Source organism: Podarcis melisellensis, assembly GCF_964234715.1.
Source record: "Podarcis melisellensis genome assembly, chromosome: 9".
In the NCBI taxonomy this organism is placed as follows: Eukaryota; Metazoa; Chordata; class Lepidosauria; order Squamata; family Lacertidae; genus Podarcis; species Podarcis melisellensis.
In genome coordinates this window covers 21,607,864-21,750,903 of record NC_138541.1, presented here as the reverse complement: position 1 = coordinate 21,750,903, position 143,040 = coordinate 21,607,864, and the positions used below count along the sequence as shown (strand labels likewise).

Here is a 143,040-nt window from a genome sequence, read left to right as displayed (position 1 = left end):
TAAATTTTATTCTGGGCTTTTTGCCCTGCCAGACAAATTTAGATATGTCTTTCTGCCACTTCTTGAAACAGTCCATCTTGTCCAAAATCTGTAACGTCTGAAATAAAAATAACATTCTAGGCAATACATTCATCTTAATAACAGCAATTCGGCCTAACAAGGAAAGTCTCAACCTAGACCATATTTCTAGATCTTTCTTTACTTCTGTCCAACACTTTTCATAATTGTCCTTAAATAAGTTCACATTCTTAGATGTTACGTTCACCCCCAGGTATTTCACTTTTTTCGTTATTTCCAAACCTGTTTCACTCTGAAATCTCTCTCTTTCTTCCATTGTTAAATTTTTTTCCAGCACTTTCGTTTTCTGTTTGTTCAATTTAAATCCTGCTACTTGACCAAATATCTCAATTAGTTCTAATACTCTTTTAGTGCTAGTGTCTGGCTGTTGCAAAGTTAATACTAGGTCATCTGCAAATGCCCTTAGCTTGTAATGTCTGACTCCGACCTGAATTCCTTTAACCAACTGGTCCCTTCTAATCATATTTAACAAAACCTCCAGGACTGATATAAAAAGCAAAGGGGATATTGGGCATTCCTGTCGTGTACCTTTTTCTATAGGTATTTCTTCCGTTACCACATTGTTTACAATTAACTTTGCTTTTTGTTTAGAATATATTGCACCTATACCGTTTTCAAAACCTTGGCCTACCCCCATCCCTTGGAGATTCTTCTTCAAAAAGCTCCAGCAAATATTATCAAAGGCTTTCTCCGCATCCACAAAAATTAAAACAGCCTTCCTATTAATGTCCACTTCTAACAACTCCAAAATGTCTATAATGTTCCTCACATTGTCTGACATATGTCTCCCTGGGAGAAAGCCAGTTTGGTCCTTATGAATCTCCCCTAACAACACTCTCTTCAGTCTTTTTGCCAAAATGTCTGCAAAAATTTTATAATCCACATTAAGTAGAGATATAGGGCGGTAGTTTCTGACCTGGTTCTTTTCAGTCTCTGTTTTCAGTATAAGTGAGATAAAAGCCTCTTTCCACGATTCAGGTGCCTTTTTCCCCTCCAAAATTTCATTACAGACTTCCTTCAGTGGTTGTATTAGCCATTCCTTCAGCGCTTTGTAATATCTAGCAGTCAACCCATCTGGTCCTGGTGATTTTCCCAGTTGCATGTTCTGAATGGCACCCTCTATTTCTTGTTCTGTTATTTTCTCATTCAGGATCATTTTACTTTGTTCTGAGATTTTTGGCAGTCCATATTTTTTAATAAATTCTTCTATTTCTTGTTCGTTAACTGGCCCTTGTGCATACAATTTCTTAAAGAAACTTTGGAAACAATTACTTATCTCGTTAGGTTTGTGGATAATCTTTCCATCCATTTCTAGACTTGTCACTGTGTTCAATTTCTGCCTCTTTTTCAATTGCCATGACAGAAGTTTCCCACATTTATCTGCTGATTCAAATGTCTTTTGTCTCATTTGCTTTATTTTCCATTCTATTTCTTGATTCACCAGTTCCATATATTGCATCTGATAATACTTTATTTCTCTCAGAATCTCATGAGACTTTGGTTTAGACCTCAATTTCTTTTCTCCTTCTTTCATTTTTTCTAAAATTTTCTCTTTCCTCTCATTTTGTTTTTTCCTCTTTATAGAGTTCTGTTGAATTAGGAAACCTCGCATCACGGCCTTGCTAGCGTCCCAGATTGTTCTTTTCTCCACTTCTGTTCTCAAATTTATCTCAAAGTAATCTTTCAATGTTTTTTGGGCCTTCTTATAAATCTCTTCATCTCTGAATAGGGTGTCATTCATTCTCCATCTAAAGGATCCAGTTGTTGTTAATTTCATCTCCATCTTTACCGCGTTATGGTCGGAGCAAGTTTTTTGGCAGATTTCTACTTTTTTTATTCTTGGCGCCAGGCTACTAGTAACCCAAATTTGGTCAATTCTTGTCCATGTCATTTTTGCTTCAGAGAAAAAAGTTCCCTCTCTCTCAAGAGGGTTCCTTGTTCTCCAAATGTCAATCAAGTCCATAGTTTCAGTCATTTCAAAAAAAGTCTTTGGTAGTCTCCCTTCCTTAGAAATCACTTGTCTCTGTGCTTTGTCCATGTTTGTGGAGACAACTCCATTCAGATCTCCCATCATTACGATTTTATAGTCTAAAAAGTCCATTAGAGTCTCATGCAACTTCTTAAAAAAATTCGGCCTTCCCTAAATTTGGCGCATAAACTCCAACTATCAAAATTTTTTCTCCTTGAATTTGTATTTCAATTGCCAGGTATCTTCCTTGTTCATCTTTAAATATCATTTTTGGAACCAATTTTTCTTTTGCATAGATCACCACACCTCTTTTCTTAACTTTGTCTGATGAGATAAATTCCTGTCCAAGTCTCTTATTTATCAACAATTTCCTGTGTATCCTGGCAATATGAGTTTCTTGCAAACATATTAGGTCTAATTGTTCTCTCTTCAAAATATGAAAAACTTGACGTCTCTTTCGGGGAAGGTTCAAACCGTTACAATTCCAACTAAGAAGTTGCAGAGACATTTTGTTATTAGGTACCTGTTCCTCCGACTGCTCCAAGCTTTTGTTCTTCCTCCGATGGTGGTGGTAAGAGTCCAAATGATAGATTTGCAATGTCAGTTGGTTCTTTCTCCTCTACAGTTCCTCTCTGCAGGTCTTCTGAGTATCTCTCCAGAAACTGTTCTTTGTCTTGAATTGTTCTTATTTTAATCTTCCTTCCTTTGAAATTAAAAGATAATCCTTGTGGGAACTCCCACCTAAAAGGTATGGTATTTTTCTTCAGCAGGTCGACCAAATCTTTATAGAAGGTTCTCACCTCCAAGATATATTTAGGGATATCTTTAAAAATCTGTATTTGACAATTCTGAATCGCCAGTGCCTTTTGATAGTGCAGGTTCAATATCTTATCTCTTTCTTCCTTAGATCTCAATGTAATTAGACAATCCCTTGGTTTCTTACCCTGCCTCCTGCCCAGCCGAAAAGCTGTTGTTATTTCAAACTCATCTTCGTCCCCCCATTCCTCTTGCCAGAATTCCGCAAAGTTCTCTGTAAGGAATTCCACAAGGCTGTCCCCCTCACTTTCAGGAACCAGTCTTAATTTCAAGTTTTTCTCCTTCCTCTGTAGTTCCAGTAAGGACAAGGTTGCATCATGTTCATTCACTTTTTTTATAATCGGCACAAACTTTTCCCTTGTCTCCTCTGCAGTATTTTTTGCACTTTCAGCAATCTTTCGTGTTTCAGAACTTTCTTGAATTAATTTATTAATAGAGTCTGTATTAGATGTTACACTTGCAGTATTCAAGTCCAGTCTTGCTGTCAATTCTGTCAATTTTTTGGAGTTTTCTGTGGACAACTTTGTCAGTGCTTCCAAAGATTGGTTTATTTTAAGCAGTGCCTGTGTCATAGAATCCATAGATGCTGTTGTTGCCTTTTCCTGTGCAGCTGGTATTGTGCCTGATATTGAGCCCCTTTTCCTTTGTGCTTGCTTTACTTTAGATCTAGTTGCTATCTCTTCTGCTGGGCCACTCATGTCCTCAAGGTCGTTCTCACAGGAAAAACTTACAAGTGGAAAATCCCACTGTTTCTTTTTCAATGTAACAGTTTCTCTTTAAACCCTCTAGAACGAGCATTCAATTGTATCCAAATGGAAAAGAGAGACAAAGAAGCAAGGAAACATAGAGCAATGAACAAAAAGTTCAAGAGTCCAGACTGTAAATCCACACTTTTTTCAATGTAACCAAAAGTTCAGCAAAATAATTCCATTAAAGTCCAGTGACTTTGTTTCAGACAAAACCCCACTTTGTATCCAGTCTAAACTGACAGTTCACTTTCCCAGTGCCTTGCTCAGGCAGCCCGACCTAGGGGATTTGGCAGTGAAAGATCTTTTTTTCTCCGATTATTTTCACGCAGGTTAACAATGTCCAATTTTCTTCCCCCCTTCTCCTGCCTATTGGGGGGAGGTCTAAGTCCGATGTCAGGTTTGACAGCTTGAAAAAATATTTTTTCTTTCAAATGCAGCTTACTCTTTCGTTGCTTTGTTTATCATGCAGTTCGGGGAGGCAGACTTCCTTAGTTTATGCCTTTCCCGTTTTCAGCCAAATTTCAAAATTTAATGTCCCGTTCAATCCCTCAATCTTACTCACGGGTGTTGCAGTCAATTTTCTGTTTCAGGAAGGAATCGGCGCTCTCCGTTCATGGTGACGCGGCTTCACTCCACGGGCTGGGTAGTGACTCTCAGCACCGCGCTCACACCCGATGCCGCTCCGGAGCCTTTAAAAAGGCTCTTTCACAGTACCGGGGGGCGCAAAAGGTGCCCACCGAGTCTCCTTGTTCACAGGCTTCTGCGCCTGTGATTTTAGGGGTCCCCCGCTCGCCGTAGCGGGTCAGACCCGAACTCGCGGAGCAGTCCTGCTTCGGAGCTCGAAGCAAGGACCGCCATTAAACGCTGGCGCCGACCGGAAGTTGTTCAGGGTCTAGCCACATTCAAGTGGCCGCAGCAGCCCCCGCGCCTCCCCTGGTGACATCAGAGGAAGCTTCCAGTTGTATTTGCATCAACAAGCTCCTCCCGCTGGTTGTTAACCTTCAAATGCCGCCCCCGCTGTGCGGGGAGCGGTCATATATACCGTATTTTTCGCCCCATAGGGCGCACCACCCCATAGGACGCACCTAGGTTTTTGGGGGGGGGAATAAAGAAAAAAAATTATTTTCCCCCCAGGCGTGGGGCTGGCGCGGGGGAAGCCCCCAGCCCCCAGAACAGCCTGCTATCTGCAAGCCTAGGGAGCCCGGCGCGACTTCGCGCCAGGCTCCGGATGTCTGCGCAGAGCTGCGCGAAGCCCAGGGCTGCAGGCAGCGACTTTGCGCCGGGCTCCCGAGGGCTGCGCAGAGCTTCCTGAAGCCTGGAGAGCAAGAGGGGTCGGTGCGCACTGACCCCTCTTGCTCTCCAGGCTTCAGCAAAAGCCTGCATTCGCCCCATAGGACGCACACACATTTCCCCTTCATTTTTGGAGGGGAAAAGGTGCGTCCTATAGGGCGAAAAATACGGTAGGTTGTTTTGATCCAATGCCTAAGCCAATACCACTCACATGCTGTAACCAGTAACGTAACCAGTAACGTAAAATACATGTGTCCTTGTGTCTTATTTACCCCTACGCGGATTGCGGGTCCTCGACTCACAAGGGCTAGAGCTCAGTGGTAGAGTATTTGCCTTGCGTACAAAAGCTCCTGAGTTCAATCCCTGGTATCTTCAGGGAAGGCTAAAAGAGAAATCCTAGAGAGCTGTTGCCAGTCAGTACAGTGGTACCTCGGGTTACATACACTTCAGATTACATACGCTTCAGGTTACAGACTCAGGTTAAGAACTTTCCTTCAAGATAAGAACATAAATTGTGCTCCAGCAGTGTGGCAGCAGCGGGAGGCCCCATTAGCTAAAGTGGTGCTTCAGGTAAAGAACAGTTTCAGGTTAAGAATGGACATCCGAAACGAATTAAGTTCTTAACCCAAGGTACCACTGTATAGACAATATTAAGCTAGGTGGACTAGTGGTAGTTGTTGTTGTTGTTGTTGTTGTTGTTATAGTTTGGATTTGATATCCTGCTTTATCACTACCCTAAGGAGTCTCAAAACAGCTAACAATCTCCTTTCCTTTCCTACCCCACAACAAACACTCTGTGAGGTGAGTGAGGCTGAGAGACTTCAAAGAAGTGTGACTAGCCCAAGGTCACCCAGCAGCTGCATGTGGAGGAGCGGGGACACGAACCCAGTTCACCAGATAACAAGTGTACCACGCTTAACCACTACACCACACTGCCAATAATAATAATAATAACACCCTGCCTATCTGGCTGGGTTTCCCTAGCCACTCTGGGCAGCTTCCAACAGGATATTAAAAACACAATAAAACATAAAACATTAAAAACTTCCCTAAACAGGGCTGCCTTCAGATGTCTTCTAAAAGTCAGGTAGTTGTTTATCTCCTTGACATCAGATGGGGGCAGCATTTCACAGGGCGGGTGCCACTACCAAGAAGGCCCTCTGCCTGGTTCTCTGTAGCTTCACTTCTTGCAGTGAGGGAACCACCAGAAGGCCCTCAGAGCTGTGTCGCAGTCTTTTTAATGTGAGCTATATACAAGTATTTACAAAAGCAGTTCATACAGAGTACCTGCACCTTAAGGCAAACAAATACTCTCCACCACAGCACAACCACACCACAACCACCATTACTGTTGAACAGGCTTTCCTTTTAAAACAGGTGATAGCCAATCACATTCCTGCTGAGTCACTCTGACCCAGCACTTCACAGAGTATTGCATCAGCCTGTTGAAGCCTGCAGACTTACTCATCATCCTGCGAATCCCAACAAGCTGGACCTCAGTGTCTGGGCTGAACGATGGGGGCAGAGATGCTCCTTCAGGTATACTGGGCTGAGGCCATTTAGGGCTTTAAAGGTCAGCACCAACACTTTGAATTTTGCTCAGAAACGTACTGGGAGCCAATGTAGGTCTTTCAGGACCAGTGTTATGTGGTCTCTGCGGCCGCTCCCAGTCACCAGTCTAGCTGCTGCATTCTGGATTAGTTGTAGTTTCCGGGTCACCTTCAAAGGTGACTCAGGATAAGGCAGCTTCCTATGTTTTGCAGAGTTTTCAAATAGGAGTCTTTCCAGGATCTACCTGGAGGAACCTGGATGCAAAAGAGCTCCTCCCATAAAAAGACTGTCATCTTTGTAAACCAAAATCAAATGTCTAGAGGGATTTTTGCACAGCTGTTTTTCTAAGTTTATGATTGGGAAAATGCATCTTGCAATGCTTTCATTGGGGGTTAGCCTGGTATATTTTGAAATGTTACGTAAATAACAAGCAAATCAGCTCATGGGTGGCAGGTGGGCATACTCACACATACACAATGCTGTAAAAAGAACATATTTATCTATCTGGAGGGAAGCAGATAGAGCCAGTAACTGACTTCACATATGAATAAGTGGAACTGGGGGACAAGTAATAGAAAACTGTGAAAGTTGCTGTATACTGAATCATTTATTCCTCCAGAAAACACAATGGTTAATTAATGTTAAGCACAATGAGAAGTCCCATGCTATGGGCACTAAATCACAGCAGCCCAGTAAACAAGTTATAAAACTTAGGCTATCTCTTTTAAGAATGCCAGTATTTGCCATCTTTTCTGCAGATTAATTTTGCACATGAGTAATTTTGTGGCTGCCGTATCAAATCAAATACAGCACATGTTAAGCCGAAGATGGAGCTGTGCTATTATTCATCACTCACTAGATGCATGATTACTTTGGACCCAAGCATGTCATTTTATATAATGAGGCTCATCTTTATCACCCACAAAAAGCTTTTATTATAAGCAACAATACAACCTGAAAGGAAAAATAGTTTTTCTTTAAAAAAAAAAACTATTAAAATGTCAAGCTCTTCACTATACAAAATTACTATTGCGTGGTTCTATGGCCATGAACTTTATGGCACAGATCCATTAGAAGTTTTCAGTAAACAATGGTAGATCCCCTGGCTATTCAGACATGAAGCCAGACTCACAATTGCATGTCGAGGCCCCGTAACCACCCTGTTCCCTAAGATGCAAATAACAATAGCGGCCAAGTGCCGCTATTGGTTAGTTGGCCCTGTGCCCAGTGGAACGCCCTCAACTTCCTGCCGCTGTTGGTCAAATTGGTGGCAGGAGGACGATCTGGCCTGCAATAGGATGGTTCACAGAGGAGGCCCTGGGCCCACCTTCAAAGTTGCCCGCACAGCCTGAGGAGGGGTGAATGGACCTATTGATACACAGCAAAGGTTCCCAAAAGTGGCCTGCAAGCTTCCTTCAGGTAGCCCACAGAAAGGCATTGGGACAGTCAGGACTATTCTTATTTTGCCCTGCATTTGATCAACCTTTTTCTTACAATGACAATTTGTTTGTTTTGACCAGGGACAGATTATCAGATAAACTAACATTACAAGTTTCATAATACGAAGTTTGTTTGTTTGTTTTTAGTACATTCATATCCCACCATTTTCTCAATACAGTGGTAGCTCAGGTTACATTTGCTTCAGGTTACAGACGCTTCAGGTTACAGACTCCGCGAACCCAGAAATAGTACCTCGGGTTAAGAACTTTGCTTCAGGATGAGAACAGAAATTGCATGGCAGCGGCACAGCAGCAGTGGGAGGCCCCATTAGCTAAAGTGGTGCTTCAGGTTAAGAACAGTTTCAGATTAAGAACAGACCTCCAGAACGAATTAAGTGTGTAACCAGAGGTACCACTGTATGCCATACTGGCATATAGGCTTTCCCCTTTGCCAATTCATCCTTACTAAAACTCTGTGAGGTAGTTTAGGCAGGAAGTCAATGGCTGACCAAGGTCACCCTGTGAGCTCCATGGCTGTGTCTGCTATTCCCCCACTTCTAAAAAGGTTTCACCCAACTCCAAAGAGCCTTGGAGGCACATCAGTCACATTAAAAGGGAAGACGAGGGTGGTGTGGCTGTCTGGCAACCAAAATGGCTGCTCTTGCCTGGTCAGCTGTGATCCAAGGGACTTTTATAGCACCAGTGGCGTAGCGTGGGGGGTGCAGGGGGGCCGGCTGCACCGGGTGCAACATCTGGGGGTTAGGGAAATCCACGGGTTAGGGGGCACAAATCCATTGGTTAGGGGGCGCAAATTACTTGCCTTGCCCCGGGTGCTGATAACCCACGCTACGCCACTGTATAGCACTGCAGGGTTGCTACCTTCGTATAATTCTACATTAAAACAGTTCCCATCATGTGGGACATCTTTGCAGTGAGATCTGAAGCGCAAGTCATTTTCTTATCTGTATGAAAGCAATAATCTATCTGATAGCTCTGAATAAACTGACAAGGTCGTCATAATGTACTGTCTGCTAAAACTAAAGGGGAGAAATGGCAGGGATCAATTAGAAGCTTCTGGCACTGGTGATCTAGCTCAGCAACTGTGAAACCTCAGACAAGTTTGACTAACCAACAGGGCCAATGTTCCAAAGCCCCTTGACTTTACCTTAAGAAGCTGGCTACAAAATGGTAGGATGTAGCAGTAACTGCAAATGAGACTCTAGAGATAGGGTCAGCTTTCTCTTTCAAGGTTTAAGGACTGGGACTTGCTGTTAAATGAGCTCATGTGGCAGCGCTCCTTAAGAGATCCTCTCCCAATGTAGTTTTATTATAAAAAGTCACAGGCATCTAACAGATGCAAGTGGAAATGGATTGAATAATACATATGTGCCCCAGGCAATTCTAAATCACATGGAATCGCTGTCATCATCTCCAATACATGTCCCTTTCAAGTCTCTGATCCTAGAGGTCTCTATTTACTTGTTAAAGGTAATTTAGCTTCCCCCAAATATTCTATAAATAACTCCAAAAATAGACAGTGGCAGCCACCTTTGCCAGCCACCTATAGAATAGCTGGCATTTTGTAATACAGCTCCTCCTGGGAGGAAGATGGCACCAATTCCCTGCAGCTGTTGGCTTTGTGATGAATGGGGAATTGATCGAACCAGACCTTTTGAACTAGAATTATAATAACAGAATATCTGTCCTGTAATTAATCCTGTTCTTCCTCTCTGAGCTGCTATGATTGATCGTCATTGTGCAGTACCAAGGCCAGCTATGGTAATTGTGGTGCAGAGACACTGGGCCAAAATCTTGCAGCCAGATAAATGAGCCTGATTTACAGCTGCACGTAGGGAAACCTTTCATTTCCTAGCAAACTTTACAATGGGAAAGAAGAGTGTGGACATTTGTTCTTCAGCGGACAACCGCGGCTGAACAGAGTGGGCTAGGCTCCCTAACTGAGTCTATGGCACTGGAATGAAGCAGATGCACAACGCATCAGGCATTTAAAGACTTGATTCATCTGCTATCTTTTATTCAGGCTGGAACACTGTTAGGCTGATCGTTCTTGGCAGGAACAACTCCAGATGACATAGAGGGTAATCGTTTGCTAGGACCAAAGAACCACGCAGTAGTGCTGCTTATTCACTTCTTTGCATTTTTTAAAAAACCCCGATAAGGTCAATGTTGATTCAGTGGAATGCTTGGTTAGAGAATCCTAGTTTGAGCAGGCCAGGTGCAGATGCTGCTCATTTATCTTGCGGCCAGCAGAGCAGGAATGGGGAACCTTTTTTTCCACTCATGTAAAGTAGATGGGGCCAGAAACAAAAGTGGGCAAAGCAGTAAATGTGAAACTCACCTTTCAGGCATGCAGCGCGAAAGGTTCCTGTATATGCACACACATACAGTGGTACCTCAGGTTAAGAACTTAATTCGTTCTGGAGGTCCGTTCTTAACCTGAAACTGTTCTTAACCTGAGGTACCATTTTAGCTAAGGGGGCCTTCTGCTGCCACCGTGCCGCTGGCGCGCGATTTCTGTTCTCATCCTGAGGTAAAGTTCTTAACCTGAGGTACTATTTCTGGGTTAGCGGAGTCTGTAACCTGAAGCGTATGTAACCTGAAGCGTATGTAACCCGAGGTACCACTGTATATACACACACTTATACAGCTCTTCATCCAAGCAAGTAAGAGCCATTATCACAGTTCAAGAGCACATTTCAGCCAGGCAATAGCACTCAAGCATGCAGAGGCAAAGCTAGCTGCTCAGGCACCCGGGAGCGGGGCCATGGGGGCGGGGTGAACATCCCAGGGAGCAAGCCGTCCATGGTGGGCTGCTTCCTGGGCAGGCGGGGGGAGCTGCACCTCTTCCTTTTGACAGCTCAGGGGAGGCTCCCCCGCTCAGGAAGCAGCCTGGGAGCAGGGGGCGACAGCGCACCACGCACCCATGACTCCCAAGCCTCCCCCAAGCTGTCAAAACAAAGGGGGGGAAGTCCGCCGGCAAGGCGGCGCAGCTCCGCCCCTTCCCCTGATGGCTCAGGGTAGGCTTGGGAGTCGCGGGTGGGCGGCGCGCCAAATGTCACCCCCCTCAGTGACGGCACCCAGGGCGGACTGCCCCCATCGCCCCCCTTTGTCTGCCCCTGCAAGCATGGGGCAGTGCCAGTAAGGGGTGTGGTCTAGTGAGAGGGGGAGAGGCCTGATAAGAGTTCTGAGGGCCATATTTTGTTTTGCACCTGAGGTTCCTGTCAGCCTGTACAGCTGAGGGCAGAGACTTGTGGCGCTTCTAATGTGTGTATTGCACATAATAATTTCAGGCATTTTCATAATGGAAAAGCCAGTCTTCTATTCTGCCGGGCGGTTTTTCTGCAGCCAAACCCTGGAAACATCTCCAGCCCTTTGGGTGTCTGCCATGACTGTGTATTATTGCAATACTTTGGATAAAAGTTTTATTGCTTCAGCCTCAAACTAAAATAAAAGTCAGAATCAACCACATATTAGCATTCTATGACCTTTAAAATGTGTTTGTGGGTTAAAATGGTTTATTTCTTGGTTGTGTTTTATTATGTATTTTGTGTTCTCATTTTGTATTTTTATGTTGTGAACTGCCCTGTGACCTTTGGATGAAGGGCAGTATAGAAATTTTGAAAATAATAATAATAATAATAATAATGAAGAAATGTGATTCTGTCTGTGCGCGTCACAGACACAATCGCATGCTACATAAGAATTGCCAGCATTAACAGGCAAAACATCTAATTACTTCGGTTGCAGTATTCTAAATTATTGTCCGATATATATGTATGTCCATATTGCCTCTAATAGTCTAATTGTCATGCTTTGCTGATATACCTAATAAGATTTAGCAACAAACAAGAGATGTTTCAAATAAATTTCCTGCCCAGAGATTAATGTATATGGAAGTAAGGTTTAACAACAGTATGAAAATACATCCTGCTTGCAAATGAAAGCCAAGGGGTGGTTCTCTGTGACTGTGCCTATGTGGCAAATTAAATTGATGGGTATAGTTCACAGCAAGTAAGCTTGAAGTGGAGTGATGGGACGAGCTGGTGAATGACAGTGTTATTTATGGCATCCTTCAAGATTATTAGCACCCAGCAGAGCTGCCAGAATTAAAATTCACAGGGAAGGTAGAACACATAATTGTTTAGGAAGCTTAATGTCAATCGAGCTATTCTAGAGTAAGGCACTGGAACCACATATTGCTTCCTCCTTTCTGAGGAGGAGTTTGCTTTGCTTCGTGTTTTCACCCAAAACTCCCTAATTTGCACTTCCTGAAACAAACCATGAATGCATATATTCTTCCCCACATACTGTGATGCAGTTCTCCAACCGATGTGTACAAAGATGTGTATATTACGTGGAAGTGTTCGTAAAATTGTATACCTTCATAAGAATAATATGCAAGAATGCATTATATTAGGGGAAGCTGCATACATGTCTGTGTATTAGACATGATGAATTTTCATGAGCACTTTTTTCTTTTTAAAAAAAGAAATCACAAGCTGACAGAAAACCGAATTTAATATTGGAAAAATGAGAAACTTAGAGAGACCAGAGCGGACAGATTTGCCCATTCCTACTAGGGTTACTATGAAAATATTGCAGATATTTCACCCCTGATCTCTAATTCATGTTAGTGATAGATTGTGGGACTGAATGCTCCCTTCCTACAGCCCTTTTTTTCCCCAACAAGCAAGTTATCCCATCTTAATGGCCTTAACCATGGCTAAGAGTTACATCTGTGCTAACTCTAAACTGTTTGAAACCAACAACATTCCATCTTAGGCAGTTTCAAGCCTTGGTTTAGATGGAAACCCTGGTTAGCTTCAAGCAGCTTAAAAGGCAGTATACAATAGATCATGGGTTGGCAAACTAGGGCCCGGATCCGGCCCAATCGCCTTCTAAATCTGGCCCATGGACGATCTGGGAATCAGCGTGTTTTTACATGAGTAGAATGTGTCCTTTTATTTAAAATGCATCTCTGGGTTATTTGTGGGGCATAGGAATTTGTTCATTTTTTTTTCAAAATATAGTCCTGCCCTCCACAAGGTCTGAGGGACAGTGAACCAGCTCCCTGCTGAAAATGTTTGCTGACCCCTGCAATAAACTGTCTACACCTGCAAAAATTGTGCAGCTGTCATTGGTGTGGTTTTGTGTCTGGATTTTTAAATAAATTTTAAAAAATACTTATTTCCACTCTGCTTGACTCCTGCTTCGGCCCAACCTACTAAACTAGATATGGGAGGTGGCCTTAAAGCTAAAGTCAAATTTATTTTTCCTATTTCGGCTAGCCTTGATCTCTTGCTTAGTGGGATTTTAAAAAACAAACTTTGTTCCATCCACAAATACTGTGTTTTGAATGCAATTTGCAGCATAGCAAGCGAGTGGCAGGAAATTGTTTATGAATTTAGATGAATGCATGGTAGCGTATTTCATGCATGCCTCATTTCCATTATCTCGGCGATCAATGCAATAGTCCAGTAATCAAGTATGCTAGCCTTGCTACAGATTTGGAGTGGGAGGGGAAGCCATTCTGTCCCCAGAGGGAATAACCATATAATTTGAGATATGAAATCATGATGCACTATCATGCTCAGTCATATTCTCCTGGTGCTAAGTTTCGTACTGTGCAAGGGTCAATTTTTCATATTATACAAGGTCCAATATCTGCGTCACTTTTAATTAAAATAAATTCCCTGTCTCTTGGTGTGGAAATTGAGAATAACCACAGTAATGTGAGTAGCTCCTGTACTTGGGCATCTTGATCCACCGTGCTAATTTATCCTTAGAAAAGATATATATCTAACACTCCATCTAATCAGAAATGCAAGTAGTGAGTGTCAACAGAATTGTAGCCAAAATGAGCCCACTGAAAAAACAAGAAAGGGGTATCAGCTGGCTCAGAATAACCCCAACATTTGCAAAATATTACCTCAAAATGCAGTTAATTGAAGGCGATAGCCAGCTAACTCATTCCTTCAGCGCAAAGATTTACACTTGCACCATGGAACTTCTCCCCCCCATGTGAGCCTCATACCCTCCCCAAATCTGCTCTGGGAGTTGGGGGAACCTTCCATGAATCCCCTTTCCTTATCTTGCCTACACAAGTTTAGTTTTCTTTGGTGCTGTGCCAAAACATTCTCCTGCCCCCCCTCCCGCCAACCTTTCTCCATCAGTTTATGAGAAAAGAATTTGTATTCAAAAACTATGAGTAGACCTATCCCCCGTGACCACCCTGCAATGATAAGGTACCGTAAGCTCAACCCCACCTCCACCAATATTAGAAAGAAATTGTAACATGCCCTGAGAAAGGGACAGAAAGATGGAAGCTTCTTTTTGCAGAAGAAAACTTTCATTAAATTGGAGCACTCGTTTAGTTATCTGCAAATAAAAAATGGGGGGGGGTGGAGGGGACAACCTGACCTTCATATATTGCAATTTAATTAGATCATACTAAATATAGCACTCATGGGCTGAATTTCTTTGTTTCTCAAATCCAATTTCCAGAGCAAAGCATTCTCCAACAATGGATAAACTTGAACTGGATTAAGAGTACACCATGTTTTAGAAAACCATAATACCACTCCATGCTAGGAATATGCCTTTATTCAAAAAAAGAGCAGAAACCAAAGCCACTGAAAACAAAATATGTATGCTCTCCTTTTATTTTAGCCATGCACGCTTTTGAGACTGATGAATAGGGATACTGAATGTATACGTCAGACTCTGGGGATAGATAGGTAGATAGATATATAATGGAACAGGTAAATTGCTTTTAAAAAATAATGGTGTGTCCAGGCTCAGGTTTCTGTGAAAACTGCCTGCCCTTGAAATAAGCTCTGTAAGTTAATTTAGTATTAGTATTAGTTTCCCATCTTTTTCCCTAACAGGACTCAGATAAAAATGAGAATCACTAAAAACATGGGGGGGGACCATCTGTAAAAAACAATTAAACATTAAAATTATGTACATATAAAAATCTGTTTAAAACATACCCACAATTACGATTAAAAAAACATCAGAGCACCAGCCCTTTCATTAAAAGCAGCCAGTTCTTCCCAAAAGCCTGTTGGAACAAGAAGGTGTGAAGGCACAGAGTAATTATAATTTGAAGCAAGAGTTGGAATTTTGGGGAAACTATGGAGGGGTGAAGGGGAAGTCCTAGGCTGACGGACGGAATGTTAAAGGGAGCCAGCCTAGCTTCACAAAGCAGAAGGCCCATAGGCAACTGACCCATGTATACAAATGGCGCAGTGTTATATTCCTTTGCCATTTTTTTAAAAAATTATACTTTTCAGAAATATACAGTTCACTGATTTTACAATCATTTTGACATTTTAAAACTTGACTTCCTTCCCCCTCTTTCTGCGATTCCTTAAATTTATTTTTAATATCTTCTGCATGTCCAAATTAACGTAACTTACTCATTTATTCATCTTCTTTAAATATATACTCTTATGTAACTGCAGGTTATCGCAATAATCCATCCAGTGTTTTTATCTGTTTCCTATTTATCTGTAAATATTCAATAAACGATTTCCATTCTTTTCTTTTTTAAAAAAAGGTTGTTATCTTGAGTTCTTATTCTCCCAGTAAGTTTTGCCATTTCTGCATATTCCATAAGTTTTTGTACCCATTCTTCATTGCTGGGACTTCTTTCCATTTTGGGGCAAGTAGCATTCTTGCCGCTGTAGTCACTAAACATGAATAAGTTTCTATACAATTTAGGTAGTTCTATCCCTATACTGTAGTTCCCAAGAGAAAGGCTTCTGGTGTTGTTTTTTTAACAAATGTTGTTTTAAACATCCTTTTCATTTCATTGTATATCGTTTCCCAGGGAAATATATTCCTTTGCCATTGACCACTTTTCTATGTTGTTTTTGACCAAAAGAGCAAGCCATGGGGTGACACTTATATGTGATACTTATTTCCCATTAAACAGCATCATTGTAGCTGCTGCTTCCCACAGGGAAACCCCAGCAGCAAATACATATAAAGGGAACTATTCTGAAAATGCAGGTAGCATGGCAAGGCATACAAAACGGTACCATTTATTTCCAATTCAGCTCAAATGTAATTAAGCTGCCAGTGATTAGGGCCTTTGAAAATAAATAAATTAGAATGGAGCAAGCAGGAACTGATGTTCTGTTCATCAATATGTATATGTACGTTGTGGATTATACAGCAGTAAGTCTCTGAATTCGAGAACAGACCTTTAATTAACCTGCCAAAGGATGTTACAGTTTTTAAAAAAGAAAAAAAGAACAGAGCCCCATTAAAATTTGTAATTTTAGGGACTTTTAAAGAGCACTGCAATTCATAAAGAGACAGCTGTCTGAAGCCTTCAGGGAGATCAATTATTTCAGTGACAGCGTGACATTTGATATCATTAACACCGAAATCAGAACATTTTCTCTGCAAATATTCTGACGTGCAAAACCTCCCCACCATAAGAACATTACAATAGCCTGCTGGATTAGGCCAATGACCCATCTAGTCCAGCATCCTGCTGTCACAACCAGAACTCTGTGGGAAACTAGCAAGCTTAACATGAAGAAATAAATAAAGCTCCACTGTGTGATGCTCTGACTGCTGTATGGTCTCCAAAACTCAATGGAAGCTTCTAAAATGGAGGGAAAGCCTGTGAGTTGTATCCAGTTGTTGTGTTTGAAGTTCCATGGCACAATGGAACTTCTGTTTGGTCTCATCCCTCTATGCACCCCCCAAAATCTTCACAGGAGCATCCCCTAACCTTCTGGAGCTGATTTTGAGGGTATGCAGACGTCTGAAGGTACCCAGGGCGGGAAACGAAGCTCTGCTGTGTACACAGAAGTCTATTGTGCCAGCAGAGCTTCAGTGTTGATGTTTGGCTTGGTGTCTTATGGGAATCTTCAACCTATGCAAAGACTGTCTTGAATTCCCAAGTGCACCTTTGTTCTCTTGACAGTTTATCCATTTTTAGGAACTGGCAGGGCTAGCTGTGTTAGAGGTCTAAACATAACATTGGCTCCCTGTCTATCCTGATTTGAAAATCAGGAGTCAGCCTGAGGAATGCATGCGTGCTCCCTCTCCCTCCAACTGTGTGAATTTTCCTCTCTCCTCCCTCATCTTGAAATGAATGGACAAAGTCCATTCTTTACCAAAGGGTGAAGCATTCTCCACAGCACCATAACCAAGCTATCCTGTGACATTCAATTTTGATACACAGCAGCAATTCCAGAAGATGCATTTCAGAAGCTCTGTTTAGGGCAAAGGTGGGAAAACTCAGGCCCAGCAGCTGATGAGGGCATCCAGGTATCTATAAATGGTCCTTTGGATTCTTCCCAGGCCATACACTTCATTGGCCCTGCTGCACACCCAAAGTGTTTTTGCCTGACTGAAGTGTGGCATTGAACTCTGACAATGCTTGTCTGGATGGAGGATAGAAAGTGGGTTGTTAAACTGTGCAGAAACTAGCCTGCTGTACAAAGGTAAAGTTGACATTCATTGCTCCACCCACTTTTGCCTCTGGCCCCACCCACCTCTGGCATGTGACTACTGGAAGGCTACCCTGGTCCTGGCAACTCTTTCCCCAAGGGCAGGCATAGGCAAACTCGGCCCTCCAGATGTTTTGAGACTACAGTTCCCATCATCCCTGGCCACTGGTCCTGTTAGCTAGGGATGATGAGAGTTGTAGTCCCAAAACATCAGGAGGGCCGAGTTTGCCTATGCCTGCTCAATGGCCTCATCCATCTCTGAGCCCTCGGTCAGACAGTGCATGCTACTTAGCTTGAGGGTCATCGCACCAGGGCCAGCTCACCCATAAGGCAAGGGGAGGTGACTGCCTCAGGTGGCAGGATCCACAGGAACAGCAGGCCTCAATTCCAAGGAATGCCTCACCAACTGTTGCTGCTGCAGTGGTAGCAACAGCTGCAGTGCTCTCCTTGGAGCTGCATCTGTTTCCTCCTTGGCAGTCTTCCCCCCAATGTCACCTCTCAGCAAATAGGAGGCCTGCTTGCAGACCTTCCAAGTGTCCCTATTTTCCAGGGACATCCCTGATGTCCTGGTTTCTGATTTAATCCCAGAATGTCCCACTTTTCCTTGTTGTTGTTTGTTATTGTTTAGTCGTTTAGTCGTGTCCAACTCTTCGTGACCCCATGGACCAGAGCATGCCAGGCACTCCTGTCTTCCACTGCCTCCCGCAGTTTGGTCAAACTCATGTTGGTAGCTTCGAGAACACTGTCCAACCATCTTGTCCTCTGTTGCCCCCTTCTCCTTGTGCCCTCCATCTTTCCCAACACATCAGGGTCTTTTCCAGGATCACTACCCCTCCATGGATCACTGCCTTGCCATGGCGAAGGGGCTTGAATAACGCAGAGAAGCTATGAACTCCGCCATGCAGGGCTACCCAAGATGGACAGGTCATAGTGGAGAGTTTTGGCCAAACGTGATCCACCTGGAGTAGGAACCGGCAAGCCACTCCAGTATCCCTGCCAAGAAAACTCCATACAACAGGCACTTTTCCTTAGGATGTCCCTATTTCCATTGGAGAAATACTAGAGTAGTATCCGACCCCTGAGTCGTGTAAAGGCAATCTCATATAGGGAAGGGTTTTTTGTGTTTAATTATGTTTTTATGTATGTTGGAAGCTACCCAGAGCAGCTGGGGCAGCCCAGTAAGATATGTGGGGGTGTAAATAGTAAAATTAGCATTATGGAATGCTCTGATGGTGTTTCCTGCTTGGTAGGGGGTTGGACTCGATGGCACTTGTGGTCTCTTCCAACTCTATGATTCTATGATTCTATGAATGGGACGTCCCTATTTTCCTCAGAGAAATGTTGGAAAGTTTGTGCTTGTCTCCTCCCACCTTTAGAGAGAAAACAGTGGGGGCTGCCCTCTGGGGTCTCCTAGGCTTTGCACTCACCTGAAATGGATTCAGTGTGCACTTCTTTCCCGCCCTCCCCCCAACAACACCCACTTCAGCCATTGGGTAAGGTTGATTTGATTCTCCCCATCCCCTATGTAGATCTTTATTCCGCCCTTGTTCCTGATGTAGATATTCACTCACCCCTTGTTCCCAGAAGTGGTGGATGCCATTTTGTGGTTCCCTTCAGGTGCCAAAATGTCTTAGGCTGGCCCTGCTTACAAGAGGTCTTGCTCTCAAAAGCATTCTGGTGCCCTGATCTTCTTGCCACAGACTTTCTTCATTATTACACTTGTTGCAGTGAGTGCTTTAAAAAAGAACACCACTCTCCGTAGCTTATATTAAACTGTCTGTGATACTCCAGGCACTTTCAATTAAAATCTGCTTCTTGAAATACACATCTGCAGTTAAAGAGGTCAGTGAGATTGTTTGTCATAAACAAAATAGAAGCTTGTATTGAATTGTTCCTTCCAGTTGTCAAATTACTTTGCAAATCTGAAACTACAGAGCTTCGAGCTAAAAACTCCTTTTCACTGCACTTTGGTGGCTGTGCTTTTCAGGGGGAAGTGTTTTAATATTCTGCATCAATAAACCTCATTGTAACTAACTTCGTTAACATAGATGTTAGTAGGTTTGCTATATTATCTTGACAACATTCTCCATGCAACATAAGTTATTGTATCCCAAAGAGGATTATTGTATTATATTATATTATATTTTTTACTAACTATCTCCCCTGTTTTCCTTTAATTTGGTTTTTAAAAACATAAAGCTGTAAAAGCAAAGCCATCTGTGCTAAATATGAGTTATACTATATGCAGTTACCCTTTGGGATCATAGTGCTTACAGGTTGCCATTGATCATAATAATTAAGTTGCCACAGAGTAAATATGAAGAGAGAGCAGAAAAATGTGTGGTCCACCAAGACTCCTACGTTGGTCCATCAGGATGAATGGTCAGAATTGTTGGAATGCTGCCTGGGTCAGAGGAATGTGCCACAACGTAGGCACCGGCAGATATTCCTTGTCGACCTCCCCGCTGCTACTCCCGGCAGATAAGCAGGCAAGGTCTCGGCGACCCTTCCCAGATATGTGAGAAGAACACACCGCTTCTTCTCTCCCCCCTTTGGTATCCCCAGGGAGGGGAAAGAAGCAGACAGAAGTCTATTTACATCCTTTATTTCTGTCTCTTACATCGGTACTGTACAGAGAAACATGTCTGCACTCAACAGCAGTAAGAATAAACTCCTCCCATGTACTTCCAGTACGGATCATATGACACACACACTGAGCTAACATCCGGTGCTCAGTACAGAATGGACTGCCCCTTTGTTCCCATGGCAACAGTCACAAACATCCTGCTTGGCTTTCCAGCCACAAGCAGCTGACTGAGCTGCTAGAGCCTTTGCTTGCTGCTGCATTGGTGCTTTATGGTAACAAGAATGGCCTTGATCTGGTTCATGTCCCTGATTTGAGAAAACCCTTTTGCAAATAACATGGAAGTGAACACTAAACTCAGGCTACATTCCCAGAAGTGGCTTTTATGTTGTGCGAAAGCTCAAATACAATGCGGGAATCAACCACTAGGGAAATGTTCAAAAAATGGAATATGGTGTGTTACTTCAACTGTTGTGGCAACTTGGCTAATCTTTAGAATAGCCACCTTTGGCATGAAACCATGGGGAAATGATTCTGAAAGGGAGAATAAAGTATGGAGAATAAAGCTACTGGTGGCTTTGAGACATGATGGTCCTCTATACTACCCCCAGGACCAAAAGCAACATGCCTCTTAATACTTGTGAACAACAGCAAGGAAGGGCTATAGCACTCATACTCCATTTTCAGCATCTCAGTATCATTTCTCAGTATCATCTGCACAGCCACTGTGAAAAACAGGATGCTGGACTAACTAGATGTTTGGTTTGATCCAGCAGGGCTCTTCTTGTTCTTATGAAGCATATAGACACATGGAGCCCTTTCCAAAGGCTGCCATATTATCATGGGGTCTCATGAACGCATGCCTTCTAATCTGTGGGCAGCCGCCTGTTCCCCTTTCAGAACTTTGATGCGATTCAGAAGAATTGTGCAAAGAGTTTTTGGCCAATTTGTGAGCCAAACTCTAGGAAGCCAGGAGAAGCCAATTAGTTGAGTTCATGCTAATTGGGATTCCTTCTTAATTGCGATTCCTTCCATGCATGCCAGAGGTGCTCTGCATAATTCATAATTCATTATTCATAATTCATGCCTCCTGTCTGTACCTTCGGCAAAGCCACCCAGACAGCTTGCTGCATCGATGAACATCTTCAGAGCCGTATCACCTGTGATTTCATAAAAAGCCATTCAGCTCAAGAGAGGCAGTGGCTTTCAAGGAATGATGTCTGCGATTTGCTGGCTGGCTCCCCAGCTGAGATTAATAAATCTGCTTCCTAAATGTAAGCTTTTTACACAGCAAGAAAGCTTCCCGTGCCAAAGCCTGCTGGCTCCTTGTGCAGAGAGGAATAACTTTCCGTGAACTAAAACTAGTCCTGCAGTATTACACTTTTCTATGTATGCTTTTCTTTCTGCTTCAGATACGTCTGTTTCTGGGCTTTGCCTATGGAGCAATGAAGAGACCAAAATGAATGGAGAGAATTGGGATGAAGATACCTGGAGGGAAGCCAGGCTCCCATAGCAAAGCACTATGTTGCCTCACCTGATAAAGGGGACAGCTACCTGAAGATAATGATTCATTTAATTTTTCATGCAGACCCGCCCCCATTAAGTATATCTGCCCTCTCTATTCAGTTGTAAATGGGATCTCTGCACGCTGAATGAATCATATTTGAAATTTCAGGCAGCCATGGTTCTTGGATGGGCTTTTAAAATCGATAACTCAGATCTTCCTTGAGGAAACGTAGTGAATATTATCCTCTAAAATAGTCTGTGATGGGACGGAAGCTGGGAACTTGCTCTTGAGTAACAACTGCAGAAGCGTCCAATGGTCTTCGCCTGTTGTATGCATGTATAAATGGCCCCTGCAGTCTTGGCAGAGCATGGACGTCTGAACCAAACAATAACATAAAATGGTCAGGTTTGGAATGCTGCTTTAGCTGAAAAGAATTAGCCTGTCAACTTCGAAAAAGCACAAGGATGCACCCCAAGAGAGCATATAATAGACTAAAGTGTGCATAAAAATGCCTATGCATGCAAAAAAAAATTAAAAGTGCATTGCAGAAATGTGTGTTAGGAGAAATTCACACTAAGATCATGGTGAATTTGCATGCGGATCTATAAACAAAAAAATCATGCACTGATGTGAACATGCGCAGAATTGAACTTGAAGAGTTTGTTTAAACAAGAAGATGAGAGAATCAAATCCCTGCTGCCCTCAGCCACCAAAGGCATGCAGATTTGCCGAGGAGGTTATTTGGCTGAAAAAGGCTCCATGCCACTGATATGAACAAAAGTAACAACACCCATGCATAAATTTCATAGCAGAGCCATTAAAAAAAAAATCACAGTTAATGAGCAATATTATAGGAGTCCAGAATGTTCATGGGGCGACTGCTGAAGGAGGGAGGGAGGAAGATTTTCTTCCCTATACTCCAGAAAGTTAATTTATCTTGGCATCCAGGCCAAGGGCCTCTACATCTTTTCTCATCAGCAGCAGAAGAAAAAAGATGGCGGCCTGGATTTTTAAGTGGGGTAATCACCCAAGGGGAACATGGTTAAGAAGTATGTACCCCTGGTTTAGATTGTTGCCTGGGTCTTCTGCTCCAGATGGATTAGGATCCAAGGATTAGGATCCAAGCCCATATCATTTCCCCAGAAGGGTGAAAAATCTGCTGTGTTGAGGGAAGTATATTCGTTGACGGAGGAGGGTGAGAGAACACAGGACTGGAAATAGTTAAAAGAGCTTCTCTCCCTATTCACTACCACCTCCTCTGCACCAGTCTTTAACTTTAGATTGTAGCCTTAATCGCTTAGTTCTCTCTATATATAATCTTTTTTTTATTATATTTTAAAAGGCTGGGAACTAGTGACATGTGACTGAGCATCTCATGGAATATGGCTTTCAATGGGGTCAGAGCATGGCTGGCACTGAATGACGCAGCCAGAGCATTGTGCAAAATCCCATCTTCTCATATAGTTTGCCAAAAAAGCGTCCTTACATCTTCCGACATCCTCCGCTTTTGTGATACCCAAATTGTGATACTCAATTATGTTTTGTTAAAAACCAGGATTAAGGGATTAGACACAGTAGGTTTACAAGTCTGTGTTCATTCATTTCTATCACAATGACACTTATCTGGGGTGAAGCACTCTGGAGACGCATTTAATTTTCAATGCTCTTCAAGGGAATGATAAAATTTTAACAGATGCTGAGAGCTTGGAAGTTGCCCCTCATCAAAACAACAAAGGAAACGGCTGTCAGTTTCAAGATGAAGAAGAGATTAGCAGTCCTACCACCTCCAAGGAAAAGGGGGTGTGATGGGACAAGTGGAAGGAATCACACAAAAAGAAAACAAATTACTGAAGACTGGGGAATGTGGTAAAAAACCAACTGTCTTGTTTGTAATAAAAACAGATTAAACACTAATAGGTATTTGGTTGAATAGAGATTCGCATAAGCCTGGAAATTAGTAAGAGGATCAGCGATTATGTGGGATTTGAATGTTAAAACAGTTTGCTCTGCAATCAAGTTAGCTAATTGTTGGATTCAAACAGCCCTGATTACTGGAATCTTTTGAAAACGAAATGTGTCCCAGTATGATGTAGACAGACAGACTGACAGGTAATCAGAAAAAGCTAACATTGGGCTCTCCAGATGTGGCAGGACAGCAGTTCCCATAAGTTCCTGCCAGCAAATCCCACAGCTGGATCTATCTTGCGAATATGCTAGCAGGACCTCATGGAACTTGTAGCTCAGTCACATCTGGAAGGTCAAAGGTTAGCCATCCCTAATCTATATTGATCTATTAACTATCTAAGATGACTAACCTTTGGCCCATTAGATGTCGTTGTGTACAGTTTCCATTAGCTCCTGCCGACATAGTCAATGAGCAGGGATTGTGGATATTGTAGTCTGGCATCTGGAGGCTCACAGGCTAGCCACCCCTGAGATCTTTTAAGCCATACAGACATTAATCAGTGTGATACATATCTGCTTTATAAATTCACTGCTTACTTCTGGTGCCCTGAACAAACCAGAGAGAGAGAGAGATTAAGTGAACCCCTTCGTAATTTTCCAGCATATAATATGTTTAGTGGCCTTGAGAAGGACTGGCTCTACCATATGAGATTGCTGCTGTTTAATGGTACCTGATGTGAGCAAAGTTAATTGCTTAGTTTATTATTCCATTTTTACCACCATGGGCAGGGGGAAGCAATCTGGATTTTCCACCTCAGGAACCAAGCTGTCTTAGGCCATCTCTGGCCCTGAGAAATTCACTTGGCCCCAGAAGGACTCTGACTGTGACCTTACTTCCTGTCTCCACTCTAGCAGTAATGGAAAGGATCAGGGCCACCACAGACAACCACTGGATATAGCAGGTGTATGGTAGGTTTTCAACTCCTGAGAAAACTATGCTGAGGCAAACCAGTCACCTGAATAATTTGTCAGTAGTACAGACATTGGCATGGCACAACACTCTTAACTATCTTATAGTGGATGGAGAGTTAATGTCCCCAACAACTTATGCTAGTTGTGTGAATTTCCCCTGACTCACACTTGATACACTGATGGGCTCTCATTTGTGTAAAGCCACTTCCTTCTGCAAGAAAGGAACTACGATTTTTCAGTACAACTGAAATATTAATAATACAGCATTTACTCATTTATTCATTCATTCATATGCTGCCATTCTTTAACTGAAAGTGATTGTACATGCTGTTCCCTGTCAGGTTTCAACCCAGCCACAAACCAAACTCAGTGCTTTTCTGCTTCATTTCAGAAAAGTTCCTATCTCATGTGTCTCATGCCCTTGTGAGATGCATAAGCCTTTTAGTGTTAAATGGAAAAGCTGTGAAGCACATCTTTCTGGAGAAGGGTCTTGCCACTAGGAGATCCAAAGAGGGAAAAACATAATTTAGGAGAATTTGTTTCAAAATAATATCATGGGTGGCAATAGCCTATGGTATAACTTTATCCCTGATGCTTCAAAGGGGATTTGCCTGTTTTAAGGAAAAGGGCTGGTTATTGCTGGTCTCCCCACTCCACCCCTCGCAGGCTGTAATAGGGCATTTTCCCAGTCTGAGCAGAGAAGGAGTAAAAGATACATGAAAGCATCCCTTTAATGAAAGCCTTCCTGGATACACGCTGTCAGCATCAGCTAGCTGCTTCAAGGATTTATTGGCCGTGCTGTTATGATATGAGGAAACAAACAGAAATGAATCTGTGCTTCTAAGTAGCAGCGGATGAGTTGAAATAGCCAATTAGGCCCTGCCACTCAGGGTGAGATGGTGGGGAAGACACATTATCTGCCTTCAGAGGCCTCGGCAAACTAGCGCTGATGGTTTTGTTGGAACTGGCCGTGGAAAGGGACAATCTGTGGAACACAGAATCCTAAACTGGCGATGGGGAAAATAATCGAGAGAAAATTCTTGAAGAATTCCCAACTTACTTGCAGAGGCTCGGATGTGTGTGTGGACAGGAGAGTCTGCTGCCACAAAGACAGGGGCAACACAAAGGCGATAACACGTATCTAAGCTGGCCCAAGATGTTTTGGCACTTGAGGCAGAGCAGAAAATGGCACCCCATTGTTGTGCTCCCCGCTATTGGCTGAGGCAACGGGAGGCAGCCCAAGTGTTAAATGTTCAGAAAAAGTCAGAAGCCCAAGGCAGTCTAAGTTCCTCAGCTAAGTTTATTCAACATTTTTCAGTGACAACAGCTCACTCATAGGAACACAAGAACCAAACTGACTGGACAACACAATAATAATGCCGAGCATGAACTGACCGTTGACAGTTGAAAAGTGCATGCGCTTACTACCATTAGAACGTTTGTCTACCAACACTTATGCGATTGGTTAGAACGCACCTTGTAACATAAAATGTGTTAAACCCAATACATAACACCAAGGAAGCCCCAGCATACTGAATGCAGCAGGGGAGAAATATTCACTCTCAAATTTCTCAGTTGCTGCCTGGCTTTTTCTTCTGCCTTGCTCCTGACGTCAAGCTCCTTGGCTAGACAGTGCCCCTGCTGATTTAGTATACCTTGCATCTGTTCTGCCACTCTTGCCTTGCTGGACAGCTCCCCAGCATCAACAGTAATGACAAAGACTGTAGCCAAACTTCTCAGCTGAGCATAGAGAACCTGATGGAAGTCAAAATGTGTCTCCCAGTATCAAGTGCATCAACAGAACCTGGCACAAGTACATATACATATATGTCAATAGGTATCCTATATGTGTTTGCCCAGAAAAGCTAATATTAGGGAATTAGCAATGCAACTCTTGGGAACTTTTGGAAGACGATTGTGTGCACATGAACTGGATTGTAAAAGCAACGACCACATCTTAGTTGCAGTGGCAGTATTTATTTATAAAATAATAAATATTAAAAAGTAAAAACTTGCCAATACACAAGCAAATAAATAAATGAAGACTTAAAACACTGCTACAGAACTGTACAAAACAAAAAGGTATAATAATGCATTACCCAACTTACCCACATGTTGTCTGGACTGTAAGTTTAGGTACAATTACAGAGATGAAAGGGAGAGACTAGAAGTAGAAAGTTGTCTTATGTGGAGCTTTGCATTAGGCGCACTGAAAATACAAGGAAGATTAGTTGGGTTTAATTAAGGCGAGATAGTTGGCAGGCTGGCCTCATTCATTTACAAAGGATGATTAGATTAATGGCCAGATCATAGGTGCTGCTTACAATATGTATGGGGCTGTGCTCCAGAATTAATTGAAGTAATTGCAACCTCCCATTGGTGGCTTGCACATGCTGGCCTGCACCATATTCCCCTGATGTACAACAATGATGATCTTATTGTTCAGAGCAATGCCAAATCAAACCCACAGTTCCAGGGCATGCACAGAGTTTCAGCTCTACCCATATGTGCATATGGGAGTATAAATCGGAGTATAAAAAGAGATTGCGACTGCACAGACACCCCTTACATCTCCTGCATCTGTAAAATGTCATGATTACTCTTCTTGAATGGTTACCCTTGCCCACTTTTTGTACAGGCACCCTTCTTTGGTATAAGGATTTTAGCTCACTCTTACAAGCACCCACTAAGTTCTTATCTCATTCCATAGCAGACAACATATAAGCACTGCATATATTGTAGGAATGTCATTGGTGTTGATGATAACAGCACTTTTCAAATAAAATTTGACTTGGTGCTATATGAATCCATGTAGCATGTTACATGTGCAAGTGCACCTGCATTTTAACAAGGTCTCTTTGTGTTTCTTCCTCTGGCACACACAAGGAAGGGGCCTTAGCTCAACAGTAGAGCACCTGCTCTGCATGCAGGTGGTTTCTGACTCAATCTCTATCTCAAACCCCTGGAGACTCTGGATAGGCAATATTGTCTTCCTATGTTCCTAACTAGTGGGGAGATCCCACAATAACTGGGTTGTTGTGTTCTGCAGCTTTGCAGGTAACCAATCACATCTTCTGCATGGGGTGTGTGTCTTAGCTCTTTGGATAAAAGTTCTCCAGAGTAGCTATCAAAACAGATTGAAATACATGGGCCAATCTCCTGTAGAAAGGTAACCGATGCTGAAAAATGCTCAATAAAAACTAATTAGTGGCCAAATTAACAGCAGAAACAGGGGGGAAGGATAATCAGATCAACTCAAGAGCTTCCTGGAAAGCTGTAAACATTATTGGTGTCTAAAGGACAAGAATGAGTAAGAGAAACTTGCCTAGAGAGGGAGTTCCACAGCTTTGAGGCCACAGTGGAAAAAGCTCTGTTCCGTGTTACCATCTGCTGCCATCCATTATACACCAAATGGTGTCTGCACAGAAACCAGAGCCCCTGTAAAAGGTGCCAGCGCGTGGCTATATGCTCCCCCATCACCTGCTACCTCAGTCTGCCTAATGGTAGGGCCAGCTCTACAAGGGGGCCAGAGTCTGATTCTTTTCAGCTAATCACGGGTTGGAAGTGAGTACAAAATCGACAAGCACAATCCACCCCCCTGTCGGTGGGAATCAGCTCAATGGAATTCTATCCTCTCCCTCCCAGATGTGAATAATTCACCAGCTGAACAGAGGTCAAGACACATACAGGGGAGGAGGAAAGGGGATGTGGTGTGTTGATATTTTCACTCCTCCCATTGCAAGAATCTCCTGATCTGATGTTTTGAGAAAGGAGAGGGCGGAAACTACTCTTCTCTTCTTCCGCTCCTGACTGACTGACTGACTCTGTGTGTGGAGAGAGTCTTATCTATGTAGTGACTAGATGGCTGAGTAGGAGATGTAACACTCATGCAAATTCTTTAATTTGTAGTAGCTATTAGAAAGAAAAGGAGTTATGCTTCACAGCTAGCTTCCGCATTATTTATACTCTGCATGAGTCTGGTGCTCACAATACACAGTTGTGAGTCCAGTGCACTGGGACCTGTTTTCCAGGATTGGAAGGTCTCTGAAAGTACCGTATTTTTCGCTCTATAAGAAGCACTTTTTCCCCTTCAAAAATTAAGGGGAAATCTGTGTGTGTCTTATGGAGCGAGTGCAGGCTCCTTGGCTTCAGCAATAGCAACGCAAAGCCTCCAAAGCGTAGAGGGAGAGCTCCCCACACACTCCGGAGGCTTCAAGCAGTTATCCGCGAGCCTTCAGAGCACAGCAGGAGTTTCCGCTGCACTCCGAAGGCTTGCGGATAGCCACCTGAAGCCTGGAGAGCGAGAGGGGTCGGTGCACACCGATCCCTCTTGCTCTCCAGGCTTTGCTTCGCTGGAGAGGCGCTGCACAGTTTTCCCTCTCTGCGCAGCACCCCTTCAGAGAAGTGGGAGGAGAAATGGAAGGGGCTCCATTTCTCCTGCCACTTCGCTGAAGGGGTGCTGAGCAGAGGGGGGAGAATTATTATTTTTCCTGTTCTCCCCCCCCCCCCCATGGTCTGGTGCGTCCTATAGAGCGAAAAATACGGGTACTCCAGTTGCCTAGCCCAGTAGGGGCAGAACCAGTTATTGAGCCCAGTTGCTGCACATTGGTTGAAAGGCACACTGACATGGTGGGGGTGTCTGCCCTGGGTTTCACTATGAGGGAGATGACAAAATGCTGGGCAGCACTCACCACAGGGCCTGCAGCGCACCCGAGCCACATGTCTCTCCTGGGAGAGAAGCAGTGGCTTAGGTGCGTGCAGGCTTCACACTGCCCAAACGGTCCACCGCTGCCTCCCCCCGGCTGTAGGGCAGCTGAGGGGAAGAGGCAGACAGACTCCAGAGGCCCCAGAGTGCGCCCCGCCCCATGGGCAGCTCGCCCCACCCCAGGCGCCTGAGAGGCTTCCTCCACTGTTGGGCACATATGTCTCACTTTATGAATGATGAGCAATGACTGTGGACTGTGGTGCATGTGAACACAGAGCCCAATCAGTGAAGGATCCATTAAATCCCATTCTGATCCCTTCTCGTATGTGCAGGACCACCTTCAGTGTGTGGGTGGTGGCCATTATCTAATCAAATAATTCATTCATATATATATATATATATATATGCTTTCGTAGATATATATATACACACACACACACAGTGGTACCTTGTGTTACAGACACTTCAGGTTACATACACTTCAAATTACAGACTCCACTAACCCAGAAATAGTGCTTCAGGTTAAGAACTTTGCTTCAGGATGAGAACAGAAATCGTGTGGTGGCAGCGCGGTGGCAGCAGGAGGCCCATTAGCTAAAGTGGTACCTCAGGTTAATAACAGTTTCAGGTTAAGAAAGGACCTCCAGAACAAATTAAGTTCTTAACCCGAGGTACCACTGTATATACATACATCTTGTTGTTTCATCAAACCTATTTCACATTTTACATTGGTGAAGAAAGCATATTGCTCCTCCTTTCATCCTTGTCTTGATGCAAACTTAAAAATCATCTTCTGCTTATTTGGAATTTGCTTGCTGTGGTGATTCACAGTTAGGAAATTAAAATCTCATTTTCTACCAACACTTCTTCCAGGGAAACCTAATCATGCCAATCTTTTCAGATAATGAATACATGGGGGATAAAAATGTATCCAAAGGGCATTCTTCTTGTGAAATAAAAATTAAAATAAAAGGATTCATGCTTATTAATAGAGCTGCTCTTTTCTGCCTGCTTCTCTTATAGGCAAATTGTATGGTTTGTTCCCAAGGAAAAATTAATCTAAGGTAATGACTTTGTTTCCTTTTTCTGACTCCCAAGTTTAATTTTCCCCTCTTTTTATTTTATTTATTTTATTTTTATTCTTGGCTTTTATTCACAGACTTTCCTAATGGTGTTATGAATTGACATGTGTTGTTGCTGTTTTTTGTTTGTTTTTTACTTTATCATTCATGTTTGCTCTTTTAGTATTATTACAGATTTGTTTTTGGAAAACCAATGAACTCTGCATAAGAAAACACAATGTGGCACTGTTGTATTGTTACATTGGTTTGATACATAGCTCTGCTCCTTTTTTCTTTCTTTTTTCCTAGAGCACTGTTGATTGTTTGTTTTGACTTTTTATTTCCCTGCTCCACTTTCAAATGCCTAATTTAATGCTAAATGTGCCTCCATTAATGAGCTCTGCAATTGTCATTAGTGTTTCGGGGCAGTAAAATCTTGACAGTAAGAATGACAAAATAGGCTGTTCATCTGCCCATGGGGAAATCACACACAAGTGAAGATAATCAGATACTACTTTAAAGCATAATTTTAGCCCCCCGCAGCCAGTTTCACCTTGCAATCAACACCAAATAAGTGAAACAATGCTATGTTCTGCACCAGTTTCTGATGATGAAGAGACACCAGCTGTACATTCATAATGAATTTACATTTCCGAGCACAATTCAAAGTGTTGGTGCTGACCTTTGAAGCCCTAAATGGCCCAGTATACCTGAAGGAGTATCTCCACCCCCATCATTCTGCCCAGACACTGAGGTCCAGCGCCAAGGGCCTTCTTGCGGTTCCCTCCCAGCGAGAAGTGAGGTTACAGGGAACCAGGCAGAGGGCCTTCTCGGTAGTGGCACCCGCCCTGTGGAACACCCTCCCACCAGATGTCAAGGAGATGAACAACTACCTGACTTTTAGGAGACATCTGAAGGCAGCCCTGTTCAGATAAGTTTTTAATGTCTGGTGGTTTATTGTATTTTTAATATTCTGTTGGGAGCCACCCAGAGTGGCTGGAGAAACCCAGCCAGATGGGCAGGATATAAATCTATTATTATTATTATTATTATTATTATTATTATTATTATTATTATTATTATTATTTCTGCTTGTGATAGTATCAGGGCAGTTATACGGAATCCCTCTTTCCCTGTTTGTGCCTGAAAAAAGTTTTGGGGTAAACAGACTGTTCTGTTTCCAACTGAGGCATGTCTTGAGCTTCCTGCTGAAATCCTGCAGCTTTTGAACACAAACCACTGGCACCAAAATGTATGGAGATACACACACACACACACACACACACACACACACGACCTACCAATGTGACACTGACCCAAACGCCTTCACTAATGCTAAGCAATAGAATGAAAGAACAAAACACACACACACATACACATCTCTCTTCTTCCTCTCTCTCCACTGTTTTCCCCCAACTGTACTTTTCTCCGCTTTCTTGTCTTTTCTACTTTTATAACACAATAAAATCTTTAATAAAAACGAATTTAAAAAACAAATATTTGGGGCGGGGTGGCTATCCCACTTTTGCTGCACTGTAATGCAACAATGAACTGCCAGACAGCAATAATATGGTCATACTGGGAACACGTAACAGAACAGCTAATACAGGACACTATTATTGCATCAATGATGGCCGCATACACGCTATACCTTTAAAGCACATTTCCCACCCCAAAGAATCCTGGGAACTATAGTTTACCTCTCACCGAGCAACCATTCTCAGCACACTCAACTACAGTTCCCAGGGTTTGGGGGGGCAGGAATGGAATGGGCTTTAAAGGTATGGTGTGTCTGCCAGCTGACACCTTGCAGAATACACACACACACGTCTGGAGGAGGTCCTTGTTGAACACTTCCTACTTTCCCAAGAAGTTCAGACTTCCATGGGGGTGTTTCAGGGTCTGGTTTTATTTGGATGAGAGAGAGCACTGTGGAGGATAAGATGAAGCAGCAAGCAGCAAGCACTCTTGTAGGCTAGCAGATGTACTAAACTATGGATTTGAAGGCTCAGGTTGTTTGTGTGTGTGTATGTGTGTGTGTGTGTAAGGTAAAGGTAAAGGGACCCCTGACCATTAGGTCCAGTCGTGGCCAATTCTGGGGTTGCGGCACTCATCTCGCTTTATTGGCCAAGGGAGCTGGCATACAGCTTCCGGGTCATGTGGCCAGCATGACTAAGCTGCTTCTGGCGAACCAGAGCAGCGCACGGAAACACCGTTTTCCTTCCCACCGGAGCGGTACCTATTTATCTACTTGCACTTTGACGTGCTTTTGAACTGCTAGGTTGGCAGGAGCAGGGACCGAACAATGGGAGCTCACCCCGTCATGGAGATTCGAACAGCCGACCTTCTGATCAGCAAGTCCTAGGCTCTGTGGTTTAACCCACAGCGCCACCCGCATCCCGGTGTGTGTGTGTGTGTGTAAATGTATATACGGTAAATAAACCATTTATCCAAAAGATACCATGGTCTCTACTGTACCTCATTTCCAAAAGGAAACACAAACCCTGGGTAAGTGTCTGGGATCCCCTGGAAACTTGGACCAGTCAGAAGCTGGGGTGGTGTGCAACATTATTTTAGCAGTGCTTTAATCAGACCTGAATTGTTCTTCAGTATTACTGGCTGCTTGTTTATAGTGATTTATTTCCAGATATACTGGGTATTTTCAGGAAAAGCTGTCCTAGTTATAAGCACAAGGAAGTGATCATATAAGTCGATGGCAAAATGGCTCCACAGATGCCAATCTTTGAAGAATGGAATTGGCTCAAAATAAGAGAATTTTTCCCTGGTGAAGGCATGGTGCTCACTTATGATGCAAAAAGGAGCAGGTGAAAAAGACAAGTGCATCCATTTTAATCTTTAAACAAAACTTGGGTGCATATCTTCCAACATTTCTCTGTTGAAAATTGTTGTTTAGTCGTTCACACCAGGCACTCCTGTCTTCCACTGCCTCTCGCAGTTTGGTCAAACTCATGTTAGTAGCTTCGAGAACACTGTCCAACCATCTCTTCCTCTGTCATCCCCTTCTCCTTGTGCCCTCCATCTTTCCCAGCATCAGGGTCTTTTCCAGGGAGTCTTCTCTTCTCATGAGGTGGCCAAAGTATTGGAGCCTCAGCTTCACGATCTGTCCTTCCAGTGAGCACTCAGGGCTGATTTCCTTCAGAATGGATAGGTTTGATCTTCTTGCAGTCCATGGGACTCTCAAGAGTCTCCTCCAGCACCATAATTCAAAAGCATCAATTCTTCAGTGATCAGCCTTCTTTATGGGACATACCATAAAGCTGCTAATTTTACTATTTATACCCTGCCCTTCTGACTGGTTTGCCCCAGCCACTCTGGGCAGCTTCCAACAAATATAAAAACACAACAAAACATTAAACATAAAAAAACTTCAATATACAGGATTAGCTCAAGGGGTCAGATAACTCTATACCATAGCTGTCAACATTTCCATTTTTTTAAGGGAAATTCCCTTATTCTGAATAGGATTCCTCACAAGGAAAGGGAAAATTGACAGCTATGCTCTATACCCTCCAACATGTCTCCAATGAAAATAGGGACATCCTAAGGAAAAGTGGGACATTCCAGTATCAAATCAGAAACCGGGGTGGCTTCTCTAAATCAGGGGCATCCCTGGAAAATAGGGACACTTAAAGGGTGTGTGTGTGTGTGTGTGTGTGTGTGTGTTTGAAAAAATCTGGATGCAGACAGCTTGGTGGTAAACAGAACCTTAAAATGAATGAGACTAATAAACTTGCTAACAAAGGTAATGAAGCTGCCTGCTGTTGCTTTTAATTGGGATTGATTAATTGTTGCCCAGATAATGAAATAAGAAAATGGGGCTGCTGAGAGACCATTTCACACACACGCAATGTATTGCAGGCGGACAAACAGGAAAAAAGAAAGGAAACCAAAGAGGGTCACCAGAAATAGCAGGAGATTTGCAGTGCTCTCTGCTCAAGCGGTTCGAATCCCTGCGGCGGGGTGCGCTCCTGTTGCTCGGTCCCAGCGCCTGCCAACCTAGCAGTTCGAAAGCACCTCCGGGTGCAAGTAGATAAATAGGGACCGCTTACCAGCGGGAAGGTAAACGGCGTTTCTGTGTGCGGCTCTGGCTCGCCAGATGCAGCTTTGTCACACTGGCCACGTGACCCGGAAGTGTCTCCGGACAGCGCTGGCCCCTGGCCTCTAAAGTGAGATGGGCGCACAACCCCAGAGTCTGTCAAGACTGGCCCGTACGGGCAGGGGTACCTTTACCTTTACTGCTCAAAAGTATCATCTAGGACTTCCCTGAGCAGTTTCAGTTATTTAAACAGCATCCCGAAAGTGTAGGATACTTGATTTATTTCCTTTTTTAAAAAAATGGTCTTCTGGTCCCTATCTGTGCAGCCATATAAGAGTGTAGTCTTGCAATAGGTAAGCAACAAATAGATTGGGGGGGGGGATTCAAGTTATCACTTCCTCCTGCGAAAGTGAGTTAAGCATGAATAAGCACTTTTTATCTGTCCTGAATCTTATAACAGTCAGCTTCCTTGGTTGTCCACAAACACTGCTGATCATGAACAATCTTGTTTCTTGTCTTTTCCAGCATACAAGATGTGACATGAAGGGAACTTGCTTTCAATAATGTTGATTGCATTGTTGGACTAACAGATTGTTATTTTTTAAGGTTTTCAAGGGATAAATCCAGATATATAAACAATGACCAAACAAACAAAATAATCTCAGAACAACCAACTTTCTGATTAAATGTTTTCAGTAGCAGGTCTATCCCTGGATAACAAAATATGATTTCAATCTTCCTAATGATTTTTAATCTTAACTGTTCTTTTCCTCCCTTCCTGAAAAGTGAGTACATTTCACCAGGTGTTCCAACCCCCCTTTTAACCAGCCCTCAAACAAAGAACTCTCAATCTCTTTCCCTGTTTTAAGCAATTTCTAGCTTTGCGGCAGTGATGTATGGAAGTGAGAGCTGGACCATAAAGATGGCTGATCGCCGAAGAATGGATGCTTTTGAATTATGGTGCTGGAGGAGACTCTTGAGAGTCCCATGAACTGCAAGAAGATCAAACGTATCCATTCTGAATGAAATCAGCCCTGAGTGCTCACTGGAAGGACAGGTCCTGAAGCTGAGGCTCCAATATTCTGGCCACCTCATGAGAAGAGAAGACTCCCTGAAAAAGACCCTGATGTTGGGAAAGATGGAGGACACAAGGAGAAGGGGATGACAGAGGACGAGATGGTTGGACAGTGTTCTCGAAGCTACCAGCATGAGTTTGACCAAACTGTGGGAGGCAGTGGAAGACAGGAGTGCCTGGCGTGCTCTGGTCCATGGGGTCACGAAGAGTTGGACACAACTAAACGACTAAACAACAACAACAAGCTTTGCGGTGTAACTGAGCTATTTATCATTGCACCATGCTATGTAGCCAGAAGAAAGAAAGAAAGAAAGAAAGAAAGAAAGAAAGAAAGAAAGAAAGAAAGAAAGAAAGAGGTATGTACGTGATTAATTTACTGTGTCCCAGCTTTCCTCCATGAAGCTCAAGGTTCTTTTCCTTCCCATTTTATGCTCACAATAACCTTGCGCGTTAGGCTAGGCTGAGAGAGTGTCACTGGCCCAAGGTAGCTCAGTGAGTTTCATGGCTAAGCAGGAATTTGAAACCTAATCTCCCAGGTCCTAGTCAGACACACTAACCAAGCATCTGTTGCATCAGCTAAGTGGCAGTATTCACCCCTCTGCCCACCACCAGTCCTCTGCTAGCATAACAGGAATTGCTCAGCCTTTCTTTTTAAAAATATTTCCAGCATTTTTCAAACTTCCGTTAAACTCCAAGTTTCCCCCACACTGCTATTTTGATTGCAATAACTTAAGGTCATATCTGGCCTGGCCATATTGAAAGAAGGGAGAGGGATCCATTCTTCCACATATTTCCAGATATTTGGGAGTATATCCTAAAGCAGGGAGCTCCATAATCTTTTCCCCAGCATTTTTTGCAAATTTCTACAATAATAATAATAATAGTAATAATAATAATAATAATAATAATAATAATAATAATAATAATAATAATAATAATAATAATAATAATAAATTATTTACATCCTGCCCTCCCCAGCCGAAGCCAGGCTCAGAGCGGCTAACAACAATTATGGAGTTAATTCTAAAATATGACAGTAAAAGACATGTGAGATTTGACCTCTATCTAAACTTAAATGATTTCTTACTTTATCCCAGCTAAAAGCACTTTAACTAATAGACTTTGATCTATATTTTGAGGCTAATGTCTTCTTTTATACCAGAATAATGTTCTTAATGGGATTTCCAAGCTGTGCTGTTCCTATTAGAGCAGAGGTGATTCAGTTTTATATAGAAACCAAGTTGCCATGGCTACTATTTGTGGTAAATAACTGCTCAATATGGGGGTGAGGAGCATTCATTCCTCCATTCTTCCTAGACCACTTGCCACCACTGATACATTTCCCTGAATATAAAAGACTGAATAGGCAACAGTTGATTAATAAACTAAAGTACTGATCGATGGCTTCTTTTCTGACTATCCCTGTTTACCTTGTAAAAAGAAACAAGAATGCCCATTGTTTACTCTTCCCCATGCAGTCAAATGATGATGCGCATTAGACAAAATCACCTCACGAAAGGAATGACAATATTTACCCCCCCAAAAAAATATGAATATAAAATAAGTTCGGAATATGGGATACTGCAAAATGTCTAGGTTTGTTTTTGACTGAATTTATTGACATGGTTGAAGTGTAGAGAGAAGAAAAATAAACTATGAGACAGGAGTTTTAAAAAGCACAGGGGGTACATGGCAGCCTCGGAGGCGTCTTGCTGAAGTGACCCAAACCACAAGGAATTAAATTAGATTTGGACCAACCTGCCTGTCAAATAGAGGACATGGTCTCCATGAGGAAGGACACTTGGACCCTGACAAGGATGTCAAGATGCGTTCCCTAGGGGTGGTCCCAGTTGACAGCCTAGCCCTTGTGTTCTAAGAGAAGTTTCCAACATGGACTGGAAGTCAATCCCATGTACAGCACATTGCAGTAACCATGCTGGATGGAGCTGACTTGAGTTGTATTCCAAAACTCTGGAAGGGAACATGTTGGAGAAAGCCGCAGTAACTTAATCTGGAGGTTATCAGAGTATGCAGGGCTCTCAGGGCGGTGCCACTGCCATTCTAAGAGAGCAAGGGAAGTGTTCGTGGTGAATTCTGACTCTTCTTTTTCTACAAAAATAGCACTGAGAGCAGTGCTTTTTTTCTTAAAAAATGTTTAGGGGTACTCTCATTTTCCTACTCGTATTGAAATACTGCCCCTCAAAGAGGCCAAACTTAGATTCACAAAATGTTTAGGGGTATGCGTACCCCTGCATCCCCCCAGAAAAAAGCACTGACTGAGAGTATGGATAACTCTGGTTTCTATGGATATGTGTGAAGGCTCTTTCCCAGTTACAAAGAGGTGTGTAGAGCAATGATAGACCATAGGTTATGTTACAGTGTAGGGTGTCCTTATAGAATTTTCAGGAGCAGATTGTGGGGAGGTCTATTTTTTAATCAATCAGTAAGCCACAAGGGAAACCCCCTATTTATTTTGCATTCACCAGGTCTGGAACTCCTGAAAAGCATTTTGCTTTTATTCTGTAATGCATATCCTGCCTTTCCTCTGAGACAGAAAGCAACTCCAAGATGACTAATTACTTGAGCTACCTCTGTTGTGCTTTTCCAGATTCACTTGATATTCAACGTCTAGGTCAAGCCACAAGTGAGAGCTGGACCATAAAGAAGGCTGATCGCCGAAGAATTGATGCTTTTGAATTATGGTCCATGGGGTCACGAAGAGTCGGACACGACTAAACGACTAAACAACAACAACAACAACAAGGTCAAGCCACAATTTCTCAGTCTATTAAAAAGCTGGGAAATTGGCCAGATCTGTTGGATCCACTGTGGGGATCTAGGGAAAGGAACTCCCTCTAGAGGAATTGCAAAGAAAAAGCTACCTAGAGGACTGCTGTTTCTGTACTTTAATCATCACTTGGTTGGAAATCAAACTTTTGTCCCCCAGCAGGTTAACACCAAATTCACAGCCCATGAAATTTTAATTAGTGTAGTTCCATATTCTAAGGGGATAGTCATCAGTTGAGTTTAAAACTTCCAAACACAGTGTTTTGTGGGCATTTTTCCAAAAGCTGATTAAGGTATTGTTGTTGTTTAGTCGTTTAGTCGTGTCCGACTCTTCGTGACCCCATGGACCAGAGAACGCCAGGCACCTCTGTCCTCTACTGCCTCCCGCAGTTTGGTCAAACTCATGCTGGTAGCCTCGAAAACACTATCCAACCATCTCGTCCTTTGTCGCCCCCTTCTCCTTGTGCCCTCCATCTTTCCCAACATCAGGGTCTTCTCCAGGGAGTCTTCTCTTCTCATGAGGTGGCCAAAGTACTGGAGCCTCAGCTTCACAATCTGTCCTTCCAGTGAGCACTCAGGGTTGATTTCCTTCAGTATGGAGAGGTTTGATCTTCTTGCAGTCCATGGGACTCTCAAGAGTCTCCTCCAGCACCATAATTCAAAAGCATCAATTCTTCGGCGATCAGCCTTCTTTATGGTCCAGCTCTCACTTCCATACATCACTACTGGGAAAACCATAGCTTTAACTATACGAACCTTTGTTGGCAAGGTGATGTCTCTACTTCTCAAGATGCTGTCTAGGCCTGTCATTGCCCTTCTGCCAAGAAGCAGGCGTCTTTTAATTTCGTGGCTGCTGTCACCATCTGCAGTGATCATTGAGCCCAAGAAAGTAAAATCTCTCACTACCTCCATTTCTTCCCCTTCTATTTGCCAGGAGGTGATGGGACCAGTGGCCATGATCTTCGTTTTTTTGATGTTGAGCTTCAGACCATATTTTGCGCTCTCCTCTTTCACCCTCATTAAAAGGTTCTTTAATTCCTCCTCACTTTCTGCCATCAAGGTTGTGTCATCTGCATATCTGAGGTTGTTGATATTTCTTCCGGCAATCTTAATTCCGGCTAGGGATTCATCCAGCCCAGCCTTTCGCATGATGAATTCTGCATATAAGTTAAATAAGCAGGGAGACAAAATACAGCCTTGTCGTACTCCTTTCCCAATTTTGAACCAATCAGTTGTTCCATATCCAGTTCTAACTGTAGCTTCTTGTCCCACATAGAGATTTCTCAGGAGACAGATGAGGTGATCTGGCACTCCCATTTCTTTAAGAACTTGCCATAGTTTGCCGTGGTCGACACAGTCAAAGGCTTTTGCATAGTCAATGAAGCAGAAGTAGATGTCTTTCTGGAACTCTCTAGCTTTCTCCATAATCCAGTGCATGTTTGCAATTTGGTCTCTGGTTCCTCTGCCTCTTCTAAATCCAGCTTGCACTTCTGGGAGTTCTCGGTCCACATACTGCTTGAGCCTTCCTTGTAGAATTTTAAGCATAACCTTGCTAGCGTGTGAAATGAGTGCAATTGTGCGGTAGTTGGAGCATTCTTTGGCACTGCCCTTCTTTGGGATTGGGATGTAGACTGATCTTCTCCAATCTTCTGGCCACTGCTGAGTTTTCCAAACTTGCTGGCATATTGAGTGTAGCACCTTAACAGCATCATCTTTTAAAATTTTAAATGGTTCAGCTGGAATACCGTCACTTCCACTGGCCTTGTTATTTGCAGTGCTTTCTAAGGCCCATTTGACTTCACTCTCCAGGATGTCTGGCTCAAGGTCAGCAACCACACTACCTGGGGTATACGGGACATCCATTTCTTTCTGGTATAATTCCTCTGTGTATTCTTGCCACCTCTTCCTGATGTCTTCTGCTTCTGTTAGGTCCTTTCCACTGATTAAGGTATAGTAAGCTTAAAAAAAAAATCCCAATGACAGATATACAAAAAAAACCAACCAGTGATTTATACAAGAGCTACATTTTCCTGACACTATTGGTTATTTGACTAAATATCTAAGGGGAATGCCTCTTCCAATACCATACAAAAGGTTAGAAACCACCAGTTTCTAACAATAGGATCCACATCAGTGTACTAATTGCCTATCCAGCAATTCCCACTTAGCTAAATACTGCAGACCCCCCTGTTTTTTTTGAAAGCCAAGCCATAGACCCCCTACTTCTAAAAATTTTGATATCTTTCTGGTAGTTGGGTTACACAGAACCCTGGTTTCTGCAAACCATCAATTGGGAACCATTGGTCTATACCGAAAGTGATCTCTGTACTCCAAGTGTTGGCCCTTGTTTTGCCAAAAGGGAGGTTATCAACAGACGTAAGGAAACCCTAAGTATGAAAAGTATTGTGGGTGGCAAACCTAAGGAGACAGGACTCCAATAACAGCCCAATGATGACTGAACATGCTCAGCAGACACTGAATGCCGACTGTCCAGGGACTGGAGGAGACGGGGAGAAAACTGAAGGAATGTAGCAGAATGAAGTGGATGGAATCCTGAAAAGGAAGACCTCCTTGTGGCAAGATGTTGCTGCAGAGCCCTCTTGTATGTGGCCATTGTGTTGTGGTAAACACTTCATTTCATTTTTAGATTTCTGCAACACTTTAGACTTCCATAAGGGGGGGAACACAATTACATGAAGATATTGGAATGGATGGCAACAAAAGCAGATCCCTGCTGAACTTGGAAAAGCTCTTCGCAGAATTGTTTGAATAAGCCCTCAGAACTTGCACACAGAAGTAAATGGTAACCATGGGTTGCCAAGGAGCTTGTGGCTGAAAAACTGCAGAAACACAGAAAGGCAAACTTGAAATGGCAGTAGCAACCACAGCTCTTCACAGCTATGCCCCTTTTAACCATCTAAGATTATACAATAATCTTATAAATTAACAATAATAATTAGGGTTGCACTGCAATGATTGATGCTGATCTGCATGTGTTGCCTTTCAGCTAGTTCTACTATTTTCTGTGCACATACGGTACATGGCCAAAAGATTTGGAGGACTCCAACTTCTTCTTTCAGGGAGACTTAAGTTGGGCTCTCCTTGAAGTCCCATTGTACATAACAGAACTTGCACGCAATTCCCTTGAAACGGAAGCAGCACACGTTTTCAGTGTTTCCAAATGGTTAGCTTTGGAGCATACAGAAAAACAACTCCTCCTAGGAGTTCTTCCTTTGCACCTTCCCCAGAGTGACCCTCGGAATCAATCCTCGATGGCTAACTAACCTCTGTTCACTCTGATTGGCTTCAGTCAGCCCAAAGTGTGAAACCCCTGTTCCTTTCACAGAACTACCATTTCCAGAGTGGTCAATTCTTCTTCCCAGGGAACTCTGTCAATTGTATCTCTGTGAGGGGAATAGAGTAGGGTTACCAGACGTCCCCATTTCCCGGGGACAATCCCTGTATTTGCGAATAAGTCCCCGGACAAATTCCATCCCCGGAATGTCCCCGGATTTCATCTAATGTCCCCGGGAAATACGGCAGTCTTGGCAGCCCAGAGAAGTTGGCTCTGGCTGGCTTCAGGAGCTGCTTGGAAGTCCCCATATGATGGTGGTGCAGGGGCTCTAAGATGCAGCTTCTGGGCTGCCTCCACCTTCCCTGACCCCAGCAACTAAGCTGTAAAGGGAGGCTTCATGCTGTCTATCAGAGCAGCCTCCCAACTCCTACTTGCGTGTGAGCAGGAGTGGAGCGGGGATCTCTCAGCTGTGAAGGGAGGCTTCACACTGCCTATCAGAGCTTTCATGCAAGCAGGAGGGGACAGGGATATCTCAGTTAGGCAATGGGAAGCTTCCCTTCACAACTGAGGGATCCCTGCCCCTCCCCCCCGCTTGCACGCAAGTAGGAGTGGAATTGGGGCTGCTCCGATGGGAAGGAAGGTATTGTGATGCCCGAGCCTCACCGCCGCCGCTCTCTGCTTCTCCGCTTTCCATGCCTGAACCACCGCACACTGCTTCCCCACTACCACCACCAAAGAACCAACAACTCAGGGGCTGCCCAGGCTCATGGAGAAAGGAGATAGAAGCCTCAAAGGAAGAAGAAACGTGGCAGTTGAGGTCAAGGTAGCGCCCGCCCCTCTGCCATCACCATCGATGCAGCATCAACGTCCCAAATGTATAGTATTAATTTAATTTAATTTAATTTAATTTAATTAATTAATTAATTAAAGTTGTTATGTATTGAAGTTCTCACCCTGGACCAGGGGGGATTGTGTATACTGTATAGTTTTCACTCAGGTCCACATAAGTTAATTTAGACGGGAAACCCTGGGCTGTTGTTGTTACAATGTTGACAGCCGGCTGCCTATAAAAGCAGGCCGGCTGAGCTGTGTGCTGTTCAGTCAGTTCCAGCTTACTTATAAAGAACTACTTGGAGAAATCTCTGTCTTGTCTGCTATGTCCACCCACTACTTAATAAAAGTGTCCCTGGATTCATTGAAAAAAATCTGGTAACCTTAGAATAGAGGTCTCCTAAGAACTCTCAGCCCCCTTAACAAACTACAGCTCCCAGAACCCTTGAGGGGAAGCCATGGCTGTTTAAAGTGGCACCATAGAATTTTGAACACATGGTGTGAATGCAGCCGAAATAAAGTGTGCTAGGAACTTTTCATTTTTGCTTTTCAGAGCCCACCCCACTCCCATTTTTAACCTTGCAACCAAGGCCTGAACTTGGAAACCTACTCAACTGCCTGGTGGGCATTCTAACTACCACTCCATTCAGGTTTGGCCTTCGTCTGAAACTAAAGTGCATCCTCCCAGGAAGGACTGGGATATTGACACAATGTACCATGCCTGCAATTTCCTCTCTTCTCTTGTATCAATAGCCAGCACTGTGAGCCTCCCCTCGAATGCTAATCAGCTGGTCTCACTAGCAGATGGCCCAACAGCTGCCCGGCTTATATAGAAACCTTGCTGCATCCCTCCTTGGAAAAGTGTCCCCTTTGGAAAGACTGGCAGTGGGCTGGGTGGGTGGGAAAGAAGATAATGGATGGAGAGAGAGAGAGAGAGAGAGAGAGAGAGAGAGAGAGAGAGAGAGAGAGAGAGATCAGTATTGACCAATTCTCCATTCGGAAGGGACAGAGAGCAGAAAGCAAACAGCTCCATGAAATAAAGAGAAACCCTTGTTGCAAATTGGCACAGCTATTGTTTCTGGCAGAGCTGCAGCCCTATTTGAATCCCATCCCATGTATTTAAGGGAGCTTGCCCCCTTTTGTATGAGGTTAGCCTAACAAATGTTTACATGAGATAGAGTACTTTGCAGAGCAACTAATACTTATCTGCTGTAATCAACAGCTATTTTTTATTCATGGAAGAACTCTGGCGATGTGACCACACTGCCTAAAATCTGTGTGACTTGCCATCCAGCTGGAATGTGTGTTGAGGCTCATATAAATGATACAGCCAGCCATCATTATAACTTCTTGGGAGAGTCATTGTCCAGCCACGTACTTCTGAACCTGTGCCCTCTTTTAGTTGTCAAATGCCACTGTCTGCTTCCGCTGGAGGGGATGGCTGGAGATGGAGCTTTAGCATTGAAGCAGCTCAGACTTACATCAATATATTCAATGATTTTTCAACAGGATAACAATTATCACAAGCAAAACAACACTTGGAGTACGCCGTATAATTTTCTTCAAATACATTTGGTATAGTTAAAGTACACATGCAGATAAGTTGGTGTTGGATTAGGCCTCTCCACAATAAAACATAAAACCATAGAATTGTAGTATTGCAAGAAACCCTGATTATCATCTGGTCCAACCCTCTGCAATGCAGAAATATGCAGCTGTCCCATACGGGGATCAAACCTGCAACCTTGGCATTATGGGCACCATGCTCCAACCAACTGAGCTATCTGGGATGTCATGTGGCACAGGCAGTTGTAATGCTGGTGCAGATTGTTGGCCCAATCTATATAAGAGCTGGAGGCTCTTTTCCTTCCAGAAAGAAAGTACAGCCAATCGTTAAGGATGATGGGGTCCCATGTCCAGCAACAGGGGGGGCACTGTTTCCCCTGCCCTAATAGCACTGAGAAAAAGGCTGAGGGAAAAGTAGGTGGCATCTAAGTAGCATTTAAAGTAAAGTTAAAGGGACCCCTGACCATTAGGTCCAGTCATGGACGACTCTGGGGTTGTGGCGCTCATCTTGTTTTATTGGCCAAGGGAGCCAGTGTACAGCTTCCGGGTCATGTGGCCAGCATGACTAAGCCACTTCTGGCAAACCAGAGCAGCACATGGAAACGCCGTTTACGTTCCCGCAAGAGCAGTACCTATTTATTTACTTGCACTTTGACAATACTGCTAGGTTGGCAGGAGCAGGGGCCTAGCAATGGGAGCTCACCCCGTCACGGGGATTCAAACCGCCGATCTTCTGATCAGCAGGTCCTAGGCTCTGTGGTTTAACCCACAGCGCCACCCACGTCCCAGCATTTAAAGTAAGTGAGCATAAATATGGAAGGAAAGAGAAGTCAGATATTCCAAAGGTCAATAAAGAGCCTTTCAATCAGATGTCCATTCCACAGCCCTGCACAATTCTTGCTGGCATCTATCTGTCTCAGGAGACAATGGAGGAGTGTGACTTTGTAGGTAAAGTCAAACTGTTAGAAGGTTACAGCATCTGCTGTGCCTGTAGAGACTGATACAGCATCTGCTGTGGTTGTAGAGACTATCTACTGCAGCCTTACTCAAACTCGGCCCTCCAGATGTTTTGAGACTACAATTCTCATCATCCCTGACCACTGGCCCTGCTAGCTAGGGATCATGGGAGTTGTAGGGAATAAACATCTGGAGGGCCGAGTTTGAGGAAGCCTGATCTACTGCATAAGCAAGCTAAACTGAAAGCATTATTGTTTTAGTAGCATTTTGCTCTGATAACTTCTAAACGCAGAATCTTTGCTACTGCCCCGTGTCAATCTCAACTTAATTTACTGAACACAGTGCTAAGGGTGGGGTGGCTGGTTCTATTTATTACAGCCAACAAGAAAATCAGAATTATTGTTTCAAAACTGCTGAGTTTCTTTTCCTGCTGATGTACTTCACGATTTCAGTCTTTAAACGGGTTCTTTTGATATCTGTGATTGCTTCTGAACCATTAAGTCAAAGTCTCCACTTCGTAAACTTCAAACAGCTATTTGTGCTTCTGCAACCATTTTTGAAGGTGTGAAGCGTACAAAGGAAGAAAAATGAACTCAGTAATGTACCTGAAAAGAGTCAGAAGAATCTTATTACCTTTATTTCTTTCTTATGCACATTCGAGTTAATTCAGGCAAAGCTGTATAACAAATTGGATTGGAATTTTTGAAACTCATAGTTGGTTTGAATGCTGCCATTATGTTCTTCCTGTTAAAAAGACATTCATGAACATAGGAAGAGCCCTGCAGGATCAAACCAAAAGCCTATCAAGCCCAGAAACCTCTTTCCTACAAGGCAACCTCTGAGTGGCTGACAATACCTCTCTGCCATTGTTGTTCTCCAGTAACTGGTAGGGCCACAAATCTGTCTAATCCCCTTTTAAATGCAAGTAGGTGGAAGTTATATCTTGTGGAAGCAAAATTCTGTACTTTAACTGAGTAAAGACGCACTTCCTTTTGTCTCTCTCAACTTCACTGGATGATAGCTAGTATGGGTGATATGGCAATTTGTCCTATCCATGTTATAGAATCATAGAATTGTAGAGTTTGAAGGGACCCCAAGGTTAATCTAGTCCAGCCCCCTACAATGCAGGAATCTCAGCTAAAGCAACCAAGATAGATGGCCATCCAACCTTTGCTTAAAAACCTGCAAAGAGGGAGAGTCCACAAACTCCCAAGGGAGACAATTCCGCTGTTGAACCACTCTTACTGTCAGAAAGTTATTGCTGATGTTTAGTCAGATCTCCTTTCTTGTAACTTCAAGCCATGGGTTCGAGTCCTACCCTCCAGAGCAGGAGAAAACAAGCTTGTGACAGCCCTTCAGATATTTGAAGATGGCTATCACATCTCTTCTCAGTCTCCTCGTTACCAGGTTAAACATACTCAGTTACCTCAACCGTTCTTCATAAGGCTTGGTTTCCAGACCCTTGATCATCTTGGTTGCCCCCTCTGCACATGTTCCAACTTGCCAACATCCTTCTTCAGTTGCAGTGTCCTTTCTTAGAGGCAAGCAGCACTGGTAACCATGTGGCTACAGTATTGCAATTTTGCTTCTCGTTTTCATATGTTACTGGAGTGACTTGGGACTGTACTATGTGTGAGCAGCCCCCACACCCCAAGAGTAACATGAGAATTAGGCCTTAATTCAGGAGTAGCCAGAGTTGTGCCCACCATTTGTTGTTAGACTCCACTGCTATCAGCCTTCTGAGTATGGTCAGAGGTCAGGCATGATGTGTGTTTAAGTCAGACATCTGGAGAGTATCATGTTGTGTACTTCTGCCTTAATTAAAGTGAACATACACTCTGAGGTTTTAGGAATTAGGTTATGAAAGTTCCTATTGTAAGTTTATACATATCTGAGATACCTTTTGTATGTATTTTGTATTTTTGGGACTACTACGGGTGTCGCTGTGGGTTAAACCACAGAGCCTAGGACCTGCCGATCAGAAGGTCGACGGTTTGAATCCCCACAACGGGGTGAGCTCCCATTGCTGGTCCCTGCTCCTGCCAACCTAGCAGTTCGAAAGCACATCAAAGTGCAAGTAGATAAATAGGTACTGCTCCGGCGGGAAAGTAAACGGCATTTCCGTGCACTGCTGTGGTTCGCTAAGCTGTATGCCGGCTCCTTCGGCCAATAAAGCAAGATGAGCACCGCAACCCCAGAGTCGGTCACGACTGGACCTAATCGTCAGGGGTCCCTTTACATATTTGTACTATATCATTTCTGGTTATTTCAGTTAACTCCTTTGGGGTTACTCTTGGAATTTTAATGTGTCACATTTTAATACATGAGCTATGACCTCAAATGGGATCCTATGCATGTCTGAAAGCCACAATGAGTTCAGTGGGGTTTATTTAATGCAGGCTTCCTCAAACTCGGCCCTCCAGATGTTTTTGAGACTACAATTCCCATCATCCCTGACCACTGGTCCTGCTAGCTAGGGATCATGGGAGTTGTAGGCCAAAAACATCTGGAGGGCCGAGTTTGAGGAAACCTGATTTAAAGCATAATATTGCAGCCTACATAATATAATACCATTTCAGACCATTGCAAGAATATAAAAATTAAGGATTCCAGTTCATATCTTTCTCCTTTGTAAAGAGTTGATGAATGTAATTGACACCTAAGAAACTGCTATGATTAACCTCATCCGGATGCATTGACTTCTGTAAATGAAAAGGCCAGATTATCATGATGAGGCACAATCTAAACCTTTATTCTTCGACATATATAGACTTTACAGAGACTGAAATGCAACATTGGATAATGAAGTATATTGTCTTAGCTCCCCCCCCCCCCCAGCAATTACGTTACACAAGGGAATCAAGTGTCTGCAGAGTGAGAGACAGACAGAACAGATTTTCTGTATCATTTATCCACCTCGGGCAATGTTTATTGCAACAGGTAAAAGTTTTTTTCTGTGGTTTTTCACTGAAATTCTTCTCAGAAAACTGTACCATAAAATGGCTGTCTTGGACAACTAAGTAATGATAGAAGCAATAGAAATGAAATGATTTTCCAGCAGCTGAAATCCATGAAGTTCCAACTGCGCAAATTCACCATATTCACAAAATGGAGAAATTGCATTGACTGATCAGTTCTATTGCCCTGTCAGTGTTTTTGACAGCAGAAGCGGCCCACCAGATTTCCCATTTGGCCCATGAGACTGTTTTGGCCATGCTACACACCCTTGCCCTCCAGTTGAGGTGTGGGGCCTGCCAATCACCTGATAATCTGCTTGCAATCGCCACCATGCTTCTTGCCACTTGCAAATAGAAAGGACTTGGCAAGCACCCACAATCAGCTGGTTGTCCAGGCATGCAAAGACTCACCCACCTGTCAAAGTTGGCCTGGCATTGGGGGAAGGCAAGGATCCATTTCCTCACTTCTGATATTATTATCACTGTTATCACTATCAGTGCTTTTTTCGGGGGGACGTTCACAGTGCGGTGCATACCCCTAAACCCCTTACAGTCTTCAAACAAAATATCTTGGAGGTCCCGGGCCACAGAGAGGTTAGGCTGGCCTCAACCAGAGCCAGGGCTTTTTCAGGGCTTTTTCAGCTGTCGTTCCAATCTGGTGGAACACTCTGTCACAAGAGACTGCAGGACTTGACATCTTTCCGAAGGGCCTGCAAGACAGAGCTGTTCCACCAGGCCTTTGGCCAGGGCACAGACTGACCCCCTCCTTTGACAATCCTCACAGAACTCTAGCCCAATGGTTGCCATTAATTTGATTTGAACTGATTTTATAATGAAATGATTTTAGAATGTTGTATTATTTTACTGTTAGTTGCTCTGAGCCTGGCTTCGGCTAAGGAGGGCGGGATATAAATAAAAATTATTATTATTATTATTATTAAACATTTTGTGAATCTTTGTACTTTTGTCCATTTACTGTATTTATTTTTCCCCATTTGACCTATAAAATTGTGATTTTCTTGAGTCAAAATGAGAGTACCCCTAAACATTTGGGGGGGGGAAGCACTGATTATCATTATTATTAAATTTGTTAGTTGTGTTGTTTTGCCAGGGGCAACCCAAAATGACTTAAAAACAAACAGACAAACAGAAAATAAACCCCATATAAGTAAATTAAAACCAAGAGGAAAGAGAAATACATTAATAAGCATCCCACCCACGTCTAAAAGGCCACAGACATATTTTTGGGGGTCCTCAACATAGCTGTCAAGCGTCCTTTATTTGAAGGGACAGTCTCTTATTCCAGCGCCATGTCCCACTGCTGTCCCTTATTGATGGATGTCCCTTAAATGTCCCTTAAATGATGTCCCTTAAATTTCGAAGGAAGCAGCTCCTCTCCCTCCCTCCCTGCCAGCCAGGGAGGAGGGAGGCTCCAACTGTGTTGCTTGGATGTGTTGCTCACCCAGTAAGAAGTCTAAGAACGACTAGGGGGTGGAGCTTGCATGCCTTGTGCTGATCAAATCGGCTACATTGCCTGGGGACTCGCCTTTGCTCAGCGCTTCCCAGCGGAGAGGTGACGGTGGTTTTCCTTGAAGCTTCATTTGGCTGCTGGCTGGGCTTTCTGCCTGTGATGGCCTGGGAATCCGATTCCCCCCGGGACCAGCACACTGCCTTTGGCTCAGAGGGGCTCAGAAGTTGAACATACCTGTACTGAGTGCTCGGATCGGAATCGGATGGATACTTCATCAACTGCCCACTCACCCTTGCCGGCGAAAAGGTCTGTCTGGAGCGGGGGCACATGGTGGGGGAAAGGAAAGGAGATCTCGTGGGAGGGAGGCTTTTGAATTTGTTTTGGAGGCTCCTTTGATTGGCTTATGGGGGGAAAGAAAGGAGCTGGTTGACTAAAATGGTGTGTGACTGGCGATCTCGTGGCAAGGGGGGGAGGCTGTGTGTGTGTGGCTAGTTAATGCAAGCTGAGCGGTTTTTTGAATGCTGGACACCATTTTGTTGCACGTGCTGCTGCAAACTTTGCAGTGCAAAGCCAGGCCGGGGAGCCATCTTAAGTTGAGGCTGCATAGGCCTTATGGTGCATGTGATTCAGATTCTATTCAGTTGAACCTCTGGTTACAAAGTTGGTTGGACAGTGTTCTCGAAGCTACCAGCATGAGTTTGACCAGACTGCAGGAGGACAGGAAGACTGGAGTGCCTGGAACAGGTGAGCCTGCAGGTCCCTTATTTTCAAGGCTGCTGATCCCTTATTTTCAAATCTGTAAGTTGACAGCTATGGCCCCCAAAAGAGTGGGGCTCTAAGCTATAGCTTGTTTAGCTTATATGTAGATCCGGCACTGGGAGAGGTGGTCCTTGAGGTATTGCAATCCTGAGGCATTTAAGGCTTTATACTTCAAAACCAGCACTTTGAATTGGGTCCAGATACTGATTGGCAGCCAATACAGTCGGGCTAGGATTGGTGTTATGTTCTCAAACTGGTGAGCAACCTGACTGCTGAATTTTGCAGCAGCTGAAGTTTCTGAACTGTCAGCAGAAGCAGCTCCACATATAACAATGTTGCAGTAATCTAACCTAGATGTTACCAGAGCAAAGACAACAGGCTTTAGGGTTCCAGACAGGGGTACAGCTGGGTCACCAGCCCACCACCTGAGCTTCAAGCAACAGCAATGGACCCCGAGGTACCCTCAAGCTGCATACCTGTTCCTTACGGCATCTTACAGAGTAAAAGAAAACTCTACAGTGCCCTGAAAAGTGCCAGTTACACTGCTGAAACAATATAGGCAACATCAATATGCTCCTGCCATCAAGGAGCTTGAAGTGTGAAACAGATCATGGGGAAATGACAGAGGGTGAGAGGGAAAGGCGGCGAGGGACGACTGTGACTAAGTGCCTTCCTTAAGGCTTGGTTACATTGGAAATGAAGATTAAGAGACCACATCCAGCTTGTGAAAATCCTATTTGCAATTCTGCTGCAAAATATAATAACAGATGCATACCAAACATCAACCCTGATTCATCAATAACTTGACTACATGAGCCACAGGTTCCCTTTGGTGTGCTTTCCTCTTTGTATGCTTTGCAATAGCAGCCCATTGATCTAGATGTAGGGGATCATTCACAATTAATGCATTTTATTAGCATGGGCAATGCCTTAATTCCAGTAAACCAGAGCTCTAAGTGCCAACATATGGGAGATACAACCAACTCTGATGGGGTTTTTCCTCCCTTTCAACTTGAAAGCAGCTGCAGGAGGCTCTGGTTTCAATCAAAGCAGCAGCACTGTGGATGAGAATATTTAATTCCTCCTCCTTTAAAGTAAAGCAAATCTTGAGCAATATGGCAACCTGCCTCTGTCAAAGAAAATCAACAAAAAATGTCGGACTTTTGAAATGATGGTTGTTCTTGAATGACTGCACCAAACCCACACATCCACAGCATAGAGGTCTTATTCTGCATGCAATAACACAGATATTAGCAGGACAATTTTATGTAAGATCAAAGAAGCACAAATTCAGAATATATATATATATATATATATATATATATATATATATATATATGCACATTTTTTTTTAAAAAAGCATGCATTTAATAAATTGTGTCTTTCTTGCCTCCACTGCCACATTAGTTTGTTGTGGCAACATTTGGAATGGAATATAGTCAAGGCTTAGCTGTGAACATCTGCTGCAGGCATCACAATTTACAATACCCGAAATGTAGGAGGGGGCGGAGTTCTGCAATCAAAACCACAGCCATAATCATACAATCCAACCAAAGTGAAGTCCCGTTGATTTCAGTGGGAGAGAGTTCAGCATGAGTCTAATTCTTCCACTGAAGTTAATTGGACTTGAAAGTGCTTTAATTTTTGTCTGGATAGTATTTTGCAGAATTTGCTTCACGGGTAAAGTATCGATGCTGATATATGCAAGTCATATGCCAATCTATATCCAAAGCTGAATTTTACATGGCAATCAGGCTATTCTTGACAAGCATACTAATGGTTTGTTTCGGTGCCCTACGTTGATGGCAAGGCTTCCACTTCGTGTCATCAGTTGAGAGAGAGCCCTAAGAGCTCTACAAATGCGTTATTCTCTTCTGAGCAACAGCTGCGCTGCCTATCAGCCCCCTGCAGAACAGTAGCCTCCTCTTTGCTTCCCAACAGCATTTCCACATGGGGAAGAGTCTTTGAGTGCCTTCTCTAACCTTTCCGCCTTCGGTCACAGCGGGGTGGTCCTCTAGCTTAGTCAGCCGTATGGAGGAGGACAAAGTGGGCGAGTGAGTCTATGTCATAGCAGAATTCTGTCAAAACTAATGAGTGATGCATTAATACATCATTATAATTGGCTGCAATTCAGCGTTTAAGATCCTAATTGTGCTCCAAGTGTCTGGTCCGCTTTCTCTGGCAGATAAACTATTTCTCCAGAAATCATGCCTATCTGCTTCTGACTCAAATTAGCTTTGCTTTTCAATAGGAGCCCATTCAGATAGATAGCAAATAAGTCATGAGTTGCCACGGTTGGCCTAGAAAATGTTAAAAAGAAAGGTCTTTATATTTATTGGTTGTTTAAAAAATGTTTGGAAGGCTTTCAAGCCGTACATGTTCTTCATCAAGGATTTGATATTCAGAGCAAAAACCAAAAGGACCTCAAGATGGATGTTAATTTCCCACATCTAGGTTTGGTGGCTTCAGAAAATAAGATCACCAAGTTTTGTATGGCAGGTGGTCTGCCCAGATAATAATTGGTGGAGGTCTCAGGTATTTTTAGGAAACATGCTGCAAATAAATTATAGTGAATTCAGATTTTTAATTCCATTGGGGCAGCACAGAACCTGTTTAAGGCAGGGAACCATTAACATTGGATTTTTACTCATCGAGATGCAAACGTTTTTGTGCCGGTAATTAAAATGATTCAATGAAAATTGATCATTTAGCTTTCCCCTGACAGACCAGAGAAACTTATTGACATATGCATGAAAGAGCCTTATCATGCCATCAGTGTTTCAAGTTTATTTATGTTTCAGGCATTCGTCCTCACTGGATTAACAACTGCATGGAGGAAGAGAATGGGGCCATATCCACTGGCTCCTCCCATACATTTGAGGCCCCACCCATTTCCTCCATGTGTTGGAAAGCACATCTGTAGAGGAGGCCAAGCATCAAAATAACACACACACACCCCACTACCGCTTTTTAAAAAATTGCCTAGCAATATGGGAGGGTTGGGTGGGGGAAAGGAAATGATAGCTCCTTTGGAATCTGGGACTCAATATGACTAGATAGGAAAGTTAGTCCTGTTGGGGAAAATGTCCTTTCAGATTCTTCCACTGAGTGCTGATTTCACAAATAAGAGAATGAGTTCTCTGCGAAATAATGTTCACCTATAGATGAGCCCCAAAATACTTCTTCCCTCCCTCACACCTTGTCTGAAATTCTCCCAAGAGAAAATATTATTTCTGCAGACCTACAGAATCAGAGATTGCCACCTCTAATGTACAGCTGCCATCTGCTGGGCACATGGCTTGCTACATTCACTATCTGTCTCTAGCTGTCCCTGTTTGTAGCAATCACCCAGTCTTCATTCCCTTTGGCTGTCCTCATGGGTAGACAGAGGTTGCTAAGAAATATATGAATTTATACATACCGACATTTATATCATAGGAACATAGGAAAGTGCTTTATACTGAGTCAGACCATTAGACCATCTAGCTTAGTATTTTCTATGCCAAGTCCTCATCTGCACTATACATTTAAAGCAGTGTCATCCTGTTAGTATTTCATGCCTCTGATGCAGCAGATGAATGAATGAATTTATTAATATGGTCACAGACCAGCGTCAAGCAGATGAGATTGTTGTAAATCACATGCCTGTCTGAAAAGAGCTTGAGAAACGGAACACAGTTTTATTTCTTCCGCTGTAATGTACTTTCACTTTTACTTGTTCTTTTTGTGGTCTCAGAGCAGGAGAGAAGGGTCGCCATTATGCCTTGTTGTGTACATAGTGTGTAAATAAATAGTAGATTAGATCTACAATGTCTCACTCTTCTTGCTGTGTTTTGCCAGAAGATTAAGTGTGCATATACTAGCTGGTATGTGTCGCTGAGCGCACTGGAGAAGAGGGGAAATGCCTCTGGAGGACGCTCAGAATTTGAGGGGGCTTGCAGGCACCCCCAGGGCGTTTTTCCAACACATCCCCCTTTGACTTCTCCCAAAGAATCCCGAGAACTGTAGTGAGTTAAGGGCGTTGAGAGTTGTTAGGAAACCCTATAAAGTGGTGCCTCGGGTTACATACGCTTCAGGTTACAGACTCTGCTAACCCAGAAATAGTACCTCGGGTTAAGAACTTTGCTTCAGGATGAGAACAGAAATTGTGCTCTGGCAGCAGCAGCAGGAGGCCCCATTAGCTAAAGTGGTGCTTCAGGTTAAACACAGTTTCAGGTTAAGAACGGACCTCCGGAACGAATTAAGTACTTAACCTGCGGTACCACTGTATTCCTCTCACAAAGCTAAAACCTCGAGAGTTTCCTAGGGAAAGGGGTTGAATGTTAAACCATCATGATAATTGTAGCTTATGAGTAGTCGAGCATTACATGGGTTCGAGCCCCACGTAGGGCAAAAAGATTCCTGGATCACAGGGGGTTGGACTAGAGGATTCTTGTGGTCCCTTCCAAATCTACAATTATATGATTCTATTATTCTTTTACATCTCGCCACCCTTCTGCACAGTGTCTAGCCCAATGGTGACACAAACATACACGCCAACCACATTCCTAAACATCACTGACCAAAGAGTAAGCCCATTGAACACAATGGGAGTAGTTTCTGAAAAAAACACCGTTAACCTTTTCAGCATTGCAGAAGTCCACCAAAACCTCCCTTTTATAAGGGAGGTCTTGCTTGTGCTTTCATTCTCTTCTACATATAGAAGTTTTACAATCATACCTGATTGTAGTGTTCACATACATGCCACCTTTCTATTTTATATATTCTGCTATTTTTCTCCTCCTGCACTCATGGATGAGGCATGCTGGTTGCACCAGGTTAACTTAGTTGTAGGTAATTCTGTTGGGATTTAGGACAATTCCTTTTATCCACCATTGAGCCCATACAAGCTGCATGCTCTTTGTAATGAATCCAATTATCCAATCTAGTAGCTAATTAATTAACCTCCTTGTTAAACACGGGAGAGGATTTCCAATAGTGCCATTCCCAAGTACCAATTAAAAGCCTTTTAGACTCATAGGCAAATAATTGTGCCTCTGCTGAGGGTTTTCAGGCTCTTCCAAGCAAGTGTCTTAGCGCCTGAAGGAAATGCAATCAAATGATATTACTCAGCAGCTACAGAGGATACAAAGGTCTTGCCCGCAGTTAGCACTTAGAAGATTACACTTCCCCATTAGTTCATCAGATGAACCAGGTTGTGTGGCTAGTATAGAGTATTTTTGTTTACAAATTGACATCTATTTCTTTATGAGGAATGTAGAATTCATGTAGCATGAACTGACCTTGTCCTAAAAAGTGGTTTGCAAGATGGCCTACCCAGGAATGTATTTAAATGAGAAGAAGAAGAGTTTGGATTTGATATCCCGCTTTATACTACCCGAAGGAGTCTCAAAGCGACCAACAATCTCCTTTCCCTCCCTCCCCCACAACAAACACTCTGTGAGGTGAGTGGGGCTGAGAGATTTCAGAGAAGTGTGACTAGCCCAAGGTCACCCAGCAGCTGCATGTGGAGGAGCGGAGTCGCGAACCTGGTTCCCCAGATTACGAGTCTATCACTCTTAACCACTACACCAAATGAGGGCTGTCACCTGACTAAAGAAACCTGTCATTTCCTGCTTTGGGGTTCATACAAGCTTGGAGTTGGAGTGCAACTTTGGGTTGTTGTTGTTGTTATTGATATTATTAATGTTGTTGTTGTTGTTGTTAATACTACACTTGTCTGACTGGGTTGCCCCACTCTAGGCAGCTTCCAACAGAATATAAAAATACAACTACACATCACAAATTAAAAACTTCCTAATCCAGGGCTGCTGATCTGAGATCCCACAAAGTTGTTTGATCTCAGCCGGGAGTTCCATAGAATTGGGACCCACAAAACCGAATGCATGAATAGCTCAGTTGGTGAAGAGCATAGTGCTGATATGCCAAGGTCGCAAGTTTGATAGCTATGTGGGACAGCTGCAGATTCCAGCCTTGCAGAGGGGTTGGACTAAATGATCCTCAGAAATAAATTGCCATTTATTCCATTTATATAACCCTTTATCCGAAGATCCCAGGGCAGTGTACAACAATAAAAACTTAATCTACGTAGCACAATAAAAAAATAAAATCTTTCTCTCTGTGTTTTCTCTCTATATATGTCATATAGATATATATAGATGTGTGTGTATACATATCTGTATATATACACATACACATAATAATAAGTATGTTTCTCTGTGTTTGTTTCATTGTTCTTTTATTGTGGGTTCATATATGAATGAATATGAACAGGAATTACTTTTAGGGTCTCCCTCCCGTTCCCAAGCAGCACAACTACCCAGACGTCGACCAAAGAGCTGCTTCTTTGAGTGGCAAAGCATTCATTCACACATATCTCCTGATAAGCACAAGGAGGCGGGACCTTTCCGCCTTCCTCCCTCATCAATCCTCCTATCAGGATGAGCCTTCGGGTTGCCCTCCCGCTCCCACCTCCAACATCAGCAGCCGTTTGCTCTCCTTGTGGCTCCTCCCATTCTGGGCGTCGCGGCCAATCCGCTCCCCCTAGCAACGGTGTCAGGTTTACCTTAGCAACGCCCGTGCTGCTGCTGGTGGTGGGAGCCGTTGCTAGCGAGAGACGGAGAAAGAGGGCGAAGCTAAGGAAGGCAGCAGGTCTCCCACTTCCCCATGGCAGATCCTCCAGGCGACCAGCCTCAAAATGGGGAGAACCCCCAGCAGCAGGAGCCCTCCAGGCAGCCCAGCCAGCCAGACCCCGGGGGCCTGCAGCCAGAGGCAGCCCCTCCAATGGTTTCTGAACCTGAGGGAGGCCAAGGCCCTGACCAGGACGGCTCCATTTCTGGTGAATACCCGGATCAGCTACCACGAGGCAGCATGTACCAACCCCAGGAGCCAAGGCTGAGCGTCTATGAGCAGCCAGACGGAAGAGGCGGCATGTACCAGCCTCACCAGGCGAGGGGTGCCCTGTTTCAGGCAAGGGGCGGCATGCCTTGGCAGCAGCAACAGCCCCAGCTGCTGCAACCGCCCACCCTGCCCAGGGGAAGCCTCCCTCAGATTCAAGACCCCATGGGAGCCATGTATCAGGACCAAATGCAGCAGCCAGTCACAAGAGGCAGCTTCCACGTGCCGGTGTCGAGAGGCAGCCAGATCATGCAACAGGAGAGCTTAGTTCACGGCCCTTACCAAGCCCACGAGCCTGGCATCGGCCTCTACCAGTTGGGGGCCACCTTGATGGAAGACCAGATCCCGGATCCAGGACCCAGAGCGTTGGCGATAAAGAATGCCAAAGCCTACCTGCTGAAGACGAGCCTCAAAACTGGCGTGAGCTTGTGAGTATGGGTAGAAATGGAACCCGAGCAGGAGAAGGAAGATTCTCGTCAAGTGGGACTGGGCAAAATGTGGGTAGCAAAGTAAAGGAGTAAAACTGAAGATGTGTGTCATAGGATGTGATCCTGGGGCTGGCGAAATGGCTGTAGCCCTCTGGGTGTTCTTGGGCTCTGACTATCATTAGCCCCAGGATAGTTCAGTCGGTAGAGCTTGAGACTCTTAATCCCAGGAACGTGGGCTTGAGCCCCACATTGCGCAAAATATTTCTGCATTGGGAGAGGTTGGACTAGATGACCCTTGTGGTCCCTTCCAACTCCACAATTCTGTGATTTGATGATGGGAATTGTAGTCCTAATAGCAGAACTTGGAAGAGGCCATGGAAGCTTAAGCAGGTGCACTGCACACTGCATGATTTTGTTGCAGGTCCCACTAATTTCTTGTTGGCCTTATGTGCCAAAGCACCCACCAATTATGTTTCAGCTTACGTGGAATGGGCATATGAACAGCAGAAAAAATTATATATCTATACTTTCATTGCATATTGTTGATTATAGGAAGGGACTCATCCTGCTGTAGATGAGATAGCAAGATGGGGAGCAGATGGAATTTATAGTCTGCAATCCACTGAACATTTAAATAGGAGTAAGCCCCTTTGAAACACAGTGACACTTTCAAGTAAACATGCATAGGAATGCTCAGTAATTCACCATAAAAAACCCAAAGACATTGTTCCCTCTGTGTGCTTTAGGGCTGGAATAAGGGGGAGGTTCTCAGATGGCAGGACATTATGGCAGAGAGGATAACATTGTTCATAAATGTAACTGTTTCTTAATGGTGGACTGAGTGCCCTCACACTATAATATTAAAGCAATGGAGCACATACTTTTAAAGAGATTTAGCAATACTTGATAAATAATTGTTCATTTTAAACGTGACAAATTGATGTGGGAAACTTGTGCCAATTGTCAGCAGTCACATTATGGGCACTGTCCAATAGCTGCCTGAGAGATCAGCACAACATTTCACACAGTTCTCTCTAGACTGAAGTAGGAAATTGCAACCAATCCAGCAACCAAATATAATACTGCAATTAGGATTTCCCTACAACAGAAATGCTGTCTCCAAAGAAAATGCTTAGAGCATGGGTGGGTGACCTGTGGCTCTCCTGTGGACTACAGCTCCCATTACCCCTGGCCATTGGCCATACTAGCTGAGGCTTCTGGGAGTTGGAGTCCAACAACTTTGGAGAGCTGCAGTTTCCTAACCACTGTCTTGGAGAACACATTGTGCTTTCGCAAATAAATGAAACCAATTCTATTCAGAATGCATTGCAGTAAGCTGATAACATGTCTCCTCTGGGACGGCGTGGCATCTCTTTTCCTAATTTCATAGGTATGACCATCTTGCTGACATGCTGGCCAAGATTCTGGATGAGCGACCTGAAAACCCAGCTGACATAATTGAGAACATCAGTAAGGAAGTGAAGTGTGCTCGGTTCCAGAAGAAATTGGACACTCTCCGAGACGAATATGAGAAACATCCAACTTTTGAACTGGCTGAAATGTATAAGACATTGTTCCAGAAAGGTGGTGGAGAAGGAACAGACCAAGAAATGGAAGAGGAATTGGTGAGTCACTGCAACAAATAAAAACTGAAAAACTCATTGACACCTGCTGAACTCTCCTCTTCCCCATTCAGAATGCTAGCAATAAACTGTTAAAAGCTAGAACAGGCCAATTCCCCTTTCTTCAGTTTTCTTTCTCTCACCCTCAGCTCTCTCTCAACATTCTGTAAGTCTTGGAAGCTCAAAGGTCCCTGTCAGAACCACTGGGCTCAGTCATTGTTGTAGAAAGAGCATGAGGAATTTGTGTCTGGTTAAACTTAATTATTAAGCTCACCATAGCCTTAACATGCTTATTTTTCAGGCCCATTAATTTGCATACATACAAGCAAGGCTGCAGTTTTGTTCACACTTACTTGGGAGTAAATCCCATTGAACTCAGTAAACTTGCACAGGATTGGACTGCACACAAATTTAGGATCGCTGTGTATGTTGTTGTCTAGTCGTTTAGTCGTGTCCGACTCTTCGTGACCCCATGGACCAGAGCATGCCAGGCACTCCTGTCTTCCACTGCCTCCCGCAGTTTGGTCAAACTCATGTTTGTAGCTTCGAGAACACTGTCCAACCATCTCGTCCTCTGTCGTCCTCTTCTCCTTGTGCCCTCCATCTTTCCCAACATCAGGGTCTTTTCCAGGGAGTCTTTTCTTCTCATGAGGTGGCCAAAGTATTGGAGCCTCAGCTTCAGGATCTGTCCTTCCAGTGAGCACTCAGGGCTGATTTCCTTCAGAATGGATACGTTTGATCTTCTTGCAGTCCATGGGACTCTCAAGAGTCTCCTCCAGCGCCATAATTCAAAAGCATCAATTCTTTGGCGATCAGCCTTCTTTATGGTCCAGCTCTTCCATACATCACTACTGGGAAACCATGGCTTTAACTATACGGACCTTTGTTGGCAAGGTGATGTCTCTGCTTTTTAAGATGCAGTCTAGGTTTGTCATCGCATTTCTCCCAAGGAGCAGGCGTCTTTTAATTTTGTGACTGCTGTCACCATCTGCAGTGATCATGGAGCCCAAGAAAGTAAAATCTCTCACTGCCTCCATTTCTTCCCCTTCTATTTGCCAGGAGGTGATGGGACCAGTGGCCATGATCTTCATTTTTTTGATGTTGAGCTTCAGACCATATTTTGCGCTCTCCTCTTTCACCCTCATTAAAAGGTTCTTTAATTCCTCCTCACATTCTGCCATCAAGGTTGTGTCATCTGCATATCTGAGGTTGTTGATATTTCTTCTGGCGATCTTAATTCTGGCTTGGGATTCATCCAGCCAAGCCTTTCGCAATATGAATTCTGTGTATAGAAGTAAATAATTATTGACAATAAAAGCTGTTTATAATTATGCTTATCTAATTTTGGCACTTTTCCCCGCTAGCCAGAAACTCCTCTACCCAACGTCATGGAGACAGCCTTCTATTTTGAACAGGCTGGAATTGGCTTGAGCTTAGAAGAATATTACCACATATTCCTGGCCCTCAAACAGCTGGTCAACACACATCCCATCCAGACTTGTCGCTTCTGGGGCAAAATCCTAGGCATTGAAGCAAACTATATTGTAGCTGAAATTGAGTTCCGTGAGGGAGAGGAGGAGGAAGAGGCAGAGGAGGAGGAATTGGCTGAGGAGGGACAAAAAGAGGGGAGCGAAGGCAGAGATGAGGATGAAGAGGAAGATGAAGAAAAAGATGAGCCACCAAAGCCGAACTACAAGCCACCACCAGTAATACCAAAAGAAGATAATCGAACCGGGGCCAATAAATACACTTATTTTGTTTGCAATGAACCAGGGAAACCCTGGGTGAGATTACCCCATGTGACACCTGCGCAGATAGTGAATGCCCGGAAGATCAAGAAATACTTCACTGGAAGACTAGATGCTCCCATTGTGAGTTACCCACCTTTCCCAGGCAATGAGTCCAATTACCTGCGAGCCCAGATTGCCCGCATTTCAGCAGCGACCCAGATCAGCCCATTGGGCTTTTATCAGTTTGGAGAAGAGGAAGGAGATGAAGAGGAAGAGGGCGGAGCTGGAAGAGACAGTTATGAAGAAAATCCTGACTTTGAGCCTATTTCTGTGCCAGAGTTGGTAGAATCCCTTGCCAACTGGGTCCACCATGTACAGAATATTCTAATGCAGGTATGTTTGAGGAGTTTACAGAGCATCACATAGGGCTCATTAAGTGCCTTTTTTATTATTAAGGGGTCTATCAATAAATAGTGATAAATACATCTTACAATCATACAAAGACTATATTTAGATGAAACATTGTCTTCATTGCTTCTTGCTTGCCCAAACAGTTCTGTACCACCCATCAGTTTCAACTGGATGGCCTTATATCCTCCCTTTTCCAACACCAATGCAGATGGGCTGCTTTGGCGAGTGTCCTGAACAGCTGCAGCAACTCAGCCTGATGGTCTATATAGGCTCAGCAGTGCCTAGTCCTGATAAAAGTAACCTCCCAGAAACAACACCCTCTTAGAGGCCTCTGCTTTTACAAGGGATGGGTGGGTAGGGGGCTGATGTTAAAGAATATCAGTGCAGTCATACCTTGGATCCCAAACGCCTTGAGACTCAAACGTTTTGGCTCCAGAACGCCGCAAACCCAGAAGTGAGTGTTATGGTTTGCAAATGTTCGTGGGAACCCGAACGTTTGACGCGGCTTCCGATTGGGTGCGGGAAGCTCCTGCAGCCAATCCGAAGCCGCACCTTGGTTGTCAAACGTTTTTGGAAGTTGAACGAACTTCCAGAATGGATTCTGTTTGACAACCAAGGTACAACTGTATCTTTCCCCACTCCCCATCTTCCACTGCTGCCCAGCCCTCTTTTAATGGTCAGGAACATTAGACTGGGGAGCCAGATATCTGTCTATCTGGCCGTTGGAACACTCTCCAGGCCACACCCCAAGTTCTTCCCTCACTGGAATGTCTCCTTGAACTCTGATGAGGCCTGTTGCTCATCTGGATGGAGAAAATAAAGCAATGTATGAATACACATAACTGTACAAAGGTAACATCTACATTAATTGCTCTGCTCACTTGTTTCTGGCTCTGCCCATACACAATAGAATCTGGTCCTTGGGCTGAAAGGTTCCCCCACCTCTGCTCTAGATAGATAACACTCTGTCTTAGAGCACCCAGCTGCTTAGTCCTTCTTTTGGCCCATGGCATGTAGTGTACTCCAGTTGAAGCAAGTTCAACATTTCATATTGGGGCCTGTGCATGAAAGCCAGCAGAAACAGGAGGAAAGCCACATGTGCCTTATGAGAGGCTGCTCTGCTTTTGCAGGGCATGGGATTACATTCAAAAGGCATAGCAGAGATGGAGGTTAACACAAAAATGAACACTCACAAAGAGAAACGGGGGGCGGGGACAAAGAGTGCTTTAAGAACCCCATCGAGTATAAATTCCCTCTGTTCCTTCCTTTTTGTAAGATGCCCATGGCTTCATATTATCAGCAAAGGAATATTGCCTCACTGGATGCTGAGTTCACATTAATCTTGCTTTGTAACCCATGGTATATTGGATGTAGGGACGCTGTACTTGGGTTAATCCCTATCAAAAATCAGAGGAAGAAGAAGAGGAGGATGAGGAAGAGGAGAGACCAGATGAACAAGAAGAATCACAAGAAGTAGGACCCCCACTTCTCACGCCACTCTCTGAAGATGCAGGTACACCAGTGGCCAGACATGTTTGATGCTTTCCCCCCTTTCCTTTACAGATGTTACAGACTTGGAGGCATTGGCAGAAAGCAGTGCAGAAAGCAGGTGTGGTTTGGGATTGTAGATCATTAAGTGTATAGTATTTCTAAAATGAATCAACTCTTCATAGTGATTTTTAATAGTATACTTTAAAAAGGGGGAACTCATTTTTCCTCAATCAAACACGGAAGTAAGGCAACAACAGGGACTTCAGTTGGAAGATTAGATTAATGCTAACATTTTTATCAGCCAAAGAAAATCCCGTGTTGCAAAACAGGACACTCTAAACAACAACAAGAAGCAACACGTTGGCTAATAATACTAACAAAATCTTTATAACATTATACTTTTTCAAAATTCATAAACAGAAGACATATGATATGTGCATATGTGCATGGAGTCACAAATAACAGGTATCAAATAAGTGTTCCATAAACAAGAATGGTAGGTGTGGTAAGTCACTGATATGCAGGCAAAATGCCTTTCCAAGGTCAATATCCTATAAATGCAAGGTGATAGGTGCTCCGAACGTAGCAGTAGGGTACTCCAAGCACAGCAGCAAACAGAACAGTTCTTCCAGGATAATGAACTGTTTCAATGATAATTCTTCATCAGGTGGCAATGATATAAAATGAAATACATTACATTCAAATCTAATACAGAGATTGAAATGACAGGCCTGTGTATAAACAACCAATAACAAATACATGCCAAATTAATTGCCCCCAAAGGTACATCAATTAGCCATGGATCAGCAATCACAAGTGTAGCAAGGTGATACTTTTGGCAGAACCCTAGTAGCATTATGAAGGCTATCCACAGGTACAATGAATCACACAAAATTTCTGTATAGGAGAGCATCGATCCCACATTAGGATCAAGTCATGGAGGCACCTCTAGTTGAGCACTTTGTAACACACCATCATGCAGATACAGACCTACTTTACACAGTCCTATGGGTTAATCAGAGAAAATTTGGGATGAGGAGAGATCATTTTACATACTGCGCCAACAAAAAACCAGACTGATATACTTATTTAAATCCCTGCACCCTGGGGAGTTTGAATACTGAATTAGATTTCAATTGTTTTATTTAAGTTTTCTGATAAGATGGCTACTGTTTGTGTTCTCTTTGCTAGATGTTGGATACTGTATCTTTAAATTTCCTGAAATTTTATGTGATTCATTGCACCTGTGGATAGGTGATACTGATACTGTTGGCAGAACCCTAAAGGCTATCCCCAGGTGCAATGAATCACATAAAATTTCAGGAAATTTAAAGATACAGTATGTTTAGATCATTTTTATCAGGGCATCTTCAGTAAATCATTGGCTTAATCAATCTATCTTAGCATTGCTTGTTTCAGTCCATTCAAAGAACATGGGGGCATTCTCATTGAAATATCAGTGAAACTAAAAAGATTGAAAGCATTTTTCTCAGAAAGACAGCCATACTCATGTTTTCTTCCTTAGGTTAATATCAACATAAAGTTACAAATGGTGTGATGTAAGTAAGAGAAGTGTTCAGGGTTTGAGCCAGCTTGGCAGACTTAATATTGTATGTGCCTCACATTAGACAACATTTTTGTTTATTCCCATCCTTCCTGAAAACATCCCTCACTGTCCTGATGCTGCTTTTTCTTCAAAATCAAATTGGTGATTTAAGAACACTGTGTAGGAATGAAAAATGTACTGTAGCATGTTTTTTCCTCAGGTAAAAGTTTTACAAATGCAAAATGTCTTAATTTTTCTCAAGTAACCAAGAAGAAATTTGTTTCTTAAACAGACATTCAGAACATCCCACCATGGTCAGCAGAGACATCAACAAACTTAGTTCCTCAATATGCCCTTGCAGTTCTTCAGGCCAATTTATGGCCTGGGGCTTACGCCTTTGCTATTGGAAGGTAAGAAGCAGAAATCACTTGGGTTGCTTGATAATCTGTTGTTTCGTCTTCTAATTGTATAATCTTTCCAAAGCTGCTATTATGTTTTCCTTTTTTAAAAATCATTTTTATTAAGTTTTCCATTTTAATAATCCAATCAAATCACATTAAATATTCCAAATTATACCCTGCTATTAGGATTTCCAAGGAACTGATGCCAGTAGAGGCTTCTTTTGAAATGCTAATAGCAATTTCAGGGAAGCCATTTTTTGCAAGGCTGTGGAAGGGAGCGAAAGGGTTAAACATTCACTTCTCGTCTTTCATTTGGCCTTAAGTTTCCTTTTCATCATTATCTGGAAGGAGAAGCAAGCAGTGAGTGTATATCACCTGAACTGTAATGTGCAATTCTTATATCAATTAATTGGAGGAGCATATTATTGTTGTTCCAATCATTTTGGAAATGAGCCATAGTGGAGACTGTGGTGCCTTTGTGATTTATACAACCTGAGCCTACGATGGAGGGGATCACAACACATCACCCCAGGAGGTTCTTGCTTTTCCTATAGCCACAGCCTTGAATTCCAGCAGAAATTAGGCCTGTTTTTTTCTGACTTTCCAGCCTGCTGCTTTTGCATCAAGCTTCTAGCTCTCATAACTCAACTCTCCCCTCTGGCCTTTTGTCTTTCTAACTAACTTGACAATATATAGCGGGCCATTACCAGGCTGGCCTGGATATTCCAGCAATCGGATCCATGCTGGATCCAGAAATTAGAAGGGGACGCATACACACACACCCCAAACAACTAACAACACTATGGTGTGATGTGATGTGATGTGATCACAGCATTTTCTTCGTTTGCTGTGATTTTGGGGAAAGGTAATGCAATGTTACTACACATACATTACTTTACTAAGGTGGCAATCCTATACTTAACTCCCTGGGAGCAAGTCCCATTGAAGTCAAGAGGGCTTTCTTTTGAGTAAGTATGCATAGGATCCAGCTATTAACCTTTCAGATGGTAGGCGGTACAGAGGAGGAAACCTTGCAGTTAAGCTTTTGGCAGTAGCCATATGTCATACATAAAATATAGATCCAGCCTCAAGCCTTGGAGAGAAAGGACAGTTGGATTTTTCCTTTCAAGTAATATTATGATATTTCACTTCTTCCTTTAGGAAATTTGATAACATCTACATTGGCTGGGGTCACAAATACAGTGCAGAAAATTTCAGCCCTCAGTTGCCACCGCCCGTGCAAACTGAGTACCTTAGTGGGCCAGAAGTCACAGAAACAACAGACCCAACTGTGGAAGAAGAGATGGCACTCAAGGCTGCACAAGAGGAAGCACTGGCAGCTGAAGAAATGGAAGAGATGGATGAGGAAGAGGATGAAGAGGATGATGATTAAATTCCAAAGAGCAAGAATTGCTATAATAATTTTTTCCTAAGCATGTATAAACTTTTCTACTAATGTATTAGAATAAGCAAAGTATAATATATAGAAATATATGAATAGCTGTTGGATTAATTTCAAAGAAGTGTTTTGTCTTACTGTTTTTAGGACTGGTGCTTTTACTGTAGTTAGATGAAAAGGTTTACCTGTTAATGGAGTCACTTGGAGACCTTGGCCACAAGCAACTAATACATCTCATTAATGTTATCATTATTAATAATATTAGAACAAACAGAGTGCTGAATGTTCAGACAGACAAACTTTGTCCTAACCCTTCTCACACTGTATAACAGCACAGGTTTTTTTCTATGAGTCAACCATAAGGGGGTCTAAAAGGTAGGATATAAACATTTTAATATATAAATATCATAATTACTCTTCATGAAGGCAGGCCAGTACTTTTCTGGTAGCATTCAGGCCCAAACAAGAACATTGGGGGGGGGGGGCAACTTGATCTCCCAACTTAAAAATCAACTTTAAAGCTGCTCTGTGGGTTTCTTTTCTTTTTCTTTCTTTCTTTTTTTTTGTAGCAGTGCTAGGGAAGGGGATGTTTAACATTTTCCCCATGCTTATTTCTCAATCTAAATCAGCACCTCACAGCTGCTGTTAGACACACCAGGGAACAGATAGAGGTACTTCGGAGTGGAGATTTAGATTGGGGAAACAGTGCAGGGGGGAAAGGCTTAAAAACACTAGCAAATGATTCCGTGCTGGATCCAGGCATTATTAGAAGGGTGTGGCATACAGCCTACTTCCTCCCCGCCAAACTCATAACAATATATACATCTGCGGTGACCACTCAAAATAGCAGCTGTAAGCTATTACCTCTTAGCCACCTCCCCTCCACTTGTGATAATAACTATTAACTGCTAAAAAAAAATTGCACTGACAAGGCAGTTTTTTAAAAAGTTCGACATTCCTCGAAATTCACACATACCTGACCTAGAGGGGGTGGGGTATATGATTTTCCTGCCATTTATTCTACAGGAGGAGGGTGACACCGCTGTCCAATTACATTCGTGATACGTTCTTGAGTTCCCCGTTGTTTTGAGGCTGTTCTTATTTTTTCTGTAAACATTTTTTCTGTAAAGACATCTGAAGGCAGCCCTGTTTAGGGAAGTTTTTAATATTTAATGCTGTATTGTTTTACCACTTGATTGGAAGCCACCCAGAGTGGCTGGGGAAACTCAGCCAGATGGGCGGGGTATAAATAAATTATTATTATTATTATTATTATTATTATTATTATTATTATTATTATTATTATTATTAAGCCTTGAGTCCTTGCCAAGGGCATAAAACGATAAATATTTTCCTACGGGCAGCTGGCACTTTCAATCAGCTGGTTGGTGGGCGAGGCACTCTAAATAAACAGGAAAATATGCCCCGCTCTGCCTCTCAATTCAAAAACGCTTTTGAGGAACTATTGGAACATAAGGGGTAATGGAACAAAGCTTAGGAGCTTCTTCCGCGAACAACATAAGCGCTTTAAAGCGGACGCATTTAATCAACGCGCTCGCAAGGCAGAGAATCCGATACAGCCAATCAGCAAGCGGCTTTCTGCCTGGCCTGACCCCACCCCAGAGCGACAACGAGCTGAGGGGAGGGGGGGGGACAACAAAGGAACCTTTTTAACCCTATCACCACCGCGGCCCTTTTAAAACAAGGAAAAGGGGGAAGCCAGGGGAGTAGTCCGCCTCCCTTTCACTCATTTCCCGAGGGACAAGAAGGAGGCTCGAATCTGTCGAAATTCCCTTTGGTACTTTATACAGGGTCGAGCGCTCTTTGTCTCATCGCCTCCCCCCGCCCATGCGCCTGAGGTGGATTCGCCCGCCCACCCCTGCCCTTAGATATTACTGCGGGCCAACCTGTGGGCGGGGATTGAGTGCCTACGTCACCAACGGACCAATAGAAAAGGGTCCCGGGGGGAAATTCAAACTGTGGAAGTGAAATTGAGGTCCGGTGGCGGGTGAGGGCGGCGGCGGCTTCATTTGGAGAGATGGCTGAGGAAGGCGGCGTCACGGTCTGCGTGCGGGTGCGCCCGCTTATTGCGAGGTGAGTTTCTGGGTGGGGGGAAATGGGAGTGCACAATGATTCCCCCACATTTTGCTCCGCGTTTACTCCGAAGTAACCCCTCCACGGTGTTTCTAAGGGGTCTACTTTTAAATGCTTCACCCCACCCCCACTTTTTTAATGCACGTGGGTTAAAGGGGGGGGGGGAATCTGGGTTTTTTAATTGCTGTAACCCCGGCTTGATGGTGAAGGGCAGATAATACATTTGCTGTTGAAAATAATCATGAAAGGCCTTCCAACCCTGCTTCCCCACTCTCCTTAATTTTTTTTTTTTATTTATACCCCGCCCATCTGGTTGTGGTTAGAGCATTGGTTCCCGACCTTTGTCTGACCATGCCCCACCTAAACATCTCTAAAATCCTGATGCCCCCCTCCCCCATGACATATAATTCTTACTATTCAAAAAGTGAACTCCAATTCACGTGGAGGAAGCATAAAAAGCCTTTGACTGTTGATAACTCATTCTCAAATTGCCCCCCTGTGGGGTGTGTGCACCACGTTGGGAACCATCGGACTAGGAGCTGGGAGACCAGGGTTCAAATCCTCGCTCGGCCATGTAGCTTGCTTGGGCCAGTCACTTGACTGACAGCCTAACCTACCTTGCAGGGCCATTGTGGGGAATTAAGTGAGGAAGTGGGGAGACGTGCAAAGCCACTTTAGCTCCTTGTAGAGGGTGGCGTATAAGTTCAATAAGTAAACTCAGCTGCTTGCAGCCATTCTTGTTCTAGCCCCCAGTTACCTTTGGGTGGGTGACATGAGGTGGACAGAAAGCCTCCTTTGTTCTCCATCTAAGGCCAGGAACCTTCTTCAGCCAATACTGAGAATGCTTGGTTCCCTGTTTTTTTTTTGGGGGGGGGCTATGGCTTTATCTGTGAGGCTGATGGCATCTTCAACATCTTAGAATGAGCCGGATTTCCATAGTGAACACTAGGGTGATGCTGCTCTCCAGGAAATGGTAGCCATTTCCCCACCACCTTCACTTGGTTGGAGGCAACATCATCTTGTAAGTAGAACAACAGTAGCCAGAAGAACAGTAGGCAAACTATAGCTAGAGTTGGTGTGTTGAGTTTTGGAGTGGGCTTGAGGATGGCTTGACACGCTCCATGCGCTAAATCCCAAAGCTCTGGCAGCAGGTGGGAGGGAGCAGCCCTAGAGATTTATGGAGAAGCAAGATCTGCCAGGGTGTTAATGCTGTGAGCCCATCCTATGCTCGGGTTGTATATACAAGTATGTGTCAATAAAACCATATCCTAAAAATGCTATCTGTCTTATAGGTAGGCGTGTATAGAGTTGTGCTGTAAATCTGAGATGCACTTGTTTTATAATCTTCAGAAAGTGAATATTATGTCTAAAATGCTCCAGAAGGGTATGGGTATACTCTAGAGCAGGCATACTTAAAAAGGCATTTAATCAAACAGGAGCTGGATTTTAAGTTGTTCTCAGAGGGACAAAGCAAACACTCACAGGTGCTTCATTCCTAGGACTGGTTCCACCACCCTTAAATTTGGATACAAATAAGTGCTTACAATGCACTTTGCACATGCTCTGCACAGCAAGGTATTCAATATAACTTGCACATTGTCATAATGTTAAGTCAACAGCTGCAAACATCTCTAGATTTTTTTATTTTTAAAAATTTCTATATCGCTTTATATTTTTAAGAAAAATCCCACAGCGGTTTACAGCATATTTAATCAATAAAACATAAAACAATCTGAAGAAAGTCGAATATAGAGTATACAGTCAAAGCAACAGAACAGAACACTAAAATGTAATCTTAAAGATTTCAAAATAAAACATTACAAAAGAGGTAAACTACAGAATACATATTTAACATAGTAGGTCTGGTGAGTGTGGGTCCTGCCCCCAAGGCCAAGTGGAAAGGGCCTTGCAGGGAGCGACCTTCATGCTCACAGTCGAGTGATGTTCCTTCAGCCTCATGAGGAGCCTCTTAAGTAGGGCTGGTGAGTGTGGGCCCCTGAGATAGTCTCAGGACCAGACAATTAGAAGATCAGTGTGGGTCTAAGTATTTCTTTAACACCATCAATTTCTCTATACTCTGGGATCTAACAGTGTTTTGTTCCTTAAGAGAGAATGCAGACCATGAAGAGAAACAGAACATTTTGTGGAAAACTGAGGAATGCACCATATCTCAAGTTGATGGGACAAAATCTTTCACCTTTGGTAAGCACTCAATAAACACTGAAATACTTTGCAAACTTCTCTGAGGGTTTGTTTGTTTACAATCAAGTGCTGTATAAATTTTATTAAGTACATAAATATTGGTATACCATAAAAACATGCAAACAACTTTTTTGAAAGCAGCCAGGTGTGTTTCTACCAGTCTAACTTACAAGTTGGCAATCTGACAAATCTTGAAGATGGAGTTTGATTTCTGTGAACTGAACCTTTTTTCTTTTCTTTTTTTCTTTTTGAAGATCGGGTGTTTCATTCTTCAGAAAATACCACAGAAGTCTACGAAGGGGTGGCTGCTTCAATTATAAAGTCTGCTGTTCAGGGATATAATGGTACCTTAAAGATCAACACATTTGAATGCTTGCACTGTATTTGGGTAGTGGTCTGAGCTAACCATTGCTTTTCCTTTTAGGAACTATTTTTGCCTATGGCCAAACTGCTTCGGGGAAAACTTACACAATGTTGGGCACCAAAGATTGCCCAGGAATCATACCGATGGCCATCAATGATGTTTTCAATAGCATCTGTGGAGTAAGTTTTTCTACTAGATGAACTTTGTTTCAGATACCACATTAGTGCTGCAAAGCTGCATATCGAACCTGCTTTGATGATTTCTTAGCTCCACTTAGGAGAAAAGGCTGTGCAGCCCCTATATAGCAGTTTCCATTTCCCACATAATAATCTTGTTGGCCAATAAGTATTGTGAGTGGAACCAATACAGTAACACCTCTGCGAACGTCCGCCTTGTCTAGCGTCCATTCCGGCGAATGTCCGCGGCTAACCCCGAAGAACCGGAACAGGTTACTTCTGGGTTTGCCGCTCGTGCATGTGCAGAAGCACAAACGGTTCCGCACACGTGCGCAGACGCGACGCTTTGCCCTGCATCCTTTTCAGCTAGCGGCCGGGGCTCTGGAACGGATCCCGGCCGCAAAATGAGGTATGACTGTATAGCGATCAGGAATGGGAAACTGTTGTTCTTCAGAAGTTGTTGGAGTCTGATCCCATCACATCCATCAGCTATGCTAGCTGGGGCTGATAGGAGCTGCAGTGCAGCATCATTTGGAGGTCCAAAGTTCCCCATCTGTAGTATAGTTCATAAGGCAGGTGGGAATGTTTTAGTGATGGCATTGGATGGGGTGGAGGGGGCAGGGAGCCATGTTACATTAGTTCTCTACAATTAGGGATGCTGATGCATGCATGCTCTTTACTTTTTTAGAATCCTGACAGGGAGTTCCTACTCCGTGTATCATATATGGAAATCCACAATGATAGAGTTCAGGACCTACTGTGCAGCAACATAAAAAAAAAGAAACCCTTGGTTGTTCGTGAAGACATCAGTGTAAGTAACCATCACTACCTTTCCAAGTGACAGTGCCAAAGCTCCCACATGGCCTTGTAACAGGGAAAGTAAAATTCTGGAAGTCAGCATGTTGTTGACAGCTGCCTACTTGGACTCTGCCCATTTTGCTTCTGCGTTGATTAAAATCTATTTTTCTTAAAGTTGACCTAAATTTAGCTAACTGCCTAATAGCTTTGCATTGCCTATATACAAAGAGGTAACACCTAGAATCAATATTATGTGATTTTATTTTATTTTTATTTTATTTTTAAAAATCTCTTGTAGAGGCAAATCTTTGTTGAAGATCTGAGTGAAGAGGTGGTGGTTTCTCCAGAGCAAGTTGTGAGCTGGCTGCAGAAAGGAGAAAGTAAGACTTAATATCTGGTGTGACTTAAACACATACAGAGCTTCCTGTACAGCTCTGATACAGTGGTACCTTGGTTTACGAACGTAATCTGTTCCAGAAGTTCGTTCCAAAACCTAGGTGCACCTTCCCATAGAAAGTAATGCAAAATGGATTAATTCGTTCCAGACTTTTAAAAACAACCAGTAGCTGAACTGGGATCCACACAGATCCCCCGCCCCGCTGCTGCAGGAAATGTTCCCTAGAGGTGCACCTCCCATAGCGGCAGGGGGGGGAGTTGTGCGCCCATGAACCAGATGACAATGGAAGTGTGGCACTCAAAATGGAAGTGCACCCCCGAACGGAGTACGTTCGTATACCCCCCCCCCAAAAAAAAAACGCAACCCGGAACACTCATTTTCAGGTTTGAAGTGTTCATAATCCAGAAAGTTTAACTAGGCTGTTCATAACCCGAGGTACCACTGTACTTCTAAATCCATCACCTTTATTGTGTTTTGTTCTGACTAGAAAACAGACACTATGGTGAGACCAATATGAATGACAGAAGTAGCCGCTCGCATGCAATCTTCCGCATGGTAAGTGATCATGAATTTTTATTTTACTGATTTCTTTTAGTTCAGAGATCGGAAACCTCTGGCCCTCTCTGATGTTCCCGGACTCCAAAGTCCCATCAGTTCTGACCATTGGCCATATTGATGGGAGATAGAGTCCAACAACATCCAGAGGGCACCAGGTTCCCTATTCCTGGTTAGTACCTGGCTATGATGTCTGGAAGGATTTGAGAGGGAGATATATATTATTGTTGTTGTTGTTGTTATTATTATTATTATACAATTCTACCACTGGGCAATTTACAATATAAAAACACAAAAATATATGCCATAAGAATAAACAAAAACAATAAAACACATAGTTTAAAAGGCCATTGATCATTTAATTAACCAAAGGCCTAGGAGAAGAGGAATATTTTTGCCTGGCACCTAAAATATGTAACAAAAGCACCAGGCATGCCTCCCTGGGGAGAACATTCCACAAGATATGCCAGTTCTAGGTTCTGTTGGTCGAGGGTAGGTGTGCTACAGTATATAGACCCACACGTCACAAACTGGTATTCGTGGTGGCTATTTTTGTTGGTTTATAATTTGTGGTATAGTAAAACAATTTCACAACCTTGCTTGCTTTTTTTTAAAGATAATTGAAAGCAAAGAGAAGACTGATAGTTCAAGCTACGACGGCGCTGTAATGGTATCACACTTGGTGAGTTCTTTGAAAGAGAGAAGTGAGGTTTGTAAATGGGTTGGTAGAAAAAACTATTGAAGGATGCTGCAGCTTGTGTGCATTACAGGAACATGAGACGAGCCCTGCTGTATCAGACCAATGGCCTGTTTGTTCTAGCATCCTGTCCTCACAGTGGTGAACCAGGTGCCCAAGATCCAAGCAGGACCCCAGCTTAACAGCAGTTTCTCTACTTAAGATTCACAGCAGCTGGTAGTGGAGGTGGAACTTAGCCATCATAGCTAGTAGTCCTTGCTAGACTTGTACTCTGTGGAATTGTCTGATCCTCTTTTAAAGGCTTCCAAGTTTGATTCCGTAGTTTAACTATGTACCATGTGAAGAAGTTCTCTCTCTTATCTGTCCTGAATCTTAGCTTTGTTGGCTGGCCCTGAGTTCTAGAATTATATGCAAGAGATGAAGAGAAACTTAGCCCTATCTGCCTTCTCAATGCCATGCATAATCTTATACACCTCTAGCAGGTCCCTCCTTAACTTGCCTTTCCTCTGAAAGCCCCAAATGCTTTAACATTTGGAAGAAAGAGGTTTGTGTGCCATATGACCCACTCTGCCCCCTAAGCTAGGCTGCTGCCCTAAGACGAAGTAGAGGATGTTGTCTTGCCACCAGTCTGGTTGACTTGGCTATACAGAAAGAGTTGGGGAGGGGAGGGGTGCCATCTTCTGCTTTGGCTCAGGTAGCAAAATACATTGGTCCAGCCTTGTGTGCTTTCTGTTTGAGATCTGGCCGGCAGAGCCAAATATATATTGGGACTGTGGAAGGCTAATAAACTTGTGAAGTGTTTAGTAGGGCTGTTTCTGCCTGGGAAATAGCAGCAGCAGAAATTCAGTTGCTCTGGGTTTCCAGTCCGTTTGGCACAGCAGTCATAATGCTTATTCAAAAGCAAGTTCCATTGGCATTGTGGGAACATACTGAAGAGGTGCAGACTAAACAATGCCCATATTATTATTACATTTATGTCCCATCTTCAAGAAGCTAAGGTGGCCTACTTGATTTTGTCCCCCTCCATTTTAGCCTTACACCAACCCTACGAGGTAGGTTAGGTTAAGAGACCAAGGTGACTCAGTGAGCTTTGTGGCCATGTGGGGATTTGAACCCTGGCCTCCTAGGTCCTAGCCAGACACCACAATGCCACATTGGTTCCTTGGACTATAGTAGAAATTCAGTTATGTCTGTTCTTCTTAAAGTGGTCAAAACATCAAATCAGAGAGTATGCACATCCTTCTACCTTTTTCTTCTGTTGCAGACCATCCTGAATCTGAGATGCAATCTAAAAATTCCTCTGTTCTTTCGCTTTCATGAAATGTTAAATGTTGTTCAGTTGAACGTATTTTCTCCCAGATGTAGTGACCAGTGCTGCACAAAATTGTTGTTCCTTTGATTTAAACTCCTGGCCAGGGACCTTTTTCTGCTCATGTACAGTCTCAGGAACTCATTTTTCTCAGGCTTTTATCTGCCACTGTTTGGAATTCAGTCATTCAATCAAAAGGTGATTTGAATAGATCTTGTGTGAGACTGGTGTCTAACACTGTCTTGAATTTTCAGAATTTTGTAGATCTGGCAGGAAGTGAAAGAGCTAGCCAGACTGGTGCTGAAGGTATGTAGCTGATGATGATTGAGCTTTTCCGGTAATCTGCTAAATACTAACTTGTAAAACATGTAAAAAATCCAACAAGTAATTCCCACCCCCAGGGTTCTGTTGCTGGGCATACTTGCTCTTATTTATGTAAGCCATTTACAGCTTAACAGTCTCATCATATTTGGAACACAAGACTGATGCAGATGTAACATTCCCACCTGGTAGACTCTTGCACAAAAATCTAACTTCTCTATGGCAAGGATGAAGAATCTGTGGTGCTCTAGAAGTTGGATACAAACTCCTAGCAATCCTAGTCAATATGACCAGTGGTCAGCAATGATGGAACAACACATTGGAGGACCACAAGTTCCTCATCCCTGCTTCTGCAGAGGCTATTGTAAACTGCACCACTATCCTTGGATGAAGGGTGGTATATAAATTCAATGAATATAATATTTGGTTATAGGCCTTCTAGCGTTATCTTCCTCCTTTTGGCTGAAATTATTCAATGTTTCGGAGTTAAATGGCATAATTCATCACACCACTAATAATGTTGAAATCTTATTGGGTGTCTCCAATGCTGTCCTTTCATTGACAGAAGGAATCGGTTGGCAAAACAGGGGAGAGATTTTTTTTTTGGTGATGAACCCTACACAGGACCCTGTGCCCCTCTTTAATCTGCTGCAGAGGACTGAGGAATCATCTAGAGCAGATTTAAGGACGGAATGGGGAATCGCTGAAAAATGCCCATTCTGCTGATAGTTGCCTTTTGTCAGGAGACAGGCAACTTTGGATAGGATACTGCCCAGTATTGTTATTTAACACTTTATAAAGTGCCTAAAACTCTCTTAATAGGAATCTATTTTCATATCTGAAAAGATTGTGAGCCTATGGGCAGGTAAAAACAATACAGTAGGGGGTGAAATGGAGAACGAAGAAGAAAGCAATCAAATTCAGGAGCTCTTGACTATGTTAACTCCCAATATGGTAGCAAAACAAATTTTGTGGAAGGAGCTGTCTGAAAATAAAATTATGTTTGATGCCTAGGGATTCGTCTCAAAGAAGGTTGCAATATAAACCGGAGCCTCTCCATCTTGGGCCAAGTTATCAAGAAGCTATGTGACGATCAGGCTGGGTAAGGACAATGTAGTTAAGAAAGGTTCTTTGTGCTGTATTGAAAAGTGTTCTCACTTGATTCTACACCAGGCAGCCAATGTAGTACCATCCCTAGATGGTTTGACTACAGTTCCCACCACCACAGGCCATCTGTCTGGGCCTGATGGGAGTTGTCATCCAACAACCTTTGGAAGACACCACATTGGGCTGTCTCTGTCCTATGTAATTGATCAGCTCTTGGGCCAATTTTGCCTCTACTTAATAAGTAAAAACTTCCTTGTTCCTTTTTTGGTCATTCTCTTTCACCAGAGGCTACATTAACTACAGAGATAGCAAACTGACACGGATTCTGCAGAATTCGCTGGGTGGAAATGCTAAGACTGTTATTATCTGCACAGTCACTCCGGCATCCTTAGAAGAAACTCTCAGCACACTCCAGGTAAAACCGTACAGTTCCATTTCCTTCCCCGAAAAGGTTTGTGGGCAAAATTGCCCAAAGTGACAAGTAGGCAAGAAATTATTTCCCTTTCTCTTTAAACTTGCATGCTTTGTTCTAGTATATGTATCTGCAATTATAGATCTATGACAAATCAGACTTCCCCTTCAATGGGAAGTAGTCTAGCACTTCCTCTAATAGCTGGCATGGATACTGACATTTGCAGAAGCAACCCCTTCAACTCTTTTAAAAAAAGAGCCTGTGAAGACTAAGCTTTCATGGTAGTCATGGAGTCTTGAATATCAGGTGGAAAAGTGAAATGAAAAAGGTATTTAAATATACCTTTCTGAAGAAACCAGAGGCCTTTCTCCTGGGCATGGTCGGCCAATTGGTGCCAAAGAAGGATAGAATTTTCTTTATGTATGCTACAACAGCAGCAAGAATACTTATTGCAAAGTACTGGAAGACACAAGATCTACCCACCTGGGAAGAATGGCAGATGAAGGTGATGGACTATATGGAACTGGCGGAAATGACTGGCAGAATCCGAGACCAGGGAGAAGAGTCGGTGGAGGAAGACTGGAAGAAATTTAAAGACTATCTACAGAAACATTGTAAAATGAATGAATGTTAGAAGGATGTTGGAATGAAGTTATGTGGTTTTAGCAGAAATGTTATAAAGGTTTAGGAAAAAACAGACTGTTAATTGGTGAAATGAGGGAAAGTAAAGTTACATTATATTAAGATAAATTACAGGGCAAAAGATGGAAAGGATTTGCTGAAATAGTTAACCGAACTAGAATACAAAAAAGGGAGGTGTGAGGAGGTCAATGAAACAAGCAAATGAAAGATAAGTTATGGGAAGATTCGTTGTGTTTTTTAATGGATTTTATTTTTCTGTTTTTTTCTTTTTTCCTTTTGTGATGTGTTGTTTTGTTTTTGTTTACTTTTTCTTTTTGTAACCTTTAAAACTTTAATAAATATTTTTTTTTTTTTAAAGAATATCAGGTGGAAAAGGAAAAACTGCGGAGGAATGGCCTACTTGAGCTCCTGATAGCTTATCTGTTTGCCCTCCAGATGTTGGAGGACTCCAGCTCCCATCAGCCATGGTCAACATGGTCAGATGATGGGAGTTGTAGTTCAACAACAACTGGAGGGCACAAGATTGGCTAACCTAGGCTTATCCCTTCTGTGGGGAGGTGAAGATATGCTGCAACATTTCGTTTAATGCATCCCATTTGTATTTACTGTAATAGCAAATGTTGATTTTTATGATTCCAAAATTTCTTCTATAATTTTCAAAAAGAGATTTTGCACAAATGTAATTTTTTCCTGACTTCACCTTCAAAGAGCAGTTCTGACTCCATGTGCCCATCTCTCCTAGTTTGCCAGTACAGCTAAAAATATGAAAAATAGCCCCATAGTAAACGAAGTTCTAACTGAGGATGCCCTTCTGAAGAGATATCGTTCAGAAATAGAAGACCTGAAACGACGCCTAGAAGAGGTAAGTTGTCTACCTTGATATCTAAGAGGCTGGAACAGGTCGAGTCTGGCCAAATTTCAATGGCAACTCTTAATAAAGTTGATGACCATTTCGTGCAGGGGTTCCATTCCCTGCCCCCACATATGTTGGAGGAGCATATATAAGTGTACCACAGCCCTGTTACACCCTTTTTGTGACATGCTGAGCAACATTTTTGGGTCACTTCCAGGTTCATCGCCATATGTAATCACATGTCTTTTGGATGCACATTAATTGGTTGTTGTGTGTTTTCAACCCTTTCCACACGGGGGTGCAGACACAATTTCATGGAACTTAAATGCTTTCATTGTTTAATGCTGATGTTTAACCTTCACAGCCATTAGTACTTATAGTACGTTATTACCATCACAGTAATATACAAACGAACAACCACAATTCTCGCAAGCAAGAAGGGGTCTACACAAAAGCACACAGCTATCCTAGCCAATGTAGCATGCTAGGGTAAATTTTTCTGTAATGTAAACTTCCAATACCTTCTCCAGGCACCACACGCATGGATTTGTTTTGAGGGATTTTACTACCCCAAGATAGATTGAAAATGTGGCCTGGGGTAGTAAAAGTATTCCCAAAAGTGTGTAAGTTTTCAGCAGGTCTTTGGAGAATCTGTTATGAAGGGTATTTTTTGTATTTCTTGGGAAATCACCTTACTATGAACAACATTGTGTGCCTTTCGACCTTTGGTATTGATGCTTTCTTTTTGTAGGTTTCACCACAATCCCAGCTGGCACAGATCATTGAAGAGAAGAACGCTCTTCAAAAAGAACAGCAGGAAAAAATAAGGGCTCTCACTGAGATGCTGGTGACGGCACCTTCTTTTGCATCAGCGCAAGACTTCAAGGTAATATTTAAAAATTTAAGTGTTGTGGGACCTTCGGTGGAAAACTGGTGGTTCTTCCACATTTCTTGTAGCAGCTGTTATTAAGTAACCAAATGGGGTGAGGGAAACCTGGGAATGACTAGAAGGGTGCCACTGTAAAAAAGGCCCTTCCAACTTGTGGAAGCTTAACATAGCTCTGTTAAGGCATGCTTGAAGCAGGAAGCTCATACTGGGAAGCTGGTATAAGAACAAGCACCAGCGACTGAGTGTGCTTTAATGGTGCCAGGAGGGTGGAGGGTGAATGGAACCTGCTGCTCTCCAGTCCAGCCATCACCACCAAGGGCCCCGCGCAACTTTGCGGCTCGTGGAGGGCAGCGTGAGAAGGATGCCATGTGCCCCCAACCAAGGGCTGGGATCGTAGGGCATGTGATAGTTGTGTCTTAAGTTGCTCTCCCCGGCTCCCAGCCTTTAAAATAGAGCTTTGTGTAGAATTCTGTAGCTACTACTTGTCACCCAACTAGTGAGACACAGCGAGTTCAAGTTGCTTACGGTGCTTGCAAACATGTTTTAGGAAAGTTTCCCCTCTCCATTTGCAACTTTTTTTGCAAATGCTTCTGGTAGAACCTACAAACGCTAGCTTCAACTGAATTTGTCGTCACTAGCCCACGTACAAATTCCAAGACATCAGCAAATGGGATTGTGCTTATAAAAAGATCTAACTTCCTTTAATTCTCCTACATGCCTTGATTTTTTTGATTATTTTTTTTAAAGGTTCGAAGGAAGCGGAGAGTGACCTGGGCTCCAGGAGCAATAAACCAAGAAGGAGGGGAATGTCTCCTGGGGAGCTTTCCCTCAAAAGCCAAACAGTTTAAAACATCTTTGTCTTGTCTATCAGAGATGGAAGAGTGTAAGTTTGTTATGCGTAGGAACTATTTAAAAAGGTGCTATATCAATCAGTCAATCTTTATTACGGTCCAGAGACCCAACAAATTATTACAAATCAATACACAATTCATACAGCCTACCTCCAGGTTGCTATATAAAATATGGGCTGAAGAATTGTAGGTTGGGATACGTTAGAATTTAGATAATACATTATTTAACCAATATCCACAGTGAGCTGCACATAGTTAAACTATTGCAGCTATTTTGAAGGCTGTGTTTAAGCTGCATATGTTAATTCTGCTGAATGCTATTGCTAGATCTGAAGAGGACAGAGAAGGGCAAGAAGGCTCTTGGCATAACTTAGCATGCTCCGTTTATCTCCTGGTTGCTCCAGAGATCTGATTCTGATATCAATATTTAAGCACTAGGGACAGCTGGCTTCCTTGCAAATGCTAGCAAAGGCTACTGTAGCTAACTCTCGCTGCTTGCATTTGGCTGCTCATGTTCTCTTTCTCTTATGGCAGGGGAGAATTAGACCCACTGGGTCCCAAGGTAACCAAAGCTCAGTTCCTTTCTCTACATCTTTCTGCATTTGTCTCAAGAACTTAGTCATGGAATCTTAGCGTTGGAAGGGATCCCAAAGGCCATCTCATCCCACCCCCTGCGATGCAGGAATCTCAGCTAAGGCATCCATGACAGATGGTCATCTAACCTCTGCTTAGAAACCTCCAAGGAAGGAGAGTCCACAACCTCGCATGGGAGTCAGTTCCACTGTTGAACCGCTCCTACTATCAGAAAGTTCTTCCTGGTGTTTAGTCGGAATCTCCTTTTTTGTAACTTGAAGCCATGGGTTCAAGTCCTACCTCCAGAGCAGGAGAAAACAAACTTGCTCTGTTGGCAGCCCTTGAGTTATTTGAAGATGGCTATCATCTCCCCGTAGTCTCCTCTTTTCCAGGCTAAACATACCCAGCTCCTTGAAACTTTCCTCATAAGACTTGGTTTCCAGACCCTTGATCATCTTGGTCACCCTCCTTTGCACACGTTCCAGTTTGTCAATCGCCTTCTTAAATTGTGGTGCCCAGAACTGGACCCAGTTTTCCAGTTGTGGTCTGACCAAGGCAGAACAGAGCAGTACTGTTACTTCCCTTGTCTGCATCTTAAGTATACACACTTTTATTTTGGCAAAATGGGTTGTCTTTCAGCTGTATCTTCAGAGTTCTCAGAACATGATGATCAGTGGATGACAGCCAGTGTTACAATTCCTGAAGAGGAATGGATTCCAGGATCTGAGGTTGGTTTGGTAAGTGGTATTTATGTGTGTGGAAACTAGCCTGCTGCACCAGAGGTGAAATTTACATTCGTTGTGCCACCCAATTTTTCTCTGACCTCTCCCACCTCATGGATATGGGCCCCAGAAGGTTGCTGAGAAACGAATGTCGCCCTTGGAATGAAAAAGTTTCCCACTCATATTCCAAGAACAAAGATGGGAGCGGAGAGTATCCCCTTTGCAGGCTTCCTCCCCTATTCTTTTTTGCAACAACAATTTCTTAGTTACTCCCTATTAACTATATTGGATCAACATGACTTGTTTTACATTTGGTTCAGTGGGGTGGAACTGAGTCAGCAGAAATTAGGGGAGAGAAATTCTGTGGTTTGGAAAGCTCACCTCCTTTTCAGGGTTTTTTGCAAGCCCCCCCAAACTTGCCAGCCTTGCCAGCGTGTGGCTGGAACTTAGTATACAAATGATGTCTAGCTCTCAGTAGGGCTTTGGCAACAACACTTTTGAGCTACCAATATATTGCTGAAGGAACAAGCAAGTGCTTTCAGGATTAAGGTTTTTGCATATTTGTAAGTCACTTTGAGATTCTTAGGGTATGAAAAGCGACCATTAAAAAATGAGTTTAAATAAAATATTGGTAAGGAGATGAAATTTAACTAGGTAACAGAGGAAGCATCTTGTAACTTTCAGAAATATTTTTCTTCTAGATTCATAAAGATTTTGCAGATTCTGTCATGCTTTGTGAAACCCTAGTAGATGAGAGGGTAAGTCAGCTTCAGCGTTCTCTAGGAATTTAATTTGAAAGTGTAGGTAAAACCTTTTAATCTCACTCTGCCTCTCTCCTGGGTAGGATAATGCTGTCACTGAACAACAAGCCTTAAAAGTAGAACTAAAAAACCTGCAAATGGAGAAAGAGCAGATTGCATGTGAGCTCAAAGAGCTGAAGGAGAAAATGTCCATTTATGAGTTTGTGGCTCTCGAAAGAGAGACAGCAAAGGAACAAGAGGTAAGACAAAGTGGGTGTGTAAATAATCCTATTTCTAGACCATCTTTTCTTTTTACAACTTTCTGAGTGGCTGACAAAATCATTTAAACAAGATCAAAATTAGCTGGATCCTGACTCTGTTGCATGCAGATCTCATTTAAATTAATATGAACATTGTTTTATGACTTAAGTGAACTCCAATTGAAAGCAATGGGATTATGGCAACTAACTTAGTCTGAATTGGTCTCAGTTAAATATTGAAGCAGCAGAAGCAATAAACTCAGTAGTGCTTATATACATCAGCAGGATTAAAGCAAGAGACATGCTTGAATGCCTGGAGAAATAAAAAGGGTGCCACTGCAGAGAATATCCCCTGATCACTGCCCTTCTCAAATCAAATCAACCCAGTCGTTTTAATTTTATGCCCTCGTTAGAAAGGGGGTGGCAGAAAACATCCTTTGGAGCTAGTAAAATGGCAGGTTCCGGTGATATTGGATCTCAGAGCCACATAAGATTTTAAAAGTAAGTGCTGGCACTGTAAACTGGGTTCAAACAGACTAGCAGTCAGTACCTTTCCTTCAGGGAAGATGAGATGTGTTCCCTTATCTGTATTTAAGAAGTGTCTAATTTTTTCAGTCTTCCGAAGCAGCCCCAGGTATGACACTGCAGTAGTCTAGTTAGGAAATGGTGATGGCATGGATCACTGTGGCCATTAGGGGGACAGGGATGCACAGCTGATGGACCCACCTTAGCTGCTCAAAAGCAATGCATCTCACACCCCCAGCAACAAAACTGGGTCTTACACAATTGTCTTCACTCTGCTCTGTTTCTTCCACTGTTTCCAGTATGGCCTATGGACATAAAGGACATGGTCTTCCCTATGGTAGTGCCAAAAGAATTTCACTTGACCCCATCTCCTTTCAACATGCAGCCAAGGCTTCTCTCTTATTTCATGTTTCATTTTATTTTGTTAAAATATCTATGCTCCACCCTTTTCAGTCTGAGACCCTTAAAGATAATTTAGCAACATGAGATTAAAACAAATGCTAATCCTGTCACTGCAAAAAAGCAAAAAACAACAAGCAAAACGGCACTTGTTTTTGTGCTTATATTGTGGTATGTAGGCTGTGCTATGAGAGGAGTGTACAGTAGTAAGCACCATCTTGCATTAACAGTAAAGCATGGTTTGCTGTGACGTGTGAAAACAGCCACTCTTTTGAGTTGCAGCATGGAAGAAAGGCGAGGATTGGATATGAATTTATTTAAATCAATTAGCCCCCAACTAATGCATGCTAGAAAAAGAGTGGACCTGTTCTTCTGAAAAACACTTGTCAGCGTATATTAGCAGTGTGTTCTGCCCTTTTTGTTTTGACAATTTGAAAAGCCCTGTTAGTAATGCGACATTAAGACTTTATTTCCCAGGGCTTCTCACCACTGTAAGCAATGGATGCTCACAAAATGTTCTGCTATGTGTTCTATAGTAACAACTTGGCTCCGCTGTGGTTTGGAGGGGAGCTGAATGCAGGGGCTGCTTGTTTTTGTGGTGGGTGACTGCAGGTAAACCTTACTGAAAGGTGCTTCCTAACTGCCTATGCCATTTTGCTTCGATTGCTCCACAGATGCAACTAATGCATGAAATTTCCAGCTTAAAGGCTATTATTACAAATGCTGAAGTTTGCAATCAAGATCTGCAGGTGAGCTGCTGGTGGTGGTAGGCCTTGCATGTATAATGAAACAGAACACTATTGTTTAGTCTTAGCCAAATGCCTTGAATTCTTTGGTCGGTTTGTCAATTTTAATGTCATGCTGCACAACACCTAAGCCCCCCATCAAGCTAGGAAATGGAAAGGTGTGCCTAAACACTCTGCACTTCTGGTGTTTTTCCTCTTTCTTGCTTTATCAGGAGGAAGTAATGTCAAAAGCCTTGCAGATGGAGGAGCAAAATAATAAAATCAAAGCACTGGAAAACCATGTCAGTGAGCTAAGAAATCTTATGAGAGAAGCAAAGACAGAAAGTGGGGAAAGCGATGTGTCATCAGTACGTCTGAATCTTTCTTCTTTATTTAAGCAGGGTTGTTGTTTTTAATTTGTCCTAGATTCCTGGGGATTCTTGCAGGGTGGGTGGGTGGGTGGCATATACATACACTTACACACTACCCTCATGTTCTCATACTTTCAGCAGATTTTGAATAACTCGGGGGACGAAATGCAAAAAATGAAGCAGTCTCTCAGTGATGTTGAGGCGGTAGCACTGGATTCCAAGAGAGAATCTTCATTCCTCAGAAGTGAAAACATAGCACTAAAAGAAAAAATGGTGTGTGTATATGTGGACTTGGGATGGCGTAGGTTTTTACTTGCCTTTTATGTAATGTCTGAGTGAACAGATACAATTCTTTTTTGTGACCTTTTGTCAGTACCTGATATAAGCATGGGGGGAGACAAAAAAACACCCCCATCTTTTCCTAATGGCTTATGTCTGGGGAATTTCTTCCCCACTGAGGTGTGCCTCTATATTTGCTTAGAAACCAGGTCAAAACTCACCTTTTGGAGTCAGGTTTTAAAAGGAAGGTGGGTGAAGTAATTTCTGAGTTGTGTTGCTGCTAACATCCTTCATGCAATTTATGATAATTTTTTATCTTGTGTATATGCCTTTTATTGCCTTAAATCAGATGTAAACTGCCCTGTGGCCCATTTTTGATGAAGGGGAGTATGGCAATAGCTTAGGAAATACATAAAAATAATAAGCTTCTAGTAGGGCCTTGCCTGTGAGTTCTGCTACTTTCCTAGTAGAATCCCAGTGATGCTTCCTTGGGGTGATGTGGGCTGGGATAACAGTGCTAATGTAATGTGGAAGAGGGAGAGGATAGTGCTACTGAAGTAGGTGACATTGTGTAGAAATCTGCCACTGTCCTGGCACGTAAATGGACACGGGTAATGGTGTTTTAATTTGCTCCCATGTAGGACCAGCTCTCAGATACGTACAAGCAAATGGAAAAAGACATTGAGAGTTACAGAAGACAGTTAGATTCTGGGAAAGTCGCCTACAAGAAAATGCAGTCTGACTTGCAGAAAGAATTGCAGTACTACCTGCAGGAAAATTCAAAGCTGGCATCGCTTTTGGAGGGAAGAGTTCCAAATGGTACCTTTTTTATGGAATTGATATAGAACAAGAAGGTTCTTCGCACAATCAGGCTTTTTCCTGATAGCTGAGGAATTATTATTTTTTATGAATTAAAACTGGTGGCACACATGTTCAGGCCCTTAAAGTTAGTTTAAATATTTATAAGGCACCCTTTTAATAAAAAACAAGGCAATGCGCAACACGGAAACGTAATGCTACAATAATGTAAATGAAAAAATATCTAGGCGTGTTTGGCACAGAGTTTGCATCCCAAAGGTTTGTCTGAACAGTGCAGTTCTGAAAAGACATCTAAGAGAAAGCAGGGGTTGACTCATGCCTAACCTCTGCTGGCAAAAAGTTCCACATAGCAGGTCCTGCCACATTAAAGTCTGGGTCCCTGTTAAAGGCAGGCTGAATGCAAGGGGCATGGTCAACAAGCAATTTTTTAATTATTTGCTGCATCTCAACTGGGATTAGTTGGTTCGTTTAGCCAATCCTGATGTAAAGCAACTGACCATTCATTCCTGATACAGTGCAGCAGGATTGAAACAAAAAAACCCTGGAGAGGTTTATGGCTCTGTCCTTCTCTGCCCTTGCATCCTTCTAGCCAGTCATGGACTTGGTTGGCAGACACCTTAGTGACTGGGGACTTTAGTCTCATGGCTTTCAGTCAGTTTATGTCCTGATGGCATGCTTTCCTGATGTGCAATTCAGGCATTAGACAGTGGCTGCGTGGAATTAAAATAAAAGTAGTTGCTGCCCCTTAACATCAGGACTATGGGGCGGGCTGGAGAATTAGAGGGGGGGTAAGCTTTTGAAAACGAGATGCATAGCAAGGGCTGTGGGAGGGGCAGGGCTGTTTTTCTGGGGGGGGGGGTACAGAGGGACGCATACCCCCAAACATTTTGTGAATCTTTGTACAGTACCTTTGTCCATTTCTGTATGTATTTTTCCCAATTTGAACTACAAAATGGTGATTTTCTTGAGTCAAAATGAGAGTACCCCTAAACATTTTTTAGGGGGGAAAACACTGGGGAGGGGGATAAATGGACTGGTGGGTTTAAGCTGAGCCCCACGAGAAGATGGAAATTGAGCTTCAGGGGTGCATAGGCAAGTAGAGTCTTTCAAGGAAGTTTGCATGTCAGAAACCAGGGTATAAACTGGTGGAAAGGGTTCATGCTTTAGCAGGATATTTTCACAGAAGCTGAGAACTACGGAGCAAGACCTATATATATCTAGAGTTTACTTGCAACACAGTGGTAGTGAATCTTTGTCAGTTTTATCCATTGAAATCTTTCCACTTCCCCCCACCCCCAGACTTACTCTCATGTATGGAACTGGAAAGGAAGATTGCGGGTTTAAAAGATGAACTGAATAAAGCTCTGGAAGAGAACTCAACTTTAAGGAAAGAAGCAGCTGCATCATTAGAAGCCCGTTCGGGACCTGACACTGAAATCTTCCAGAAAGAGGTAAAAACTAAGTGTGGGCTGCCATGAAGCTGTATCTTAGGTCAGGGCTTTCTTAGAACACATTTAACTTTATGGAGGGAAAAAATTTCTACCCAGAATACAGTTAATCATCCTTGCTGGAAGACTGGGGTGCTTCTACTACAGTAACTTCTGTAAATAATTCTAATCAGTAAAAAGTTCTGGCATCGCAAGCAGTTGCAGAACTTGCGTTCCTCTTAATTTTTTGAAAGCTTATTCTATTAGTTGTCCCCCATGTTTCAGAAACCCAACTAGCTTTAGCTAGGGGTCAGGCAATTAGTGATGTCAGTCCCATGCCATGAAATATTCCCTCAACAACCCTGCTACCAACCTTCAGATGCCTTATTTTTTTATCAATAGGCCTATTCAGTGGTTTAAACTTTCTAAGATGAGCCAGTCGGTTTTAAGATTATTCTGTGTTGCTTTTATGGTGTATTTTTGTAAAGTTGATTATACACAGCCCTGATATTTTATAACGGGAGGCCTCTAAATATCTTTATAAATAAAGAAATATTGCTGTGGATATTTGGGTTCAGTTCCCTACTAGGCTATGTAATTGGATCAGTCATCACCTGTCAACCTGAAGCTTTTTTCTCTAGCCTCTTGTAGAAGGTAGTTTTCTTCCAGTTCAGGGGAGCAAAGTACATCTAAAAACCAAACTTAGCCTTCATTCAGCTAGAACACATATTATAAAGCACAGCTGAGATGATAGTAGCTGCCTACTACATGCTCATACTCTGTGTATATAAATATGTGTATGTAGGTGCTTGAAAAATCCGAAATGATTGCTTCTCTGGCCTCGGAAAAAGAGATGCTGCTTGCTCAAGTATCTGAGAAGGAGAGACTGCTGTGCGAAGCAACTATTGCGCTAAAATCCAAAGAAGATTTTGTAAATTCTGAAGCAATGTGCCAAAATGACCTAGCTTTTCAAGAGCTGAAACGTCACTGTGATGAACTGGAGCAGAAATTCTTGACTGCATCAGAAGAAAACAAGCAGATGAAATGCCAACTAGATCTTCTATCTGAAGAGAACCTCAAGCTTCAGGCAACCATTCATGAAGTGACTCAAGAGGTGAGTCCTTCCTGGTTCTCCAACTTTCCATACAGCAGCTGATGGCTTTTCTTGATGCAAACATTTCTGCACTTCAGTCTTTGTTGAAAAGTTGAGTGGGCCCTTGATACTGTCTCCTTGCTTCTGTTTTTCCTTATATTGCAGCAAGGCCTGGCACATAAATGTGCTGTTACACAAAATGCTCAACCCTACTACACTAACGAGGTTGCTTTGGATCACAACCAGTTTCAGAAATAACTTCTAAAACTTTTTTTTAGGAAACCTGAACCAATCCCACAATTCTGGAATTGGCTGTCTTATTGTGCGTGCTCACTTTCTCTACACACTTAAAAAAATGACCATTTTACTTACTAAGCTAGAAGGAGCCCAACTTACCACTTTTGGAATGAATAGGAAAGTGAAGCTACCAAACCCATGGAACTGGGTTCCATGTAATCCCCATCAGCTTCTCAAAACAAGGTGGGAATATGACTTGGAATTGCTATTTTTGGTAGCTACTACAGCAGATATATTTTCTGTTTTGTAAACAAAACATGGTTTTACTATATTTTATATGTGCTGTAAGCTGCCCAGAGTGGTTGGGGAAACCCAGCCAGACTGGCAGGGTATAAATAACAAAATTGTTGTTATTATAATTATATTCCTGTGTGCACGCACAAAATAGCAACCACTAATTCCAGGAATAAATTCTATTCTAGGGTATTCTGCTCCTTAGCAGAATTTTGACATGTTCTCATTTCTTTTTTTGCAATTTGGCAGGAGATAAGCCCTTTTGGGCTACTTGAGTACACTAGATCCCTTGTGTTACTTAGTATGAGCCTAGTTTGAATCTGACTAGGTTTGCATGTAACACGAAGCGAAACCATGGCTTAGCAAAAGCAATATACCACATGGGTTGTTGGGAGTAAAGATTATGACAGCAGCACTCTTTCCCCGAGTCCTGCTACTCTCATGCTACCCAGGACTAAACTGCTGTTGAATCCAAACCTGGGTTTATGGTTTGTCTTGCTCTGCATAATCTATGAACTTATAACCAATGCATATTCTTAGTTTACTGCTTGTGGTTTGTCTGGGGGAAGCAAACCGCAAAGCCTGGTTCACATGCAACACGAGGCCAAACCATGGTTTAGCCCTGGGTTCAGCTGCAGCAGTACTGGGGAGGAGAGCTGTGGCCATGATCTTCATTCCAGAAACCCACAAGTTTGCTCATTCTTGGTAAGCATAAATTGGCTTAGTGTTAGGTGTGAATTGGGACTGTGTAACTTCGCTGAGATCAGTACAGTGGTACCTCAAGATGCGAACGGGATCCGTTCCGGAACCCCATTCGCATCCCGAAAAGAACGTAAGGCGCATCTGCGCATGTGCAGGTCTTGTTTCACCGCTTCTGCGCATGTCATTTTGACCGCATGCGTGAGTGGCGAAACCCAGAAGTAACGCGCTCCGTTACTTCCGGGTCGCCACGGATCACAACCCGAAAGCGCTCAACCTCATATTTATCCCAAGGTATGACTGTATTGTCCACAGGTAACAAAAAGCTTTGTGGGAGAAAATGAGTACTACAAAGACCCTTTTAATGACAAGAATCAAAATTTAGTGTTTCTAAGTTGGACTTGAGCTTCATTCTTACTTATTAACGTCAAAGTACTTTCTGTCTTTCTATAAATACTAATGAAGCTTTCTGGCAAGATGAAAGAGATGCAAGAAAAGGACTTGGAGCAAGAGAAGCTTCTTGGTATGAGAGAACAACTTGATGAAGCACATCAAAAATTGAGTGAAATGGAGCAACTCAAAGACCAGTTGAAGAGCTGGGCATCTAAAATGGAGGCTGAGGAAATGGAGAAGCTGGGCCTAGCTCAAAGGCTCCAAGAGAGTGAAGAAGAGATGCAGGCGCTGACTCGGGAAAGAGATGACCTGAAGCAGAAGGAGGAGGCTCTCCGACATGAGAGAGATCAGATCAAAGAAGATATCCAAGAGACTGTGTCAATGGTAAGCAAAACCTCCCACTTGGATTAATCCAATGTGTTGTACATGATGCTGCATTTGAAAATCGTTCAGACCCTTCAAGACTTCATTATGTGATCATACCACACCAGTGCTTCTCCATATCAAAGTTCTGGTTTTAGCCTTTAAAAGCTGCAATTAGTTTGAGGTGGGGTGGAACATGAGCACACGTGAAACTCATATGGAACCAAAGTTTTCAATGTTTGATATTGTATTCTGTTTGTATATGTGTTGGAAGCCTCCCAGAGTGGCTAGAGCAACCCAGTCAGATAGGCACATAGCACTACTGCAAGGAAGTGTATGTCATGGGAACTCTAATGCATGTATCTCTTTTGTTTTGCTTTCAATGTAAAAGAACATTGAATCACAAGAAGAACTGAGAAGTGCGCAAAATTCTCTGAAGCATTGTGAGAAGCAAATTAAAGAACTGGAAGAAGCCATTGTGGAGAGAGAATCACAGATTTCAAGTGTTAAAGAATCTCTAGGGGTCACTATTGAAGAACAGAAGCAACAGGTAACATCTGTCTCAGTTGCAAAGTTTATTGGTCTAGGTTGGAGCATAATTAGGAGCATAAGAAATGCCCTGTATAATCTTGATCCTTAGTCCATGTAGCTCATTATTGTCTTTGCTGGCTGGAAGTGGCTCTCCAGGTTTTGGGACAGAGGACATTCTCAACCCTCTCTACAAATGCTGGGGATTAAATATGGGACCTTCTGAGTGCGAGACAAGTGTTCTGTCGCTGAGCTGTTGCCCTTTTTGCTTTGAGTGTGAACGTTTTGGGTTCAGTTCCGAGACAAGCCCCATTTAAGGCAACGCCACTTGTTTTCTATGGTAACTAGCTAAAGCTTAAAGTACTTTAGCTGGCCTAAAACATGTTAAGACATCAGAGGCTGTTAAACACTGCTAGAAAATTTGGGATGTAGAATAATTGTTGAAATGGTGCTATATTGGATTCGAAATGGACACGAAAGTGCAAACTTCCATGTATATCTAAACTCCAGCATCAGAGGCACCAATTTTCTGAATGCTGGTTGCTGGAGAATAATGCCCTCATATCCTGCTCTGCAGAGGCATCTGGTTGGCTGCTATGGGAAAAGAGGATTCTGGACTCAAGAAGCCTCTTGGTCTGATTCAGCAGGGCTGTTCTAGCACTGCCCTCTTCTTCTTGCCAAACTTCTCTGAATGTTCTGCACTGGATTGTTGATCACTGTTTGTTCACCTGCCTTGAATGAAACATTTTCTAGGGTAGAAGAATACGTTGTGTTTCATCTTGCAGATATTAAAGTTAACAGAGCACTTGGACTACTTCAACACAGAGAATAATCTGTTAACTGGAGGAGACGGGGATGCAGAGGAAATCAAGCTGGAGGAAAATAACCAGCTTCAGTCAATGAAGGAGAAAATCTTGTCCCTTGAGCAAGAGAAGACTTTGCTAAAGCAACAACTGGAGAGTCTGCAAGAGCAAAAGAACTGGTACCTGGAAAGCAGTCAGCTGGTAATTGTTGTGTATTTCTTGTTGTTGGCATCAGTCTGTCCTGAGAGGCAATGGAGTACGCCTCCAGGGGTGAAGTCAAATCACACTGTTAACAGCACAGAAGTGGCCTCCCTAGGAGCAAGCCTGGGCAGTGTGTATGGAGCTCCTGGGCTGCCCAGAAGACAAGAACCCCCCCCCCACTCTTGACCTCACTGATGTGGTCCAAAGTGAAGCAGCACAATACGTTTAGCACCAACATGGCAGCAGGAGTTGCCAGAAGGAAGCGTGCAAGGCACCATCCAGCCCATCTTAGGGACGCCACTCCAGATTTTTGTAGAGTTTACTCCTTATCCTTTTCTTCTCCCAAAGATATTCCACAAGGCAGTTGTGTATTACAGGGGTACACCTGTATTTGTGTATTACAGGTGTCATGTGTATTTAGTGTCATGTCAAGCCATACCCAAGGTTTACTGTGCACAAACAAACTGGAGATTGGAAACAAACCACAAACAAACCATGATTGGTACACCAAAAACAAACCTTGGTTTATCGTTATGGTTTGTTTCCCCTTACCCAAGCACTAGCAGAGAGGAACAAAGAAGACATAATTTGCTCATCTACAGTAAGTCATGACTTACAGTGATGTGCACAGATGGTCAGACACAAGTTGGAGTCTGTCTTTGAGAGAAACTGATAAGTTAGTCTTGGATATTTAAATTGGAATTTTTAAAAGTTTCAGCCCATAATTTTAGATAAACTTTAAATAGCTGAAATGGCTTTTTGCAAGGAAGTTTACAAGAATTCAAACAACTGACTACATGGTGTGCTAAAGGTTCTTATAACATTTTGGGGATAAAGTTAGAATATTGACACTTGCAGAGCTAGAGCACATTGCTGACATCTTGCCCATTTTCCTTTTCTTAAGCCACCTAGCAAGATCCAAGAGCTGCAAACAGGAGACACTGAAGAGGATAGACTTCGTATGAAAGAAGAACTCTGCCAAGCTCTAGAGAAGTTGAGTGAAATGGAACAACTGAGAAAGCAATTAGAAGCTAGTGAGTCTAGAATTGAAGCTGAGGTAATGGACAAGCTGACAGTAACTCAGAAACTTCATGAGCAGGAGGAAGCGATGAAGGCCGTAATGCAAGAACGAGATAATTTGAAGGACATAGTGGGTTCTCTCCAAATAGAGAAGGATCTCGTCAAGGAAAAGATTGAAGCAGATGTAGCTCAGAAGCTTCATAATCATGAAGGAGCAATGGAAGTCTTAATCCAGGAACGAGATGATTTGAGGAGGAAGCTGGATGTTCTCCAAAAACAGGGGAAGCTTGCCAAAGAAGAGGCTGAAACAGAGGTGCTTCATGAGCATGAAGAAGCAATGAGAGCCTTGACCCAGGAGCGAGATTACCTGAAGGACAAATTGGATGCTCTCCAAGTGGAGAGGGATCTCATCAAGGAAGAGATGCAAGCAGCGAAATCAATGGTAAAATATTATTAGTTTTTATTAAGTTCATTTTTCATTTTTACTATGTTTATTGATTTTTGTAAAATTGCAAAAGTGCATCTGCCAACCAACCTTTCCTTCCCAATGTTTTGGTCTATTTTATAGCTTGCACTTTCATAATTGTGCTGGTCTCTTAATGGAAGGGGAAAGTAAGCCAGAAACCTTTACCAGTTGGATATCCTACCATCGCAAGTTAATTACAGTTCTGAGAATCGAGAGCAGATTTTCATAGACTAAATAATGTGCAAAGACTGGGGAAATGTTGTGCATGCCCGTTTGAGGCCAGGAGCCTGTTCAGATGCATGTTTGTCTCCAGAATATTACCAGGGTGAAATGGGGAATAGGTCTATAGGTTGTGCACACACCCTCCCAACTCACTGTAGGGGAAAAGTAATTCTTGTATCACACCATGGTGAGAGTGAAAAAAACTTGAGGCTAGGAGTGAACAGGCCCTGAAGCCATAAGGGATGCATGGTTAGTCAGAAATAAGACTGATCTTGAAAAGTGACAGGGTTCTGAAACTAACGGTTAATTTTGAACCCATGAAAGCTTTCTCTTAAGCAGCAAGACAACGAGAGAGCGCTAGAGGAGCTACTCGGACTGAAAGAAGAGCTCTGCGAAGCCCAGCAGAAACAGAGTGTCATGAAGCAGCTGGATGCAGATCTTAAGGCCAGAGAATCTGATCTTGAGGCTGAAAAGATGGAGAAGTTGGAAATGGCGCAAAGGCTTAGCAGCTGCGAAGAAGAAAGAAAATCCCTAACCCAGGCGATGGATGCCCTGAAGCAGAAGTGGGAAGCTCTCCAAACTGAGAGTGAGTCACTCCAGAGACTTCTGGAAGCAACCACTTCAATGGTAAGTAGCTGTGGGCCACAAAATGGCGGAAGGAGCAATTTGCTTCCTTTAGATAGCTGGCCTATTCTGCCCCCTACCACCTTAGAAAGCAAGTTTGATTCTGGCAAAGTAACAGCTGGTGGAGTGGAAATGGAACTGGTGGTCTAAAGCTGGCCTTAAAGGATTTGTAAGCTATTGAGGGAAGGCTTCTGCTTCAAATCTAGTGGCAGGGGATGGGTCTTCTTGCTCCAACATATAGTGTCCCTGGCAGCAGGCAACTTGGAGAAGGGTTTGGGCATTAGGGAAAGGGAGCTCCAGGTTCCACCATTCTAGGTAAACTCTTCATAAAACTAAGAAAGCAGAACTTGCTTGATGAGTGTTTCTTTATATAAAACCTGACTCAGGTCCAACAGCTAGAAGAAAAGAATCTTGACCTGAGGCAACTGCTTGAGTCGAGGGAAGAGCAGAGCCGGACGGCTGCTGAACGTCTGAATGAGATGGAGCAATTGAAGTCCAAGACAGAAGCCATGGAGAAGGAGAAAGCAGAATTGCTTCAGAAGCTTCACAGCGCCATGCAGGACTTCAGAACTGTAAATCGGGAAAAAGAGGATTTGAAAACCGCAGTAGATGCTCTTCAAACTGAGAAGGATAACATGATCCGGACCATCCACCGCCTTGGCGAGAGCGTAGAGAAGATGGTTGCAAATGTAAGAGGCCATTTTTAACACCTTTAGACCAACGGCAGTGAATGAGATTCAGTCAGTGGGCTGGATCCATGACATGCACACACTGCATGTGATATATTTGATGGGGGGGTGCCCAGCTGTCAATTGCCTAACATCAATCAGTTGACCCATTTTCTCCCCGCACAGTTTGAAATTAAACTGGATGGGCAAATTAGCAGTGCCTGCAAACCCTTTCAGCCTACCTGTATCTACCTGCTGCACACCTGGCATGTGTATGATGTCAGGTAGAAGACAGGTGGGCAGACCTAATGAGGCCCCTGGTCTGGAAGTTCCCACCCCTTTTTTTAGAGAGAGACTTTTCTGATACAGTGGTACCTCGGGTTACATACGCTTCAGGTTACAGACTCCGCTAACCCAGAAATGGTGCTTCAGGTTAAGTACTTTGCTTCAGGATGAGAACAGAAATTGTGCTCCGGTGGCGCGGCGGCAGCAGCAGGAAGCCCTATTAGCTAATGTGGTGCTTCAGGTTAAGAACAGTTTCAGGTTAAGTACGAACCTCCAGAACGAATTAAGTACTTAACCCGAGGTACCACTGTATTGTAGAAAAACCATGGGCACAGAAGACTATTGGTGGCTTAACAGTGCACGGTGGTTGTTCTGTCTTTAAAGAATCTGAAGCTGCAAGAACAACTCGAGCTTAGCATTAGCCATAAGGAAGGAGCTAGTGGAATGGCAGGGGAACCGGAAGGAAGGATCTTAGATGAGAATTCTCAGGCCTCAGAACTCCAGGAGATACTGGACCAGACAACTGATCAACAGACAAGAGAGGTAAGAAAATGCTTCCTATTTTTTAATAACACTTGAGTATTCAAAATGGGCCACCTTCCTTCTCATTAATTCTTACTTAAAAATAAAAGCTCACAGTAGGAGGTTTTTCATTGTGAGAGAAGGGGCCATTTATAACTGACTTTGAACTTCAGTGCTTGGGAGCTTAAAAAAAAACAGAATAAGATGACATTTATCAGAACAAAAATACGTGGGATATTATTGTGGGATCTTTCCCGTATTGGTGGCAGTTAAGCTATTATTTCTTAAAGCATTTTAACCTGCTGTTCAGCTAAAAGCCTGGAGCAGATCATGAATGATCCATATGAATGAAATTGCTTTGCAGGCCTTACTTGAATCTCAATCTCTATATACTAAACAGGCTGAGTGCTGCCGAAAAGCTGAAGCTGCCCTGAAAGCATCTAAGGAGCAAACCCAAGAACTGCTCCTAGAGTTGAATACACTGAAAGAAAAGCAAACACATTGTGCGGCTGCTAATCTTGCCTTGGAAGAAGAAAACTATAAGCTGGGGGATAAATTAAAAGCAACAGAAGAACAACAGAAGGTGTGCTTTCATTTATCTTACTCTGGTTTTTCTCAGGACTGTGAGAGGACACACTGATGCAAATCTTTTGAGGATTTGCTTAGTGTGACTTTCACTGGGGTTGGCTCTTGTGTGAAAGAAGCTAATCCCATTAAACGCAGTGATGGGTGCCAGGCCCAGATGTTGTAGAGGGGGGTGTGACTGCTGCAGCCCAGCATCACCTCCCTTGAAGTCTAGCAAATGCAAAAACCACCTCATGTTGTTTTCTTTGTCCGACTTTGTTTTTGTTTGCTTCTGATTGAGAAAGTGGGCAAATTGGATTCTGTGTTCTCATGCATACTCTGGTGGGGCAAACAGAGGAAATATGTGACTCCTGTGTGAGGCTGGGGGTACAAATAGTGGGTGGGTGGGTGTCCCCGCCCCGATCACCTGTATTGTTGTTAGGTTATCCTTCCTTTTTAAAAGCCCAACATTCTGAGAAATATTTTGAGTTGCCATGATCAAGGCTCAGTCGGTTAGAACGTGGTGCTGGCAGTGCCACGGTTTCAAGTTCGATCCCAGTGTAAGGGCATATTCCTACATTGTAGGGGGTTGGACTAGATGATTCTTGGGGTCCCACTCCCTTCCAATTGTATGAGATCTATGAAATACCTTTCATATCAGGGGTTGGGAGCCTCTGGCCTGTGAGCCAAATATGGCCAACCACATGTGGTTCACAAGGCCATTTTTGGGAACCTCAGCCCACCTGCCTTACATCATACATTCAGGGGATACCACTTTTTGCTCCTAATGCTGTTCTCTGAAAACTGGAGGTTTACAGAACAATGTGGGGCTGTTACAAAGCCTTTTCCCAAACAAAGACCCTCACTAAGTCTCTGCTTGAAAGATGTTTCAGGAGCAGCAGGGAGGTTTTTTGAGGAAAGGGCTTTAAACCAATCTCCTGCTGCTGCTGCTGCTGCAGCTGCTTCATTGCAAGTTGAAGTGCTTAATGCAGTACAGTGGTACCTCAGGTTACATATGCTTCAGGTTACATATGCTTCAGGTTACAGACTCCGCTAACCCAGAAATATTACCTTGGGTTAAGAACTTTGCTTCAGGATGAGAACAGAAATCATACTCTGGTGGCAGCGGGAGGCCCCATTAGCTAAAGTGGTGCTTCAGGTTAAGAACAGTTTCAGGTTAAGAACGGACCTCCGGAACGAATTACTTAACCCAAGGTACCGCTGTACTGAAGAAACTACAACTAAGAAGCAGTGCAGGGATGCATTCAAAGGGGTGTTTGAAAGTTCTTTGCTGTGCTTTGAAGTCCCAAAGATCAGGACTTCAAAGCATAACATCACCCGACATCACAGTGGCATTAGGTCAGGTCTTCCCCACCTCTGTTCTAGGCACCTCTGTTCAATGGCATTTTCAGTTGTCATCAGTGATGCCTCCAACTGCTTTTCCTCTCTAACTAGAGTCTGAAGCTGAAAATCCAGGAGCTGGAAAATGCCATGAGTGAAATGAGAAGAAATTTCCAGGAAAGGGAGAAGGCTGCCCAGTTGGCAATGGAGCTGAAAGTGCGAGCGGCCAAGAATGATGCAGTCCGTCTTGGGGCTGTATTAAAGGAGAAGGAGAACAGCCTAAGAAGTGCACTTGCAGAGCAAGAAACTCTCAAGGTATGCACTGACTTCCTAAGAGAGCCATTTCCTGTTCTCATGCTTTCTATTACAGACGGAAGTGAAGCTTCTCCAAAGAACCTAATACTGGTTTACGTTCATCACAACATTGTATGTTCCCTCCACTCACCTTTCTCCCGATCTGCTCCAGGCAACATGCATGTCTTCCTCCACCTCCATTTTATCCTCATGCTGTTAGGTTCACTGATAGTAAGTGGCCCAAGGTGACCCAGTGAGCTTCATAGCTAAGTGGGGGTTTGAACCTTGATCTCCCTGGTCCAAAGCCAGCACTCAAACCCAGGCATTGGGAATCTCTGTCCCGCAGGCCAGATTAGACCCAGCAGGGGTCCCAGTTTGGTTCATGAGGCTGTCTTTCCCCAATGTATTGCCACCTGCCCCACACCCAATGTCATATGTGATGCTGGATGTGGGGACAGATAGACGCAACTGGAAAGGACCAGCCAGAAGCTCAAAGTGGGTTCCTGGTTATTTGAAAGTGCTGCTCAGCAAGCCCTACTGCGATCAGCTGCACCCAGGAATAATAATAATAATTAATAATAATAATAATAATAAATGATCAAACATTTAAAACATCCCTAAACAGGGCTGCCTTCAGATGTCTTATAAAGTCAGATAGTTGCTTATTTCCTTAACATCTGATGTGACAGTCTTCCACAGGGCAGGCACCACTACCCAAAAGGCCCTCTGCCTGGTTCTCTGTAGCTTCACTTCTCGCACTGAGGGAACCCCCAGAAGGCCCTCAGAGCTGGACCTTAGTGTCTGGACTGAACGATGAGGCTAGAGATGCTCCTTCAGGTATACTGGGCCAAGGCTGTTTGGGACTTTAAAGGACAACACCAACACTTTGAATTGTGCTCAGAAACATACTGGGAGCCAGTTTAGGTCTTTCAGGACCGGTGTTATATGGTCTGGGCAGCTGCTCCCAGTCACCAGTCTAGCCGCTGCATTCTGGATTAGTTGTGCTGCATTGTGGATTAGTTGTAGTTTCCAGGTCACCTTCAAAGGTAGCCCCATGTAGAGCGCATTGCAGTAGCCCAAGCGTGAGTTAACTAGAACATACACCACTCTGGCTTTGCCCATTTTCAGCCATGGTTTGGAATTCATTTTTGCTTTGTGGACAGTGTTTCATAACGACCATCAGGTGATTGACAGGTAGGTGGCCTTGTGCATCCGACAGAGCAGCTTCCCACCCCTGCTCTAACCATGAATCAACACTGGCTTTTCATAAATCCATGCGAAACACAAGAATGTATTGTACCTTGTATATGCTGACAGATATGGTGCCTTTAGCCAAAGCACTAGAGCCCAAGTGTGAGGCTCTGTAAGCTTACTTAAATGAATAATTCTTAATCTTGGCTTGTAGGAGGAAGTTGCTGTTGCGACTGTACAACTCTGGTAGCCTGATCTCATCTGGCATTTAAACTGTTGATGATTTTTAACCATTGTCTGTAGCTTTCGAGAATAGCCTGCTTGCCAAGGGTGCATAGCAACTCTTCCCCCTCCTGCTTAGACGTCTTCTTGCCTCCCTCTTAATTTTAGGCCAGACTTGATGAAGGTGTTGAATCGAACAAGGACGAAATCGAGGACCTCAAAACTCAGCTTGCTAAAGCAGACATGGCAAGAATGAAGCAGAGCAAATATTTTGATCAAGAGTAAGTCCCGTTTTACTTTGCTGCCTTTTCTTTGGTGGCCCCTGAATAATAGTCTGGAGATCCAACTTTCCTGGAAATTGTTAGCCTTACAGGATCGGGGCTTGGACTTCTCGGGCTTAAGCTGGACTCCACTGGCTCCTTAACTCAGGGGAGCCTAGTTGACACCATTGGTCCCTAAGCAGGTGGCCCTATTGTCTGTTCTTTAAGGGGCAGATGGAACTGATGGGGGGGGAGGTGCCCCATCTAGCTGGTGAGAGCAGCAGTGAGTGGAGGTAGCAGTTATTGATGTCTGATTCTTCTCTTCCTCAAAAGCCAATTGGAAATGATGGCCTCTGACAAAAGTAGGCTTTGGCCTCTGAAAACATATGTCAGAAAAGTTAGTATTTAAAGTTTGATGAAGTACAGCTTGGCCCTTGGTTGACTCCAGTTTTATGTCAATAAATTTCCCACAGTGGGAAACGGGAAGAGAGGCCTTTGCCTCCAGCTGGGCTTTTCATAGGTACTTAACAACACTTTTGCAGAGCAACCCTATGCATACCTATTTGGAAGGAGGCCCCAGAGTGTTAAATGGAGCGTGCTCCCAGGTATAGTTATGGTTTTGGGGTGGGGGAGGGATTGCAGCCTTGATTTCTTTTTCTTTTTTATAAGCAAAATGAAGAATCACGTTATTGTTCTTTTTCCAGGCTGGCTAATGCAAAAGCTCTTGCGGAGCACAGAGAGGAGCAGTTGAGAAAACTCAAGGAAGAACTTCGCAGAGTGCAACAAGAGCAGGATATGACTGGTAAGCAGATATCAATCGAACAAAGTCATATTCTGACTGTATCAACTGTGTTTTTAAGGTGTAGATCAGGGGGTGGAATCTCTGGCTTGGGGATCAAATGTGGCCCTCTAGGCCTCTCCATCCGGCCCTCAGGACATTCTCCAGGTCATACCCATCACTAACTTGCTCTTTGAGTGTCTTTGAACTGTGATAAATGCCTTTTGGTTGCCGGATGGAAAGATGTGTGTGTAGAAGTCTCTGTGTGACTATTATGTAGTCTCCTGTACAAACCTCCAAGTCACGCCTCTGATCTTGCCCATTTTTTCCACTGGCCCTTCTTGCCACTGGGGTGCAGCCTCCAAAAGGTTACCACCAAGGAAATGCAGGCACATGCTGCAAAGGGCCAAATGGACAAGCATAAAAAGGCCCCTTTTACTATGCTGAGTTATGGAGCACAATAAATAAGATATGTCTAACAAGAGAAGCGAGCATTTCATCTCTGTAAGGCTAGTATTCACAGATTCCTTTGTGTCTCCAAAGTACTTACAATTACTGTACAACCAACTGATAAAGCTTCCCTTGAAATGTGACGCAATGCTTATGTTGATTTGATTGCAAAATCAGTATTTTTTAAATTGCATCTTACCTTAGCAATTGTATTATCGATGATTTTATAGAGTTATTTAATTTTGAAAATTGAGAATTCTGTGCTAAAATGACCAGCCTGAACCTATATACCTTGTAAATTTGTATCTTTGATTAATCTTCTAATCTCAATCTGCTGTCTTGGAAAAGGGTGTATTCAGTATTCAGGATATATGCACCCCCACCTTCTAGGCACCTCTGCAGACCTGGGAAACTGACACACATAGGCATAGCAGAGTTCTTAAATGATACAGTTACCATCCAACGCAGGCATGGGCAAAGTCCGGTCCTCCAGATGTTTGGGACTACAATTCTCATCATCCCTGACCACTGGTCCTGTTAGCTAGGGATGATGGGAATTGTAGTCCCAGTCATCTGGAGGACCGGAGTTTGCCTATGACTGATCCAACCGTTCATGTTGTTTGCTTCTGTCAGTCACTGTGATGTTTTCAGTTTTTAACAGGCTCCTTTCATTAACCCTCTTTTTCAGTAATAGCATCGCACAATGACAATTCTCAGGTACCACTAGCGATTACTTGTGGCGGTGGAAGTGGAATAGTACAAAGTACCCAGCTTCTTGTGCTGAAATCTGAGCATGCGAAACTGGAAAAGGAACATGCTCAACTGAAGAAAAAACTGGAGATTATGTTAAAGTAAGCCCTAAAGTTTATCTGGAATTGTTCTTCTCCCACTATCAGTTGCATGTCTGTTCTTCAAAACTGTGACGCTCTTAACAGTGGCATTTCTCTTGAGACAAATATGCTTGTGCATAAGTTTGGTAGGCCATGAATCTCAGAATCCTAAGCTGCCAGCCTGCCTTGGACTGCAAAAGCAAGCTGCCTGGTGAACCACAGTATGTGGCTGATGTGTTGCATACAGATGGTGTGGTCTGGCTTCTCAGAAAGCACCATGCCTTGGCATGGGGGTCCCCAACCTTTCTGGGCCACCAGGACACATGTGGATGTCTAAAGTTGTTGTGCGCACCACAAAATACCCACTTTACAGAGCTCACCCCAGTATGAAAAACACCTCTGTGCTCCCACCCAAAAAACCCCAAACGAATAATCCACAGCCTTGGTGAGCACTTGTGTGTGTCTTAGGGGGCACTATGGTACCCGCAAGTGACAAGTTGGGGGCCACAAGTGTAGCACATTACATTTAGGTGTTTCTACTGTTAACAGAGAAATCTGAGGGCTCCAATGGACAAAAAACAAGGACACCAGCCAGAAATACCAGAGCAAAACAGTGAATTGTAACATTTGGTATTGTGTAGCAGAGGCCCTTTGAATAGATAGGAAGAAACTGTGATGAAGTGTTTTGTGGGGACAAGTCACAAAAGTGATTGTGCTGATTTTGGTAGTGCATGATGTGCATGATATCTGCTGGAGGGGCAACCCCCCCACCTATACATTAATTCCTGCACTCGGCCACAAAGCTCAGTCATGACCTCTTGACCCAAGCTATGTCCCAGATCTGTTGTGAGTAGGGAAAGGGGTGTGGGAGAAGAGTCATGCCTGCTGCCTTGTGTTACTTGGAGTTGAAAGGCAAGCTACACAATACAAAACCAATCAGTACCATTGAATACATTTGTCTATTCCAGTGTCAGTTCACGACACGTCAGTTTGTAAGCAGGCCAAAGCCCAGCGGCTTAGCTTGCATCGTTCTGAATGAAGGCATGCTAGAGGTGTTTTTTAAATAGTGCTGCTGCCACTATTCAGAAGGGAGGAGGTGGAAACAAGTTCCATGTTTCAGGGGGTGGGACGTTTGAAGCAGAATCTGATCTCTCCAGCGAGGGGGCCTGGCAGCAGGCCTCCCACTGCTAGCTCGCCTCCTTTCTCCAAATAGGAACTAGTAATTCAAATCTTAGGCAGCGATCACATGTCTGACAAGAGGACTGATCTCATCTAGGCCACCTCAGAGAGTCATGTGCAGAATTTCATGTGAGGTAGTATTTAGAATGAGAAGACTTCCAGTGGCAGCAAGCTGACTATCTTCAGGTAGATCAGCCTGAGGGCCACTAACTTCTAAACATGCTGTAATGGTTATAGGGGTTGCTCGTGCGTAAGTTGCCGCCACTCCTGGCTAGGTTACCTGGTTGAACCCTTTCTGTCTGGACAGCCCTTCACTTCGTGGCTGTTCCAGCAAAGAAGTTCTTTGACGCCAAGTCTCCGCCTACTCTCCCTGCGCGGAAGTCTTCTGCGCAGGGTGGGTGTGGGCAGCGGAGGACCCGTGCTCTCCCTGCTGGTCTCCGGTGAGGAGTCCTTGAGCCCCCTCGCCGATTCCCCCATCTGCCCCCCTTCACCCCTGGTGTTATGCTGATTTCCTTCCCCAGCAGATGGGCTGCCTCTCTCCCTGCTGGGCCCCTCTCCAGCATCGCTCTGGAGCCTTGCCTCCGCCTCTAGCTCCGATGGCAGTTCCCTGACACACGCTCTCACATCCCTCTACATCCAGGCCTTTATCAGAGTGCAAGGACACATTCCAGGCAAGCGAAAATACTCAAGAAGGCTGTGAAGGAAGGCCAGCGTCCTGGGGAGATCCCCAAGGGCCAGGCAGAGAGGTCTACATAGAGGGCTGCCTTTGACCCCCAGGGCTGAGGTTCCCCACTGTTGTGCTAGATGAAGCCAAGCCTTTTCCTCTACTTGTAAGAGGTGGGCTGAGAGCACAAAAATGACTCTTCTCTTCAACGTGTCTCCTTTGTGTCCCAGAAATGAGCTGCTCTGGAAGGAGGAAGTTAAGAAATGGAAGGAGCGGTCCTTGAGGAGGCAGCGGTCCACAAGCGAGGAGCAACAGCTAAAATCACCAAGGAAGACTGCTCCTCCTTCTGTGTCGGAGCAGCCATCTTCTCCCTGTAGAGAGTGGTCTTTGAGGAGGCAGCAGCCCACAAGCGAGGAGCAACAGCTAAAATCACCAAGGAAGACGGTTCCTCCTTCGATGTCAGAGCTGCCGTCTTCTCCCTGTAGAGAGCGCTCCTCGCAACCAGCTCTGTCGTTGGACACGCCCGCTCCTGTGTTGTTGAGCTGTCCGACCTTCTTTGATAACTCTCGCTTAGGAGATTTTAAAGGTAGGTAATGGCATGATACAGGGGTGTGCAGAAGGCAGACTGAGATCTGCTGGGAGACCTCTGGGAGATTTGCTGCAGATTGGCAAGGATTTGTGAATTCCAGAAGCTGGACAACTCCAGTAACGAAACAACTGTGTCCCCACCCACTGAAACAAAAGAAGACTGCTGAAATGAAGCAGGAACCACAGGAATGACTTGTTTATGGCACTCAGAACAAATCCCTTTGTTTAGCAGCTGCTTGGGCCACCATGTTCTTTCATGCATGTTACAATTAGTGGATGTTGGGGTTCTCAGAAAACACAGTGGTATTATTATTTTCTATCAATATTTATCTACCGCCCTTCATTCTAAGATCACGGGGTGGTTTAAAATAACCCCTCCCCCACCGTTTTTATTTAGAGATGTAAATAAGTTTATTATTTACAAAGGTAGATCTCACAAGCCTGAAGTCTGTTCACCCTTGCTGTAATATACTACCTGAAAGGGAAGAACCTCTAAGAAAAATGCAAAACCCATGAAAAGTGCCACACTATCAGCCACGTAAAGTGCTTCAAGGGTGCCCTATGACCTTGAGTGCGGGAATAATCAATAATAACTTCAGTTACTTCTCATACACGCACTCAGAATAGGCGGCTCTAGTAGGTCCAAAGTAGCTGGCAATAGCAGTTACACCATCTCTCGCATTCCAGTGTTCAGTGTGCCTTTTGGCCCACAGTTCCCCATATGTTGCGGAGATAAAAGGTTTAGCCAAAATGCCACAGCAAGAAGCAGGAAAGGCTGTGCAAGGGTCTGGGGGGAGCAGGTGTGCATAGTTAAAACTGCTTTCGTTAAAGCAATCTGTAAGTTTCTCCCAGTACACTGATGCGCATGGTTGTGTTGCGCTTTGCCATTTGCCGGAGCAGTTTTGATTCTGTTTTAAAGGCTCTGGAATCTTGTAACACAAAAGCTAGCAGACTTTGTTCCCTCCTTCAGTTGCTCACTCAGTCATGCTGCTCTTCATTGTAGTACAGCAATTTATTGACACTTGAGTTCAACTTGGAAACGTAATACTGAGCTGGGTACAAATCATATCTGCCTGTGACTCTTTAAACTGAGTCTGCAGCTGTACTAAATTAATATTTCAAGGTCTGAAATATAGTGGGGTTGTTATGATTCGTATAAATCTCAAATCTCAACATCTTTTGAGAGAGGCGACTGTTGAGAAGCATTTAAGCATCGTTTTTAGCATAGTTGCAGTACACTTTCTGCCCTCGTTTGCCAGCCTTGGCAGTGTAATTCCTTAAACATCACTCCTAGTACAGTTTTTCATCTGCACCTCCAAAGCGTCTCCTGTGCAGCTGTGAGCCACATGTTTTAATTGCAGGACATCTAACGCAAAGCACACCAACAAATTTAAATGACACAAGTTGAGCTCATTGCCATTTTGAATTAGTATGGCTTATGAGCTTCAGTTGTCACAATGATTAATGTTGTGTGTTGCGCTACGCTTTATACAAAGGCCCAGAACCCTCTACCCACAAATGGTCATTCTCTTCTGAACAATTGTTTTGCCTTCTGGTTGTCTCTAATAATTACAGATGTCTTGAAAACATGTTCTTGATCGCAGCCATTTTTATTTAAACAAATGTCCACTATTCTTTTCTCCAACAGACACAAAGTCTTCAGGTGTCCCGTCCACTGACAGAGCAGCAGAGTTTACAGACAAAAATTATAAGCAGTGGTTTGCAGGCTCAAACAATGACGATGTTTCTAAATGCAAGACACAATAGCTGTCTTGATATTTTTGTGGACACAGATTAATAGATTTCCATCTTCTTTTGACTTCCTCATACTTATTTTTAATGTGTTTTTAAAAGAATAAATAAAGAATTGTTGTTTAGTCGTGTCCGACTCTTCGCGACTCCATGGACCAGAGCACGCCAGACTTCCACTGCCTCCCGCAATTTGGCCAAACTCATGTTTGTAGCTTCGAGAACACTGTCCAACCATCTCGTCCTTTGTCGTCCCCTTCTCCTTGTGCCCTCCATCTTTCCCAACATCAGGGTCTTTTCCAGGGAGTCTTCTCTTCTCATGAGGTGGCCAAAGTATTGGAGCCTCAGCTTCACGATCTGTCCTTCCAGTGAGCACTCAGGGCTGATCTCCTTAAGAATGGATGGTTTGATCTTCTTGCAGTCCATAAAGAATACCTTTGCACAAATATTTCTGTTGTTGAAACTGAAGTCATCTTTCTAAAGTGTGATGGTACAGAGGTAAATTGAGATGTGTGTGAGCTCATCATGACAACCGCTCCGTAGCCACATCTCCAAGGGGAGTCCAAAAATGTAGGCAGCTGTAGTTGATCCCTGAGCTGACAAAAGCTGGTATAGCAGTCAGAGTGCTGGAATTTGGATCGGATGGCCTGGATTTGGGTTATTAATCCAACCTCGTGCATGACTAGTCCTATGAACTGTTCCGTGGGGGGTTAGCTCCATTTAACTCGGTGCTTGCTTCTGAATAAAATAGGCTGCTTGTAGAGCTCTGAGCTTTAAACAAAGGTCTTCAGCCAGCAAGCAGTCTTGCAAGGTGTTAAATGGTTAGCATGAAGCAGAAATCCCATCTCTAACCTCTGCTCAAATATTTTCCCATTTCCCCTATGCTAGCTTTGAAAGCCTCGTTATCGCCTCAGTCACTTGCCACAGCAAGGAGAATCCCATCAGATTCCCCTGCCAGTTGATGCAAGGAATGGTCCTGAGTATCCCAGCATCCCCTTCACAAAGAGGAGTTCCACACTGATGAAAGCATAGGGCCCACAGCTGAGATGGGACTGAGTTATGCAGCATGATCCACTTCCCTATTACATGGCCGGTAGAATATCACTGAGCCATGAACACTGTTTTCCTTATGCTAAACTTGTGGTAGAAAGCTGAGTGTCTGGCATTACAGCTCCACTGATACTGGTTCATCCTCCCTTTAAAGAAGTGAAAATATGTGAAGGCTAAATCCTAGATAAGACAGGCAACACAAGGTTACCAAGCGGTGAGTTACACAGCGCATGTTAGCTTCCAGGGTCCCGTTGGTAAGCCTGCCATAGACAAAAGAGATGCATTTTTTAAAGGTTTCTAGATATGGTTCCCAAACTTCCATGGATCACTTGAAAATTGCTGAGGGTCTTTGTGACCATTTAATGGCTTTTCGGCCTGTTGTAGCAATTGTAACATGATGCAATGGGACAATGGATGATCTTTAATTGCATTTTTACTGCTGCTTTTATTGTGTTTCATTGTACTACAGTTTGCATTCCATAGAACTCAAATAATACCATAAATGACAATATGGGAAATAAAAAAAGCAACAAAAATTACAAATAAAAATTTAAGTGAATATTAAGGCAGACCTGAATGAAGTTCATGGACCACAATTTGGGAACCTCTGTTCTAGTTGCTAATGTATGACTGTAAATTGATAAAAATCAGAAGCAAGACCTAAGCAAGATTTTAAATTGGTGTGCCGATGGCCATTGGCAGAATACATGTGGATGTTTGCCTAAGTGTATGCAAGTTGCAGAATCTGCTTGTTTCCTTGTGAGGTAAATGAGTTTAGCCTGGTATAGAAATAAGCTTCCTTTTTTCTGATGGTTTGCACAACCCTCAGCATGGTCTGCATTCCCTGAGATTCGCCTTAGTATAGCTGGCAACTGCCAATAGTAATAAAAATTAAAATAGGTAGATGTAGCACTTTCTCAGTCATGTCCTTCTCAAAGCCAGCATGGTGGAGCTTGCACATTCATATAATCTTTTCTTTTTAGAAGTAATTTATTGCTGTTCATTCAGTGCAGTGGGCAGTATTCAACTAAATGTGAGTGGAGCAATTTCAGTTTGAATTTTTCGCACTCCTCTCTACACATGCTCCACCTGCCCCCCCCCCCCAAATCTGCTCCAGGTGGTTGAGGGAGCCATGAGAACAGATTTAGGGAGTGCTGTATTAAATACAACCAGATGTACCGTAATTTTATCTAATTCATTTGTGTGGCATGGCCAACTCTGCTGAACAATTTTTATGAATTACATCTAGCACAAAAAATGAGACCTGTTAGCTATCCTGATCCTAGCATCTTGGTCAATCCATTTTGGCCAGAACTTTCCATGTGGGTGACACATTTTTTAGACATGCATAATTTTGCAACACAGTAATTCAGTTTTACTAGCAAACTAGAGGTTAAACTAACCCCTTTCCAGCCCCAAGAGTAGCATGGGGAGTGTCTGCGCAACACATCTACACACTGCAGCCGACACACCCAGTTTGGAAAGCTCTGGCTCTTAGCCTTTCGACAGTAGCATGAATTAGAGATATATTAGACATATATTTAAACTCCTCTCCGGTTAATTGAAAGCAGTGCCGTTTTGCCAGTTGTCTTTGTTCATAAGTCTGATGCCAACAGTCTTTTATGCATTGCCATAAAGTAGCTTAACCCTAAACTTCACTAGATGGCAGTATTTACGTCTACCACGGCAACGACTTATCTTAACTCGGAAGCAATTTTCCAGCACACTTGAGTTGAATCCCAGCATGCTCTCTGAAAAACACAAGTAACCGCCTCCTGGACAAAGGTCTCCAAAGAGGTCTTCACAGCACTCCTGAGGTAAATTTTTCCTCCATTCTTGTTCCTTTTCTTTACAAATAATAGACTCTTTCATTTGAGAATGGATTCTGGCAGATGAGAATTGTCTGCAAGCATAAGTAGCTTTGAATTATCTCTGCCTTTAGAAAAAGGTTTTGCCATGTGGAAAATAAGTAAAATAACCCAGTCATATGGGTGGTATATAAATAATAAGAGTATTGTTGTTGTTATTGTTAAATAAAGGACTCAGAGCAAATGTCTAGCCATATGCTTAACCAGGGAAGTGCTAATCCTGCTCCGTTCTGCCTTGGTCAGACCACACCTGGAGTACAGTGTCCAGTTCTGGGCAGCACAATTTAAGAAGGATGTTGACAAGCTGGGATATGTGCAAAGCAGGGCAACCATATATCTAAAGGACTGTCACATGGAGGATGGGACAAGCTTGTTTTCTCCTGCTCTGGAGTAGGACCCAAACCAATGGATTCAAGCTACCAGGAAGGAGATTCCAACTCAACACCAGGAATAACTTTATGACAGCAAGGCTCTCCTTCCTTGGAGTCTCTGCTATCCCTCATACCGAGGAAACCAGACCTGGAGTCTCGCACCTCTCTGAGCTTGTGGTGGCATGCAACAAATATATTAAAAGCAGTTGATCAGCTCCTAGTTACGCAAAAACCCTGCAAATATATTGAAATACGTGTGTGATTGGCTCTACAACCAGCATGAAAGATAATGTGCATTTCTTGCAGCTGTTCCTTCTGTAGTTGGCACTGGTGAATCAGATACCACAATCTCCTTGAATCACCTACAGGGGGCACGATGGGCCGGCTGGATGGGAAGGTAATACTGATGACTGCTGCAGCACAAGGAATTGGGCGAGCCACAGCTATTGTAAGTCCGAGAACTCTTACTGGGTTTGCTTTGGGTTGGATTTTGTACAAATGCATCTGCAAGCAGCTGTCACAAATGTACTTGTGCTTGAATGTATTTAGATAGCGGTGAGCAGGAGCAGGAGAGTACCTAGGGCAGGGGTCAGCAAGGTTTACCTTGCCTGAGCCTGTTCACTGCCGCGGAGCCCCCTCCGTGGGCTGGAGTGAGAGTGCGCGCCCGCCATTTTCTGCGTCTGTGCAGATGCGATTTCCGGCATCCGTGTCTGTGCAGACATGATTTCCGGTGCCACAGAAGTGAGTCCCCATGCCGCGCTGTGCCAGTTTAGCACAGCGCATGGGGACTCGCCGAGTGGGCAGTTTGTGGGCCAGTTAAATGACCCCCGTGGGCCGCTTGTGGCCCATGAGCCTTAGGTTGCCTACCCCTGACCTAGGGGTTGGCGCAGGCCATGGGGGTGAAAAATCATGCCTTTCCACTCTAGTTTGGAGTGGCTAGAAGGCCATCTATCTGTGTGTGTCAGGAGTTTAGCCTACACTCGAGTAGGACCCTGAACTGGACACATGCCTGACCTGCATGTTCCCTCCCTCCTGGTCAATTGTTCAGGAGCTTCATAAGCTTTCTTCAGCCCAAACATCACAGCGACCGATGCCAACCAACACCAGCACACTTAGGGATCTGCAGAGTATGCACATCATGCATGTGACAGACTTCAGCAATTCAGCGTTTTGGCTAATCTACTTTATTTACATATAAACACACACGGCATGGCTCCCTCTCTCTCTAGCATCAGACAGCAAAGAGAGAAAGAACAAAGAACAATAGTCCCACTTCACGGAACCCAGTAACACAAACACCCTGTCTCCATCACTTCCCACTCTGTGGAGTCAAAACATACCACGTCATGTGAAAGACAAAAATCCCATGACTGCAATCATGGAGCAGGAATTCTAACAGTGTGCTCCCTTGGCTGCCCCTCCGCTGCTCTGGGCAAGGCATCCAGGCTCCTCTGGGTTCCTCGTTGGAGGCATCCAGTCGCTGGCGTGGGCCATCGCAGCAACTCTGCAGCAACCTCCCCATTGCAGCAACTTCCCCAGTCACTATTAGAAGTGTGAGTGGTCCCACTTGGAAAGGGTGCAAGGGGTATGGTGCCAAATGCCAGTACAGCTTGCCAAGGGCACAAGGGAGCCTAGGTAAGCCTCCGCTCTGAGGGAGGGAAGAAATCACAAAGGGAAAATCTTCAAGCGATCAGAGCCAGGGAGTGTAAACCAGGGATGGGGAACCAGTGGCGCTACAGACACCATTGGACTCCTGCTCTCATCAGCCCAAACCAACCTGTCCAATCATAGAATCACAGAATTGTAGAGTTGTAAGAGACCCTGGGGGTCGTCTAGTTGCAATGCAGGGATGTCAGCTAAAGCATCCATGACAGATGGTCTGTGAAAATGCCTTTGTATTTAGGAACAGAATATTCCAAATACAAAAATATTTTATTTATTTCTCATAATTTATATGCCACTTGATTGTGACAATAACAATAGAGCTTTGATTGGACTATAAATGCAGTGAGAGGATGTGTCATTTGAATCCAATTCTTTGAGAAATCAGTCTTACCTAACTCTGTGTTTGATGTTTTGATGGCAGCTCCTCACAACAATCAGAACATTATCAAACCAGCTAACTATCCATGGCAGCTAGAAGGCAGAGCCCATGTTTTAATCTGTTCAGATATTAACTACATTTGGTTTGGTTTTGAAAGGCTTTTGCAAAGGAAGGAGCCAAGGTCATTGCTACAGATATCAATGAATCCAAACTCAGAGAACTGGAAGCCTATCCAGGTATTTCTTTAGTTATTTTGAGCCTGAGCCTGCTTCAGATTTTGGATGGATTTGGGGAGTGGAGTAGAGTAGAGCAGAACAGAAATATACCTTCTGAAGAGCAATTGGGGTGGGCTGTCCAATGCATTTCACGTTTAAAGGTGAACTTACCTAATTTGCAGAATTTGAAACAAGATGTCCATTGAAATCCGTGCTTCTCTGAATTTTGCAGTGTAGTTCTCCAGCCAAGTAATATGTACATAAATACATATACTAGTGTAAAGTGCGCATATAAATATATATAATAGTGAAAATAATATGCAAAAATGCATTTTATTAGAAAAGGGAAGAGTGGAGCTCAAGGAGTTTTGAATTATTATTTTTTTAAAAAAATGCTTTGTGCATCTGTATCTAATCTTGCCCCCTTCTAAAATTGATTTATTGGTGCGTGTTTTTCTTTTTGTAAGAAAATAATAAAAATAAAATCGGGATTAAGGGGCGTTTTCAGGGCTATGGAGGGTGTGTGTGCTGTGTCCCTTTGGTACAGTGGTGGAGGAAATGCTCTGTGGTGGAGGGGGACGACAAAATTGTGGGGGTCAAGGAGGACCGGAGGGGTGAGAAATGTCCCTATTTCCATCTGAGGAATACTGGAGGGTATGAGTCAATATCTTTGTACTCTGTAAGGTTTGCTTCCAAGTAAAACATGTGTTGTAGGTACCTTATAAAATTAGCCTTAAACACTGCTGGGCTTGCCAGCAAATTCCCAATCAAATTCCCTTGCCTCTAAAAATGAAAAATAAAAGTCCTGACCTGAGGTTGTTAACTGAACCCTTTCAGAGCATTGCCTGGCTTCAGATAAATCCAAGTTTTGTAGCAAAGAAATAAAGCTTAATAGCACTTTCTGTCATCTGTATTACTCAGCAATAATGGTTTGATTATAGTTATTAAGCTGCTGACACCTGGGTAGTGTTAATTTTCTTTTGTTAAACTCTGATGCAGAAAAACAACAACACTTTTTCTACTGAAGGAAATTATTCATCAAGATTCAGGTGGAGCTGTGTGCATTAGGCCTATATTTACACTGATGGGGATGAAAGCCACCCACGTAGAGCTGGGAGAATTTCTGCGAAACATGATCACGCTGCCCCTGGAAGTCCTGTTGACTTTAATGGAAATATATTGACATTCTAGCTCCTTTCGCAACTTCTCTTCTCATGAAGTTGTCTTGGAAGAAGGGCATGAATATGCCCACTGACCGCACTTCATGCACAGAGCCAAGGGCCCGAAAAAGGGTCTCCTCTCTGCATACAACCCTACACAAGTGAGTGCTTCATGTGATGGAGAACCCTGTACAACTGAGCTTCTAGCTCTGCAGAACACTTTGTTGTTGTTTAGTCGTTTAGTTGCTTCCAACTCTTCATGACCCCATGGACCAGAGCACGCCAGGCACTCCTGTCTTCCACTGCCTCCCGCAGTTTGGTCAGACTCATGTTTGTAGCTTCGAGAACATTGCCCAACCATCTCATTCCTCTGTCGTCCCCTTCTCCTTGTGCCCTCCACCTTTCCCAACACCAGGGTCCTTTCCAGGGAGTCTTTTCTTCTCATAAGGTGGCCAAAGTATTGGAGCCTCAGCTTCATGATCTGTCCTTCCAGTGAGCACTCAGGGCTGATTTCCCTAAGAATGGATAGGTTTGATCTTCTTGCAGCCCATGGGACTCTCAAGAGTCTCCTCCAGCAACATAATTCAAAAGCATCAATTCTTTGGCGATCAGCCTTCTTTATGGTCCAGCTCTCACTTCCATACATCACTACTGGGAAAACCATGGCTTTAACGATAAGGTTCCTGGAGCAGGAACCAGCAAGCCACTCCAGTATCCCTGCCAAGAAAACTCCATGGACAAAGGCAACAGGCAGAACACTTACATGAATTAATTTGTATGTGCAGAGTCGCTCACTGCACAGATGTGTACATACATGCAAGGTAATCATCCTTTATCATGAAATCAAAACAATATTGCCTATTCTGATATGCTGATTTCCTCAACAGGCATCCAGGTTCGTGTGCTGGATGTCACCAACAAAGAACAAATTGAAAAACTGGCCAAGGAAGTGATGAGAATTGACGTTCTATGTAATATTGCAGGGTAAGCTGCCGTCGTGGGTCAATTGCCTTTCCTTTTCAATGTGCTTTTTAAAACAGAAGCACTGGGCTTTCAAACACCCCCGCACTGTGCTTTGAAGTCCCAACAATTGGAGCTTCAAAGTTCAGTACTGCCTGATGTTACTATGACCCTCGTGGTCCCTTCCAACTCAACGATTCTATGAAAAGTGGGCAACGCGGCCCACCTGTCAAATTTGACCCTGCAAGGGTGAGGAGATGAGAGTTCAGCCCACTGACCAGGAAAAGATATATCCACCCAGGTATATGGCTTTAGAAGCTTTGACAACGTAAGCAGCATAAAAATAACTAAAATAAAATAAAAGCCTGGACAACTTCAGCCGCTGAAGGTATATTTGAAAAGCCCTGAAAGCACAGGAAAATAACCTGTTGTTCCTTGTGTCTTTTATGCCAGATTTGTCAGTACGGGGACCATTTTGGAATGTGAGGAAAAAGACTGGGATTTCACTATGAACGTCAACGTTCGCAGTATGTATCTGATGATCAAAACATTCCTGCCTAAGGTAAGGCCAACATGCTGTTCTCTTATCCTTTAGAGGTGTAGTTCACTATGTGCTCAGTAAAGGGCTGGTAAAAGTGATGTAAGAGGAGAAGGAGCCAGGCCGAGATAATATTTGCAACTTACAATTCTCAGAGTGGTTTCACAATCCATCTCTCTTCCCAGGGAACTCTGGGAATTGTAGCACTTGGGAGGGGGATATGAGTCTCCTAACAACTCTCAGAGCCTTTAGCAAACAATACTTCCCAAGATTTATTGGGGAAAGTCATGACTGTTTAACCTGGTATGATTCCGCTTTAAATATATAGTGCAGATGGGGCCTTAGTCTAACCTCCTCCTAATAATTTAATAATTTTTTTTAGTTATTTACTGTACCATAAAAGGTAAAGGTAAAGGGACCCCTGACCATTAGGTCCAGTCATGACCGACTCTGGGGTTGTGGCACTCATCTTGCTTTATTGCTCTGCGGTTGTGGCACTCATCTTGCTTTATGTGGCCAGCATGACTAAGCTGCTTCTGGCGAACCAGAAACGCCGTTTACCTTCCCGCCAGAGCGGTACCTATTTATCTACTTGCACTTTGATGTGCTTTCAAATTGCTAGGTACCCAATAACAATTTTTCTGAAGCATTTCTTCTGGGGGCCCTCCACACTAGTGTTTTATCGCAGGTGTGTTCTGCAACATGGTTTTGACCATTGTTCATTACAGGTGGATTAATTCTGCTTTGATGTGTGTTGTGATCCTCCCCCAATGCTATCACATTATTGTTGTCCAGAGAGACTATAGTGCAACCAAGGTGGGAAACGCGCCCCCCCGCCCCCTCAATCCCTCAGGACATTTGTGACATAAAAAGTGAGAGAATTTCAGCAGGATGTTGCAGGATATGCACTGATGGGAAATGAAGCAATGTGGCCGTCCCAAAACTTTTGCGGGTGCAAAGAGCATTAAACAGAATCACATAGGACTATCGTGAGCAATGTATGTGCAAATGAAAGGATGTTGGGGGGAAGGCCTTAAAGAATTATCCTGTCATGGGACAGCTTATCATGCCATCAGTTTTAATGAAATAAGGTGAGAGCAGAGAACCTCACTACGTATTCCATCACTGGCCATGAGACTCTTGGCATGAGACCAACAGCATATACCGGTAGATCTTTCATTTGCCCATCAAATTTGTGTTAATCCCTCTATTATCTTTGTGTGTGAAGTTTTAAAGCATCTGACAAAAGCTTTCTTTTTCAGTTCAATTGCACCTTTAAAAAAAAGAAAAGATAAACTACATTTGTGAACCCAAAGTTCAATTTAATTGTTTAAAATGACACAGTATTACATGAATGTCTTGCTTATGGGCTTCCCATAGGCTTCTTGTTGGCCACTGTGAGAACGGAATGCTGACCTAGACTGGCCTTTCTTTCCCCTGATCCAGCAAAGCTTTTCCTCATAGTCATCTGCTTGGTGTTCTTGTGGTGTCAAAACATTTTGTGTTTGCATTTTTTAAATAGATGCTGGCGGAAAAATCTGGTAACATCATCAACATGTCTTCTGTGGTATCTAGTATCAAAGGTCAGTAGCTTCGCAGTTTAAGCACAGCAAGGTTCATGTCATCCTTACCTTATTTTACACATATTTTAAAATGGACTGGTGCCTGTGATATAGGATATTTGGGGGCTATGTCCTTCTGGTGTCCTGTTGGTCTAATACCAATCTAAGGGACATTTCACATGAATATCTGTATTCATCTTGGTGGGGACTTAGATGCAAGTGACGGGTACCCAGTGCATAAAAAGCCCCACATTTTATGAAGGTTTATTACTGCAGGAACTACTTGCTGTCTTTTAGCATGTTAAAGATTTGTTTCAAAATGTTCCTATGTATTTTGATTATTGTGAGTTGCCATGGGCTTCCTTGGAATGGGGAAGCAGGTTATAAATTTGACATGACAAAACAAAGTTTTCACTATGCAGGACATGGCATGCTGTTTCTTATTTTATTATATTATTGACCTATCATAAACGTCTGTAGAAACTAAAATGTTAACCACACAAACAATAACAGAACCATACACAGAGCATATTCAGTATATAAAAAACCCCACAAATTACAGAGATGTTGTTGCATATAGCCAAGTTTTTAAGATGAGTCTATATAGCCCAGCCACAGTGAGGAGTGCCATTTCTGACCTTTTATAAAGGAAGCTGTTGTCACTTTAGGGCAGCTCCATGAATACTTGGTGTGCCACATCCATTACATTTTGATGGCTAGAGTGGCTTCTTAGAGCCAAGGCTGCACTCTGGAAACATCTGCCTCTGCTTAACACTTGTACCATGGCAAGCATCACTAGGTGTGTCCAAGTTGGTGTTGATAATAATATATAATAATAATTATTTATTATTTATACCCCACCCATCTGGCTGGGTTTCCCCAGCCACTCTGGGCAGCTTCCAACAGAATATTAAAATACAATAGCCTGGTAAACATGAAAAGCTTCCCTAAACAGGGCTGCCTTCAGATGTCTTCTAAAAGTCTAGTAGTTGTTTTTCTCTTTGACATCTGGTGGGAGGGCATTCCACAGGGCGGGTGCCACTACCGAGAAGGCCCTCTGCCTGGTTCCCTGTTACTTCTCTTCTCGCAGCGAGGGAACCGCCAGAAGGCCCTCAGCACTGGACCTCAGTGTCTAGGCAGAACGATGGGGGTGGGGATGCTCCTTCAGGTATACTGGACCGAAGCCGTTTAGGGCTTTAAAGGTCAGCACCAACACTTTGAATTGTGTAGGTCTTTCAAGACCGGTGTTATGTGGTCTTGGTGGCCGTTCCCAGTCACCAGTCTAGCTGCCGCATTCTGGATTAGTTGTAGTTTCCAGGTCACTCCAGCTTCCATTGTCTCTGCCCATCATCCAAGCTGGCTGGGGCTGATGGAGGTTGTAGTCCAACCACATGTGGAGGGCCACAGGTATCTTACAGCCTTGCTTTTATGGGTTGACCAGAAAGAGGCAAAACTGGGGTGACCTCCCAACATCTGCGAGTAATAGAAACCTTGGGTAGAAATGGAACAGCTGGAGAAATGGGATCTAAATAGTGCATGGCAATATTCTCAGGGGCACAGAATGCAAACACACACACACACAAGCTTTCTTCTATAGAAATCGATCTTTGTACAATATGTTTTTAGAAGAGAACAGGGAATAGAAGTTCAGCTCATCACAAGACTATTTAGAGACAGCCAATGAGAAGGCAGAATGAAGGCTATAGAGAAATGCAAAATGAGCTTTTGCATTCTTTGGTATGATTTGATTTCCTGATTCCCACCCTGATCTCTTTCTCAGGAGCTGTTAAGAGGTGTGTCTATGGAACCTCAAAGGCAGCAGTTATTGGACTTACCAAATCCATAGCTTCGGACTTCATTGGGGAAGGAATCAGATGCAACTGTGTTTGTCCTGGTAAGAAGCATCCCACCATCTTTGTTCTGTTTGAAGTTCGTGCAAAGGCATCTAAAGTTTACATTTCAAGGATGAATCCCTCTGGGCTATTTATTAAAGTAACTAATATTTTCTGACAGAGGAGTTACCATTTAAATACATGATGCCATTTAATTAATACATGAGAGCCAGTGTGGTGTGGTGTAGTGATTAAGAGCAGTAGTCTCGTAATCTGGTGAACCGGGTTCGCGTCTCTGCTCCTCCACATGCAGCTGCTGGGTGACCTTGGGCTAGTCACACTTCTTTGAAGTCACTCAGCCTCACTCACCTCAGAGTGTTTGTTGTAGGGGAGGAAGGGAAAGGAGAATGTTAGCTGCTTTGAGACTCCTTAAAGGGAGTGAAAGGCGGGATATCAAATCCAAACTCTTCTTCTTTTTAATGTTTGGGTATTTTCTTAGGCACTATTGACACTCCTTCTCTGCAGGAGAGAATCCAGGGCAGCCCTGATCCAGAACAGGTGGGCTATACAATTTCATTTTTTGCATTATGACACACAATCCGGCAGTGATAAGCTATTTAAAGCACCTTTCTTCTCCACAGGCTGCTTCAAAACATTCATTTTTCACCATTTTGTACCCAGGATTTATAACAAGTCAATAGAGTAAAAAGTAGAGTAAAATGTAAAAAGTAAGCAGATCCTCCTCACCTCTGAATGTAGGCAACTTATTCACCGCAAGCCTTTTTTGCAGAATGTATTAATTGGCTTTGTTTAGCCATCATAGTCACCTATGGTTTATTCATAAACAATACCGTAGTTGGTTGTAATGGAAATGAGCCTAGCCTACATGAAGGCTTACATTTCCCCCTCCTGTTTCCAGTTTGCATTAACTATAGTTAAGCACTAATAAACCATAATTATTTTCCTATGATTTGTTTGCAACAAGCCAACTTCAAACCATGGTTTGTGAAAATGGCATGTTGCAAGCAAACCATCGTTAATATTAGCCTGTTTTGTCAGATAACACAACTGGCTGTGGTTATTCAAAAGCAGAAAAGAAAGCTTTTGTCTGTAAGAGGATTATAAGGGAGGTTCGTGAGTCTCTGGCAGAGCTAGGCTTGCCTAAATGCAACAACTGAGCTCACAACCCTATCGTTTAGAAGGGGCAGAATGCTCTTCTGCCTGTTGGCAGCTGTTGAAGTGCAGCCTCCTTTATAAATATTGACATCTCTTGACCCCATGTACAGCTTACCTTGGCAGTTAGATGTCTCAATTTGCCTTGGCTTTCCCCTCTATTTTCTTTGAACAGTATCTTGGGAACAACATTCGCATGGAAGTTTGGGAAACTTCCAAACTATTCTAAATGATCTGGGTGTGGATTTGAAGTATCGCATGATGAAAAATAATGCCAGGGGAAAGTCCTGTGTATGAGAACCACGTCTAGATTTATTGATGCAGTGAATGCTTTTTATCTCCAGGCACTGAAAGACTTTATGGCCAGGCAAAGGATAGGTAGGTTTGGGACAGCTGAAGAAGTAGCCCACCTGTTTGTATACCTGGCTTCCGATGAAGTAAGTACAATGGGTCAGCCATATAGCAGTACACCAGGTTGTCTGAAATAGTGCCTCTCTAACAGCTAGTGCCAACAAGCTTCTGTTTGCTGAGATAATGTGTTTTCAGGGCCCACCCTATTCCCTTGACTGTAATCGGTTTCAGCTGTTTCTAATTCTGAAATTTAAATTATTGCAACCCACCCTGGGAATTGCTGGTGAAGCACAAGCGGTAGTAACAACAACAACAACAATAAGAAGAATATAGAACTGGGTGGGGGCCTTAGGCCCCCTCATTCTGGCCCCCAGAACAAGCCACAGGCCCCATTGCTCACCAGTTCTTGTTTGAGTGCTTTTGACTGGCTGGAATAGTTCCTTGAACTCTTATTTGTCTAGAAAGAGGGTAGAGAGGGGTGTTTGTATAGCAAACTCATGGCACCAAGATAAAGTGTTTGTTTATTGTTCCAGCCACTCAGAACCTTTAATTTGAAGCAAGTAATGTTAGCGAGGTGGGGTTTTGAATCCCAAAGTGTGTCAGCGAGTCGGAGGGGTGGGCAGAGGAGGCTGGTGGAACAGGATGGTCCAGACAAAGGAGTCAGTGATTTGTGGGGTTGTGCCACCCGTGAGGAAGGAGCCAGAGGAAAGAGCCTGGGCAGTCAGGGACCGGAGGAGAGGAGGTTAGGGAAGAGTTGCAGGAAGCCGAAGAGGTGGAAGAGGCAGCCCCAGAGAGAGATGGGCCATTAGAAGTTCCTCCATCTCCTCCCTCACTGACTCCAAGGACAAGGAAGGGTTTACAGTGACGGAAGCAGCTGGAGCTGCCACACAGGAGACGTCAGTTGCTTGCGTGCACCATGTCAGATGAGGGTGTGTGTGGTTGTGTTGTTGCATCCCTGGTGTGTCTCTTCCTTGCACCTTAGGAACAGATGTAATCCAAGTGCTTTGTCAATAAAGAACTATGCTTTCCATCGCTTGTCTCCACCGGGGCTGGGTGTGCTCGGGACAAACTGTAGTTGCAATCCCTACAATTTAAGATCCTTCTTACATACTTGCACAATTGTCTCAAACTCTTCCTCCCTCTGCTGCCTTGCCCCATCCAGTGAGAGCCAAACTAAGCATGACAGTATCAATGCAATGAGCAATGCACTGATGTTAATGGAAGCTGGTGTCGTAACTGGGCCCAGTGCCATCAAGTGAAGGCAGTGGAGCCTGCTCAGAATCTAGCGGCTCCTGGGTTGTCTCAGTCCCATCTGCACAAGGCCCCATTTTGGGGATTTTCACAGGCTACTGCTGGCAATCTACCTCCACTTCCAGTCCCACCCAAACAGGATTTATATTGCAGCCTTAATCCTTTCACAATGGTCATTTAGTCATATGGAGTTCAATCAGCTTCTGAAACATTTAATATTGGTTGGGACCTGTTATGTACTGAGTTGAATAGGATCCAAACTGCAGCAGTCTGATTGGTCCTAGAACAATAGGATTCAGAATGCAGCAGTCTGATTGGTCCTAGAACAATGCAGCAGTATGATTGGTTGGTAGGAACCACCCAATCATGCTCCAGATAGAAGTGAATCCACAACCTGATTGGCTTACAATAGAATTCCGGAATTAGCCAATCATGTGCAGCCCATTGTGTAAATAATGTATATAAGGCAGATACTTTGAGGGGACATTCATTCCTCCTCACCACTATGAGCTGAATAAAGAGCATGAAATCACTTTGCGACTCTGAGTATATTTCAGGACCACTACATTTATAGTACTGTATTTACTGAGAAAACAATGACTTGAATAATGCTATATGCTCAAACTTTGTCCTTGCTTTCTTCAGTCAGCATTCATGACTGGCCGGGAGTACATCATTGATGGAGGCTGGAGCATGTGACCTGGTACCTGGAGATTTCTATTTGCAAATGCTGAACGTCAGAGCTTGCAACGGTTTTGATGCCTAAAATGAACAATTTAATCAGCCGTCTAATAGGTGCTAATCCAGTCTTTCTCTACGCAATGGATTTGTTTTACATTTTGTTTCTCATTTATCATGACATCTTCACTCCAGCTTTTGTGTCCACTTCAATCAGATGCATGTAATCCTAAGTTGCTAGGTGTGCGCACTCATGCACGCACATAGTGGGATGGGGAGGATCCAGAAGAGTGAGGTCAGAGGCAAATAAGGAGCATAAAGAACAAACGCTGCCAGTTGCATAAAGCAAAAAGTTTTAGTGATGGCAACAGAAGCATCCTGGCATTAATAAAATGATTAATACAAGAGATGGAATCAAAAACCCTCATCGCAGTTCTAAGTCATAGAATTTGATTTCCGAATCTATTGTAATTCAACATTATTATTGCTGGAGCTTCCTTTGATGAACTAGGTGGCCCTTTCAGTTTCACAATTACGTGGTGTGCCTTTGTTCCAGAATGGCTACATGTTATTGCCTTACAAGTGCCTAATAAAGTTAATTCCACTACCAATTAAATGTGGTTCTTTTCAGTTCCATGCATGTGCGGGTAGAACCCTGCTTCCTCTTGTACAACACGGAGAGCCATCGGAATTAAGGAAGGCTATGGAAATTGACAGCTAAAAACAGGCTTTTAATAATTACCGGTTGGAAATCAAAAGGAAGGCTTAAGCCGCTTGCAGTGTCTCTCTTTTCACTTTTCCTCAAAAGATATCACAGGCTTACCATTTACTCAAACTGTTTTTCCTGTCTCACTGTGCAGAGTTTGCTAGCTTGTGCCAGACTTGCGTCCGGGATTGGTGCAGGGTAAAAGAACTGGGTACATCTGAAAAACAGCCGCCTTGCTTTAGTAGCAGACCTTATAATTCAGAGAGGGGAGCGTCTTTTTACACAGGGCCACATGCCCATATTTGGCAGAGGCAACAGTGGGCACAGCAGTGATTGTAAATTTCGCCTTTGTATAGAAGGGTAGTTTCCACACGCACACAAACACACCTTTCCATCAAAGGAAGCAAGAGGCATTATCAGTGCTGCAGGACACATTCCACCCAGGCAAAAATGCATGAAGCAAGGCCAGAGGCAGCGGTGGCCTGGGGAGAATCTAACAGGCTAGAGAAGCTTGGAAGGGGCTGCATTTGAACCCTGGGCCAGAGGCTTCCCACCCATGGAATAATGATTACATGAGAGCAGTCATTGTAGGAGACAATATTTACCTAAGTGGACCAATGGCCCATGTTGGTGGAAGGCCACTTCAGGTATTCATTTTTTCAACATCTCATAACATGAAACTGTGGGAAGAGGTCCATCCCATTGCCACTCTGCGAAGGAGCTTTCGTTTCCATACTAATCCTTTTCACAGAGCTTGCCAACATTTCTTAACTGGCTTTTTACAAGCCTGTCTATACGTGTTTGTCAAATCATTGCAGCAATACTTTTTCAGACCTGCTTTGGGGGGGCAGTGGAATGCCACTGCAGCATCAGTGTGGAAAGGAAAAGGTTTTTCAGAGCTCCTCTGACATTTAAGTAATTAATATGATACATTAAGGCTGCAGTGGAGGAGATGTTTGCTGTTTTATTAATGGACCGCTATGTGTAAGAACAAATAAACATGAAAACAAATGCATCTTCCCTAGCAAACAAAGCAAACCCTAATACTCTACGGTGAAAGGTTCTAACTTAATTTGCCTAATGGTCATCTGGTCCAGCAACCTGTTCTCAGAGGCCAACAATATGCCACAAGTAAGACATAAATGCAATAGCACCACCCATGTGATTCCCAACAACTGATAGAACCTACTTTTTGTGTACACTCTATACCTTTAAAGCATATTATTTCTCAAAGAATTCTGGGTACTGTAGTTCACTCCCTCACAGTTACAATTCTCAACAATCCTGAACAAACTACACTGCCCAGTATTCTTTGAGGGGAGGAATGTGCTTCAAATATGTTTTAAGGGTATAGTGTGTACACTGCTGGCTGGTAGCCAATGCTACTCTTATTCTCCATTAATTTGTCTTAACCCGCCTCCCTTTTAAAAAGCAATTTAGTAGCGACAACTGCATCCTGTGGCAGATTGTTTAACTTTCCTTGTCATGTTTGCTTTCTACTTGCAACAAATGCTTCAAGTGCCTCTTTTGAATAATAATACTAATAATAATTTATTATTTATACCCCACCCATCTGGCCGGGTTTCCATCCAAATAATAAAATACAATAGTCTGTTAAACATTAAAAGCTTCCCAAACAGTGTTTCCTGAGCCCCCAGTGTGACATGATGCAGTTAATGCTATCAATTAGCACAATCAGAGAGAGAGAGAGAGAGAGAAGCAAAACAAAATTCATTTAGCAACAGAGATGGACAGGGTCTCCAAAAACACAGGAACTGCATCTTTCTTGGCTTGAAATAGGCCAAAAAGGACCTCCTCGAGATGCACAAATTAGAATTAGATACCCGAGTTCTGTGACAGTATATCTCAAGGCAAATCTTTTAAAATGTAGTATAAACACTGACAACTGGGAAACACCGGCCTGAGAGCATTCCAGTTGGAGAACAGCCTTGACCAAAGGTGTCATGGGCTTTGAAGACACTCGAACTCAGGACGCAAGGGAGAAACGTGCTAAGAGGAAGGCACTCTTGGCAAATCCACACCGTGATCAACTCCCGCCTGGAAACCAATGTCCCCACTGTGGAAGGACATGTGGATCCAGAATTGGCCTCCACAGTCACTTACGGATGCATTGTTAAAACCGTGTTTATGGAAGACAATCTTACTTCACTACGAGTGAGCGCCAAAGAAGAAGAATAAGGATAGCAAAACCACTTCAAAGAGCCATCTGCGGAGATGAATGTTATCAAATGCTCCTCTTGTTAGCGTTTCTCTCTCTCGCTGCAACAGCAGGGAATTGCTATAGGCCTGGAGAGCGCAATGGCAGCTTTAAGAGAACGGCCACCTTTAATTGGGGTGCACCCTTAGTCTAAGTGGAATAGGCTGCTGGGATCCTGCCACTCACGGTGCTGCATTTGCAGACCAGGCCTTGGGCTGCCCAAGGCCAGCCCGTTGCTTCCTGGAAACAGATGTCCGCTTCCCTTTTACCTGCCAGCACTTTCCAAGGTGCGGGGTATCTTCCGCCGCGCTGCCGCTTTGCTATTACATTTGATCCCTGCAAGCGGAGCTTGGCAGCCCGCTCCCTCCAAATGGGTAAAAGGGAGGGCCCCTTATAAGGGCGGGCGCCACCAGCGTTGGGAGGGAGGCTTGGCAAAGCAACCCGGGTGAAATAGGCGTCTCCAAGCCCGCTCTGCCCGCGCGTCTTGCTGCAGCGTTTTGGACGGCTTGGCGAGCTCGCCTTCTCGGCCCCCACCGCTAGCAGCGGCAGAAAGCCGGCAGCCTGCGGATCAGCAGCCACCCTCGTCGCCTTGCTGCAATCTCTAGAAGGCCTGAGGCTCTTCCTTTCCTAGGTAAGCACGATTATTCCGCGCGTCCTCCTCTTGCAACCCCCCAGGAGCTGAACTGGAAGCAGGTCTGTGCGCAAAAGCGCACGCACCGCGGAACCGGCCGACTTATTTCCCACGATTCTATTCCATTCTATTTACAGAACCGCTAAAACATAGGAAAAGCGATCATTTAAAAGCATTTAAACCTTGATCAATATAATACTGTCTGCACATATGTGACGAAATCGAGGCAAAGAAAGCTTTCCATCAGACGCACGGTATTAGCGGCAATCTAGGCGTGATGACGCCCTTCTTTCCGCTAAGAGGAAGGGGAGGGAGCGCCCGACGACCAGATTTCCCTGCGCGGGGGAAGGGCGTGTGCGCTCAGATGCGCCTTACATTATCTTTTGGGTTGTTTTTTATGTAGGCAGGGGATTGGCTCCTCCAGGCGTGCCATGCTTCCTTGGCAACTCTAAGAATCTGTTGCTTTGACTTGTTGGGAAAAGCAATCCTTTCGTATCCATCTAGTTGCAGAAAGCAGAACTCAGAGAGTTGGCAGTGACCAGCTTGGCATTCTTGAGAATGAGCACATGTTCTTGTGGCTTGGCAGGCCCTGGCTCCCATCGGTCTTTTTTGGCAAACACTCTCCAGTTAGCAAAGGAACAGAGTGACCCCCAACCACTTACAGTTCATCAGGCAGTTAAGTACAGAGTCTATGCATGTGGCTGGTCAACACTGCACTGGTACACCCAGGGTAGTTTTCAACTAAGGTTTACTCAGACCCATTAGAATTAATCAACATTACCTAGTCATTCTCACTCATTTCAGTGAGTGTACCCTGAATAACACATTATATAGCTGCATATCACCCCAATTTCAAATATTCCACCAGCAGCAGCCCTGCAAGGTTCTGTAAACTGACAGTTTGGGCTATGGTGTGTGTTCAGATGCTCACCATCAAGGCATCTGAATGCTATAAGCCACATAGCAGGCCTGCTAGGGTCAACCTAGACTTTACTTGCACAGCTAGCAATGACACCAGTATTTTTTAAAGGGAAAGGGGCAATTCTAATCAGCACTCATTTAATCCTTTCCTCTCCAGGCATGATCCTGATTTTTAAAAATCCGCCTGCTTAGAACAACAATTAACCTGGGTGGGAGAGCTGCCATTGAATTATGGGACTATGAAATATAATTTAGAGACCCCTCGGTCTTCATTACTTTATAGCATTTGGTGCTTAGAAAAGCTTGTTTTTGCCCACTGAAAGAGCATTAGTGTGCTGGGAGTGTGTAGTCCTTGGACAACTTTGAAAGGTCTTACTAATTTGGGTTTATTGCTGCTTGCTTTTGTATTTGTGTGTCACTGTTTTTCCGATGAAGTGACTCGAAAATTTCCCAGATACAAAACTGGCGACATCCTTCCATGGCTCAGATTGCGTAGTTTGGTGTATGCCTTTCCAGGATTGGGGGCAACCTATCCCCCCTCCAGATGATTTTGGACTCCAATTCCCTTCAGCCCCAGCCAGTCAGCATGACCAATGGTCAGGGATGGTGGAGATATAGTCTAGCAACATATAGAAGACCACAGGTTCACCGATCCTGGTTTAGTACAGACAACCACTGATGAACCTCAAGCATGAAAGTGCAATTTATTTTCTTTCTTTCTTTCTTTCTTTCTTTCTTTCTTTCTTTCTTAAGATGAATAGCAGAAAGTCCTAATGCTGATAAAAAAAAATCTAGAACCAGTAAGATTTATTACACCTGAAAGTTCTATTTGTTGATTGATAGGTAACTCTACTTTTTGTTGTTGTTGTTTTATCTTAGGTTGGTCAAAATGCCAGAGGACCTGGTGGCAGAGAGTGAGGAAACAGTACCTGCTGCGAATGCAAGCTCAGATGTTATTCCCATGCATCTAGTAACTCAGGTACTGCTGGTTCAGATCTTTTACAACTATGGATGACCTGAATAGAAGAACATAAGAAGAAGAGCTTGCTGGATGGGGACAATGGCCCACCTGATCCATGATCCTGTTCTCACAGTGGCCAGCCAGATGTCTATGGGAACCTTGAAAGCAGGACCAACCAGAATACAACTACACACTCCCCACTTGTGATTCCCAACAACTGGCATTTGGAGACACTACCTCTGGCAGTGGAGGCAAAACATAGATATTGTGGCTAGAAGCCCTTGATAGACTTCTCTTCCATCAGTTTGTTTAATTCACTTTTGAAGCCATCCAAGTTGGTGGCAAAGCCCAACACCCTGCAGTTGTGAATTCCATAGTTTAAGTAATATGCTGTGTGAACAAACACTTAATTTGGCTCTCCTGAATCTTCAAGCATTCTGCTCCATTGGGTGTCTGCAAGTTCTCAACCTGCTGTACCAGAGGCACAGCAAGATACCTGTCTTTTCAGTCCTGGGGTCTTCTTCTCTGCCCAATTGTGTTCTCGCTAAGGGGCAGGCTCTAGGTTGTGTTATTCATGCTTATTAAAAATCATACTTAAGCAAGCCACTTTTATTTTTGAAGAAAAATCTGCCAGGCAGGAACATGGCCATTAGCTCAGTTGGTTAGAGTGTGATGCTGATAACGCCAAGGTCACCGGTTTGATCCCCATATGGGCCAGCTGCATATTCCTGCATTGCAGAGGGTTGTACTAGATTAGGCATCCCCAACTTGCGGCCTTCCCGATGTTTTGGCCTACAACTCCCATGATCCTTAGCTAACAGGACCAGTGGTCAGGGATGATGTGGCTGGGGAAACCCAGCCAGATGGGCGGGGTATAAATAAATAAATTATTATTATTATTATTATTATTATTATTATTATTATTGGAATTGTAGTCCAAAACATCGCGAGGGCTGAAAGTTGGGGAAGCCTGTACTAGATGACCCTTGGGTCCCTTCCAACTCACATCTGATCGAAATGGGGTCCTGCTGAAAATCCCTCCGTTGACATGCAAGAACCTCTGACATTGAGAAGGGAGTTGGCCCAGATGACCTCCAATATCGCCTCCGGCTCTAAAATTCTGAGTCTTCTTCAGAGAAATGCAAAGCCCACCCTAAATGCATTTACTCTGAAGTAAGCCCCATCAATTTCATGCAGAGGACAGCAGCCTTGGCGATTTGGTACTTTGGTGAAAGTCTACAGATTATGGTTGTTATCGTTGATAGCATTTCCTCGTTTTAATTCAGCAAGCCAGTATTTTGGACTCCAAAGCTGTTGATGGTCCTACGCAAACTGAAGAGACTGCTCTGCTGAACAGCTGTGAGCATCAAACGCAAGAGCCTGTGGTTGAGTCAAAGACATCAGGGAAACTGAGGCGAATATGTGCCTGTCCTCCACAAGGCATAATTGCTAGAATCGTGACAAATGGTATGTAAAAAGAAAGGGAAGAGGCAGGAATGTGTGAAGTTATTTTCGTTATATATCCACAAATGCTAAGAAATATACTCATGCCTCTCCTACTTTATTTCTTCTTCCAGTGGCAGCTATGGTGCTGGTCTGGGCTGTGGCCTGGTCCATTACAGGCCAAGAGTGCCTTCCTGGTGGGAACTTCTTCGGAATTTTGTTCCTCTTCTTTTCTGCTGTAATTGGTGGTAAATTTATGGGCATCATTAAACTTCCTGGTCTACCTCCATTCCCTCCCCTTCTTGGTAAGTTGTCAATGAGCCTGCAATCATCTTGCTGTTACATAGGTTTGATCTGTGGAGATGACAGGGCAGAGATTACAGGGAGGTTTATCTGCAGTCAGATTATATAACCTGTTGGTGTTAAGTTTAATTGTTAGATTAATCAACTCTAGCTTTAATTGATTAATTAGAGAGGAACAGTTTTATTTGGTGATGGCAAATTTTAATTGCTTGGGCATGGGTGGGCTTTTTTCTTGGTGGGGGGGTAGGCTAAATTATTCCTGGAGAATTTCTTTAATATGGAGTTAAAAAGAGGAAATGGTGCTTCTGTAAAAATTAATAAGCAAAAATAATTGACAATATCTCAAGAAGCCATTTGCACTGTTAAATTGAATTGATTAATCAGCTAAAGGGCAAGTGATTACTCACTTAAAGATCAGCTTTAATCAGTTGACAACCTTGATGTGAATCCATTCTGTTAACAGTGCAGGTATCCTCTAGGCTACTTAAATCTTTCACAGAGATTTTCTTGGTGCTGAAGAAACTCTTGGAGTGAGGAGGTACTATTTTTAGTTAAATTGAAGCATGTTGTTTACTTTTTTAAAATCTCTGCAACATCTTGAGAAAGTAGGTAGATTGTATCAGGTCATGGTCCTATGAGTGAGTGACCTGGTAGTTCTAGATATGCTACAGAATGTCAACTTTAAGTTCCATTGAGGATGTGACTTTTTCAGATCAGGTACACTGTCTTTTTGCTTAACCTGTCCCATAGGATTGTTGTGAAACTAATAGGGAAGAACCTATTGTATGCCTAAACTGAGTTCCTAAGAGGAAGGGTGGAATACAAATATGAAAAATTATATGCTGGGAAGCATATTTGACTGAATGCCAGGAGTATGGAAATGGGATTTTCCATGAGATCTTCAAATTCAGGAATTTGCATTAATCTACCCCCTATGTAACCACTGGCTCATATTCTTCCTCTTGAGCTTTTGGTACAGGCTGTGTTTCTGTGAGGACAGAATGCTTAACCTGCGAAGGCATCTAATTTTATTCAGATTTTTTTCAGGCAGTGTGTTTTCCCATTCTCTGTTCCTTTTAGGAATGCTGCTTGTTGGATTTCTCCTTAGAAATGTCCCACTGATCAGTAACATAGTCCGGATCAAAGTGAAATGGGCAGTTGCCCTGAAAAATATCGCCCTCTCCATTATCTTGGCTCGTGCTGGCCTTGGCCTTGACCCAAAGGTAGAGCATTAAATGGTACTGTTGAATATCTCTTACTGGTGTTTAGTTAGAATCTCCTTTCTTGTAACTTGAATCCATTGGTTCAGGTCTTAGCCTCAAGAGCAGGAGAAAACAAGCGTACTCCATCTTCCATGTGACAGCCCTTTAGATATTTTAAGATGGCTATCATATGTCCTCTCAGTCTCCATTTTATCAGGCTAAGCATATCCAATCCCCTAAACCATTCCTCATATAAGGCTTGGTTTAAGCTTAAGTTCTTGTAAATTTTGCATGAGGAAAACAGTTGTTCTGTGTGGGGAAGTCTGTTACCCACCATGCAGAACTGATTATTCACTTCATGGCCTTTTTGAACCTATGACTAATTTCCATCTATTTCTAAGCCATGTTCAGATGGCAGAATTTAATAAGCTATGAGTTGTGTTTGGATGCAAGAATGAGACACTCTCACACACATCCCTCACGTGCCCTCTTCTGGTGTGGTTGTGAGGCAGAAATTGGGAGCGTCTGTTTTTGATTAACCACAGTTCAACCTATTGTTCAAATCTTGGATTATGGTTAGTCTTAACTATGGTTTGTTGCAAGAAACCAGCTTCATGAACTGTGGAGTGAAGTTGGCTTGTTTCAGCCACGGTTTCTCCAGGTTTGGACGACACAGCAAGCAGTGGTTAATATAAAATGAAGGCTTCTCCACTTCTTGTGGCTGTGTCACATAAGCTCACTGTGGCTCCCTGGTTTAGCATGGCTTCTGGACAAGGTCATTGTAAGCTCAGCTCACAGGGGGAAGTAGTCTTCACCATCACCAATTCCAACTCCACATGCTTGCTTTATAATATCCTGATCTCTTCTCTCAATCCCTGTTTGCTCTTGTAGTGAGAACCTCTGTTGATCCCAGAAAGAGATGAACTTCACATCCCTTACCTCCAAGCACCCTTTTTCTGTCCTATATTATGAAAGTTGAGCAGAGCAAAAACTTTCTTCTGCACTGATGCTGCTGATGTGTTAATATGCTTGTCTTTCAGGCTCTGAAAAAACTGAAGGCTGTCTGTTTAAGATTAAGCGTGGGGCCCTGCATAGTGGAAGCATGTGCGGCAGCTGTCATGTCTCACTTCCTCATGCACCTGCCTTGGCAGTGGGGATTTATGTTAGGGTGAGCAGCTTTTTCCAGCTTTTTTTGGGGGGGGGAATCCCTGACCATTAGGTCCAGTTGTGACTGACTGGAGTTGTGGCGCTCATCTCACTTTATTGGCCGAGGGAGCCGGCATACAGCTTCCAGGTCATGTGACCAGCATGACTAAGCCGCATCTGGTGAACCAGAGCAGTGCACGGAAATGCTGTTTACCTTCCCACGGAGCGGTACCTATTTATCTACTTGCACTTTGACATGCTTTTGAACTGCTAGGCTGGCAGGAGCAGGGACCGAGCAACGGGAGCTCACCCCGTCGCGGGGATTCAAACCGCCGACCTTCCAATCAGCAAGTCCTAGGCTCTGTGGTTTAACCCACAGCGCCACATGCATCCCATTTCCAGTTTATAAATTACATATTTCTTTTTCTTGAACTAAAACTACCTTACATGAAAAACATTGATTGAAAGTGCACCTACCGCTTATATTTTGGTTTTCTTTAATATCTGCATTGTAAAATAGTACAGCGGTACCTTGGGTTACAGACGCTTCAGGTTACAGACTCCGCTAACCCAGAAATAGTACCTCGGGTTAAAAACTTTGCTTCAGGGTGAGAACAGAAATCGCACAGCGGCGGCACGGCAGCAGCAGGAGGCCCCATTAGCTAAAGTGGTACCTCAGGTTAAGAACAGTTTCAGGTTAAGAACGGACCTCCAAAATGAATTAAGTTCTTAACCCGAGGTACCACTGTATCCATGCTCTCTTCTGGCAGTTCTAGCAAGCATAGGAAGCTGCCTTAGGCTGAGGCTTTGTACGCATTATTGGCTTGAAACGCAGCTATGTCATTCTTCTTCTCAGTTTGGATGGAAGCCAGTTTGTGGGAAAACACATCAAAAATCAGTACAGTGGTACCTTGGGTTACATTACCTTCGGGTAACGTAATTTCGAGTTACTTACCTTTTTAGGGTAAGTATGAACCGCTGGGACGAATTAAGTTCGTATCCAGGGGGTCCACTTTTGTATTTCATAAGAGGAAGTGGAGGAAATGCACCCACAAATAGGCATGAAGGGTTGATAGTGTGTTTTTGTTCAGGTTTGTTTTAGGTGCTGTGTCCCCTGCTGTAGTTGTCCCCTCGATGCTGATTTTACAAGCGGGAGGCTATGGTGTTGACAAGGGCGTCCCCACCTTGCTCATGGCTGCTGGGAGCTTTGATGACATCCTGGCTATTACAGGCTTCAATACCTGCTTAGGGATGGCCTTCTCCTCAGGTATCCTGGCAACTTCATAGAATCGATGAGCACCTGCATATGCCTTTCGCATTGATGCGATCGTTTGCTACATACAGAGTTGCATGGGTGCTTTGCATGGAATAAGAAAACTACAATGCACCCCACTTGCAACCTGAAGTGGCACTCGCCTTTGCTTGTGAAACCTGGTGCCTTAGGGTGGAAGCTGGTGGGAGGCTGATTCTGTTGCCATAAGGCCAGAGTGCACAACCAATTTTGAGGCTGGCCTGGAGTAAAAAAATGGATGCAACAAAGCCTTTCCTCTTTCTTCCACTCCCCTCCTTTCCTTTCCCTCCTCTCTCTCTCTTACTAGCACCTCCTTTCCCACCTTTCCCTCCTTGCTACCTGCATGAAACATGGCTGAGGGCAACAGATTGCCCACTCCTGCCATAAAGTGTTAAATTAGAATGCCTGTGGCTTTCTTCCTTTCTTCCATACTCCTGCCTTCTGCATAAAGCTAATCACCACTTTGGATATTTCCTCTGGTAGTTCCTTAGCAACAGGGCTGTCTTAAACATATGTGGTGCCAGGGTGCAATGTTCTGCCCAGCACCCCCTCCAGGTTGCCCAGTCCCAGGTGTGCAGGAGGGCGGAGCTGGCCAGCTGCCTCAGCATCTCGCTGACTTGGTCGCCCCCAAACTCGCAGCACAGAGCCGTACGCAGCAGAAGAGCCCACCGCGGCGCTCCAACTGATGGGTGGGCTTTTCCCCAGACTCAACTCTCGGGCCCCAGACTCTCAGCCTGAGACCCTGACGCCCGGGTGTCCCGCACCCCTAGCACCTATGGGTAAGACGGCCCTGCTTAGCAAGGAGATTGTTCAAAAATCCATTTAAGCCACCTTCTCCCGCTTTGCCAAAACAGGCTCCATCCTTGAAAATATCTTTCGTGGTGTGCTGGAAGTTGCTGTCGGTATAGTAGCTGGTGGCCTTTTGGGAGTTTTCGTTTGCTACTTCCCAAGCAAGGATCAGGTAAAGAGGAAAAACATTTTGGAGACTCTGTTTTGGAGCATGAGAAGCAGGGAATGGTTAAAAAAACCTCTGTATGCTTTAGCTGAAAATATTTAAAAGTGATTAATAATAATAATAATATAGATTTTTCACTCATGCAGATCTATTAACATTTTATTCTCTTCAAGCTTTCTTCTCATCTGTAGCATGACATTTTTCTCTGCTGTCTTCCATTTTTTATCTCCTGATCCTAGGCATCCCTTGTATGCAAGAGAGCATTCTTTGTGGTGGGTCTATCTGTGTTTGCTGTTTTTGGCAGCACGTATTTTGGCTTCCCTGGATCCGGTGGGCTCTGCACAATTGTCTTGGCATTTCTGGCTGGTATGGTGTGGTCTGATGAGAAGGTGAGCGTTCATTTAACACACTGTCCAAAAATCACGCTGGTTCCGAAATATGAGAGTTGTGATTTTCTTACAGTAGCTGGTTATTATTAACTTAGGCACTGGAAACAATTGTCCTGGCCAGCAAAGGAGATTAGTGCACAAAGATGGGCTTTCTCCTCTTGATGCAGATACATTGAACTGACTGGGTCTATCTTTCAATGAGAATGGAAATGGGCATCTCTGTCCCACTATTTGTTGCAAATGTCTAGAGCAAGATCAGGGCCAGTGAATCCTAGAGACTGAAAGTCAGGAAAATAGACAATTAAAAGCAGGGGCTGCAGCAAAATGTTGCAATAGGAAATGCAGCAGCTCAGGGTGGTACTTTTGCAGACCTTGGCGTTGCCCTGAGGCTGCAGCTGGTGCAGTTTTCTGGCTACATAAAGCAGTGGCCTCTAAACTTTGGAAATAGAGGGAATGGTATGTTGGAACAAGCTGTTGTACAAATAGGCTTAAATACCGTCACAAAAAATGTCAATTCAGCCAGGATTTATTCTAAAAGGTGTGTCTTGCATAATCTACAAGCAAAGGAGGAACAGAACTTGCTGCCTGCAAAAGGTTTTCCAGCCTCTTTTTTGCCCATAAGACAAGCGCCTCTTATGAGTAAAAACCAGGAAATATTTATTTATCTTTTTAATAAAATGTATGTACTTCTTGATTGCAACCCCCCCCAAACCCTCAAAATGGTTTACAAAAAAGTTAAAACAATAAAACGAAGAGAAACTTAGAACCATACTTTAAACCAGGGGTTGGCAACCTAAAGCCCATGAGCCACAAGCGGCCCATTGGGGTTGTTTAACCTGCCCATGGACCCCCACCGCCTGCTCAGTCGGCTCCCATGCACCGCGCTAAACCAGTGTGGAGCAGAGCGGGGACGACCTTCTGCGATGCTGGCTGGCTTCCCATTGGCTACAGGAAGCTCCTACAGCCAATGGGAAGCTGTGCACGCCATAGCGTTTGCCCATGCGTGCCACCCACTCCAGCCCACCGCATCGTCTGTGGGACCGTGAATCGGCCCAAGCCACAAAAACTTTGCCAACCCCTACTTTAAACCATACTAAAAAGAGTTTACGATTGCCTCAACTTTCTAAGCATCTGGGTTAGGCTTGCCTAAACAGGAATGTTTTAGCAGGTGCAAGTAAACATTTTTGCAGGCCACTTTAGAGGGCTGGGTAGCCTCATTATCAGAATAGTTCCTCCAGGACATATTTGAAAGTCAATTAATACTGTTTTATAAACAAAAATAGAATCAAACTTGCACTGTTTGAACAACTTTTAAAAATTAATGCTTGGTATGATTATTGAAGGGGTAATTTTACATGTGTCTCCAGCCCCCCAGCCCAATACTGGTGTGGGAAGCAATGCTGCCTGTCTTGCAATGCTGCCTGTCTGTCTTTGCTCTCCCCCTACAGAGGAAAGTTGAAAAAATTGTTGCAGTTGCCTGGCAAATCTTTGAACCATTCCTGTTTGGTTTAATTGGAGCTGAAATATCTATTTCATCTCTCGGACTTGAAACAGTTGGTAGGTCTCCTAAAGAAATCACCGCCATTCTGTGAACTAACTAGCTCACCTTTTGAGGGGTACTATTATTATTATTATTATTATTATTATTATTATTATTATTATTATTATATATACTGCCCTATACCCAGAGGTCTCAGGGCAGCTCAGAGTCCTTCTTCCAAATCTAGGAAAACTTGGAAGCTTTTCATAAGAAAATGTGAAAAATCTTACATTATTATGTTCTTGTAACCTTTATATCTACCCTGCGTGGTAGGTTGGTTTATTTATCTGAAATCCAACCATTTGGTACAATGATGCCCAAGATGGTTTAGAATTGATTTCAATGCAGGCGTACACACACACACAAACATAATCTCAAAATGCACACAACCCAGCCTAGTTGATGGATTGGGATTCCAGGGTGTGTGTTGCAGTTTTGTTCTTTCTGGCAGGGAAAGGGGCAGTGAAGCGAACTCCCTTCACCTGTTCCTTTTCTATCATATGGGTGGAGTCCGTGGAGTAATGATCTTCTTTCCTGAGTTCAGTTTGTCGGTGGCAGTTATTGCTATATTATAGTTGGGAAACTGAGGTTGGGAGAGACCAACTCCCTAACAGGTCATCCAAGGAGTTTATAGCAGGTGCAAGATTCAAACTGGGGACTTCCCAATTCATAGCTTAGAGACTAAGCCACTATTTGACACCAGCACTTGCCAGCCTTGAAGTGGAACTCACTTGTTCCTAACTGACTTCCCAGCTACTAGCAACTAATAATGTCCTAATCAATTTGGTTAATTGCTCCAATGTTTCAATAATTATTTTAAGTAAAATATAAATTTGGGCCCAGAGTTCTCAGGATATTCAGTCTTGTTTTGCTCTGCATTGCAAAACTGCTTAATCTTATTTCCGTGTTTGTCTTGTCTGATCTGGAAGCAATCTACAGCCTTCAATCAATGCACATAGATTTCCATTTTCTGTTTTCTTACAAAGCTGAAATCTGGCAGAGGTGATGAAAATGCATCCATTTGACTCTTGGTGTTTTAGGTTATTAATTAGCAATTATGAACAAACACATCTACCTTGAGTTCTTATTTTGAAGGTAGACAGGATGCCAACAGATTAGTAAAAATAGTGTTGCTGTTGACGGCTGTGTTTGCAAAAACAATTGCAAAGGTTTTCTAGCTGCTTCATCTGAATAATATCTGCCTGTCTCTATTTACCCATGCCTTTGGTTGTTCTTACTAATAAGATGAAGGCCAGGCTAATGAGTCATATTTCTCTGTTGCAGGGCTTTGTGTGGCTACACTGGGAGTTGCACTGATAGTCCGAATTGTGACAACATTCCTGTTGATGTTTTGTGCCGGCTTTGACCTCAAGGAGAAAATATTTATTTCACTGGCATGGATCCCCAAAGCAACCATCCAGGTGCAGTATGCAGTAACAGACCTGTATATTCTACAAACAAGGGGGTTAGTGTATTACTTAAAGGTATTTTTGCTATGGAACACTATGCTATACTACTACAAATTGGTATTTTCAGCCCAGCTAATAAACTGTCAAGAGCGAGTCCTGGGCAGCAACTAATTAGTAATAGGTCATATTTTGAAGGAGTCAGCAATACAAACCCACAACACACCATGGCCACCAAAGGGAATTGAAGCTTTAGCATAGCCTTTCTGCTATGGGTTGCTCCTATTTGGTTGTGTCTTGGCACCTGCTCAGGAGTCAGCAGCATGAAGAACATAAGATGAGCATTCTGGCCCAGTTCTTGGTGCTTTTTTCTTTGTCCCTCGATTAAAAGAAAGCAACTGAGTTGCATAATAAAGGTGGGCACATTGCTATAGGTCGATTGGGCCCCTGCACCACCAAAGGTAGTCAAGATTAATCCATCTGAACTTTAGAAGCATAGATGGATCATTTGAATTGTGCTCCTAAGGCTCTTGAAAGCCAGCGATGATCCCGAACGATTGCTTTGATAATGAACTTCTCAGGAGGCAAGTTGATGCATTCTGCATCAATCATAGCGATTGAATATGAGAGGGAACTTTGAAGACTGGTCTGTTATGTAATGAAGACTGGTCTGTTATGTAATCAAGCTTTGAAGATACTACAAGAAAGGACCTGTTGGATCCCCACATGAGACTCTCTTTCACACTTTTGTCCCTGTAACACCCGAATCAGAAGACTCTGAACCGGAAGGTGGGTTTTTAAAAAACAGTTTCCTTGAATGCTTTAGCTGAGATTCCTGCATAGCAGAGGGTTCAACTAGATGGCTCTTGCGATCCCTTCCAACTCTACAATTCTATGTATCTTCACAATGATGGTTTTGTTGTTCTGTCTCCTGCCAGGCTGCAATTGGTTCTGTTGCCTTAGATACAGCACGAAGTCAAGGTGAAAAGGACACAGAGATGAAATATGGCATGGATGTCTTGACGGTGGCTTTCCTGGGAATCCTGATCACAGCTCCAATTGGAGCGCTGATCATTGGCCTGGCAGGGCCCCGACTTCTACACAAGGCTACTGAAGCAAACAGTGGTGGTCATGGACATGAAGGAAGAGAAGAAATGGAAACATCTGGAGCAGTGTAAGGGTCAGGTAATGGCCCCAGAATCCTATAAATCAGTGCTCTGCACTGTCTAGGTATCAGTGTTCCGTAGTGGCTTGCAGAAGTCTGAAAGTCCATGGAATACATTGCAGTCAGAGGACTAATGGATAATATATGACTGAATTAAATCAACCTCCCTAGCCTTGACTTGGAAGTTCTTGAGAGCTATCACAAGCAAAGTACATCCTTTGGACATGCCACTTTACTGCTGAAATATGATCAGTCTGATTTGGGAATATGAGTGCCAATAAAAGGAAACTTTTGAGGTGGTTCCTGAGAATTAGTAAAGTTCTGGAGCAGGAAGATATGCAGGATTGATAATGTAAACAAATAACCAAAAGTGAGATATTGGATTTTTCAAACAGCTGAGAAAGGCATTCCATTGCTCATTCATGTTCAGTAGACAGTATTTTCCCAGTCTTTGGAATAAACTTTCACCACCTGTTAAACCACAGAGCCTAGGACTTGCCGATCAGAAGGTCGGCGGTTCAAATCCCTGTGACGGGGTGAGCTCCCATTGCTCGGTCCCTGCTCCTGCCCACTTAGCAGTTCGAAAGCATGTCAAAGTACAAGTAGATAAATAGGTACTGTTCTGGCGGGAAGGTAAATGGCATTTCCATGTGCTGCTCTGGTTCTCCAGAAGCGGCTTAGTCATGCTGGCCACATGACCCGGAAGCTGTACGCTGGCTCCCTCGGCCAGTAAAGCGAGATGAGCGCTGCAACCCCAGAGTCGGTCACGGCTGGACCTAATGGTCAGGGGTCCCTTTACCTTTACTTTTAAGGGCAATGTGAAAGAAAAACCAAGTCTTGATTAGGGTGGAAGCCTGCTCAAGACCGTGCTTGAGAAGACCTCATCACCAGCCCGACACTCTTCTGAGCTGATCTGTGGGGTGTTCTGCTGACATACAGAGCTTAACAGCTTTTTTTTTTAAGATATGTATTAAAGTTTTCAAAGAATTATATAAAATAGAAAAAACAAGAAAAGACAAACAATAATACATACATACAAAACACATACAGTAACAAGTATAATTTCAATCCCTTATATTCATAAAACTTACTTTCCCGACCTCCTCATACCTCCCCTTCCTGTATTCCAATTTCTAATTAAATCAATTCAGCAAATCCTTCCCCTAATTTCTGTTTAATTTTTAATCTTTCTTTTCTTAATTACCTAATCATTACAGCTAAAAACCCCTTAATTTCTAAATCAACATCGTTCTAACATTCAATAATTTTACAGTGTTTCTTAAGATAGTCCTTAAATTTCTTCCAATCTTCTTCCGCCGTCTCTTTTCCCTGGTCTTGGATTCTGCCAGTCATTTCTGCCAGTCCCATATAGTCTATAACCTTCATCTGCCATTCTTCCACGGTGGGTAGATCTTCTGTCTTCCAATACTTTGCGATGAGTATTCTTGCTGCTGTTGTAGCATACATAAAGAATGTTCTATCCTTCTTTAACACCAATTGGCCAACCATGCCCAGGAGAAAGGCCTCTGGTTTCTTCAGGAAGGTATATTTAAATACCTTTTTCATTTCATTATAAATCATCTCCCAGAAAGTCTTAATCCTTGGGCATGTCCACCAAAGGTGAAAGAATGTACCTTCAGTTTCTTTACATTTCCAACACTTATTATCAGGCAAGTGGTAAATTTTTGCAAGCTTGACTGGAGTCATGTACCACCTATAGATCATTTTCATAATATTTTCTTTTAAGGCATTACATGCCGTAAATTTAATACCGGTGGTCCACAACCGTTCCCAGTCCTCAAACATAATGTTATGACCAATATCTTGTGCCCACTTGATCATAGCTGATTTAACCCTTTCATCCTGTGTATTCCATTCCAGCAGCAAGTTATATATTTTTGACAGATTCTTGTCAGCATCGCCCTTGAGCCAGTGCCATGAACTGGACTCATCCACTTCAGCCCCAACTGGGCTAGGCGAGCTGGGTAGCACTTCCAGAGACCACCTTCTGCACAGGAACAGGCTGTGGACTCACAGCTTAGAGTTGTGAGCACCGGATTCACTTCCACAAGAAGACAGTCGTCGCACAGCAGAGTATAGCAGAGTCTAGCAGAGTATAAACAACTCGGAGAGCTATTCTATAACTATAACTATAATACAAAACTATATACAGAGCTAAATAGGTCTAAGCATAAATGAATGCTGCACTGAGTGTCTGCAGCTGCTCTTAGCAGCAACCTTATCTCTACACACGATCTCTAACACTCAGTCTCTCTCTCTCTCTCTCCGACACACTGACTGACTGACTCACACACTTTGATGTGGTGCTGGGGCAGAATAAGTAGATAGCAGAACACGCCTCCTCCTCTCTGGAGAGTCAGCAGAGATCATCAGGAGATCATCAGGAGATTCTTGGATATGGGAGGGGTGAAATCTCCTCATCCTCCCCCATTTCATCCGACCATTTCAAGAATCCTTAATATAACTGCAATTTACACACACACTCCAAAAGTTGTTCTCTGCTTACAACCTTGGTTTACATATCTGTAGGTATCTCTCTCCCCCCTTATCTAAGACACTTTAACAATACCATTAAACAGTCACTACAATCACTCTGTGTCTATCAGGAAAGAGTTAAAACATAAACCTCAATCTGCAGTTTACACAAAATACACATTGTGAACACACAAATGAATAAGCAGCTTCTAGAAAAATCTTCACACGCATTTCTTCCTCTAAAATACAAATTGACATTGCTAATTAGGCAGATTTGAACAAACCACTTTCAGTACTCAAACACACGCTTTCCTTCAAATATCATGTAAGGAAATAAATTAAGCGTTTTGTGCTACTACTCTCAGCACACTTCATGCTAGGTTTAAAAACCCCACCAGAGTTGCATGTGACCATAGTCTTGGCGAACTCTTCAGAAAACCTTTTCGGTGGTACACCCTTGGTTGTTCTCTCGGATCTGCGCAAAACTCTGATCCTCTTGTTCTGGTGCTTCCTCCTCTTTAGGAGAATGGGGAGCTAAAGTATATGAAGCTGCTAAGTCTGAATCAGCGTCAGACTCACCTGAGGCTTTTGGGCTCTGATAATCTGTGCCATCATCTGGATCTACATTGGCATCAGGATTATCAATCACATCAGAACTTGCCTCCCTCTTAACTTTATTTGCCCCTTTTGCACCATCATCACAAATGGGATGGCACTGAAAAACGCCAACTCTGTCCCATTGTGGATTGTCCTCAATACTCCTGGTCAGCCTTATGGTTTTCGTGTCTGTGATCAGAACACGATAAGACCCTTTCTCATATCCTAGGAAAACACCATGTTCTCCACGCTTGCTCAGTTTGTCACCCTGCGAGGTGTGCACCCAAACCTTCGACCCAAAAATTTTAAAGTGCTTCACACATGGCTTCCTTCCGTGAAGCATCTCGTATGGGGTGCAATTTACAGCAGACTGATACCTTCTGTTATACACGTGACAGAAAAACAAAAGAGCTTCGGCCCAAAAGGGATTGGGCAGCCCCGAATCATGTAACAGTGTTCTGATTCCTTGCTGCAGGGTCTGGTTTATTCTCTCACATAAACCATTCTGCCAGGGTGATCTGGGCGTGGCCGTCCTATGCTCAATGCCCTGTTCAGAAAGAAAAGCCTCAAACTCCTCTGAACAAAACTCTCCACCCCTGTCACTGAAAAGACAATGTACATTCTCATTATGTACATTCCTGAGCCATTTACAAAACTGACAAAACTTAGTAAAGGCTTCAGACTTTTTCTGCAACATATAGACCCAAACATACTTCGAATAGGAGTCTATCAAAACCATGAAAAACCTTGAATTGCCTCTAGAGAGCGCTAGAGGCCCCACTAAGTCTGCATGAATGACTTCGTATGGTTTCTTTGCCTCTCTCCCAGACTCTGTACCTTTGGGAGCTTGCCTTGCCTTACTCTCAGCACAAGAAACACATTTCATGTGGTAGGGACATTCTTTCAACTTCATACCCTGAACCATATCAGGCATTTTTGCCACAGCCTGGAAATTCAAATGACCATAAACGCGGTGGTAATAATGAATACATTGGTCATGCAACTTCTCATTCTTATCAACAGACAAATTGCAACACTCTTTCTCAGTTGCTTCTGCAGTACCTGTACCTGAAACAAAAGGCAATTGGTACAAACCATTTACACATTTAGCATACAGAATGAGCTTGCCATCTCGACGAATTTCACAACGAGATTTAGCAAACACCACCTTAAACCCTTGACGATCAAGCTGGGAAACACTCAACAAATTGTCCTGAATATCAGGTGCATACAGGACATTCTTAATTGTTGCATTCAGGCTCTTTAAGAACACAATTCTCTTAGCCAAACTTGTGAGAACAGTCCCATCTGCTTGATGAATTTCTTTCTCTTGCTTCTCAAGCTGAACAAAGAGATCCTTATCTTTGGCCACGTGGTTTGAACAGCCAGAGTCAATCACAAAGAAACTCCGCCCACATTGATTGGAGCAGCGAGAGATCAAAGCCTTTGACATAGCAGGTGCTTGGGGATTTCGTCCTCCTCCCCCTCTGCCTCTGAAGCTTCCCTTCTTCTTTGAAGATTTCTTGCACTGGAAACTCAAATGGCCTTGTGCTCCACACGAAAAGCACCGCCTCAACTTTAGTGCTTTAACAGCAGCAGTTCACTTTCACTTTCCACTGCTGAAGACTCAGGCACACTTTCAAGCACATTTTTAACAGCACCATTGTCCCGGCTTTCTCTAACAGCCTGTCTGCGATCCCACTCGTTCAAGAGCACGCTAGACACATAATCTTCTGTTAGCCGGTCAGCAGGCATTGTAGAAATCTGGGCAGCTACTCCATCATAAGAATCGTCTAGGCTATTTATCATCAGCATTGCAAACACAGCCTCTGAAATAGCCAGGTCTCGCTGAACAAGGTCTTGTCTGAGGCGCTATAAATGAGATAGATGGCTAGGCAAATCACCACCTTTCTCCAACTGCAGCCTGCACAGCTTCTTGAAGAAAATCACACTAGAACCAGCATTTTGCCTCAAATGCATATCTCTCAACTTATGCCAAACAGCTCGTGCAGTCTCTTGAACCTCTAAGTTTACCAGCAAGTGGTCTGAAACACTCAAAACAATTGTCCCTCGGGCTCTCATATCTGCAGCATGCCACTCAGGCCAATCATCATCATCCTTATCTGGAGGGTCATCTTCTATCGTGTGAAATAGCTTTTCCCTCTGTAAAAGCGCTTTCATCTTTACTGGCCAAACTGCGTAGGTTTCAGGCGTGAGGAGAGGAAAGGACAGAGCCATCTGGCCAGAATGTGCACAGGCCATGTCTGCTATTACAGTGGTGCCTCGCAAGACGAAATTAATTCGTTCCGCAAGTCTTTTCATCTTGCGAGTTTTTCGTCTTGCGAAGCACGGTTTCCCATAGGAATGCATTAAAAATCAATTAATGCGTTCCTATGGAAACCGAACCGCCTTCAGACCAGGTCTGGGGACAGTCTGTCCCCCGACCTCTTCTGAAGGCTGGCGGGGGCGAAAGTCTTTGCTTCCCCCTCGCCTGCCTTCCCGGAACAGCGGAGACTTTTCCGCTGTCCGGGGCGATCTTAAAATGCTGGCGGGCGGCAGCGAAGCCTTCGCTGCCGCCCGCCAGCATTTTAAGATCGCCCACGGACAGCGGAAGACTTTTCTTAGTTTTTGGGTTCTAACAGCTCTGTTTCCAATTTTGATTTTTCCACCTGGAAACCAATTTTCCTGTCTAACTTATAAATCTCCATTATTTGATAATAATGAAGCCAGTCTCGCACTTTGTCTTTCAATTTCTCATAACTCTGCAATTTCAATTTATGCCCTTCTTGTTCCAAAATCTCCCAGTATTTCGGCCATTTGGATTCCATATTAAGTTTTTTTACAGCCTTTGCCTCCATTGGGGACAACCACCTTGGAGTTTTATTTTCCAGCAAATCTTTGTACTTGACCCAAACATTATACAATGCTTTCCTGACAATATGGTTTTTAAAAGCTTTATGAGCTTTAACCTTGTCGTACCACAAATATGCATGCCACCCAAAAGTATTATTAAAACCTTCTAGATCCTAAATGTCTGTATTCTCCAGAAGTAGCCAGTCTTTCAGCCAGCAGAAAGCTGCTGCTTCATAATATAATTTAAGGTCTGGCAGGGCAAATCCACCCCTTTCCTTTACATCAGTTAATATCTTAAATTTTATTCTGGGCTTCTTGCCCTGCCAGACAAATTTGGAAATATCTTTCTGCCACTTCTTGAAACAGTCCATCTTGTCAACTATTTGCAATGTTTGGAATAAAAATAACATTCTAGGCAATACATTCATCTTAACAGCTTTTATTGGGGTGGCAACGTTCTCACAACCTGATTAATGAGAGACCACAAGTTAGCTTTGAAAGGAAAAGCACAGGAAAACTGCATTTGTGGGTCAAATCCCCTCAATCATTCCATCCTGGAAGACCTACTCCCTGCTTTGCAGACCTTTTCCCACTTGGCCTGGGAGGGCAGTGCACTGACTCCATCTACAAAAGCTGATGCAGCTGAAGAGACCAGAGACCGTATTGATTGTCTCTTAGTGCAGACCCAGGTCATTGAACCTGAGCTTCCACAGCCACTGCCTGCTATGAACCACTATTCGTGGCGGCGGCAGCAGGTATGTTCTGTGCGTATGAGAATATTTTATTCTCTTGCTAATTTTGCTGTTCTAAATGGGGATTTTATATTTGGCTTCCTTTAGTGATGTTTTCTTTTGAAATGTTTTAAGATTTATTTTTCTTAACTTTTCTACATTGAATGTGCATTCTGTAGTTGACCACTTTAGCAATGT

At 43.5% G+C, this 143,040-nt stretch overlaps 4 protein-coding genes across 10 annotated transcripts; all 4 read left to right on the top strand.

Annotated features, from left to right (window-relative positions):
- The first annotated feature begins 56,442 nt into the window (after window positions 1–56,442).
- Window positions 56,443–65,924, top strand: LOC309377542 (radial spoke head protein 6 homolog A-like). Its single transcript, XM_081924962.1, has 6 exons — window positions 56,443–57,200; window positions 58,591–58,825; window positions 60,187–60,945; window positions 62,338–62,476; window positions 64,293–64,410; window positions 65,563–65,924. The coding sequence occupies exons 1-6, from the start codon at window positions 56,542–56,544 to the stop codon at window positions 65,792–65,794; spliced, it is 2,142 nt and encodes a 713-aa protein (XP_081781088.1). The 5' UTR covers window positions 56,443–56,541; the 3' UTR covers window positions 65,795–65,924.
- Window positions 65,925–67,746: 1,822 nt separating this feature from the next.
- Window positions 67,747–104,963, top strand: CENPE (centromere protein E). 6 transcript variants are annotated; one of them, XM_081924748.1, is made up of 37 exons: window positions 67,747–67,894; window positions 70,002–70,096; window positions 70,351–70,440; window positions 70,521–70,639; window positions 71,325–71,447; window positions 71,733–71,814; window positions 72,319–72,386; window positions 73,003–73,068; window positions 74,647–74,698; window positions 75,728–75,815; window positions 76,106–76,235; window positions 77,617–77,736; window positions 78,479–78,613; window positions 79,364–79,499; window positions 80,680–80,777; window positions 81,464–81,520; window positions 81,607–81,762; window positions 83,361–83,435; window positions 83,645–83,779; window positions 83,924–84,055; window positions 84,703–84,880; window positions 86,180–86,331; window positions 87,113–87,421; window positions 89,096–89,407; window positions 89,778–89,936; window positions 90,700–90,918; window positions 91,823–92,380; window positions 92,951–93,253; window positions 93,637–93,939; window positions 94,588–94,746; window positions 95,090–95,308; window positions 96,745–96,945; window positions 98,506–98,618; window positions 99,302–99,399; window positions 100,514–100,676; window positions 102,729–103,084; window positions 104,735–104,963. In XM_081924748.1, exons 1-37 carry the CDS (start codon window positions 67,839–67,841, stop codon window positions 104,851–104,853), a joined length of 5,934 nt encoding a protein of 1,977 aa, XP_081780874.1. In that variant the 5' UTR covers window positions 67,747–67,838; the 3' UTR covers window positions 104,854–104,963. The 6 variants fall into 6 exon arrangements, with proteins under 6 accessions (XP_081780874.1, XP_081780875.1, XP_081780876.1 ...); XM_081924749.1 differs by having other exon boundaries at window positions 83,921–84,055; window positions 92,966–93,253; XM_081924750.1 differs by having other exon boundaries at window positions 83,921–84,055; window positions 95,126–95,308.
- Window positions 104,964–107,608: 2,645 nt separating this feature from the next.
- On the top strand, window positions 107,609–120,504 carry BDH2 (3-hydroxybutyrate dehydrogenase 2). Of its 2 annotated transcripts, none has more exons than XM_081925438.1 (10): window positions 107,609–107,702; window positions 108,431–108,572; window positions 110,326–110,404; window positions 112,431–112,527; window positions 112,957–113,065; window positions 114,564–114,624; window positions 116,384–116,497; window positions 116,935–116,993; window positions 117,953–118,045; window positions 119,856–120,504. In XM_081925438.1, exons 2-10 carry the CDS (start codon window positions 108,501–108,503, stop codon window positions 119,907–119,909), a joined length of 738 nt encoding a protein of 245 aa, XP_081781564.1. In that variant the 5' UTR covers window positions 107,609–107,702; window positions 108,431–108,500; the 3' UTR covers window positions 119,910–120,504. The 2 variants fall into 2 exon arrangements, with proteins under 2 accessions (XP_081781564.1, XP_081781565.1); XM_081925439.1 differs by having other exon boundaries at window positions 107,619–107,702; window positions 108,493–108,572.
- A 2,649-nt stretch (window positions 120,505–123,153) lies between these two features.
- LOC309377579 (sodium/hydrogen exchanger 9B2-like) lies at window positions 123,154–136,644 on the top strand. The gene is made up of 12 exons (XM_081925061.1): window positions 123,154–123,443; window positions 125,244–125,343; window positions 126,612–126,792; window positions 126,903–127,073; window positions 128,152–128,294; window positions 129,314–129,441; window positions 130,511–130,686; window positions 131,565–131,671; window positions 131,905–132,054; window positions 133,503–133,611; window positions 134,879–135,015; window positions 135,939–136,644. Exons 2-12 carry the CDS (start codon window positions 125,254–125,256, stop codon window positions 136,176–136,178), a joined length of 1,632 nt encoding a protein of 543 aa, XP_081781187.1. The 5' UTR covers window positions 123,154–123,443; window positions 125,244–125,253; the 3' UTR covers window positions 136,179–136,644.
- Window positions 136,645–143,040: the final 6,396 nt, after the last annotated feature.

Bases quoted from the DNA above. Each gene is read 5' to 3' on its own strand.
- LOC309377542 (XM_081924962.1), top strand. From the start codon at position 56,542: ATGGCAGATCCTCCAGGCGACCAGCCTCAAAATGGGGAGAACCCCCAG. The intron at 57,201-58,590 runs GTGAGTATGGGT...CTAATTTCATAG, and splicing joins CTCAAAACTGGCGTGAGCTT to GTATGACCATCTTGCTGACA. The intron at 60,946-62,337 runs GTATGTTTGAGG...TATTGGATGTAG, and splicing joins TACAGAATATTCTAATGCAG to GGACGCTGTACTTGGGTTAA.
- CENPE (XM_081924747.1), top strand. From the start codon at position 67,839: ATGGCTGAGGAAGGCGGCGTCACGGTCTGCGTGCGGGTGCGCCCGCTT. The intron at 89,408-89,777 runs GTAAGCAAAACC...TCAATGTAAAAG, and splicing joins TCCAAGAGACTGTGTCAATG to AACATTGAATCACAAGAAGA. The intron at 99,400-100,513 runs GTAAGCAGATAT...CCTCTTTTTCAG, and splicing joins ACAAGAGCAGGATATGACTG to TAATAGCATCGCACAATGAC.
- BDH2 (XM_081925438.1), top strand. From the start codon at position 108,501: ATGGGCCGGCTGGATGGGAAGGTAATACTGATGACTGCTGCAGCACAA. The intron at 110,405-112,430 runs GTATTTCTTTAG...TTTCCTCAACAG, and splicing joins AGAACTGGAAGCCTATCCAG to GCATCCAGGTTCGTGTGCTG. The intron at 113,066-114,563 runs GTAAGGCCAACA...TTTTTTAAATAG, and splicing joins TCAAAACATTCCTGCCTAAG to ATGCTGGCGGAAAAATCTGG.
- LOC309377579 (XM_081925061.1), top strand. From the start codon at position 125,254: ATGCCAGAGGACCTGGTGGCAGAGAGTGAGGAAACAGTACCTGCTGCG. The intron at 126,793-126,902 runs GTATGTAAAAAG...TTCTTCTTCCAG, and splicing joins TGCTAGAATCGTGACAAATG to TGGCAGCTATGGTGCTGGTC. The intron at 133,612-134,878 runs GTAGGTCTCCTA...TCTCTGTTGCAG, and splicing joins TCTCGGACTTGAAACAGTTG to GGCTTTGTGTGGCTACACTG.